The 106,326-nt window shown below is 41.2% G+C and overlaps 3 protein-coding genes across 7 annotated transcripts; 2 read left to right on the top strand and 1 right to left on the bottom strand.

Moving 5' to 3' along the window:
• Positions 1-13,965: 13,965 nt before the first annotated feature.
• ARV1 (ARV1 homolog, fatty acid homeostasis modulator) lies at positions 13,966-29,702 on the bottom strand. The gene is made up of 5 exons (XM_044420810.1): positions 29,512-29,702; positions 21,171-21,290; positions 18,352-18,505; positions 17,007-17,231; positions 13,966-14,981 (listed from the first exon to the last, which is right to left on the bottom strand). The coding sequence occupies exons 1-5, from the start codon at positions 29,608-29,610 to the stop codon at positions 14,875-14,877; spliced, it is 705 nt and encodes a 234-aa protein (XP_044276745.1). The 5' UTR covers positions 29,611-29,702; the 3' UTR covers positions 13,966-14,874.
• A 261-nt stretch (positions 29,703-29,963) lies between these two features.
• Positions 29,964-70,178, top strand: TTC13 (tetratricopeptide repeat domain 13). Of its 5 annotated transcripts, none has more exons than XM_044420798.1 (23): positions 29,964-30,192; positions 35,412-35,506; positions 36,033-36,108; positions 37,853-37,923; positions 40,277-40,342; positions 43,525-43,617; positions 44,913-45,029; positions 46,154-46,264; positions 48,344-48,426; positions 49,090-49,231; positions 49,913-50,087; positions 51,146-51,302; positions 53,700-53,830; positions 54,318-54,450; positions 55,759-55,851; positions 60,735-60,818; positions 61,681-61,765; positions 63,805-63,911; positions 65,354-65,489; positions 66,533-66,612; positions 68,020-68,098; positions 68,550-68,629; positions 70,027-70,178. In XM_044420798.1, exons 2-23 carry the CDS (start codon positions 35,504-35,506, stop codon positions 70,136-70,138), a joined length of 2,214 nt encoding a protein of 737 aa, XP_044276733.1. In that variant the 5' UTR covers positions 29,964-30,192; positions 35,412-35,503; the 3' UTR covers positions 70,139-70,178. The 5 variants fall into 5 exon arrangements, 4 of the variants coding, with proteins under 4 accessions (XP_044276733.1, XP_044276724.1, XP_044276706.1 ...); XM_044420789.1 differs by having other exon boundaries at positions 63,802-63,911; XR_006413796.1 differs by having other exon boundaries at positions 30,175-30,192; positions 63,802-63,911; positions 68,216-68,629; positions 70,027-70,046.
• An 8,075-nt stretch (positions 70,179-78,253) lies between these two features.
• Positions 78,254-105,237, top strand: CUNH1orf198 (chromosome unknown C1orf198 homolog). The gene is made up of 4 exons (XM_044420758.1): positions 78,254-78,685; positions 92,286-92,336; positions 98,140-98,673; positions 100,933-105,237. Exons 1-4 carry the CDS (start codon positions 78,338-78,340, stop codon positions 100,987-100,989), a joined length of 990 nt encoding a protein of 329 aa, XP_044276693.1. The 5' UTR covers positions 78,254-78,337; the 3' UTR covers positions 100,990-105,237.
• The last annotated feature ends 1,089 nt before the right edge of the window (positions 105,238-106,326 follow it).

The following is a 106,326-nucleotide window of genomic DNA, read 5'->3' as shown; positions in this document are numbered from 1 at the left end:
CTCTCTCTCTCTCTCTCTCTCTCTCTCTCTCTCTCTCTCTCTCTCTCGTATATTTTCTCATAGTCACATGGCTATGGTTTACATGATAAAACATCCTATTTAGACAGTTAAAACCAGAATAGCAATAATAAATAACATCATAGGAGGAACACCAAATAGTAGTTTAACAACAGATTGCAACTATTATAAATGCCATAATTAAGCAAATGGAAATTTATATTAAAATATAAAATTAAATTCCAATTAAAATAATCAACAATTAAAATGCTCCTTAAATAAAAATGTGCCAGAATATGTATAAGAATGGTGCTGATGAATTTTCCTGGGAAGTCAATTTCAAAGATGGGATGCCACAACTGAGAAGGCCCTGCCTCAGGTAGCCGTCCTCCTAGCTTCTTTTAGAAATGGCTCCTAGAACAGGACCTCTGATGATGATCTCAGGGTCCAGGTAGGCTTATGTGAATGGAGACACTCTTTCAGATATTCAAAGTCCTAAACCATTTAGGGCTTTATACATCAAAATGAGCACCTTGAAGCAGGCCCAGACTTCAGTGGGCAGCAGTGCAATTTATAGAGGACTGGTGTAATATATTTGGTACTACCAGGCCTGTCAGCAGCCTAGCTGCTCTGTTTTGCACCAACTGTAAATTGTGGACTATTTTCAAGGGCAGCTCAAGCTAGAACACATTACAGTAGTCCAAACAAGAGGTTACCCTTGCATGGGTTCCTGTTGCTAGGTCCTGCCTGTCCAGATATGGTCAAAGTTGATGAATTAATCAGAGCTGATGGAAGGCACTCCTGGCCACTGAGCCAGCCTAGTGCTTCAGGGTCAGCTCAGGGTCCAGAAGCACCCCCAAGCTCCGGACCTGTCCTGCAGAGGGAGTGTAACCCCACTCAAGACAGGGCAGATATCCTCCATCTGGACATGGGAGCCGAGCCACCGATCAACAACATCTCTGCCTTGTCTGGATTAGGTTTCAATTTGTTGGTCCTCATCCCGTTCATCACCCCAGCCAGGCACTGGTTTAGGACCATCACCTCACCTGGGTTTGATGAAAATGAGAGGTAAAGCTGAGTGTCATCACTTGTACTGATGGCACTTCAGCCCAAACCCCCGACGACCTCTCCCAGTGGCTTCATGTAAATGTTGAAAAGCTTGGGGGATAGAATGGAGCCCTACAGTACTCCATGACATCCTTGGCATGGTGCAGAGCTACATTCCTCCAGCAACACCATTGGGAATCGGTCAGCCAGGTAAGAGCAGAACCATTGCAGAGCAGTGCCCCCAACTCCCAACCCAGCCAGCCTACCCAGAGGGATACCGTGGCAGATGGTATCAAATGCTGCTGAAGGGTCCAGGAGAACCATCAGGGACACACTCCCCCTGTCTGTCTAAGAACACTTGCTTTGGAATCTAGAGGCAAGTTTGGTGTTTGCGAAACCTGGACAGTTTTGAGACACAAGGCTGCTTTCTAGCCAAGAGAGGCAGTCCAAATAAGATTTAACACAGTGATCCACAGTAATCCAACCTTACTTATGCTGGAACAGATAATGCCAGCAGAATGGCCACCATATCCTGTATGTGTTTGGACAAGAAGAAAGAGAAACACTGTAGAACAGGGATCCTCAAACTGTTTCACCAGGGCGCCAGTTGAAAGGTGCCAGTGCGGGGTGCAGGCCGGAAAGGTGGGGCTGGAGGTGTGCGAGCCAGCGGGGTGGCGGGCACGCACCATGAGGCGAGTGCACGAGGCAGCAGCTTGCTCGCTTGGAGATTGTTTTCTCCAAGTGAGCAAGCCGCTGCCTCCCCATGCGCGGGGCAAGGTGGGTGGTGGTGGGCACACGCGTGGGTGCAGGCGCGTGCACAGCAGGTCCAAATGGGCATGGTGGGCCGGATAAATGGGCATGACGGGCCGGATCCGGCCCCCGGGCTGTAGTTTGAGGACCCATGCTATAGAAGATTTTCCTGTATACAGATGTATTTATTATTTTATTTATTTATTTAGAGGTTTTGTATGCCGTCCCCTTGCTTAACGCCTCGGGACGGCTTACATAAATAAACATAATACAAAAAATACACATTATACAAATTAAAAACCCGATTCATTCTGGCTGCAAATTAAAACTTATAGATAATATTAAACGATGTTAAAATATTGTTTGAATAAAAAGGTCTTTGCCTGGCGCTGAAAAGCAAATAACGATGGTGCCAGGCGGACCTCTCTGGGGAGCACATTCTATAGATGGGGCGCCTCCGCAGAGAAAGCCCTTCTCCGGGTATTCTGCCTCCTGATGTCTTTCACGGAGGGCTCCCGGATGAGGGCCTCTGCTGCTGATCTCAAGGGGCGGGAGGGCAAATATGGAAGCAGGCGTTCCTTCAAGTATCCAGGTCCCAAGCTGTTGAGGGCTTTGTAGGTGATGACCAGCACCTTGAATTGAGCCCAGACTTTGATAGGTAGCCAGTGAAGCTGGTAGAGGACTGGGGTTATGTGAGAATAACACCCAGCCCCGTCAGCAACCTGGCTGCTCTATTTTGCACCATCTGAAGTATCCATCTGAAGGGCAACCCCACGTAAAGCAAGTTACAGAAATCCAACCAGGAAGTAACCAATGCATGCGTCACTGTCGCTAGGCCATCGTCCTCCAGGTAGGGACGCAGCTGATGGATTAGCTGAAGCTGAAGGAAAGTGCTCCTCACCACCGCAGTCACTTGAGTTTCCAAGGACAGCTCTGAATCGAGGAGCACTCCCAAGCTGCAGACCCTGTCCTTCAGAGGGAGTGCAACTCCATTCAGGACAAGGTCCAAGTCACCCACCCAGGAGCTCGAACCACCCACCAACAGGACCTCCGTCTTGTCTGGATGGAGCTTCAGTTTATTGGCCCTCATCCAGCCCATTACCTCGGCCAGGCACCAGTTCAGTACAGCCACTGCCTCACCTGGATTGGTTGAAAACGAGAGGTAGAGCTGGGTATCATCAGCGTACTGATGATTCCGCAGCCCACACCTCCTAATGACCTCTCCCAGCGGTTTCATGTAGATGTTAAACAGCAAGGGGGACAAAATGGACCCCTACGGAACTCCATGGCATAGCTGCCATGGCACACAACCAACGTCCCCCAGCACCACCTTCTGGAGTTGGCCATCAAGGTAGGAGCGGAACCACTGCAAAGCAGGGCCTATCCAGAAGGATACCATGGTCGATGGTATCGAAAGCCGCTGAAAGGTCCAGGAGGACCAACAGGGACACACTCCCCCCGTCTCTCTCCCTGCACAGGTCATCATACAGAGCGACCAAGGCAGATTCAGTACCATACCCGGGTCTGAAGCTGGACTGAAATGGGTCCAGATAATCAGTCTCATCCAAGAGAGCTTGGAGTTGTCTCACCACCACCCGTTCCAACACCTTGCCCAAAAATGGGATGTTGGCCACTGGTCTATAATTGGTGGCCATCTCTGGATCCAGGGATGCCTTCTTTAGGACCAGCCTGACCACTGCCTCCTTTAGAGGGGCAGGCACCCGGCTGTCCCTTAGAGAGGCGTTGAAGACCTCCAGGATCCAGGCACCAATCCCGTGTTTGGCTTTGGTCAGTAGCCAAGACAGGCAAGGGTCAAGTAAACAGGTGGTAGGATGTACTTGTCCAAGCACCTTGTCCACATCATCAGGCCGCAACAACTGAAACTCATCCAACAATATGTGACCAGACGGCGACATCAGCACCTCCCCTTGAGAATCTGAATCACTAGTAGAGTCCAGCTTGTGACGAATCGGAGCGATTTTCTCCTTAAAGTTCTGGGCAAAGTCGTCACAGCAGGCCACCGAGGGTATTCTACCGAGGGTATTCCTGGAAACACCACCAAAGTCCACTGGACAGAGGCTATGCTAGCAGTGACACCCACATGCTGAAGCAGCCGTAGACTCAAGATACAGACAGCCCTTTCCATCAGTAAGCATATAGCGACACCACAGTACCCTGTCAGCCCCAGTAACTCAGGCAGCAACACTCCCATGACTGAGTCAGTCTACATCTTCTAATGCAGGGGTCTCAAACTCAACGTACCTGGGGGCCGATGGAAGTAGAGTCTGGGTGAGGCTGGGCCGCATCAAGTATTCCACCACCGCGGCGGTGGTGGGCCGTTCATCCCAGGGCCAGCCCAGGCTCCGCCGGCGCTTTGAAGGCCGCAGGGCCCCTCGCCCGTGCCCCGCCCCTCCCGGCAATTGGCCCGTGGGCTGCGAGTTTGAGACCCCTGTTCTAATGCCTCCCACAAGCACTATTTTGGGAATGCTTTTTGGCCTACAGCAGCCTTTCCCAACCTGTTATCCTTCAGTTTTTGCGGGGACATCAACTCCCAACAGCTCCAGCCAGCATGGCCAATGGTAGGAAATCCTGGGAGCCCAGCAACATCTGGAGGGCACTGGAAGATTGGAGTATGTGCTGTAAGGATGGACTTGATTTATGAAGCCGTTTACAAGCAACATACTGGGCTAGATATACGCATCTTTTTCACATGACACAATATCCCACAAGGTTAATTTACCTGCAGGGGCTGTCACTTTATCCTGGGTGCCCATGAGCACCATATTTACATGATACCCCGATGAAAGGTTTGTTTGAGGGACAGACAACCCAGGAATAACCCATGGCTTGTTTTATTTGAGGGTTGCCTGGGTTCACATGGACAGCATGTCAGGTGTACAGCACAATGTGAAAACCCTGCATGTTAATTAATCCTTTGTGGGTGGTTGTACATGAAAACAGGTCATTGATTTGGGTGAGCATAATGCTGGGGATAATTTCATCTGTTAATATAACACAGAAATTGCTACATGCTTTGAGAGTTACTCAGCCAGCTCCTTAAGTGCAACTGAAACTGTATTTGATACTGTGCAGTTTAGAACTGGCAGCGTGATATTCTGTAGTAACTGCTTGCTCTGTCATGACTAAGCTCAAACCCATAATTACACCAAGCTGCAACTGTTCCAAAGGGTGGGGGAAGATCATACAAATCAGCTTAAAAGTTCTTCATGCATGCCCATAATACAGTCATATTAGTCGACCTTGTTCCACAGCTAAGCAGAAGTAGCTGAACTCTAAGTACACCATGGAGTGTGTATCTAATATGCTTACTAGACCAACCAAACATAATATAGTTAAAATCCTCTGGACTCATACCAGCCTGAAATTTTATTCTAATAAATGAAGACAGCAAGAGCATCAGGGAAAGGTTTAAGGTTATTGTAACTTAAGGCCTTTTAGACAAACAAGATCATTCCCGAACTCCTTTTATCTGCCATTAGCATGATTTTCTTAAAATATTGATGTAGGAAGCTGCCATAGCAAAGTTAAATCCAGACCTCATTCTCTGAACTTGTGGAAAGTTCATTGTACATGAAATGCAAATCTTCACAGCAGCCCATTTGCAGCCCATTCTACAAATGTGTCCATTTCTCTCACATAAAGGCAGCTGCTGCTTTTTTGAACATACATCAGCTGCAAAACACAAGTATCCTGCAGCTCAGAGGATTCGATGGAAGATACTAGGAATTACAGTCCAACACATCTGAAGGGCACCAGTGCAGATTATTTCGCACTTTTACATTGCCAGCTAAATCTTTAAAACTGATCCTCACATCTGTTTTTATTCAATTTTATTTCTTTTAGATTATTTTAAAGCTGCCTTTAAAGATGGAATGTTCCCAGAATGATGGGCATGATAAAAGAAAAGAATACAACAAAAACAATAAAGAGAAACAATAAATCCCAACAAAAAAGCAAATACAGTCCTGATATAAAAATGGATAACTAAATCTAGCAAACCAAAAATCCAATTCAAGGAAAACTTGTGAAAACATGGATTTGGGGAGTTTTTCTGTAGATCTGACAAGATGTCTGGAGACAAACCCCAATGCAAGCCCTTCAAGCAGTTGGTTGCTGGTTGGGTTTAATGGATCTTGGGAAAATACATTTAGACCTCTATGGGGAAGGATGCTTGAGCTCAACTGCTCCTGTGAAGCAGCATCTTGAAGGAATATAACCTCTCAGGTGATCTAATAGAGTTCCAAACTAAACATTTTATACCAGATCTTACGGGATCTGCAACCAATCCTTGACAGTGATGTTGCTCTATGGCAGGGAAGGGCAAACTCTAGTGCTCCTGATCCCACCAGCAGAGTGTTGAGCAACCTCCATGGATCCTGCCCCCTACCCTCCCCAGACCCCACCACCTGGCCAAGGTGAACTCCCATGCTATCCCAGATCAGAGGTGCAAGACCAGCTGTGGATTGCCGTGCACCACACAGCCATGGCCTACAGGCACCAGTTTCTGCTTTCTGTGCTGAGATGCAGGGAGCAACATGCCTCTCCACATGGGGGGGGGGGACACCAGTGGGTGATGTGGTGCTGACCATGTAATTGGAGAAGTGGGATTTTGGGAACATGGTGCCTCCATGGACATCATTCAGTCCACCAGGCTTGATCCAGGAGGTGGTCCATCCCCCAGCCCCCAGCCCAATCCTAGGGAATCCTAGGAAATCTGTGCTTGCATATAGACAAACCTGTAGCTGCAACAATTTCTCCTGAGGAGCAAGACTGTCACTTGATAAATAGCTAGAATCCACAGACTTCGTAGCAGACTTAAATGCAAACAGTGCCCCTTAATCAACAACAACAATGTAAATCAGAAAATGGCCAAAAACATCTCAGAGAGAATTGGTGAACATTTTAAGCTCCCCGAGTACAAAATGACAAACCTAAAGGTAAGAATCCTAAGGAAAATGCAGGGGGTGGGGAGAATGCAACTCCTACTAAAAACTGATTATTTTAATTTCATTTTGAACAGAGATTATAGGTTTTATACTTGCTATAACTACAGTTTGTAGATATCCTCCATTTTTGCCAGATGTGCTTAACACTATCCATATTTTATAGATATTTAAATTTTTAAAACTGGTAGCTTGGAAAATTTGTTTACTGTTTTGGGATTTTATGCTGCATTATGTTTTAATGTTTTACAGCAAGGGGGTAGTCTATCTTATATTTTAGAATGCAATTCCTATCATCCTGCACAACTGATTATGCTGGCTAAGACTGATGGGAGCTATAGGTCAAAACATCTGGAGTACAAATTGCTTACCCATAACCATAACGCTGCTTGTTGTGTTTTTGCCTCATTATGTTTTAAGTCATCTAGATAACTTTTATTAATGGGGCAGTGTCAATAAGTAGTATTGACAGAGCTTGGACCCAATCCAGCAAAGCTTTGTTTATTTCCAAAGGACACTTGGGAGATATTTTATTTTTACAGGAATGTATAACCCAGTCTTCAACTCTAAACTGTTTTGCACAACAGAAAGCATTCCATTCTTTCCAGAACTGATAGCAAAGGAAAGCTGGGAGTTTGCCCTGCTTTAGATGTGTGGATTCAGCAAATCTACAGGGAGACGTAGGCTGGAGAAGGCTGGCAGTTGCAGGACATTCTTAGGTCTAAACATGTGCAGGATCATGTTTTAGGACTAAGTTACACTTTACTTGTTTACTTAGTAAATCCCTAAATTACCCAGTAGCTTCCACATTGCCACAGAAAGCAGAGAATGATTCTCCTTTATGACATACCAACTTATCTGTAAAATGTAAATTGTGCTGTTGAGACACATTCCTATGAAACTACACAAAGTTCAGATTGCTTAACTTGTTTTGGGTCATTTCCACAATCGTCTGACATTCTTTGGAGATTCACCAGGATGGCAAGATTTCAGGATAGCAAAGGAAATGACTTCCTGCTGTGGATTTCCCTCTGTTGTTCAAAAATGTCAATATCTCTTATGTCAATATTTAAAGAGACAGTCTATATTTCTTTTGGGGAAGCTACAAAAAAGTTACTGGGGCAGACTACATTTTATTGTGTTTTGCAGCAAATGTAAACAGTCTGAAGAATTAAGAAGACCTTTCAGTTTAAAAATAAGGAAATAGAATGTTCAGTTTCTTTTATGAAAGCCAAAAATATTGCAGGGGAACATTCACACCAGTTATTTTCCAGTTAGGCGTTTGCCCCTCCCACCCAAAAAATGCTTTAGATCAGGATCCTGTGCCAGAGCCCTGTGTGCAACACACAGAGTCTACAAAGAAACTCATCTTCTCTGATACACTTATGAAAACTTCACAAGCAGAAACTACGTGCTAAGCAGAAACTATGAGCTACCTAAATGTTTCTGAACGTTCTGTTTACCACACTTATATCCCATATGGTGACTATTTCAAATCCTCCCAGGGCAGTAGTTACAATGTATTACAAACCATAATAACAGCTATCTTCATAGGCACCCTACATAAAAGGTACAATAATTGGGTAACAGTGCACAAGTAACTGAAGCTAGGACCAACTGCTGCTGAATCAGTCCAAGCTGCCAAAATGGTATTCCATCCTTGCTCACCACTGGCTATGCCAGGGTTGATAGGCCTAGACATTTGGAAGGCCACAGGTTGCCCAGCCCTGGAACAGATTTTAATAGGACTAGGGACAAGGTGAGCCTGTGGCATCCCACAAGGCAAAGGCCACAGGAAGGAACAGAACTCTTGCCACCTTCTGGGATGAGCCCTCTAGTAAGGAGTGGAACCACCAAGCCAAGCAGTCAGTCTAGAAGAAAACCACTGAGAAATCCAGGAGAATTAATAAGGTTGCTTTGCCCTCATCTATTCTCCAGTGTCATGCGTGTGGACTCAGAAGAGTCCTTGGTGCATGCACAAGAGGAGAAAACTTCCCATGAGAACCAGAGGGTTGATGAAGATGTATTTCTGGTGCCAGCAGAACAAACTTTATTCCCCAGCTGCCCAGACAATGGGAATGAAAGTACAAGAGATAAGGAAATTCAGGGAGATGCCAAAACAGAAGAGCATACAGAGACTGATTTGGTGGTTGCTGAGGAAACAATTGCACCCCGTGGTGATATGGAGGATGGGAATTTAGGAGATAACGTAGATGAAACAGTTGAGGATGCTCATTCCCGCACAGGCAGATTGGGACAATTAGAATTGAGATTGATCCAACGATGCAGGAAGAGGGGTCATAGTGCCCTGCCTCCAGATGGATGACCCAGAATTCAAAAGCACCATGTAAGTCAAACTTAATTAGAATGAGAGGACAACTTCCTATCTTATGTGACTGTGATTGTAATACTGTGTAGAATAAAGACTTCTGTAGCATCAACTGGAGTGATTGCTTTTGTTGGGAAGGAAGTCAGCCGCACGACATCCAGCATAAGTCACTCAGCAAGGTGGTCAAGTCTGTTTCCATGCCAAACCAAGCCAAAATCTAGATTGGAATGGATCCAAACAGTTTCCTGCAAAATCACCTAGAGCTGAGATGTCACTGTCTTCTCCAGAGCTTTGGTCCAAGGGTGGTTACAGACTATATGGAAGTTGCTCCAGATGATCAGGTCTAGGCTTGGCTTCTCTGGCTTCTTCCCTCCCTCAAGAAAGCATTCACTACCATAGAGGTCCAAGTCCTGAAACCCACTCTGGCAGCTTTGATATCCATGATTTGAGTGCCCAAAGATCAAGTGGTTGGCATCCAACCTCCAAGCAGTCCATTAAGGTTGATAAGCAGTAAGATATCCATTAAAACATGGTTGGACAGGCTTCTTACTACGTCAGCTGTTACTTGTTTGGCAAAACAAGCCAACCCCTCCCCCACTCCCAGCAATTTGATTTTCATTGTGCTATGCACATTGCCAATTAGTGACAGTGCACTTTTGAGAGCTCTATTATCTGCACTCTGGGCCCCTAAGACACCTTTCACCAGCAAAAACTTCTGCTGGACAACATTTAATAGTGCATGAGTGCAAGTACTGGATATTTTTTTAGCTGTCATCTCTGCACCAAAGTACTGTGCTTGGTTGTGCTCACAGCAAGCTTTCCATCATCTGCATTTTTGTCAGTCCAATCATTCCATCGCCCTCAGTTACTCAGAGTACTAAACAGCCAATACAGCCCTGAAATCTGGACAATATTTGGAAGTGTTTGTGTTGTTGACTTGAGTCATCACTCCACACCAGGACCTTAACAGGATCATTAAGATTTTTTTTAATGCTCCCTCAAAGACTTTATTAAACCCTATTGATTTATTAGCTTCTGGGCACAGACCATTCAAGTTGGCCTTTAACCCCCTATGGAGGCTACAGGTAACCAGAAGGTCCAGCTTGACTGGACCCCATTTCTGATTCTCCCATCCATAAATCATCCTTTCCTAGTCCTGCACATAACACTAATCTCCTGTGTGTAGTGCGTGACCTGGCACATATGTTGGATCTGGTACGATCAGAGAGAAGCTCATGCAGTAATGGTCAGCTATAAAATCTTGAGCTGCTACAGACAAGGCAACCCTGGCACAGATATTGACATCCCCAAGAATATCAGCTTCTGGTTTCTCAATGCTCTCTTTTCAAACACCTCCATCAACCAGGGCAGGGGGACTGTTGAGTAGTAGGGAGAATGGGCAGCAGCAGAATCCCAAAATGTCTTTGGTTCCCAATATCAGGCTCAGACAATCAAAACTGGCAGACTGTGGAACAGGGTACCTGCCCAAGGAGGTTAAATTGTTATAATACAAGCCTCAAGCTGTAATTGATGGTGTACTGATAAACAGGTAGGCACATGTGGGAGAGATTAACACCCTTGTTCAACCAGGTTTCAGTCACACAAGTCATTTTCTTGGATGAGGCAGTTGATGGCAAAAGCTCTTCCCATGAAGTGGCATTTATTAACAGTACCTGCAGACTTGGGATTGCAGCCAAGTCACTAGCATTATCAAAGTTGAAAGGCAGGCTAGAAGAGAGAACACATAGATATCTAACTTGATTTCTCCTACCGTGTTACCTCAGCCTTTCTGTCCTATGCTCTATCGCTCTTATGACTATCTCACCACTCTCCTGGGCTTCTTATTTTTCCCTTCCAAGTACATACCAGTCTCTTCAGGCTTTCTAAGGCCTAAAGTAATGTTGACTTTTAACAGACAGGCAACACAGCTTTTAAAATAGTTTAGCTCACACGGACTAACATCAGCTCTAATCTTTCATGTTCCAGATGAAGGCAAAAAAGGGAACAAATTCTATTCTTCAACCCCACCCAACCTGACTAACACAACTCACACCTGAACCTCACAAGAGGAATCCTCTTCACAATAACTAAGCCCTTGGCCTTTGACACCCCCACCCCCACCCCCACCCCCACCCCCACACACACACCCAGCAACATTCCAAAGGGACAATTCTCTTCATGCAACTGATACAAGTCACTGAAAATGGCAAAGTGCATGAAAAATGTTTGTATTTGTTTGAGATATTATTTAGTTTAAGAATTCATTTCCCCCTCCCAATAATGCCTATTTTATCCCATCAGCCCAATGTCTAAGCACATCAAAGACACCATTTAGTGAAACTGGGATGGCTGTCCGATGTCTGATATTCCACAATTTCACTTTAGACTTTCAAAGCCAGGCTCTGTCACAAACAATAATTATGCATGTCTGAATGGAGTCAGTTATTGCTTACACTCTTTCAACCGATTAAACAGAAGCACCTTTTGAATCATTTAGAACTAGGCAAAACCAGAGTAGCGGTACACAGCACTACAAGATGATCCCAAGAGTGGCAAAAAATAGGGAACATCACCCCCACCCCTTTTTGTGCAGATTCCTTCTAGCTTGACAGACTTTTGATTTAGGAATTATTTAATGGATATCCAGTTGAAGAGTTAAAAGCATCCTTCACATTTTATTAAGACTGCTAACTAGAGTTAGCACATTTAAGGAACATTTGAGATTCTAAAATGGTACTGAAATTCAACAGCAAATGGCTGCTTTTCTGCATTGCCTTAGCAAAGCTTTTTACACTGAGTCTGGATTTTCATTACGACTATGTCATTAGTGGTAGCTCTGGGGAGTAGTTGGTTCCATGTGTGCTTTTATGTAGCTTATTGCTTTATTTATGTGTTCAATTTATATCCCACCTATTTCTTTTTTAAAGCACTCAAACCAGCTTACATCATCTTTCTTCTCCATCACTCAATTTTATCCCCACCACAACTCTGTGAGGTAGGTTGAGCTGAGAGTCCATGACTGGCCCAAAGTCATCCAGTTGGCTCCAGGGCTGAGCAAGAACCCAGATCACTGGCACCCCAGACACAATCTCTTAACCACCACACTACACTGACCCTCTAATTTTAATTTTTGCAGTTAATTCTTTTTAGTTCTGTGCATCCTGTTATGTATTTTTATCTGATAGTAATGTTTGAAATAAGTATCAGTAAGCAAGGATAAATACTAGCCATCAACAAATATGATAATTGGAACCCAATTAATTATTCAGCTATCAGGTGCAAAGAAAGATAGATTTAAGATGAGAGGGGCTTTGACTGATTGACTAGTTATTAAGTAGTTCCTATATAATCTCTGATGAAACTATGCAAAACCAAACTTACTTTTGTCTATGCATTAACAGAAGGCCCTTTGACTTAACTGTTTCTACCACTATAATTAAGTATAAACAAAATCAAAATGCTTTAATGTCTATGGACACTTTTTCTGGAACAGAGCTGCAAACCCTAAAGTGCTTTTTATTCAGGACTCCAAGTCATATCCTTTTGAGTGGAAATGGTGAAGTGGCACCTAAGTTCCAGCTACTCTGTATTCGTGTTGCCCTAATGAGTATGGTATTGGCCAAAAAGAAAGGAAGAAAGAATCTGGCAGTGCTCTTACATATCAAACATACTTAACTTTAATTGCCATTATGAATCAGAATATAGCCCTGATTCTCCCAATTGGGCTAATCTGATCCCTGTTTTGAGACAGAGGAAAGCATCTACAGCTCAGATTTCTGCAGCCACTTAGCTAGTTTTCTGAAATTTTAGGTTCAACAGCAGCATAAGAATGAAAATAATAGTCAAGCTGACCAGATGATTATGATGTCTCTCACTTTGGCCTCGAAGAGCATGTTTCAATCACCAAGTAACTTTCAATCATTCTGGAGTGCAAGAAATTGTGAGAAAACCTCCTGAGGTGCCAAAGGCAGTCAAAGAACTGAGGGAAATGGTGAGAGCCCGACCCTTTTAAAATAATACTGGGGTGAGACAGGGGTTCCCACCAAAATGCTCTTAGCTATTGGATATTCCTAACAGCCTCCACACAGGCAGAGAGCCCATGTGTGTGATGTGCAGAAACCATGAAGCAAAGTGTTTCACACACTGGCTACCTCTCAATCATTTTGCAATGCAATATCTGATGTGACACAGGACACATACTTTGTACCTGAGCTAATCATAACTTTTACAAACTGAAAAGAATGAAAGAGTTCATCCTAGGTGATTGTTTAAATAATGCTTCTGTGATCTTGACCTTAGGAAGGTAACATAGAAATAAACACAGAAGCAGAAATTAAAGAAAGCAGATGGTTCTGGACTATGCTATGTCCAGTATTTGAATCTCTGTACAGAATCTTTGTTGAACACATTTCTCTAATTTAAAACTGATCTTCAAATAGTTTTAATTCATACCTGAGTTGAACATCAGATGGCTTGTGAAGAGGTTAATTACCTAAGTAAAGCTCTGAATGAAGTTCTACTTGGGTCACAAACCTACTTAGCTGGGACTAAGCCAAACAGACTGCAACTTATTTCTGAGTAAGTATGCATAGAATTCTACTGTCAATCTCACTTTCAATGAAATGGTTGCAGCCATAACAGTGTAATCCCCTACATGTCTATTCAAAAGTAAATTCCATTTACTGCAATGGGATTTCCTCAGGATTGGATCAACCTCATACAATTCAATGAAATGTATGAAACTTCAGTTAGTCATGATCCTCTTTAACTACAGTGAGTCTAATCCTACTTATGTCCAAGTTTGGATCATAAAACAGAACATTAAAATGGACTTTTACATCAAGAACATGTTTTAAACACGGCAAAGGTAGACTTACAACAAGCCTTCAAAGCATCTTTATTATTTGAAGGATCTATAAACAACAAATTAGAAATTATTATTTGAAGGATCTATAAACAACAAATTAGAAATTATTATTTGAAGGATCTATAAACAACAAATTAGAATGTGATTACTGCTCAACTAAAAAAATAAAATCTAGTGGTATACTTCCCAGCAAAATCAAACTGATGGCCCTACAAAGAAAGTTCACCTGTGAACCTGGTGAGGTAGTTGGGTGGGGTGGTTAACAAGCTTCCCAGTGACCCAAGAAAAGACCATGGGATCTGAGTGGTTTGCTATCCACCCCAGCAAATGAGGCAGAATGCACAGGAGTGCTTAACAGGCAACTGTACTTTATTAATCCCCTGTGCTCATGCATTTTCTGATTCGTCATTGTGCCATTGCAGTCTTTATGCCCCGTCTGAAGTATTGGTTTGTTGCCAGAAAAAGTCTTAGAATTAGTTTGCTGTTCTTTGTGCTGCTTTGTTTTAGCTTGAAAAATAGCCAAATTGGCCTTTCTTCATAGGAGTACTATTTTGTCTCCTTTTTGCAACCCCCTTTTTTCACAATGAAACAAATTATACTTGTTTTCTTTTAAAATGCAAAATACAAAATGATGCAGTTAGAAAACAGACAACTTGATCCTTTTTCACAAACCGAAAGTATTCAAGAATTTTATAAAAATTAAGTATCAGTGCATAAACCTAAATTTGCTGGTTTGATTTCAGATACTGTTCCCAGCACTGTCTTCTGTTCAGTACACAAAAAGTTTCATTTATATTCAGCATTTCATTACCACTGTATTTACAATGAACAAATAGTAAATTGTGGCAAAGTGAATGACTCCAAAGACAGTCTTTTCATCTTCAAATATTTCCACAGTTAACATAATGAAACAAATTGTTTCAAATATTCCATCCTATCCTCTGGAACAAATAGATGATTCCATTTTCCAAAATTAATCCATTCAAAATGGCCACCAGACAAAGTTTTCGACATAGGTTCAAAGTAACTGCAAAAGAAAGGAAACATGGGATGGACTGCATTCTAGCAGGAGTCCTACAATGACTATATTTTGATAAATACATGATGTCTGTAAATAAAATCTTTAGGAACATAGTTAGGAACAATATGTAATTCTAACCACATTTGCAACTGAAAACATTATATTAATCAATTAAAGCTTTGTTTAATTAGTGTGGATGTAATCCTAATCAGGCAAAGCATTGTGGAAAGCATGTTTCTTTTTCAAAGCTATTTGCTTCTGGTACATTCCTACGAAGGAACATAAAATGCTCCATATGATCTTTCTTTCCAACCATAAAGAGGGGTATTTGTTTATTAAAGTAACTGACAGAGCAATGCTATATTCCCTGGGAGGGTGACTGAAGAGGCCCTGGAAGGATGCTGCACTAGTAGAGGCGAGTCCCACCAGCTGAACTACATATCCATCAACAGAGGTTTCTCCTGCTTGGCAATGGAAAGTTCTGCTGATGGGTAAAACGCAGACTTCTGGGGGAGGCTGCGGATCTGAAGGCTCCAAAGCCTGTTATACAGTCTCCAAAACTACTGTGAGGTAGGAAGATGCGGAACTGTAGGGGAAAAATGGAGAAAGATGCTGCTTCCCAGCTGCCACTATATCTGTGCAAAGCTTCAGATGTGTCAGTAGCTCAGCTCCAGAATTTCTTATCACCTCCACAGGATTAGTTGTTAAACTTTTTTGTTTATCCAAAAGTGTACCTCTTTTAAATTTGGGGTTTATACAAACTTACATTTAATCAATTCATCTATGAAATAACAGATAAGAACAGCTCCAAATTCTTTAACTGGCTGACAGCCCTAATTATAAAATCTTAAGAATGCTATGTAATAAGCCTTTTATTATTTTCCACAATATTAGTATTCCTATTTATATAGTTTGAGGTGGCTATTTGTCATTCCTTTTTAAGACAATGCTTTAAGAACAGTAGTGATTCACTTGTATTTAAATACGTATTAACTTGGGACAGATGCAAAAATATTTACAATATCTTATTAGAAAGAGAGAAAGATAAGAAAACTTGAAACTGGGAAAAGAAACTGGATTTAATAAATTCTAGTAATGAAGAACATTCAGTTGCAGGACATAGTATAAGTCTGACTATTGAATGTAAATAACTTCTTTCAAAAAATGATCAGTTGTGCAGTACCTTCCCTCTATGGTTGACAGAGTCAGCCTACATAAAAATAATTATTTTCTGAATGTATGTTAGTTATGCAATGCAAACTTCACAAACAAATGAAAAAGTATTAGGAGAAAATAATTGAAAATAAATAGCAAAAAACTGGATACAGAATCCCTCCTGAACCAGAAGTGATTTTGCTTGAGCTTCTTAAAGACTCAGTTAACAGAGAGCATCAAGAACAAATCTGGAATATATTAACATTCCTCTGGCAAAGAACTGGAAAAATGGATAAATTCCAGGGCAAGCAGAGTGGTTCATGTATGTATGGAACACCATATATATGAATAAACTGTCCTATTAATTTTGCCTTGGAGTGTCAACAAATTCTAAAAAGAAAAAAATAATATTCCTTTGGAGCAATGTGCGACAGTTGTTATAGTATTTGCTCTGTTAGAATCGAAGATTAAGTTTCCAGGCTTTGCTATCTTACACATACTGTACACAGTTCAAGTTTTTTTCAGGTCTGCTGTTAGGTACTCCAATCTTTCTCCAGCCCAGTTTCCACTCTCTGAATAAAGTTTCCTTTTCTGATCTTTTACACTTTAATGCTGGATTTCTGTCTCAGTTTCACACAGCTGAAACTCTGAAACTTGAGTTGACAGTTATATGCATGAACTGAACAGAGGTGCCGAATCCTGACCTACTATATTTCTTTCTCTCTTTCTTTAGTTATTTCTATACTGCCCAAAAGTCAAAGCTCTCAGTGTGATTCACAACAATTAATAAATTACAAAAGATAGCACAAGAGGATAGAGTAAGTTATACTTGGGACTTAATTATACTGGGAGAGTAAAATATAGAACAAAAAATACCTCTAATTGCTTGGAAATTTGATGTCAAGACAAAAACTTTAATGAGCTTGAGGCACAAATGAGTATAGTCATGTTCCCAAATAACAGCTGGAATCAGCAGAAGTTTTCCATAGCTGGATAGTACCAACGCTTTCAGAAGAAAGGTGAAATCTCCTTTGGTTTTCAGAACTACAGGTTTTGCTAACCACAGAGCAGAGAAGATGCCAATTAAGAAAGCAGTTTGTTCTGAATGAAAGATAGGAACAGGCAAAAATAAGTCATTTTGAGAAATGGTTGAGAACATAGAATGTTCCTTATACAATCGAACATAGAAAGAGGCCCATGCAACATTTTGCTACACATACTAACAAGATGACCTTAAACAAGTATAGCCTGTATTGGATTGAATGTGGAAATTGGTGTTTCTTACCTCAGACAGTGAACAGGTTCATAGAATGGGAGGCGTTTAGAGATCATGGTTTCGAGCCAAGTAAGCATTTAAAAGGCAATCACCAGCACCTTGAACTGTGCCTGAAAATGACTATGGTGAGGTCTGGAGCACTCCTGGAGCAAAGCTAGGCTCAGGAGCACTACCAAACTACCAACCTGACTTTTCAAAGGACACACACTCCATCCAGAACTGGCTGACTTTTAGGTTAGCTATCTGACAGCAGCATCTCTGTTTTGTCTGGATGTTAAATCTCCCTTAGATCAGCCAATTAGTACAGCAAGAGTTGGACTCTTGAGCTAGCTGCTTATTACTCAGTATCCCATTCCTCTAAAATATCACTATCCATTGGTTAACTGTGAAGCTTTGCTGGACACTTAGAATGTTTTGTGTTAATTTAGACTAATTTAGAGAACTTTTATGTGTATGTACTTTTATGTGTAGTTCATTCTCCTTTATTGGCAAAATGGTGAGCCATGATTTTGCATCTGGCTCTGGTTAGTGGAGTTTAAGATTAAAAGTAAAGTAACACCTACACATTTGAGGTCACTATTGTTCCAAATTAAGGGCACAATCCTATACATGTCTAGACAGGAAAAAAGAAGGGATTGGGATTCAGATCTCTCAGGGTCAAGTTCAACATTCTCTGTTGAGAAAGATTTGTTACCACATATGTTCTGCAATACTATTTTTATACATGACTGTTCATGAAAACTGATGGAATGCTGTGATCTTTTGATTGTTGGGCATTCTCCAAGGAAGTTCATTGAAGTCAAGAGAGAAATAATGAATTAAAGCAACACATCTATTCTGCACTATTAATTATAATGCATTCAAACAAGTTTAAAATGTTTAACTAATTATTTTTAAAAAAACTAAAAAGAGTATTTGGCAGCAAGAAATTCTATTTGCTCTTACCCAGAGATGCTATTCCAAACATTTTATAAAAATCCCATTCTTTGGCATATCTAATGAAATCATCAGGATCAGGACTTTGGTTTGAATCCTGTAGCTGTAACCACCTGAGATAAGCTTCACAAAGCAAACAGAATATGCAGAGCTTCCCATGAATCTAAAATATAAAAGAACTTTAGCATCAGAAGCAGGCATAATTCAGAAACTTTTTCCAGCAACAGGCCTATGTGCATCATGTATGGAAACCCGAAGAGGGTAAGGGGTGGTATATATGTTTTTAAAACAAACAAACAAGCAAGCATTTTTCATCAAATTATACAGATGCACAACTCATCAGCTCTCACATGCTAGCAGACACAAAAGGCCAGAAGATGAGACCAGAAAGGCAAAGCATGACTCTGTGTACACGGAGCTACCTATCCCCCTTTCTCCAACTTCAGACTGGCCTTGATGCACTCCAACTTGGAACTAACAGGGCAGATAATACAATCCTCTGCAGCTTATCCGCCCTCCCACCACTGCTCCCTCCTTCTCATCTGTCCCAGACTCCAGGCATAAGGAATGTGGATTAAGGGAGACAGGAACACTTCCTCTGTGCATTGGACTGTCTGGTTTACCCCAGTGACTGCCTTCCTGATTGAGTATAGAGTCTCAACTGGGAGATGAGAAAGGCTGAAGCAAAGAGGAAGGCACGGTCCTCTTCCCCCAATCACACTGACTCCACCTGTCCAACTTTACCCTTTTTTAAAGCAAGCAGCTACCGTAAAACTGGGCCCATATTCATCTTCGGCACACAGCAAGGCTGGGCAAATGCTAGGTGGGGATGCATATTCTGGAAGAGCGCACCAGGCTGAGGCCATGCCTGCTAGAACCCTGATACCACTCGCCAGGTCTGGCACCAGTCTTGGGTGGACCTTCAGCATACTGATGCTGATGTTCCCCCAACTTACACCAATTGGCCCCAGTATTCTCTGCTCGCCTGTCCCACTCCTCTGGCAGGCTGGCTGTTTACCTGGTTTTGGCAAAAGTGGCTGCAGTTGTTTGTACTTAGCCAGAGGGGAGTAAGTGGGTGCTCAGGAGCACGAACAGCTTGGGAGACATTTTTATATCCTACAATGCACTGCATTTTGACACTGATGGCAGTAGCACTGGGCAAACTAGCCAGCCAGTCCGCCCACCCACAGAAAGCAGGCCTAAGTGTGAATGCAGGACTACCAGTGGGGGAATGGCAAGTGGCAGTGGCCAGACACTGCGGGGTGGACAGCTGTATGCCAAGGACTGATCAAAGCCTGGTGCCATTCTTGCTTTAAAATAAAATGGAGGGGATTTCCAATCCCTGACCAGCAGCACGAGGCCACAGTGTTCACACGCACATGCGCAGAACATCTTTGTGTCTATAATCCAGTGACAGAGGCCATGTTACTGTGGTTACTTTTTGTCACTATACCTTCAATCTTTTTCTTAGAAGAGCACCAAAATTAACCTTTTCAGAAGGGAAACATTAAAGCATGACTATAATAGATCCTACCAGGATTACAACAGTTTAACACCATTCATAATGCAGCATGTTAATCAGTCTTCCACTCCCAAGAAGGATTTAGATAAATATCAACAATGAAAGGAAAAAAACATCTAGGCACCAAAAATGCCTACTTCTAATTGAATTAGAAGTAAGTCTGCTTGATCCTGGCTGTTGAATTATGTTTCCAACTCTTTTGGAAAGTATTCAGCTGCGGCCCTAGGGCTAGTCCTTTAGAGAAAAGTTCTAAAAATTGCAAGGCAACCACAGAGACTGACTTCTGTATGCTCTCTTTGTGGCTCGAAATTGTCTACACAACAGGACAGTGTAACTAAAACTAAATAGATTTACTTGCTCTGTTTTCAACAGTAGAAAGATTTATCAGCCTACAAAAGGTAAGTATTTAGATACTGTAAGAGGTAAAAGGCTTTCCTCCTCTGCAACTGGAACAGAGTTGTTCTAATAAGCAATTGTGCTTTGGTCCCAGTACATTACAGAAATGCAACAGAAGGAATAGTTAGTTATTTGAAGCATGAGTTTTAGATGTGCACATTTCCCTTCTGCTTTCTCCTCTTTCATTCCTGTGAAGAAGCAACAGTTTTTGTAAAAATTTAATATCCTTATATCCACCATTCCTTCAGAGAACTCAAAATGATGAACAAGCAAGATAAAAGACACAGTTAAAATGCCTCTTTCAATTTAACACTAGAACACTGAAACAAGAACAAGGAATAAATAACTGGAAGCTTCCCCTTGAGAATAAACTGGTTTCCCTTTACATTCAACCTCAGGTTGACCGCGGTTAACAAATCAGGATGGTAAACTGTGGTTTTCTGTTTCAGGGTCAGAACCATGCCTGAGTGAGGGCTGTTCCATTGCTACCTTTTTCAGAGATGATAGTTGCTTGCCTCTCCTTGCCATCAGTGTACACGCCACTTATACACAGAAATGCTCTGTTTACAATAACAGTCAATGTTACTAACTTGTCAGATTTTTAAATTACCAAACTATTTCCATAGCCTAGTGGTTGGTTGTGCTGTCCAAGTGCCAGGTTAATTATGATTTGTTCAGTTATATGTGTTTTATGAGTAGCAGACTGACTTTCAAGTCTTGCTATTTTTTGAAATCATAAAACAGGCCACAACTTTAAAAGCAGAAAGCCAACCAAAGTTAAAATTGTTAGTACATGGAAAGAAAAAAGTAAAATCCTTTCCAGACAAATTATATTCATCATGTTTTTTAGCACCCTGTGGCAAGATCTGCATGCCTTACAGTAAATTAAGAAAAATCTCAGGGAACTTACATTTATCTTTGTGTTGAACAAAATATGTCTGTAAGCCTGTGTTTTGCATAAGATAGCATTAATTAAGATGATAACAGGATCATATTCTATATATTTGTCTACTGGCTTCTGGCAGGATTTCTGAAAGTAAAAGAACAAATGCATATTAAAGAAATTCACACTGATATTAGAATAAAAAATGCTTCCTTTTTTCTTAAGAATTCTATAAAGCTCCTATTTTGAACAGAAGATGTCTTAAACTGTTCTGATCTTTACATTATTTTCATCTGCAATTTTTGTCACAATAGCAAAAAATTAATGATCGTTTAATGTCCATTCAACATTAAAATGTAGCCATGGTGAAAGGTTAAACTGACTACATACAATGCATACAGAGTTATGGAATGAATTGGCAGACTAGACACTCATAAAAACGTGTAACTATTTTTTAAACCACATGAAGAACTTGAATTTAAGTTTCAATATTTTATTATACACTATCCAGAGGTAGTTATTTTAAGAGTAACTCTATACAAATTGTAAACTACATGGCTCTGTTTTTATTTAAAAGAGGATCTGTAAGGGCCATAAAACTATGTGTTGTACCAAGTTATTTCTCTGGCTTGTTCGGCAGGAGAGACAAGCCAGAGAGCCCAGTTCAGAGACACTACAGGAGAACCAAGCCATAAAGAATCTCTTGATTGTTTAGCTGGTCCTGCCTGGAGTAAGAGCAACTGGACAGCATGCACCATCATGCTGCCTTATTCAGGACTCACGGGTTTTAAAAGTGTTCCATTAGACTCTCTGCACAGTAAAATGGATAGGGTTAGTTATGGCTGTTAGCAGTGTGTGGCATGGAATGCCACATCAATTACATTTTGATCCATTTTCTCAAGCTGAACTGATTTTAGGAGGAAATTCAGATTTAAAAATTGGTAAGAAAGTGTTTTCATGGCACACTTGTGTGGGGAAGCTGGTTTTTACCTTGGATTAATTAGGGGATGCTGTTGACTTTTTTGTGTGTGTTTTGTTGTGTTATTCTCAGCTTTGCCTGTTAGTGTTGAATGGCACTTACATCTATAACTCTTGTTAGAATTTAGGTTTGGCCCTTCCATTTTTGCAGCTTCAGCCTCTCCTTCCTCATTAGAAACATTTATCAGTGATACCAGCTCATGACCCATTTTTATAAATACTTATTATCAGTTAATAAATATGATACATGGGGTCTTACACAGGAGTAGACTGTCCCATTTTGCCTAATCAATGGATTGCCACTTAAGCATCTGTATCTGAAGGAGCTCAGGTTACCTCTTATTCAGCAAAGATTCTTGTTCTACATACCACCACATCTCCTCAATAAAGGTTTGCCAGCTAATTGCTGGAGCTGTAACATCGTTATTGTGTCTTTTAATCATAAGTTTCAGCAATGCCAATAGTTGCTGGTTTTGGGAGTTATTATATGTATAAACTCTGAACCATCTTGAAATTTCTGATGTTCATCTTCTCTTAAATTATCTACCTGGTTCCTGGAAGTTAATGCTCAGGCAATGTAAATGGATTTTTCACACCCTTTTGACAGCTAAAAGGCTGATATTACAACACTGGAAAGATAAATTCTATAGATTGTAACAGTGCAGCAAACTGAGGACCTAATGACACTTGCATTATCTGGATACATACATGTATACAGGGTTGGTCAAAAGCAAGCATACAGCACTAGTCATCTTTAGTGCCTAAGGTGCTCAAAACGTCCTCCATTAACATTGCAACATTCTTGGAACTTGTCCCCAACACTGTGACACAAATCCAGTTAGTACCAAAGTCGATAAATGCTTGCAAGATGAGCTCTTTCAATCTGTCCACTATGTGAGGTCCTCCATGACCCAATTAGCACTGTATACTTAATTTGGGCCCACCTTGTATTTGGTCAGTCTTTGTCAATTTTTTTTAGAATTTTAGAAGGCTGTATTTTCATATATGCACACACACAGAAGCTAAAATTGACATATTCAAATCTTAGTAGTTACATTTTTCTTTTATTCTTATGGTTTGGCTATATTGCTATTTTGGAAAAGTAAATAATTTTTTAAATGTGCTGCCATGTAGTGCCAACCAAACCACTATCGTAATCTTCAGCTGAAATCTTACTTTTCATTCAGCAATCTCTAAAATAGACAGGCTTGGCCACTTCCCACCTGACAATGAAAACAGTATGAACGACCAGTCATATCCTGGCATTCATGTTAGGTAACATATATTTAAACTGACAACTAGGTTTGATGTACTAAATATTAACTGTAGTCTTTGACTATATTCTTTTTGAAGAAATTACTTTTGTCTGAATGACAAATAACATATAGTGAAGACTCTAAAAGATTGCCTCATGTTAGTTTTTATACTAACAAAAGAAACTTTAGATGCTAGAGAATAATAAACTGAAGGACAATTTGACATTGAAGAGATATGATGGTAGTTAAAACTTTTATTCTCTCTTCTCACTGCAGCTCCTGTCTGGCTGTCTCATCAACTACCAGATGTTTATCACTCATAAAAAAGAACTGTTCATTTTAAGAGAGCAATCCTATGGCCCCTAGGCAGTGTCTGGAGTGCCACAGGATGTTGCAGATCTTCTCCTCTGCACCCATAGACAAAGCTATGAACCTGGAGGAGATTAGCTTGCTCTCTAGTTTTGACCTTGTAATAATAGTTGGAAAGGAAGAAAAGGGGGCATGTGGGTGGGCACAGAGGGGAGAAAAGAAGCCAGGATAAACAGTATGGCTTATGGCCTCTCCAGTTCCCTACTCTCCCTCTCACTGAAAGGTTGGTCACCTAGATATGCTCAGAGGCCGATCTGTCCTCCTCTTACCCAGCCTGTATCCTGCTGGGTAAGGTGGAGAGCACAGGAAAGGTAAAGGGCTCCAAACTCAGAACACTCTGTCAGAAGGGCAACTCGCTTGACTGCATGCTAAGGGTATCAAAAAATTGCACAAGCAGGAAGCAGCTCATGCAACTGTCTCCTCCTCCACCTTCCTCCTGTATCTCCCATTCCCAAAATGCACAGAGGGTTAGAAGGCCTCCTGAATAGAGTGGGCTGAGTATCACATGGAACTATAGTACAACAGAGAAGCATCTGAAACTTGGCAATAGGATTTTGTGCTTTGAGGAGCTCTGCAAGCATAAGATGCATCTGACTGATTTTAGGCATTTCCTGTCCTTGAACTGCCACGTGAGTTTGAGAAGACTTTCTGGAGAAAAAAATTTTGTGGGTTAGTGGGGAGGTTTACAGGGAGCTACAATGTGAAAGAAAGAGAAAGTCCACTTGCACAAGCTGCTTTCTGCTTGTACAAGCACTGAACATAACCATAACAATTCTATTCTGTTACGTACTGGGCAGCAAAAATAGCCAAACAGACCACATGCTAGCTTCTATCTCCTTCTCATCACAGAGTCTTGTGGCATCTCAAAGACTAACACATTTATTATGGACTCCGCTTCAGGAAATCTTATGCCATAAAAACATGTTAGTCTTTAAGGTGCTACAATGTGTGTTGAATATCGAAAGTGCTAAAGAACAAAGTAACTGAAGCGTATATGGTCAGAGAATACTGTGCAGCAGGACCATTTATCAGAGCATCTGATCCCATGGGAAGTATGGGAACGTTAGTGGATCGAAGCTGCATAGCATTGGGGCTGGGGCAACTGGAACATAAACAGATCCTGTACTTGGGTAGACAAAAAGAACTGGAGGATGAGAGATGGAAAATCTAAGTGTATAATGAAATTTATATCCAACAATGCTTGTATCATGACACTTTTGGCAGTTGAACTATGAAAGAGGTAAAAAACAAATTTAAAAAGTTACATAGCTAACAGTCTGATGAGCATGAAACTAGAATCCAAGAGCTGAATCCAAAATGGTATGTTTAAATGCAGTGTGAAATCTATTACGGAACATACTATTATTACTACAATTAGATAGTGTCATGCTGACTTTTCAAAAACAAGGAACACAGAAGACATGTTCTGAAAGCAATAGATTAAATACAGGTGTAAGAGGAGAGACTGAAGGAAGCCTCCACCCCTACTCAGCTTCATTGGGCATTGTGCAGACACAAGATATAGAACAGTAAATTGCATATATAAAATATAAACACAGCACATTAAACCCTGGATTTCAGAATACTTAAGTTTAGATAATGTTTAGCTATCAAAATTAATGATTGCTCGCTTGCTTTCCGCTCATATATGTCTGGTTAATCCTATGCAAACAGAACTCCCATTGCCCAACTATTTTAGGAATATACAGGCTGTTTGTATAAATGCTTATATTCTGTGAAGGTTTAATAAACTGAAGCAATTCCCTTCCCCTTAAACACACAATGGAGTGATTAGGTTATTCCTCTGAATGAGAAAAGCATGACAACTGAGCATTTAGAAAGCACTGTTCTCAAATAATTGTCCAGATATGTCAAGAGTAACTATTGTTCATTACAGCTGCAGTGGTGTAGATTAAGCACAGCTTAAATATTGATTTATATCAGTAAGGGATTTCCTAGAAGATACAAACGAAAAAAAAAAAAAACCCTTGGTAAAACAGCATGAGCTGATCCAATGCCAGTGGATCCAATCCAGCCATGACCTCAGCATGAGACAAGGTCAGAGTTAGGAGGATTACTGTTTATTATTTCTAGAATGCTTAATGTATACTAAGTACTTTATATGCAAATCCAAAACAGTCCCTGCTTACAGTTTTACAATTTCGTAAGATAAAGAAGGATACAGTGCAAGAGAGAAATGGGTAGTAGTATCCAGTGGCTTTCTGTGTATTGCAGGAAAGAGGTCATGTGCTCAAAATCTGTTTTCCAGTTTATCAAGTGACTACCCTGGTTCAATGGGAAGCAGGACTTCCAGATATTTACAAGATCTTTTCTCTGAAGCTCTGACTGGTGCTGCAAAGAAACAGTCTCTTTGTATTTGTAGCCCAGGACAAATGAGAGAAGATCCCAGAGGTCCAAGGACAAGAGAGGTTGGCGGAAACCACAAGGTATGGCTAGTAAGAGGCATCTTTTACACAATGTTCAGGTCACTCAATTCCCACCTCACTGATTTGCTGCAAATGTGAAGGATTGTAGTCAAAAACAAAAAGACTAACCGGGATGCAAAAATCACTGAGGAAAATTCGACATACCTGGAACATTGATATATGAAAGGCAATAGGAAACCTTGACGAACCAGAGAGAGGGTAGGAGGAAATTGGCTAGTGTGATGTAGTAGTTAAGAATGCAGGATTTGGGGGCAGGCAACATGGGTACTAGTCCCCATTCAGCCCTATGGCCAACTAGGTGATCTTGGGCCAATCACAGACTCTCAGCCCAACCTACCTCACAGGGTTGTTGTTCTAGGGATAAGACTGAGAGCAGCAGCAGAATGATGCATTCATAAGAAAAAAAGCAGGATATAAATCTAATAAACAAATGAATAAGTGTGCAGTTGTGCACAGACTTCTAATTCCCTGGAACAACCTGATGTACTGACTGAATATATGTCAGAGTAAGGGGCAAAAATGGGACTATGTTGTACCTTCTGAGGATGGTGTTCTTAAAAACATAAGGATCACATCCAACATACAAAAACCTGGCAGTAATAATTAGAATGAACATTAAATAAAATACTGAGCAAACCCCCAGAATTTTGTAGAGAACTGTCATTGCCCACATTGTTTAATATATGTAGAGAGGATGCAGTTGAATTGGTCATTAAATAGACAGAAAATAAATATATGTTATGCTTTATGATTTTACTGTAATTGCTTACATAGAAGAAAAGCTATAGATCATAGTAAATAAAATAAATTCAGCTTCATATGAAAAGAAATTCAGATGGAGCTGTTAGCGTCAACCATGACCACTTTACCCCCATACAAATCCTGGAAATAAGAAAGAAAAAAAATCTGTTTTAAGGTTATGCAAGGGTTGTTGGACTCTTCCACCTTACCCTCCAACACACCCTTTCACCTTATGTTCACCCTATAGAACAAGCCACAAGAACTCCCATCCCAATCCTGCATATTCGTAATGGCAGATACCATGTGCTACATCTCCTTCCAGATAAATTAATTCACAATGGGCTGTTGTTTCACACAAACTGTCCAAATCACCTATTAGTCTGAGATGTATTTATTTACTTAATTTCTGCACTGCTCAATAACCAATAAGGCTCTTTGGGTGGTTTACAAATATCAACATATACAATAAAACAGTGATATTAAATATACATATGTACTAAACAATAAAATAACACACAATAAAAACCACCACAGCTGCCACAATTCTGATTAATCCAAAGGTACAGTAGCACTAAAGCATAACAAATGTCCTATAAAAAGTTTCTTAAAATTATTTAACTGTTAAAATATTGGGCAAATAAAAAGGTTTTGCCTGGAGCCAAAAGGAGTACAGATAGGGTGCCAGATGAACTTCTTTGGGGAGCTGAATCCAAAGTTGGGATGCCACCACCAATAAAGCCCTTCTCCTCATTGCCACCCTCTTTGTTTCCTTCAGAGGAAGTTCTCTGAGAAGGGCCTCAGATGACAAATTTAGGGTCTAGGCAGACACATATGGGAAGGAGGGGGGTCCTTTAGATAACCTGGCCCAAGTCATTTAGAACCTTAATTATGAATGTTAGCACTTTGAATTGAGCCCAGACTTCAATTGGTAACCAGTGAAGTTGGGAAAGGACTGGCGTTATATGTTGATATCTGCTTCTTATCAGCTACCAGTCCTCATCAGCAGCCTTACTGCCCTATTCTGGACCAACTGGAGTGTCTGGTCCATCTTCAAAGGCAGCCCCATGTGGAGTGCATTACAATAAACCAACCCGGGAACTTTCCAGAGCATGGATTACTGTTGCTAAGTTCCATCTGTCCAGACAGGGTTGTAGTTGGTGAATCAGCTTAAGCTGATAGATGGTGATCTGGGCCACTGAATCCACCTGAAATTCTAGTGAGAATTCAGCATCCAGGGGCACCCCCAAACTACAAACCTTGTCCTTTAGGAGAAGTGCAGCACCATCCAGGACAAGGGAAATATCACCCATCCAGACTGAAGATCCTCCCACCAACATCCCCTCCATCTTATCTGGCTTAAGTTTTAGTTTACTGGCCCTCATCTGACCCATTATCAAGCCCAAGCAGATTCAAAACTACACTGTCTAGGTTAAATAAAAAGGGGGAAAGAGCTGAGTGTCATCAGCATACTGATGGCACTTCAGCCCACAACTCCAGATGTTGTACTCCATAGCACAACTGCCATGACACAGGGCAATAAACTGCAGCACCACGTTCTGGAATTGGATGATCAAGTAGGAGCAGAACCACTCCAGAACCAAAGCAGTGCCTCTAACTCCCAACCCAGCCAGCCTATCCAGAAGGATACCATGATCGATAGGGTTGAAAGTGGCTGATAGGTCCAAGATAACCAACAGGGTTGCACTCCCCAGCAAAGGTCATCCCACAGAGAGACGAAGGTAGTCTCTGTTCCAAAATGAGACCTGGACTGAAATGGATCAAGATGGAGATAACTATCATTCCAGATTTTTTAAAATATTTCAGGATTAGTTTAAACAGCAAACTGTGAAGAAAACTATGGAAAAGCACAAGCTGTATATGTTGAAATCTCACAAAAATTACTTTAATGCTACTTCACCTATCTTATACTAAAATATGGATTGAATGGATCCATACAGAAACTGTGGTTAGAAATCACCCACCCCTTCTCAAGTTACTTCTGAATGAGGAAGACATGATTTGGTACGAACTTGCAAGGAGTCATGAAGACATACTACAGAGGCCTCCAAGTCATCATGAAATGTCTTCACAAAATTTGATCCTGTGTGTGGCAAAATTAAAACACGCATTCCTCACAAATGTCTGCAGCCTAGGGCTTGCCCTATGCTCTTCCAAATTTAAGTGAACACTGTGTTTATAGCAAGAAGCAGTTTGCCACAACCCATATTGCTTTTATTTCTCCATCTAGGTTTTATTGTAGCATAAAAATGGGTAGGATTGAATAGAGGGGAGGAGGTGATGTACTCTCATGTTCTTATTCTCATTTACTCTAGATTTTTGGATAAAACTACTTTCCTCATTACACCCAACAGAGCTGATAGAAATGGCAAGCCAAAACCGTTGCGGGAAGAGGCAACAAGTTCCACACCCCTGGCGAACGCTCCCGGACAATTCTCCCGCTCCCCCATTTTTCCCTTTGGTGGTTCCACCTATTCCCTAGATCCATTTCCTTCGGCCCTGTGAATTCATGCCTGCTTTTCCCTGCCCAAAATTCATTTTCCTCCTCACACAACTCACGCAGATGGAAATGCGCAACACGCCACGCTGGTAGTCCTTGTACAACTCTGTCGCTTTCCGATTGCACTCGATACACCTATAGACACCAGACTCTTCCATCTTTCGCACTCAAAATGACCCGACTCAATCCGTTACCACAGAAACAGCCGTCTCTTCCTTTGAGAAACTTTTTCTTCTTTTTTTTTTTTGCCTCGCTCGCTTCCGGCTTCCGTTCGTAAAACGGAGAATGGCAGGCGGAGCAACCGCAAAGCATCTTGGGGCTCGTAGTTTTATGCTCTGTCAATTGTTCGGCAAAGGCCCTGGGCTAGGAACTACCATTCCCAGCAAAGAAACCCGCCCATCTATTCCCCGCCGAGGCCCAGGGAGGGAAAAGACCAAGGGAGGAGGGGGGGGGAATTATTCTGCGCAGGCGCGCTATGAAGATGGCAGCTGCCGCGGGCTCTTGGTGCGGTTGGCCAAGAATTGCTGCGCCGCCGCCGGGGCCGCGTTGGACGCTGCTGTTGTGGTTGCTGGTTGCAGCAAGGCCGCCGCCAGGGCACGCCCTGACTGAGCAGTACCCACCGTTTTCCCTGCTCAGGCAGGAGCTGCACCGTCAGTCTCAGGGCCAGGGGAGCAGAGGCTGCCCGGAGCTCCTGGCGGCTGACTGGGGCGGGGAACAATATGCGGCCGCTGGCGACTGTGGTGAGTGATGGGCGGAAGGAAAGAGCCCGGCTCATGATTCTCTGGCGGGAAAAACTGCGCCGCTCCTTCACGCCCTGCCTGAGGAAGAAACGCGGCTGAGGTGTGGCGATGGTGCATAGGGCTGGGCTGCTTAAGGCTGCAGGTGTCGCAGCCGTACTCCTGAATATGCTTTCTCGACGTAAGCAGCCGCTTGCGAGTTAAGCGAACCTAGCACAACTGATAGAGAGGTGGGCTCGCTCAGCATTCCCCAGTTTGGTAGCTCTCTGGGGGTGTGGGGCTGCAGCTCCCATCTTTCCCGTGCAGTATGCACCTCTTAAGTTAAACCTGGAGTAGCAAATAGAGGGATGCATTAGCCTAGACTTCCACAAGCTAGCATCTTGCACATGGATTGGATGCTCCAGGTGTGATGGACCTTCTAAATATGTTGGGAGTAGCAGGCCAACTCATCTGGAGGGCATCAGTTTGGGGAAGGCTGGACTAATCACTTCTTTCATCCGTTGTGCTATTTTTTTCCTTGAGTGTGGAACTTTCAGTGCAGCAGTGATTTTTCTTACTTCACTACAGTCAGTGTTATAGTGGAAGTGGACTTGCAGAATGAAAGCACTGGGACTTTTTGATTAGCGTGTATGACAAGGTCACCTGCCACCCACCTCAAGTTTCTTGCTCCCTGTAAACTTAGCTTCAAGCCTCAAAGCAGCTGGGAAGAAATCAGTGTTCCCAAAAACAATAGATTGTCCCCTCTTGTAATACAAAGGATTTTGGGTAGCTTAGACTTGAATGAGGAATAAAAACTCCTTAGGTTTACAAATGATCAGGTCCTGGTAGAGATGAAAAGTGGTTTCTTTACTTAGGTTAGGGATAAAATAGGGATAGGTTAGGGACACTTAGGGATAAAAAGTGTATAAAAGGGGAGTAAAAAATGTTTCTTCACTTCAGGATTAAAAAAAAAGTGTCTCCATGCTGCTGGGAAAATAAACTCTTGGAAGATCTTGACCTTTCAGTGTTGCGCTACTTCTTGTTATTTGCTGCCAAGTTGCCTCTGACTTAGGGTGACCCTTATGAATGAATGCCCTCCAAAATAACAAGTCCTTGACAGCCCTGCTGAAGCTGATTAAGGGATATGCTTCATCTTTTTGTTCCCCTCTCTCCTGCATTTTCAGGTCTCTTCAGCCCAAGTCTAATAAATGAGCCACTGCACTGCCTTTGCTACCTCACTTTTCTGTGACTGCCACCTGATCCTAATAAATTAGTGTATGCACTTGTACATAATGCCCCCAAGTACATATAGACATGAATCAAAACCATTATCTGCTTGTTTGAATCTCTTTAGGGCACAATTATGAGAACTGTTGTGATACATGCCAGAACTTCAAAATTTCTTGTTTTGTTATTGAATACCATTCAGAACTTAACTCTTGACAGCACTGCACAGGAAAACCAGAACTGAAGGGACGGGCAACATGGTGGTCAGCTAGAAAAGGCTGTTACCCTTCAGCCTCTCCCAAAAGGACAAGACAGTTTATATGCTTTGAAGAATCTATTGGTCAGAACCATCAATATACAGAGTGCTTTATGCAGTAGCATAAAAAGAGGGAAAGTCTTTGCCCCGAGGAACTTGAAATCTAAATGTGGCTCAGAGGTAGAAAGTGATGCAGTGGAGGAAGGAAAAGATGAAGAGCAAATTAAATGCCCATACTTCCAGTTCCAGATATATACTAATGGCTTCTTCACACATTGCATTTTTAGGTGTATGCCTAATGTGAAGAGTGAATGCAGCAAATTTATGTTTAAACGTATGAATATCATACAGGTACATTAATAAAAGAGCTAGGATTGGTCACTGGCCTCTATCAGGTGTATTCTTGGTGACAAACCCAGGCTTGCTGTGATATAATGTATGACGTGACTGCCAGGGCAATCTTCTATAACCTGGCATTGAACCACAACTCCCTGTATGCTTGGCAAAGTTATTTATTTGTAGTATTCTTGCCCTACTCTTAAGATGGAAAGGCTCCCAGATCAGTATGACCAGTAAGAGAAGAACAAGCCTACAGGCTTACAATCTGATAGACAAGTCACAGAAGGAAATGTGGAGGATGAGAGAAGAAGAAGAAAAGCAAATTTAAGTACCAAGTTTTAAAGTTAAATAGTGATTCCTGTAATGACCAGCTGGAAGGGAGAGTTGAAGTACAATGTAACTAGTGTCCTAGCAGAATCAGTGATTCTGCTTCTGACCTATCTGGCTGCTACAGCCTGATAGAATATGGTTTGTTTGTTTATTTATTAAAAGCTTTTGTATACCGCCCTATTATACAAGATCTCCGGACGGCTTACAGTATTTATATGGTTAACATATGTGGCTGACTTAAAAAATACAACCTGGCTGTTTTCATTGCATACCACAAGGAACACATTTTGGCAGAGTGTGGCTTTGCAGCCCATCCTAAGTTAAGATGGAGTGACAGTGTTTGCACAAGGATTGTGGCTTATCTATGCTATCATGGGTTGCAATATTTGCTGGTGATCATTTTGAATGTTTAAGCTATGATAGCAGCAGCTTGTGCCATCTGAATACAGCAGCGTGGGTTGTTTGATGGATAAATATTCTAAAACCCATGTCCTGTTTCCAAGTTATGTGAAGGTTGTCAAGTTCAGAGGCAACTTGAATTTTTAAGGTGGTATGTATGGATGCTGTAGATCATCATGGCACTCAGAAAATCCTGCATTTTTCAAAAGTTTACAAGAGTTTGCAGTATTATCATCTTTTAGATTTTGATTAGTCACATCACTTGCACATATGCACTCTAATAATTTGTATTTGCTAGTCACAAATGGAATATTAGCCAAATTTGGAACAAGAATGTAAATGATACATACAGTTTAATATGCAGCATATTTTAGGTATGCAGAATGTTTCACATATGTTCTTGAACATTATACTCAAAACCTTTTTACTGTGGGAAAGTGCAATTGGAGGACTTGATAGTGTTCCCTAAAGAGTGGGTGAGAGCATTTGATTCCTTGTCATCATGATGTCTGCTCATTATCATCCAGTAGAGTTTGTTTCAGTAGTTAAACACTTTCTTGCTTTATGCTTTGGGGTAGAGCATCTTAAACCCTTAAAGACATGCTATCCAACTTGTGGGATATTTTGCAGATAGGGCACTTGTGTCTGTGCTGATGGTGTTACTGTTCATGGATAGGACTTGTGTACCATCTAATCACTTTATTTCAGAGTAACTTGGAGAACCTATGGATAATTTTTTAAAGGACTGAGGCCTTTCATTTGTCTTGAGATCCTTTGTCCATCCTGGCTACAGAAACTGGTTAAAGCTAGGCCAAGTGTTTAGATCCTAAAAATGGTTAATCCTTCCTTGAGAGATGGTGTCCACACCGGTGCTCTAATGGAAGCAGTGGCAAGGATCTTGGTGATCATGAAGAGATAACTCTTATAATTTGGGTTAACAAAAGCCAGTTGTCTTAATTTGCCATTCTTGGGCAAGCTGTTGGAGAAAGTGGTGGCTTTTCCGCTTCCAGCAGTGGTGATAACTGATGAGTATGAAGCCTTTCAGTATGGTTTCAGATCTGGTTATAAGGTAGAAACAGCCTTGGTCATTCCAGTGGTGACTTTGGGGAATACCTTGTGTGAACTTGTGGGGAGTACAAATCTCTTAGTTCCTCTGGACCCATTTCAATACCAGTAACTGTGATATCCTTCTGAGCCATCAGCCTGCATTGGGTTTAAGATGCATGGTGTTATGGTGGTTCTGCCTTCCTTGAAGACTGATCTCAGAAGGAAGTTTTAGGGGATTTTTGTTCTGTTCCAATCTATTGCAATTGGCCTGTGATGTACCACAAACTTCTTTCTTGTCTCTCATGCTTTTTAATATCTATGAAAATAAGGGGAAATCACACAGAGGTTTGGGCTGAAGGATTGTCAATATGTGAATGATACTCTGCTCCACCTTTTGTTTCCACCTTTCCCTCCCAGGAAGGCTGTGGAACTAATGAATAAATGCCGCAAGGTGGTCTTGGGACAAATAAGAGCCAACAAGCTGAAACAGTCTAGGCATGATAGAGAAGCTGTACATAAGGAAACATGTGGATAGAGGTTTATAGCTAGTCTTGGTTTCCCTCAAAGATCAATACTCATTTTATGAGTTCTGGACTCTGTCCCGCAGATCCTTTTTTTTTTTTTTTTGTTCACATTTTAAACTTTGCAGAGTTCAAAACCTGTAGCCTGGATACAAAAGCTACCCAGATATTGATTGATTGATTGCATTTATATACCACCCCAATCGTCCAGAGGGTTCTCTGGGTGGTTTACTAACATTAAAACCGCACCAATCCTAAAATAAATAAAGTAGCTACAAGAAAGATACAATGCATCCCTTTCTACTTCCCCACTTACTTAAAAGTAAAACATTGATGTGGTTCAAATCTTTTCTAGTTCAGAGATTATTGTTAAGCTCTCACAAATATTAATCCCTATATATTATACTTTTTCAGTATACGAACTTTCAGACTACTTCTACCAGAGATACTTACCTGGTAGCTAATTTAATGTCTTGTCAGTGCCAAAATAAGACCTTTTTAAACAGCTCACAGGCTTTTAAAAATTATAAATATTATTGTGATGCTGTGTCTTATTTATGTTATTGTTGCTCTGAAACATTGTGAAGGGTGGGATACAAACATTTTAAATAATAAGAATTCATTATTTTTATTAATTATTATTTCATCTGACTATTTTACACTATGGTATTATGCAAACCATTATCTTCTATGGTTTCCTGTTCTAGCTTTGTTCTATAATAATTACATTAGCTCTGCCTTGTGGTATTGTATTCTTGTTGATTTTTATCATTTTATATTATTTTTATATTTTGGAAGAATTCCCAGACATCAATAATTTTTGGGCAGTTGACAGAACAAACAAATGTTGATGTATCAGCCATAGGCTAGCCTCTATATGGAATACAAATATATGCTGTCCATTTACGGTATATGCATGACTTTCAAAACCAGAACATTGTTGGTATTCGTTTCCAATGAGAATCAACTGACTCTTGCAATTTTTTAAGGAGCTGATCAGTGTTTGAACAACTCCCATGTAATTTGTTATATAATTGGCACTATTTTCTTCTGTATTTACATTCCTAAGTGTAGCTATTTTAAGATGAGAATGTCCATTAACAATGGAAATCCTTCTATTTCAGACTCTTCTTTTTTGCACTTTCATGAGTCAGACTGGGATCTGCGAGGGTCTCCATCTTGCGAATCCTTGCTTTCTCTCAATACAGAAAAACTTATGGTATTTTTAACTATATATTGACGGATCTTGCTAAAATGTTATTTTACTTAGTATATATGTTTTATTGATGAAGTCCTATTGCACTGTTTATGCCTAAAACTTGATTCCTGAGAAACATATTAACAATACAGAAAGAAAATCCAAATTAATTGATCATTTGCATTAGCTGAAAATATATACACTGAGAAATTAGAAAAAAAATAGTTCTATGAATGTTGTGGAATCTATACACGGTTTTAACTGATTTTCTAAAAGGTTAATTTACACTTATCCACATATTCTGTGAATTCAGGCTTTAAATTCTTGGTGCAAAATGTTGATAGGATAAAAATTTTGGACACAATCCAGCATGTACACAATTCAGCATAGTTAACCTTTAACTCACACTGATTTCTGTGGTAAAGTCAAGCCCATTCCTAACTTGCTTGTGTTTATATCAGCAATTTAGTGTGCAATCTTTCCCTTAATTTTTATTTTTGTGTATAATTTTTTTGGAGTATATTGAATGTATTCAATTTTTTTGCAGAGCCAAGCAAAATCACTTGCAGAACAAAAAAGGTTTCCATTTGCCACGGACGATGACAATACAAATGAAGAATTGGGTAAGATGTGCTATGCATGAACACATTTGCAGTTTTGCATGTGTTAGCCAAAAATATACATTTACCCATTTGCACATAGTGCTGAAGGGAACCACACAGATGCAAAATAAATGCAGACTTGCACTTGTGAATCCATTTTCACTTCTGCCCACTCACCTTTCCTACCCCTGATATTGCTTGTTGTGCATTGCTGCTTCTTGTAACAGCATTCCCTTGCCTCCCCATACCTAGAACAGCTTTCTTTCCACTTTCTCTAGATATCTTTGCTTTCAGTGGTTCTTTTGCAGTCCAGTCCTAAGTATATCTGCATACAACTGATTCTAATGAATCTTACTCACTGATAAGTCGTGATAGGGTTGCAGTCTTTAAAAAACTGTTCTTTGAAATGTTTAAAATTTCTGGGTAAATTTATCTGCTTTGACATTAGATCAGTGTGTGTGTGTTTCCCCTATGTTACACTGCTCACATACCCCTTAAAGTAGGAGTTTGGAGCTGTTTTCTGCCTGAGGACCATGTTCTTTCAGGGATAATCTTCCAGGAGCTGCACACCAGCATTGTATTAAAATTAAGCCAAGAATGGGCAGGCCAAAGCCAGAAATATCCCATGCGCAGAAACCATTCTCATTTTGCTATCTATGCATTCCTCTCACTTCATACAAGTCCACACATTCACACACTATAATTTTCCCTATAGTTTCCAGTAGGTGATGGTTATTGCAACTGCTTGTATGGTGTGCAGAATTGATGAGAAGTACTGAAACTTCTTAGATCCCAGCAAAGGCGAGATAAAAAGTTGATGTTATGACTTAATCAGGGGTTCAGGTTAAAAGAATGAACCATCTATGCTTCTTAGAAGTTCTTACAGAGGGCTTTTTACGCATTTCCTGTTCAGTTTTATATCAGACCCTCCATGTACCTCTCTTGTTTAAAATTCTTTTTGTTTCTGTTTGGGCTGACTTTTCTACTGTGAGCTCCATTCCAGAGACAGCTGTCTTCAGAGCATGGAGAAATGGAGGGAGAAATGAAAACACAAGGAAGGCAGGAAGGCAGGCAGGGAAGAAAACCTGCACTCACTGAGAAGGGACCTTTCTTATTAGCTTACAAAAAGAAGATAAAATAGCTGTGTGTGTATGCTTGAGAAAGAGAAGAGTTCCAGTGAGTGTTGGAAAACTTGGGGCCAAACTACATGCTACATTGGGTGATTGTAATTTTAAATGTACTTTTATGCAAGTGTGCAGGGCACTAATCTGGATCAAGATCACTGTGTGTAGATGGGGAAAGCTAAACCTTCCCACCCAGCTACTTTTTTCCCTTAAACTTGCCCTTCTGAGGGCTTAAGAAGAACAGCAACACTCAATGGATGGTTTCTCAATGGATAGATGAGAATGGAATTGCAGTATAAGCGTTGTATCTGGTAGTGCCCTTCCGTGAACAGAATGGCTTTAGATCCTGAAGAGGCTTTTGCTTATGGAAGGGGACAAGAGGTCATTGAGTGCATGCTCAAATTTAACTGCACAGTGATGTCTTGAACTTCTGTTTGCAGCAGTGCCCATTAAATTTGGAGAGTAAATGTTAAACTATATGTTGATAATAGCATTTAGGGAGTTAGGTTTTTCAAAAACTTGGTTTTCAAGATTCACACTCCCCTGTTCAACTTTTTTGGGTTTCCAACAATTCTTAAATGTATGGCAAACATGGAATTTAGGGAAGATTGATAAAATAAACCATAACAATATTTTGGCAGCCATCGCTTATATATTGATTGGAAGTGGCCTTTATGATGAAGCTATACGACATTTCTCCACAATGCTCCAGGTAACAATTCTCTCATTTAAGTAATGCTATACTTTTGTATTGGAGTTTCCTAAAGCAAGATACTTGCCTTCCTAGGCAAGGACTGAAGAAAGGAAAAACTGGTTAGAATAGAAAAAATGCCTGCCTGCATTGCTTAAAACATAGTTGAAAGTGTATGGATGGAATACTAACATATAAACAGGAAGTGGGAGATTGAAGTAAAACTCTTTGAAGATAATGGTGGTATATTCTCTTCCTTGAGCATAGAAGGTCCTGTGATAGAAAGGCATGTAGCCAGAGCAAAACTAGTCCTAACAAGATTGAGAAAAGTAATTCCATATACAGGTAACTGCAAGAAATTGCTTTTAACTTGTGCTAAATAGTAACACTTTTTCTTAAACCAGCCTAGAGTGCCTATATCCCAGGGTGTGCGAGATGCCATTTCAGGGGGTGTGACAAAGAGGAAGGCCGCATTGCGATTTACCAAAATTGGTGAATAGCTACATTTTTGCCAACAATTATCCAAATAATAAATTTACTGTTAGTTTGCATTTGGATTCAGTTCTCTTTTGTCAATCAAGACAAAATCTAGGAATTTCCTGAATTCAGGAAGGCACACTTGTGGATCACAATCAGCAAGAAACTTACATGTTTTGACCAAATCATGAATAAAAAGCAGGAACAAAGAAGTCATTAAATTTTATGTTAACTGTTGAGACTGATTTTACTGTTTGCAATTTTTTTCCAATTGTTCAATTCATATTTGAATTCTATGCACTGAGTTCAATTTTTTCACCTACAGTAGTGTATGAGGTGCAAAAATTAGAAATTATGACTTCATCTTCAAATGTGATATTACTTTTGTACGGGGTGCAAACATAAACATTTTCTGGGGGTGTGGGCCATAAAGTTTGGGAACCACGGTCTTAAATAAAATAGTATCTTATGTTATTTCTAAGCAATTGGTCTTATCTATATGGTTGTTTTAGTTGAAGTGTTTGTTTAGGTCAGCCTGCTAAGAGTTCTGTCTTGGGCAGTGAAGAGTTTATAACATTGGAAAGTTTGTCATTTTCTTTCAAGCTTGTTGATGTGCCACATAATAATTAATTCAGGCATGTATGAACTGGTATCCTAGTATAAACTTGTGTGGACTGGAGACTTGTGGATTTATGGGTAAAGCTGGGTTTACTAGTGAAACAGAATTCAAGTATTTATTCATTATTAAAGCAGCACCAAACTGAAACATATTAAGAGATAATTAGTTCAGGCTATCTACAGCTTTTCTACTGAACATACTACTATATTATTAAATATAGACTTGACAAATAACTGATTTACTAATAAACTGTTGGTCTTTTCTGTTGTTAAATCACTACTTAAATAAGAGAGTTCAACAGTTTAAAAACAAGAAAAATTATTCATTGAAGTGAAGGTGACTAGAGATGTTGTTGAAAGTTTATGATTATGAGCTTTCAGAATGTAACATGCAGATTCTTGGAGAAGCTGTTGACTGAAAAACTTCAGAAAATATATTTTTCTTCTCTGAAGACTAGAGTAGAAATCTCTGAATTACAGGCCAAAATAAAACACTTGTAGAGGCTGTGGAAAGTTTTGGTTAGGTTGAAATTCCTTGCTCCGAAACCCATTGTAACGCCCATACAAAGCAGGGCATCTAAAGCAGCACCCACGTAATCCTGCTGATGGAAATGCTTTCATGGTAGAACTTGGAAAGCTGCAAATTGGAGCTAAGGAATAGCTTGCTTGGACTGTCTTTTCTGCACAAAATTGTCCAGTTGTTTTTCTCTTTGCTGCAGAAAATATATGGGTACTTGTGTTTCTTCCCATGCTGAGAGAAAAGCATTTATGCATGATTTGGAGGCTAGGCTGTGCTGTGCTGTGCTGGGGAAACGGCCTGAGGAGAGTTAACCAGTTCTGCCGTTTTTCTACATGGACACCTAACCTCCTGAAAGTGCTTTTGGTTTGTGTGCACTGGAAGTGCAGAAAAGAATGTCAGAAAGATGCATGCACTTGCTTCCCATACGTAGTTTGTACCTGAAGGGCCTGTAATTATCTGAGCTGTGTTGTCCTTGCAGCTGAACACTGGCTATTTTTCCTACTACTTGATGGGAATTCTGTGGAATTGTGACCTAAGCAATAATTATTTGCATATATTGGAATGTATTTCAAATACATGAAATGCACTTTAAATACATGAGGTGAGATTTGCAACTGAAGCATAGCAAAGAAGTCATTGGTCTGAAATGAGCAATGACCTTCATGGTGAAAAATATGCTGGGGCTAATGAGCAGTTGGAAGATAGAGTAAGACTGTGCACGGGAATCTTCCAAAGATAATTCTATTTTGCTCTGAATAGGAACAACCGGAGCTTATTAGTGCAATTTATGGGCGAGGGATAGCCTATGGAAAGAAAGGGCTGCATGTGAGTATCTAACATTTTGAAACTGCACATATTAATAGCCGCATGTTATATGCACTAGCAATTTCTTGATGAGTTCAGATTAACTGGAATATTTTGCTGCCTAGCTGTGTTTTCCTTGTGTTGTGTGTACATGGCTGAAGCTAGTACCTGCATTACAGATACACCATGGTCTTTGATGTTGCACTATTTCAAGTTGAAGGAAGTGATATTTTCCACTTGATATTCAGCTAATTAATATACAAACTTGCCGTAGGATGAATTAATAAGAGGAAAGGAGACTAGATATCCAGCAATATTTGCATAGTTGGTCTGATTAGAACTCCAAAGGGAAATTTAAAATGCTATCAGCATACCTTTATGTGAAAAGCGTATTCTATTCCCTTGATGCAAATTTGTATTCCTGCATTGTCTTGTTTCTGGTTGTATGGTGTGATCTCATTTGGACTACTGTAGTCTGCATTTTTGTTCCCCGTACCTAAAAAAGGATATTGTAGAGCTGGGCAAAGGGCAGGAAAAGGCAACCAAGGGACTGAAGCAAACTTCCAGTGAGGGAAGGTTTCAGTACTGGGGGTTTTTCTGTTTTGGAAAAGAGATGAGCTTGGAGAAATACGATAGGGGTGTATAAAATTATGCATAGTGTGAGGAAAGTGGATAGTGACATTTTTCTTACTCATAGTACTAGCAAAGGGTCATCCAGTGAAGGTAAATGGTGGAACGTTGAGGAGAGAGAAAAGGAAGTAAACCCTGGAATTCCCTGCCACCATGGCCACCAAAACAGCATTTAAAAGGTCTTAAACAAATCCTTGTAGGCTATCAATGCCTTCTATACTACCACCAAGAGCAGAGGCATCATTCGTCTGAATACCAGTTGCTGATGAAGATGAACAGGAGGGTGAAATGCATTCCTATCCTGTTAATGCATTCCTCCTCCTATCCTGCATTCCTATCCTCTGAAGGACAGGGTCCGCAGCTTAGGAGTGCTCCTCGACCCAGAGCTGTCCCTGGAAGCCCAGGTGATGGCGGTGGCGAGGAGCGCTTTCCTTCAGCTCTGGCTGATCCATCAGCTGCTTCCTTACCTGGAGGAGAGCTGCCTAGCAACAATGACACATGCACTGGTTATTTCCTGCTTGGATTACTGTAATGCGCTCTACGTGGGTCATCCAGTGAAGTATCCAGTCTGGATACTTCAGATGGTGCAAAATAGAGCTGCCAGGATGCTGTCAGGGACTGGTTGTTATTCCCACATAACTCCAGTCCTCTATCAGCTCCATTGGCTTCCCATCGAAGTCCAGGCTCAATTCAAGGTGCTGGTTATTACCTATAAAGCCCTAAACGGCTTGGGACCAGGATACGTAAAGAAATGCCTTTTTCCCTATATGCCCGCCTGCCCCCTAAGATCGGCAGCAGAGACCCTCCTCCGGGAACCCTCTTTGAAAGAGGTCAGGAGACAGAGTACTCGGAGGAGAGCTTTCCCTGCGGTGGCGTCCCAACTATGGAATGCACTCCCTAGAGAGGTCCACCTGGCGCTGTCATTATATGCTTTTTGGAGCCAGGTTAAGACCTTTTTATTTGACCAATATTTTAACATATAGTAATTTTAATTGTGTTAGATTTATTTAACATATTTTAAATAAATTAGTTTTATGCTCAGTATGGAACAGTTAACTTACTTTATTGAGGATTGAAATAACGTTGTAAGCTGTCCAGAGACGACAGTGATTTTATTTTTTTATTTTTTTATTAAAACATTTTTATGCCGCCCCATTCGCCGAAGCCTCGGGGCGGCTTACAACAATAAGTTAAATAATTAAAATCATAGATTAAAAATATAAACATTAGAATAAAATACAAACATACAGTCTAAAATAAGCTGCCCTGGCCAGGACGGCCTACAAATTTTCTAAATAAATAAATAATGGGCTGTCCTTTGAACATCTGGCTAGCCACTGTGCACAAAATGCTAGAGCAGATGGGCTTTGGGTTTGATGCTGCAGGTCTTTTCTTTTTCCTGCTGCAAACATACATGTCTCCCTTTCAGTTAGAACAAAGCTTCAGTTCAATTTAGTTTTCAAACTGCTCACTGGAATTCAGCCAGAAACTGCATAATGAGACTGGAAGCACTTGGTCAGCTATGTCCCTGGAACAAAGTTTATCTTTCTCCAGCTCTAACTAAAGACTTAAGGGCATGATCCTAGGCATATTTCTACACATGCAGTGGTCTCTTGGCTCACGAATGCCTCAGTTCACGACCAAATCAGGTCGCAAACAAAAATTTAAGAAAAATTTTTACTCAGGTCACGAACTCTGCATCGGGTGACGATCGCGATCACGCCCGACTCCCCCCCCCCCCCCCCCCGAGCGTGCCCGTCTATGGCCTGATCGTGGTCGTGCTCATGCAGGGAACACAGGCGTGATCGCAGTCGTATGGGGGGGGTGGGGGGAGAGAGATGGCCACGCTTGTACTGGGAGGGAGATGGCCGTGATCTTTGTTGTTCTTTGTCACTTTGCTTCAAATTTTTTTGATAAAAAAATAGTTGCAGAACAGATTAACCTTATTTACATTGAACCTTATGGGGAAATTTGACTTGGCTCATGACCAATTTGGGTCACGACCAGAGTCCTGGAATGGATTAAGTTCATGAGCTAAGGTACCACTGTATTTAGAAATAAAATACCTACAATTCCCAGCATGCCCCAGGTGGCCATTAGGTTCTAAATTAACAAAGAGGCATCTCCGTGTCTCTTTGCTCTACCCTTCTTGTGATATCAAGGCAAATAAAACATACAGTACCTAATGGCTAATGGGATGGGCTAAAAATCTAATAAATAGCACAATGCATTGCTACACCTTCATAAACAACAACCAATAAAAACTAAAGCAAACCTCATCTGATGGGAACATGTTGATGAGCACTGCAAAAAGAGATGTTTCAATTTCAGCATTATTAAGAAAACAAGTTGTTTGTATTTCAAGAACTTGTTTAACTATTACACACCATCCAGACCCCTTAGCTATAGGGTAGTATAGGAGTAAAATTAAAAATACATACATTTCTCTTCGTGCAAGGCACAGTATTCCATGATGAAAGCAAGTGGTTAGCATTGTATCTTCTAAACACTGTCAACCTAACTTTATTTTAAACATGTTCTGCTGCTTATGTGTACTATTTTCCATTTTTAAGGATTTAAAAAATGCAGAGCTTGCTTTGTTTGAGCTAAGCAGAGTAATTAGCCTAGCACCGGATCACCCTGAAGTGTTTGAACAGCGAGCAGAGGTAATTCTTTTCTCTTTTAAACTTGACTTTTGATGTTTATAAATTTTCTCTTCTGAAATTTCTGTGTGCATTCTTATGTGATAGAAGGGAAGATATAATTGCAAATGGGCATACAGATGTGACCCTATGAGGGTACCTGCCTCTTTCCAGCCCCTGCTGCCCCTTCACAGGTGGACCTACTGCAATGACAGCGACCTGCCCCTCCTGCAGTTTTGTTTTACAGTGGGGAGTATGAACCTTGTTTGGGAGGATACTCACACAGAAGCCTCCCAGTAGGAAATTCAGAAGTGCAGCTGGAGAGAAACCCATGTGTGTCCCCCTCCCCGCCTTCCCTGGAAGTCGCCTGTTCTTGTTGTAAATATTTGATTTGAATTAAGCTTCAAGGTACTGATACTGGTGTACATTAAGGAAGAACATTTGTATTGGTGGCTCTGGTTAAGATAAAATGACTAATTATAGGTTAAACAAACCACAGTTATGGGTTAAACCACTGTATTCATCATAATGCATAAACCAGAAACGGTGGACTGCTGAGGGAGAAATGAACTAGAATTTTAACTCTGCAACAAAATATTGTTTAAATGTTTGGATTATTTCTCCCCCAACAACCCAGAGTGCCAGGTTTGCATGTCATGGTGAGCAGCCAAGGAACAGGGTCTTCCTGGCTTGTTTATGAAAGCATATACAAAGAGTTAGTTCCAAACACATGGAAAGCAGTGTGCTTGCTCACTTGGGCATAACATTAATTCAGTTGTTACATGTGAAGCAGGTCATAGAATGCTTTGATAATTTTTTATTAGTAAAACCAGTTGAGGGATACTTCATAAGCAAATCAAATAGAAAAATTAGCTTTGTGGTTGTAGCAACAGGCCTTCAAGGGCTGTGTGAATGTTTTTATGTACCTATTGATATAGAAAAATGCTGACAATTATAGGCACAGCAAGCATTTCTATAAATTCTTCTGATAGGTTTGGAATAATTTGAGCACAAAAATATAGAACTTCAAGGAGCCTCCAGTGTATCTATCTACATTAGTCCTATACTCCCTGGCGGAATCAATAGGCCTTAGTCTCTTTTTGAAGGGTTAAATAAATTCACTTAACATGTACAATTTTTTCTGTATGCATTAATGCATTTAGTTAATTAAGTACTCAATACAGTGCTACATTGATTTCATAAGCAAAGTGTGAGCATTGGATATTGCCCTATGTCAAATGAAAAGCTAATGCTATTTTGAAACATGAAGTATTACTTGTATGTTGTTGCTAATCTAAAGTATTCTATTGGATTTATAGATATTGTCACCTCTGGGTCGGGTTAGTGAAGCACTGGCTGACCTAACTAAAGCTATTCAGCTTAAACCCTCAGCACGACTCTACCGGCACAGAGGTACCTTGTACTTCATATCTGAGGTTAGTTTTTACTTGGACATTTCTAGTGAAAGAGTTAGGACAGATTTTCAACCTCAAGGAAAATGCTGGCTTGAGCCCAACAAGTTTCCAAATAAATCCTCCTTCAGGATTTGAAGTCCAGCTCTCAACTGTTGCAACTTCAATCTAGATACAAAATGTTTTCCTGTGTGCCTGGTGGTTTCCTCCCTGCTTTCCTATTTTGCCCCCGTCTCTGGGGCCATATTTGAAACCCATCATAACCTGCAAGGAAATGCCTGTATCCTTCTAGGTTAACACAGTTGGGAAATTAGGACAGATTTTCCACTTCTTCCCCCTCTTCCACATGTTTCATGTCCTGCAAGGAGGGTGGCTCACAGGAGGTACAGAAGAGGCTGCATGAAAGAGGTTCAGGTATTTTAGGCTAGAACGGTAATGTCTCCTCAATACTTATGCTTGCAAGAAGGGTGTACAAAATAATTTATACTGTTTCAATTGTGTTAATTCAAACCATATTGGTTCTCTATTTAGTTTCTATAGCTTGCCTCTCTATTCAAATGTGCAGAGCAGTCTACAAAACTTGTGGTTTCATAAATAAAAGACATACATTTAGCATTCTCCTTGGACTTGTAAGCCATTGGCTTAGTTCTAAATATTACTTTATATATAAAAGACATAGTTGGTGTTTTAGAGATGGTGGCAACAGCTTATTTAAAGAAATTTTTGTTCACCCGTTATCAACTCAGTTTCTTTAGTTTTTGTAACTGAAGACCACTATACATGTGTTTTTTTTTCTGATACTACTAATGAGAGTTATTAGAACATTTTTCCCTTGTGATTCAGTTCTATGAAGTAAGTACTATTGAATGTAAAGAAACTCTCAAGTAATTATGTCTAGGATTGCACCATAATGGTATGGTGTAAGTCAACCTTGTTGAGTACAATGAAATTACTCTCTGATAAATGTATATAGGATCCCAGCCTAGGAATGTCACATCAGTGTGCAATTAACTATTCCTTTTTTGTTTTAAGAATTGCTATTTTTATGGAAGGCATAGTGCTTGGTAACTGCAACATGATTTGTGTTGCCATTATTAACTAGATCTAGTAGTTTTCTCTGCCTGATATAAGTTGTTCTTGTGCGACAGGATTATGCGACAGCCCATGAAGACTTTCAGAACTCTCTTGAACTAAACAGAAACCAGCCTATAGCTATGCTTTACAAAGGTTTGACATTTTTTCACAGAGGGCTTCTACAGGTAATTATTCTGAATGTGTTATTTTCACCATATGTGTTTTCCTAAACGCGTTCTGTGAAGTGAACTGAGTGAACTGAGTCTGCTTCATGAATCTCCCTTACACTGTCAAACCAGTGGCCCATTTAGCTCAGTGCGGTCTACCATGACGGTTGATGTCTTTCCAAGTGTTGTTCATGTGCTCTCTGGTGAGATTCCCTGTTGCACACAAGCAGCAGCCTGTTTTGGTGGGACTGATAGCTCAGACTTAGAGGATGATGTAGAGTTGGCTGAACCAGATGAGGCTCAGAGCTCAAACTCTGATAACAGAACTGTTGTAACAGATAGGCCTGTACCTGCAGACTCAGTCTCTCTGTACCAGTCCGAGCCTGCTCTGGATGGAAGCAGCTCAAGGACACCCACGGGGCCCAGTCTCCCTGCCTGTGGGAATGAAGCAGAAGGAGGACGGGAGGGAGAAGATTTGGAAATGGGTAATCTCTCAGATGGAGAATGCCAGCCTTCTGAAGACATGGATTTGAGGGCCCATCGTCACAGCCAGGGACTGGCCCAATAAAGGGCTCAGAGCAGAGAACGCAGGCATGCCCAGTTCCACAGCACCCCTCCTTCCAGAGGCAGGCCCTGAAGGGTTCATAAGCAAAGCTTATGGGTAAAGGGGGGGAGAGGGGGTTCGACATCTCTTTGTGTATGCTCAGAGGCTTGTGAATGTTTGGCATCTTCTATGTAGAATAAAGACTTACAAGAAGTGCTGGGGAGTCTGTCTTGCTTGGGAGGGAAAGCCTAGCTCACCACACCAAGGGTCTAGACAAGTGTCTTTTTCCAGCTATACTACCTAAGTTTATTTTAACTAAAGAAACCATGGATTGACCCAGCAACCTTCTGCATGCAAAGCACATGCTCTGTCCTTAAACGAAGCCTGTTCCTTAACACCAGTGCACTATCTATGCTGCTTATCTGCATGAGCTGCCTGGCAGAGGCTGAATATATATGGCCACTTTTAAGACGTTCTGAGAAAGGGTGCATTTATTTATTGGTTTGGTTATTATGTTTCTGTCATGCCTCTTCTTCCAAAAAGCCCAAGGTGGGGTACGTGATTCTCTTCATCTCCGTTTTATCCTTACATCAAAAACCCTCTGAGGTAGGTTAGGCTGAGAGCTAGTGACTAGCCCCCGTTCACCCAGTGGACTTAATGGCTGAGTGGGGGCTAGAATGACGTTGCCACTGTGGCTCAGCTGGTGCCAAAGCTGTCACCCTTTCAGTGCCAAGTTATGACAGCCTTCTTTTCTGAGGCAATTAAGGACCTACTGAGCCACTCGGGGGCTTGAAAGGGATTACCAGGTGTTTCCCAGAGGCACTCTTATTTGTATTGTTTGTTTTTATCATCTGTTATCAACTTTTTAATAGTTCTTCCTGATTTTTATGATATTTTATTGTATTTTTATCATTTGTTTTTACGGATTGTGTAAACTGCCCAGAGAGCTTCAGCTGTGAGGTGGTATAGAAATAAAATAAATATATAATAATATGAATAACCACCTCCCAGGCTCCATCCCAACACTCTGGCCACTTCACCACACCAGCTTCCTATTGTATGGGGTACTCGCTGTTTTTCATTTATGACTTTCCTGACCAAAGCTTCCTGTTTCAGTTTTCATCCCACTGATGCCATAATACTTGTTCAGATGTTAAGTCTTTGGCTGGTTTGCTCATCAACATTCCTTACAAATCACTGCAGTCTCATTGATTTCAGCAGGAAATGTTTAAAGAATGTGGTTAATTCTCTCCCATACATTTTAATGAGACTACAGAGTGCTTCAATTGCCTGGATTGTGCAGCTTGTTACAACTAGCAGAATTAAATACATAGTTGTGGAATGAGGATTAAAAACGCCTGACATTTCAGTAATTCAGTTTCTAAGGTAATCTTCTTTGCAGATGTTGTTCTAAATCATTTCCCCATGTGCTGCCTTGTAGCCATTGTTCAGATCTTCCATTAAGAATTTGTATGAACACTGTACAATATCTGTAAGCGTAATTAATCTCAGTAGAAATAATGAACAAGAGTTTACTGTTGTACTTCACACAGGAAGCTATTGAATCTTTCAAAGAAGCCCTAAAACAGAAAGCAGACTTCATAGATGCATATAAAAGTCTGGGGCAGGCCTATCGGTAAGCAACTTCAGATCCTTTAAAAAATTTCACTGTTTGGCTCTCACATGTGAATTCTGCAAAGAACGTGTTCTAAAGCATTCACAAGCTAGACTGCAGCATACTGGCCTGAATCTAGCATGTCACAGCAGCCTTTTCATCAAAACTTAATTACAACTTTCAATAATTTAATGAGGTGGGCAGTTATTTTAAGATGATTATGCAGTAAAACAATCTTGTTTCATGTATTCATGTGAAATTGATTGGCAGTACATTCCCTTACAGTCTACTTAGAAGTAAGTCTCATTGCCCTGGTTCACACAGTACAGCCAGCATGTAGGTTATTTAACTCATGGTGTGCTACGGTGTGTGCTATGTGCAGGCTATGGCCATTTTGATTGTGCAACCTCCAATGGTGCATTCTGCCATGTCATCCAAATCCGGTCATCATGGGATATTCAAAGCTTAAACAACTCTTGCTTAACCCACAATTAGTAGCTAGTGGAATCACGGTGTTAAGGGGGTTTACTTCCAGGTAAGAGTGTATAGGATTTTAGCCTGAATGAATGACAGGTTGTTGAACTTAACTCTGATTTGATACTGATGTTTAGAGCCTAATTTGATTAATTTATAGTTCACTTGTTGTCTTTTGTGTCTCATTTTTTACTTTATGGAATCTATTAGAGAACTTGGTAACTTCGAAGCTGCTACTGAAAACTTTCAGAAGGCATTGATGCTAAATCAGAATCATGTTCAGACTATTCAGCTTGGAGGAATGATGCTTTATCATCATGGAAACTTGGATGAAGCTCTGAAGAACTTTAAGGTAAGTGCTGGTGCAGTTGCAATACCTTAAACCATTCTGCCATATATAGTAATAATATAGTCTGTGTATAGTTACTGTAAAAACAGTGACATGCTCAAAATTATTTTAAAAGGAAACTAGCTAATTCATAGTGGGATAGGATTATCAATGGCTATACACCCTCCAGATGTGTTGGACTGCAACACCCAGAATTCCCAGCCAGCATGAGCATTGCATTCCAACACATCTGCGCAGCAGGCTGGAAAAAGTTACTTTTAAGCTGTGAGTACTAATGGAATGTCTGTATTCAGAAGCAGTATGCCTAGGGATAAACAACAGAGCTGAGTCATTGCTTTCATGTCCTGTTTGTGGCCCTCCAACAGGCTTTTGTCTGTTTACTACTTGAAACACGATGGAACTTTGATCTACTCCATCAGGCCTGCTCTATGCTATTGGAAGGAAAACTACCTGTAAACACATCTTTGGTTTACAGAAACAATCATAGACTGTTTAGTGAAGATTAAATTCCATTTATTAAATGAAAAAAGGAGTTGTTTGAAATAGCTCGCAGGGGGAAATAGCTTTGGTCTTTTTACGTGAAAATTTGCATCTGAATAAAAAATAAATAAATGTCTATCTGTGTTTATTTATCTGAAACCTCATTCATGTCTTGGATTTATTTGTCCCTTTTCAATTTGCCAGAGGTGTTTGCAACTGGAGCCATACAATGAGGTGTGTCAGTATATGAAAGGTCTCAGTCATGTTGCCACGGGCCAATTTTATGAAGGAATCAAAGCTCAGACAAAAGCTATGCTAAATGACCCTTTGCCTGGTCAGAAAGCTAGTACAGAATATCTAAAAGTGAAATACCTTCGAGGTATGTTGGAACTAATGAAATATTCATTGTTTTATGCATAAGCATTTTATCTGTGGACATTATTGAAAAAATACATTTTCTCTATGATATGTATGGAAACATCTAACAGTGTTAGTTCTACTGACACTAGCGTAAAGCAACGTTAACATAATGTCAGTAGCACTTGTTAATGCACTGATGTTGATTTTTGCTAGTGTAACACATGCTAACATCCTGACACTGTTGGGATTTTCCCATAGTTAATTTGGCCCTTACCCAAAGAAATGCAAACAAAGATAACTTGAAATTTCCATATGATTATTCACAAAAACATATATGTGATTATGAAGACTTTCATATAAGTCCTAGTTATGGGTGGAATTACTAAAGGCTGAATTTGTGTAGTTCTTCATACATGACAAAATCTGCCAAAGCCTATCAAGGGGTAAAGCATGTAAGATGCTCTTGTGAAATAGCAAAAATATAATGGCTGCATTGGTTCAAATTTGTTACTAAAATTATTCTAAAAATGGTTGAAATATTGAGAAAGTGATCAGGAAGAAGGATATTTTGAGTCTTTTGTTTTGACTGCTGCGACTTTAAGGAAGTACAGCCCTTTTGCTTACAAGGGGTAGGATAATGCTGGCTAATATCTAGAAAGACGCAACAGTGACAGGATATAGTGTGGATCATACTCATGTGACTTTTTGTAGCACATCACATGGGAAAACTTGGACCTGGAGGTCCTTTAAGATGACTGAGCGCATAGTCCTATTGAAATGACCTGAACTCGGAGACTTAGAGTCATCCATTGCAAAGCAGGAAAAGCAATGGGGACTTTCTCTGTCTCCCTGTTCCATTGCCCTTTATTGTCTCTAGAAGTGCTTGTCCTGACCTCAGAGGGAAAGGTGCTAGTGCTCTTCCCAAGCTGGCGGGGGCAGTGGGGACAGAGTTCCAGTTCTCAGCAACAGAGTCAGACCCCAGTCTCAGATCACACAGCTGGGAGTCAAAATGGGCTGTGGTCCCGCAGAGGTCTCCTCCAAGAAAAAAAGGCTTAAATATCTTGTTTTTCTTTCCAGAATATTCTCGCTATCTCCACGCACATCTTGATACACCACTTACAGAATACAATATAGATATGGATCTTCCTGGAAAATTTAAAGATCACTGGGCCAAAAATCTTCCTTTTCTCATAGAAGACTATGAGGAACAGCCAGGACTACAACCACATATAAAGTGAGTACCAGGAAAAATGTCTTTAGCATGCCATAATGGAAATGTTTAAAAGTTTGAGTAAAGTATATGAAACCTCAGACAAAATGTGGAGGAAGCTTGCCATTCCTTCTGTTTTTTCTAAGCATGGTTTTTTTCTGAAAAATCAAATATGTTATGAAATATTTTCAATTCAGATAATGATTAAAATATGTAAGGCAATGTCAAATATTTCTGCCCAGCCTTTACTACCTCCAAATGATTTCTAAAAATTATGTAACAGCATTTTCTATAAAGGTTAGAGATGTAAAGTTACTGGAAATAACAAAGCTATGGGGAGGGGTGTTTTTGATCTTTAAAGCATATGACAATAGAACGAATGAACAAGGACAGTTGTGGACTCTCACAGTAGAAGCATTCAAGATGCAACTAGACAGCCATCTGAGAGAGAGTTTCACTGGGAATACTGAACTGAGCAGAGAGTTGAACCCGACAGCCCTCTGGCCCCTTCCAACTCTACTATTCTGTGATTCTATGCAGCCCAGCATTGTTATTTCTTCCATTCCTTATTAAAATTATTGATCTAAAGTACCATTGACTAATAGACTTTTAGGGATGTTCCAAGTCATGCTCCGTTTCCCAACATGTGAGTAGAGTCACCATTTCATAATATGGAATAAAATGTACTTTTTTGACAGTTTGAGCTTTGTTCTGTGGAGTTCTGTGTTTCTGGACTTGTTCTGTGTAGATGCTGTAGTAGGCAATTGATGTAGGTCTAGTATAAAGTGTACATGTGGAAAAAAGCACTGTATGTTATCTCACCACTGACACTGGATGTAACAGGAGAGAATGTGAGTTATCTTACATGATTTTGAAAAATTAACTATGAGGTGTAGATCTATGGCTCTCACAACAAGTTTTTGAATAAAATTCCCAGTTAGACATCACCACAGGGAATGCTGCCTCAACTATAGAACCTTTTAATTGCTACCACCCAAACAAACCCTGTTTAAAAGAAACTCGCTAGTCTGATTCGTATGGTGTAGGCATGGGTTTGGTAACACCCTAGAGAAACTAATCAAAATTAACAAAAATAAGCAGTGTATTAGCAAAAAAAATACAAACAAGAGTAAAAATTACTCTTCAAATAATAGGTAGGATTACTTAATGGTTCTCCAATTAAGTATGAGTGATGATCATTCTTAGTTGGTGAGAGAGTATTTCTCAACTAAATAAAGTCTCGATAACTTTTTCTTCAGATTTCCACACCTTCCTATTGGTATAGGAATTTCCCTAAACTTCTTTCTAAACAGGAAAAGATTCTGTCTACTAAGCTTCCTCTGACTCCAGTTCTTTCTGCTTCTTCTGGCTTCTTTCTGTGATACTGATTGGGTTCTCACAACACACACAATACAGAGTGGCTTAAGCCACCTTAACAACCCATGGCTTGTTTGACTCCTGGTGGGGTGTCAAGTTTTCTGAATTTTGCAAAGCGATTTTCTCCTGGATCACAGGGATGGTCTAACGACCCATATGGCAAGACCAACAAAACACCCTGCTGCTATTCCAGATCTCACAGATATAAGTGACAGCCCCTCCCCCAGTTCCCATGTGTCACTTCACAGCAACTTTCACTGGTCGGCCACCTTCCCATTCTTTTTTTGGCCTCAGAAAATTATGCAGTGCACACACGTGGCTGTCCGAAATGTGTAGTCTTTTCTGTTCCGTTTCCTTGTATGTTTCAGCTATCAAACGGAATGACAAAGTAGAGTATGTAACACACATGGAAATTGACATGGTGAAACTGCAAACAACCCACACTGCATAGCTTAGCCATGCAAATATGACAATTATTGTCTGATTGGTCATTTTCCTAAAGATAACAATCCAGATTATCTTGTCATGTTTTCTTCCACTGAGAATTCTGTTTTATGTAAGCAAAACCAGCTCTGGAGACTGTGCAGCTCAGGGCACTTCTGCTAATGAACATATTTTGGCCAGCAAGCTGAAACAGAATTTGTTAGATTCCATAGCTTTTTATCATTTGTCCCATAAGCACGTGGAAGATGTGATCTTGGCATCCTTGCTGGAAGAAGCTTGGGCCATTGTTAAACCACCTTGAGATGGGTTGGAAGAGTCACTTCTTCCACTGTAATGGGCAGACCCCATCTGTAAAAAGACAGATACCGTAGTAGGTTGGCCAAATCAGGTTACTGAATGCATTGAAGAAGTCTGAATGCTGCGGTTTCATTCAGCATTGGACTGCACTTGGTTCTCACACTGCATTTCTAGTGTGTCTCTGCCTTGCTGACTGTTGCCTCTAATTCTCAACAGATTCTAAATGTATACTGTATTCTCTGTTTAAAATTTCATAGGAATCATTTTGATGTTTCCTATTAAATGTTTCTTCTTTATTTTAAGGGATGTATTGTTTCAGACATTTGAAAAGTATAAGCCTGACATCCAAGAAATAATATGCATAGCTGATCATTTGGGTTCCCTAATGCAGTATGAGACACCTGGATTTCTTCCAAACAAGAGAATACATAGAGGTATGTTGGGAAAATATGATCTGATTTTGGAAATAAAAATGTGGGGTCGCTTGCTGTGGTAACACTTGGATAATTCAAGTACAGCTGTGAAACGTGCTTTCTTCTGGTTAGTTCAGCTCATTCATGCATTAAACAAAAACATGAACTTTTTTTGAACTGCCATTTTGCATAATCTTACTGAGACAGCAACCTCACATGATTGAAAACGTCCTGAGACTTCTGTGACGGGATGGTATAGAAAAGTTTTAAATACATAAATATTAAATACTAGTCCCTGTGCTGTCATCCCCTCCATTGCTTCTCTTAGTCTGGAATCCTGTATTTGCTTACCTGGGAGAAAGCTTCACTTGAGCATAATGCACTTTGAGTAAACACAATTAGGATTTCATTGATAGTTTAGATACCCCACTTTCCCCCAAGATTGATATATAGACATGGTTATATAGACATGGTTCAGCTCAACTGATAATCTGTTTTCTTTGTTCAGCAATGGGACTGGCTGTATTAGAAGTAATGCAAGCTGTTCAGAGAACATGGGTGAACTCAAAAGTGCGTATGAATGGGAAAACCAGGCTGATGCAGTGGAGAGATATGTTTGACATTGCAGTGAAATGGCGAAGGTAATAAAGAAGGAATTCTGTCAAACTCTTCCTTTGTGAATTATCACTATTCAAAGTGCTGAGCAATTATAGGCTTCGTAAAAACAGAGGCAAGGCAGACTGGATAATTTAAGTTTATAGCTATCTAGGGTTCCTATAGTACAGTTTCTGTGTACTTCAACTCAAAAAGCATACCGTAGAGCATGAAAAAATGCAGAAAAGAGTAACCAAAATTATCAGGAGGCAGGAGCAGATTCCCTACATGAAAGGTTGCGGCATTTTTTAGTTAGAGCAAAGGCAACCTGCAGATACAGCTATGCATGGTTTGAAATGTGGATGATTTTCTCAATCTTGCATATACTAGATTCTTGAGTCAGTCAGAGAAGCTGAACGGTGAGAGATTTAGGACAAACTTATTTCTTCATAGAATTTGCTACCAGAAGATAGAAGTTGATGGCCCCCAACTTAGATGGCTTTCAAAAGGGGTTATATAACTTAATGGAGGATAATAAGGCTATTCATGCCCCTAGCCATAATGGCATTCCAGGATCAAAGGCAGCATATCTCTGAATACGGTTCTCTTCCCATGTGGGCTTCCTGTAAGAATCTATTCAGTAGGGTATGGGATTTTGGAGTTGATGGGCCTTTTGCTTGGTCTAGCAGTATGGTTATAATGCTGTTGGTTACAACTTTTATGGCCTAATCCATAGTCGTTTGTCCAGAACAGCAACAAGACTTCAGTTAATTAACCTGCAGTGTGGCTGACTTCCTGCTAAGCAGAGCCACCAACACTTTGTTTAATTATCCTCTGATTGGCTGGATAGGTTGCCATGTGACATATGAGCCTAGGCACTGGGTTGATTTAACAACCCAAAGTTGATTTAAGATCCACCTGAAGGTACGAATTACTCATCGCATCTGGATTTTCACCTTATGCAGCAACTTCTGATCAAGTAGATCAGAATTGGATGATGCAAAGTGGCATGGCATGCAACTCAGCACAGTTGCTGCTGTTACATGCAAACCAGGCTTGTGTGGGCTCTTTACTCTAAGTATCACAATACTTCTAATTGCCAGTTTAACCTCACCCAGATATTCCTAGAAGTTAGCACAATATTATGGTTCAAAACAATAAAAAAGGAAAAAAAGAAAAATCATTAAGGATATCGAGGTTTGTAAAAAGTCGTACGCTGCTAACTGGAGAACACTGGGAGTTGTTGGACTTTTTCACAATTAAAACCTGTTTACACATGCATTGGATTGCATCCTAAATCTGAATCTGTGCAACCAGTGGGATTGCAATGGTGTTGATGTAGTGTCTTTTTACAGGATAGCTGACCCAGACCAGCCAGTACTATGGTTAGACCAAATGCCAGCTCGAAGTCTTAGCAGAGGCTTTAATAATCACATTAATCTAATCAGGTATGATACTTCTGTGAAATCATGTTTGTATCAGAAGTTGTGCTACATAATTCTTCCTGCTTTACAAAGTTCAAGTCATAATGTGCATTTATTTATGTTGGGAATTTTGGCCTTGCCTTACTATGCTTTTTTTCTTGCAATGAAACTTAATGTGGTGTATATTTTTCTATTCTATGAGCAAAGTATACTCCCTCTCAAGATATTGCTGTTCCTCCCTGGCTGAACAGTCCACTCTGGGAGTTTGAATTTCATGTCTATGTTACTTTGGGTCACACAAGTCACCAAATATTTTAATATTAGTTTCTGTGCAGCAGTTAAAAATATTTCAGTGCTTTTCCTATGCAGAAACATGTACTGGCGCCTTAAATGCTAGCAAGTGTGTCTGCTAGCTAGATAGCACGTGCAACACTGATAATCCGGTATTCTTGCATGCATCACCCCAAGAAGACTCACCTTTTTGCAAAGAGTAGTGTAACCATTGTTGTATGTCCCTCTTCTCCTATACTACAAAACAGGATTCCATGCATCTCAGCATTCAAGAAGGAGTGAAGGCAGAGAACATAGCAAAAATATTGTCAATCACAGGGGTTTGGGCTTGTGGGGATGTATGTGTAAGCTGGCAAATGTTTTGTTTTTCCTAGTAAATACTGCTACATTCTTTTTGAGGCCTATTTCTGAATTTTATTTAAGGGTAAGAAGGGGTATTGCATAATCTTTAAAAGTGTGGTCTATCAAATACAAAACCTGTGAGATATCTCAATGGCTTCAGCAAACCTCTGTGAAACTATTGTCCATCTTGACTGTACCTCTTGATAACCTACTGCACTTTTGCAACACTTCTAAAAGCTATCTAAGCTGCTGCCTATACTGATATAAAAGTACTTTTGAAGGTGGTTCTTCATCACCCAACCTTGCATCAACATTTCAAACTACAAAATTGTATTTGCTCATATTTCTGTTCAGTTTAGGTCCTTTGGGCTATTAATCCCTAGAACCATACACAATCTCTCTAAAAATCTAAATTCACGATCATAAAATCTGCTGGGTATAAATGGATATAGGCTGTCAGTATCTCTTCAACACATGGGCAGTGTAGCAAAGACTTTCCCTTTCCAAAATCTCGTTTCCGCTAGATCTGTATCAAACCAATGGGTGAAATTCAGTTAGAGCCCTTTGCAACAGGACAGATCTGCTATCTGTCAGTAGATCAGCTTGAATGCATGGTTGTTTGTAGTTGAGCTGCCAAGTCCTACTTCTGCTTAGTTATATGTATCATGCCAAATACAAACATTCAAGAATTGCTGCAGGCCATAGACAATATCCTCATACTGCCAGAGGAGACAAGCGCTCCAGGTAGATTTTGCATAGCACAATACCTTGCAGTTTCTGTTATTTCCATGGGTTAGAGCACTATGAAAGGTAGCAATGAAACTAACATCAAGCAGGTTCACGGGTAATGACAACCCATCATGGCAATTTGCCACAGTGTGTGTGGGGTGGGGGGCAGGGGGGTTTCAGTGATCTGTCCATGGTGAGTCCAGTCCATCATGAGTAAATTGCTCCATTCTTGTCCACTGTGATGCTGAGCTGTTTTTAGCTCTTCACAGCTTTTTTGTCACTTTAAAATATCTACATATATCTTGGGATATTGTGAAAGCCAACTTGACAGCTGCCTTTTCTAATTGCCATTTGGTAGCCACAAGCTGTGCTTCAAAGCGTCCCAGCAGCACCTTGGAAGAGCCGCTGAGGATTTTTTTTTGGGGGGGGGGTTGCAAACACAAAGGTGCACAATTATTTTTAATTATTCTACTTACAGAAATGCACTTATTTGCAGAAGAGCAAATAGATGATTTGAAACCTTAGCGGCAGTGACTGGTTTGGACATTGCAAAGCAGAGCCCTGAAAACCATTTTCCCCAAAAGCATTGTGCTGTGAGCAGAGCACTCAGATTATTGTCCAAGGGCAAATCCATCCAGTTCCTGCTCAGAGTAGCCTTCCTAGATGTCTCTCGACTTTTGACAGGTAACCGGTGAACTTAGATTCCCTAAAAAAAAAAAAAAAAACAAGGAATGTGGGGAGAATGCACTTTTAGCCTTTCCTCAGCTCATAGAAGGCCAGGGAAAAGTACAAAATTTTCTTCCTGGTTGGGGAGGGGAATAGAAAAGATGAGAATTTTGACATGGGCTGTGAATCTCCCCAAACACCTTTTTTTCGCATAAAGACTAAGCAAGTCATTGTCAGGATCTTTACCCATGGAAAAATTGGTCATCCAGGTTTGGACAATACAACAACCCCCTGTGGTTAAAACAAAAACTCTAGAAGGGCCTATGGTTTCTCAGGGTGGCTTGTTTAAAAGATACAACCCATCATGGGTAACCTAGGCTGGGCTTGTATGACTTGGCAGCCATTCAATGATAGTTGCCCACAGCTGGTTGTTGTGTTGTGTGAACCACATCACTAGGGCCTGTCCATCTCAAGCTGAGTGGGCTATCAAGTCCCTTCTTTAATGTAGGTCTTTCCATCTCCCTGGCTGCAAGTTCCTGTGAGCATGCCTAACCCCGCATCACCCTTCCCTTTTCATCCGATACCTAACTCTTCGGTCTCATATTCCCACATTCTTCTTTAGGAGCCTATCTTCACCCAGCTTGGCTGTCCTCTGAAAGAGTCTTTGACAGCCAGGTTTCTTCCACCAGTCCTTACTGGTCTCCTGCTCCCACACTTGGAAGCTCAACAGCACCTTCCCCTTCACTTCTCAGTCTGATTCAAAATCAGTTCTTAAATCATCTTAGGTCAGTGGAATGGGGAAGGGTGCTTCCACCTGCAGACCCTTGTTCCCTGCACCATGGACCAGATTTGCAGGGACTACAGAGCGAGGCAAAGAAGTCAGTTAACACAATGTTAGATTTCTCCCATTATTAACCCCTGTGATTGACAAAGTAGATTTATCACCTGGTATTTGCAACTAAATAGTTTGCTCTATAAAATCTTGTTTTGTAGACTGGGAAACGAGAAAGGACTTCAGCAAATGCAATAATGGTATGTAGTTTTCCCTTTGAGTACATGTCTATACAGCAACAATCTAGCTTTTTGCAGGGAAGGATGTTCATTTATTTTTGAATTTTGCAAACACATAACATTCTAGAAGTTAAAAAAAAAGATTCCTGACATTTGTTTGCAAGTGTAGCCTAAAAAAGATACCACCCTGAAGCTGAAGAGTGGGCTTTAAATGAACAGGAACAAATATAAGTCCACTGCCTGTACCTCTTGAAAATAATACATTGTGATGAGCTTTCATTCTTTTCACTGGAGCTTGTTTCAGGGGAAAGTCTTGATGGATTATGGCCAGGTCATGTAACCACAAGGCTCCAGATAGTAAGAGTTCATATTTTCCTACCTAAATGTTGCCTCTCTGCCAGGCATGCATAGTGTTGAGTAGCTTAATGTGTTCACATGGCTTAAAATCAAGAATTGTATCAGTGGAGAATTTAAGAACTATTATCACAGCTTTTCTTAGAAGATACAAGTATAGTTTAATAGAATCATAGAATAGTAGAGTTGGAAGGGGCCATCAGGTCCAACCCCCTGCTCTAGCAGGACACCAAGTTATACCATCCCACTCAAATACCTGTTCAGTTTCTTTTTTAATGTCTCTAATGTGGGAGAGCTCACCACTTCTCTAGGCAGCCAATTCCACTGTCGTATTGTCTCAGTATTGAACTAAATTCCTCAATTTATTTCCTTTCATTTAATTAATTACTTATTACAGATCCTTCCCTTTTGTCCTACAGGGAACCCAAGACAGGTTATATAACCCTCTCCGTTTTATTATCACAACAGCCCTGTGAGGTAAATTAGTTTGAGAGTCAGCAACTGGCCCAAAATCAGTCAGTGAACTTCATGGCAAAGTGAGAACTAGAAGGTTAGATTTCCAGAGTCCCAGTCTAATACTCTGATTGCTGTACTACAGTAGTTCTAAATTAGAGTTGATTTTCACATTTTCTTTCAAACAGGAGCAGTAAATCTGCACAAATTATTAAAGATAAAGTGACTGTGTAGTACAATATGTTAGTTGTAAGAATCCTGCTGTTACCATGTTAATATAAGTTAGAAAGGGTTAGCAATGCTCTGCATACTCAGAAGTATGCTCAGTTGTTCCTGACATGACTTACTGCATTTAATATTACATTTGTACAAAACAAAAATCCTAGAGCAGGCAGAGGTGTTAGAGAGAGAGGTATGGGAGAGCTGCCACTTCCAGACCCATGCCAGTTTATTGCAGTCAGGTTGAGATGTGTGGTGTCTCCTTGCAGGTTTCATCTGTTTCATTTTTATCTTTTTAAACACGACAAAACCAGTTCCTATTAAAGCCAACTGTGTCAGTGTCAGAGCAGCATAATTAAGGGGTCCAGTTCAGGGATGGTGACAGTCAGGGTAGCAAGAGAGCTTCAGATTGAACAATTGCACAGATTGAACAAGACGCCCCAGACTGGCCCCTCCCACAGGCTAGGCTGCAGGTTTAGGATTGCTTTGTCAGGTGTGATGCTTTCTTCAGACTGTGGAAATGTTTCACAAATGTTACACATTGATCAGAAACAGTGAACAAGTTTAACCAAAGGCAGTTAGACTGTCGTTTTCAGTTCTCCCACAATGCTCAATAACACATGAGGATGTACAATAGTTCCTGATTCTTGCACATTGTTAGGTACAGGCTAAAAGTGTGTGCTATAACATGTCCAGAGAATTCTGCAATGTACAGGAAATCTGAAGCGGGTAGTTTCTTGAGCAGGATTTGTACTCTAGTATGTCACAGCATTAAAAACTGTATGCATATTTTGTTAACAGTGTGTAAATGCTAGCTAACTTTTCAATGTTTGTATATTCAGGGGACAGGTTATTAACATGAGATACCTTGAATATTTTGAAAAGATTCTTCACTTTATCAAAGACAGGATCCTTGTTTATCATAGGTAAACACATTCTTCTTTATTAATAATGAGTATTTTTACATTTACAAAGCAATTCAGTCACTAGATGGGGTACCATAGTTTTTAAAAAATCATACCTGCATGCTTACAATCTAAGGAAGATGAGACTTCTGTGACAAAAAGGAGGAGGAAAAGTAAGAAAGGTGAAAGAATCAGACATATTTTCAAACACTGAAGGACAGAGATGCAGATATCTGAAGTCAGTAAGTTTGGGAGAGAAGGGACAGAAAAAGAAAAAGGACAGAGGCATGAAACAGAAGTAGTAATCAGATGTTTAGGCAATACAAAAGTACTAGCTAAGCAAAGACTACAAGTAGAGGAGAGAAAGAAAATAGGAGATGAGTGAGGATTTAAAGTAAAACTAGTAACAAACTGCCTCTAATAAGGGAAATATGTAACACAGAAGAAATATGGGGGAAATAACATTGGGGATGGGAGAGGTGTTAGCAGAAATACTGAACCTGAGAAAGAGGCAAGGAAAGGAAAGAATTATGACAGAGCATATGCTGTTTCCCAGAGCTGCAGCACACCACTCTGTAACTGGTTGTCCCAGATTAGGCATGACACAACAAGCTGTGGTTAGGGGAAAACAGAAACAAATGCTCCTGTCTCCTCACAGCTGCGCCACAAGGAGAAGGGACAGTGCCCGAACCCAACTTGTACACAGGCCTGTTCCTTAAGTGTAGTTCCACTTTGATTTGAATGTAACCATCTCAGTAATAATCTTAACTAATAGGTTAAAGCATGTATGTTATGAGTTACCATGGTGTCCTACTTGCACATTCATATAAAAGCTAAAGTCAAGTTATGGAATAATGAATTAAAACTGTTGTTTAATTTTCAGTGCTAATAACCATAAAGAACTGTTAGAAGTTCGAAAAGCTCTGGAACAGGTGCATAAGGTAGAAGACCTTCTCCCAATAATGAAGGTAATTTCTTTCCCTTCCTGCTGGCCAACTTAGAGGTATTATGCAAGCACAATAGTTAGGAAAGAACTGAAAAGTTGTCTATTTTAATAGGCTAATTATTTAATTGCCTTAGTATAGATTTTCATGAAATAAAATACCCAGCTGTCCCTTTCCAGTAATGCAATATAGAGGCCTATTTTGGCTTGTGTTTTGACATTAAGGGAGCAATGTGTTTTTAGATAGAAAGTCCTACAGTTCCCCACATTTGCCAGCCGGCCATGCATTGTTTTTCTATTTGAACACACACAATTTGTTTTGCAATAGTAAAAGGAGACTGTAAATGGCACAGCTATATTCCTATCTGGACTAGGATAACCTGGCTTCAGCTTTCTATGCTCTTGAATCTCCAAGTTAGATTAGTGCAATGCATTCTGCATGGTGTTGCCTTTGAAGACAGTTTGGATTATACAGCTTGCACAAATACACAGTGACCGAATTCATAACAGGGACCAGAAGGCCTGAACACAGAACACTAATCTGGCCTTTCCAAACTGGATTCAGGGTGTTGGCTTTGACTGATACAGTTTTACCCAGCTGGGGATCATAATATCTGACTGAGTGCCTCTGTCAGCATTAACCTACCCATGTGCCACACTCATCATCTTAAGGTCCTCCCCCCAAGGGAAGCTTGCAAAATAACAATAAGGGACAAGGACTTTTCAGAGTTGCCCCCCTGATTGTGCAGTGATCTCCTCAGTGATGTCTGCCTGGCATCAACATGCTATCTTTTTGGCACCAGGTTAAAAGCTTCCTCTGTTCTTAGGCATATGGCAGCATATAATAACATTTTTATTTGGGTCTCAAGATTTCTTATTGTTGACTTTTGAAATTGTGTGTGTATCAGCATGTGTGTCAATAGTTTTATGTTATACACAATATTGTATTTTTACAATATCTTTTTGTATCTTTGCGTTAACCAGAGAACCTTCGGTCCTAAAAATGTAATAAATTATATAAATTCAAAGTGCTACTACTTGTATTGGGTAGATAAATTACCCTTAACAAATAATAAATTATTAGATACAGTTTACTTGGAATAAGAGATGAATAATTTTTTATGCAGAAGCCTGGTGTGGCATTTTGTTAGAATGGCTCACATGTGTCTTATTCATAGGGCTGAGTTGTGACAACTTTCAAAATGTATAAATAATTTTGTCTGGAAAATAATCCCCTCTCTGAGAGGCTGATGATGTAGCACTTACAGGGTGATGTTTTTGTTACTGAAGACAGCTGAAGAACTTAGTCATTTCTAATAGCTGTCAACACGATTATTTTCCTGTGCAAGTATTGACTTCCATGTAAGAAGAAGGATATCAATACACAACTGATATTTGAGTAGGACAATATGAGGCAGTCCAAGTGAAACACCATGGGGAAACTATTAACTCTTCTGTGATCTTGGCATCTTTTTGTAGTGTGATATATCTAAAAATAATTTTGTTGAACTGCAATCAAGCAAATGAACCATGACTTTTGCACATTAGTGTATTTCCATGGGGGTGGGGCTTGGCGTATAGTTCTGTTGAAACTATATTCCCTTAAGAGTAATTGTTGGGGACTGTGTACTAATGGTGGACAGAGTAAAAATAAGGGGACAGAGTCAAAAGTGGGAAGGACCCTCCTTTAATTTCTCTCTCTTCCTCTCTCATTCCTCCCCCTCCCTCTCTGCTCAGTGGATTTCCAGTGAAGGGACAGGTCACTTCTGACACAGGTTGCTTTTGGGGAGCTTTTGGAATTAATCTAAGGGCCTTCAGTTGCTCACTACTTTATATTGCCTACAGTTCAGTAATGGCAAACTTCCTGTCATTTTAAGAGCCCAAGAGTAAGAAATGAAATTATCCAATAGAAGAGGAAAAACACTTCTGTTGGATTGTTACCCTTATCCAGAAGCCTTGCCTTTTCAGGAGTATTGCTGTCCTCATTGCGTGGTATAGTGAATCTGAAACTGTCTTAATGTGTTTAACACTGTTTTTCATTTCTCGGCCTCTGTCTGAAAGCAGCTTAACAGTAAAACACGAGATGGATTCACTGTCAACACCAAAGTCCCAAGCCTCAAAGATCCTGGAAAAGAATATGATGGGTTTACTATTACCATTACAGGCGATAAGTATGTTAAGTGTTTAGTTTGCCATGTAACTTTATACAAAAAAGCTTACCATGCTTTGCTTTAATCAGTGCTATTGCAGCCACTGGCTAAGAATGTCACAGAGACTTGACTTCTGCCCCAACCATCTCTAGTGAAGATGTATTTTCTCTGCTTTAATTGAATATCTCATTGATTGCTTTCTAGCTGTGCAACCTACAAGATGGTTAAGCAATTAATGAGGTAATATGTGGCCCATTGACATACGTGGAGGGCATTGCATGATTCAGATTCCCAGCTCCAATTCCTCTCCCCCACCTTTTTGCCACCAGTGTTCAGCAACTGCTCCCTGGGGTAACCCTAGAGAGGGTCTAAAGGGGGAAATTCAGGAGGCGATAAAGGGAGAAGACTGGAGTGGTGTTCTAAAGCCGCTTCAATCCCTTCCCTGCCCTTTTGAAACACTGTTGCTATACAGGAAAAAAATTCATCTAGTGGTAATGCAGAATGGGAGGTTCAGGTAGGTGAAGACTGTATCTGCATCCACTGCTGTTCCTGCTCTGTGCTGGATGAGCATGAACCTCCAAGTTCAGCCTCCAAGTTCAACTGGGTTGCACCCTGATAGGATTCACCACTATAGATTTATCCACGTAGAAAGTGTCTCATCTGTGCACACAATTTGCATGGCACTTTTGCCTTCCATTCTTCATAATTTTCCTGCTCACCAAGAATATACTAGTATAACTTTCCCATATTCTAGTCTACATTCCAGTTCTGTAGGGGAAACCTCAAAGTGCCAGGTACTAACAAGCAAATTTAGTGCTACTACATTCATGAGCAGAAAGGACACACTTTCCCTTCCAAAGCAGCAGAAGAGGAATAAGCCAGATTTCAGTTTCACTTAAGCTAATCTTTGGCTGGGTCACTATGTGAGACTCAGGAATTGTGGTTTAAAATAAATTCTAGTTTGTTAAATAGACCAATAGAATAACACAAGGTTTTGTTACTGGTTTGTTTAGCAATTGACAAGAGTTTCCACAATTCCTAGTTTGCATATAATGGCAAGCCAGGAGTTTGCTAAAGTGAAACTGAACTTGGGTTTATTTACGCTCTTGGCCAGGTGAGAGAAGGAAAGGAAGGCACATAACATATGAACACTTAATAAAGCACACTGTGTTTCATGTGGATACTGAGTACCATCTAGTCATGCTTTTTTCCATTCCTTAGGGTTCATATATCAGTGTAGGTGATTTTGGTAATACTTGTTTAAAAATATTTTGCTACAATAAAAAGAGGGGGAGGATTTTTATTTGATGTAGCTTTTTTAATGTTGGTGTTTGAAGTCTGAAAGAAAAGAGAGTTGGTTACTTTGTGTTAATCTTATATTCAACCGGCAATTGCTGAAATGATTTGTTGAGGGGCTAATTACCTTCTATACTTATATATGCACTGTTGCACATACTTTTCAGGATTGGGAACATACTATTTTCAGTTGAAACCCAGACAACAGAAGAAAGAACACAACTGTATCATGCAGAAATAGATGCTCTCTATAAAGACTTAACTACCAAAGGAAAGATACTTGTTTTATCTGCAGAACCTGGGGTAATGCCCTTCATTGTTTTAAATACCAAATAAAAGGATGTAGAATTCATTCAATGAACTCAAGCAAATTTTAGACTTGGAGAAAAATATGAACAACTTCCTATTCTGCATGGCAAGCCATGCTCAAAGTGGGAATTTCAGAAGTACTTTGTGAATAGGTGTCAGTTGATAAAAAAAAAGGAGGGGGACTGGACTGGCACAAGCCCTCTGCATGAATCTAAACACCTTTGTGGCATTCTGGCCATAATCTGCCAATCCATTAAATACATTCATTATGAGTAAAGCACATTCCATGCCTGTAATAATATTTACAAGCTTATTCATTCAGCACAATTCCTTTTATTTTTATTGGGTTGTATTCAGAATATCCCTTCTGTGAATGAAAGGGCCTCTTTCATTCTCAGAAAGGATTAAGATCCAGTGAAGGGTCCTGCTGGAGGAAAGGGAGGTTATTTTTGCCAATTTGCTTCTATGCCTCGTTCCCACTTTCCACACTGCACTGAAGGATTCCCCCATCCTCCAGCTTAGCTCTTTGGCAGGGAGGAGAAATTGACTAAATTTGCATCCCCATCACTTCTTCCAACAGGAACATCTCATAAGCAGAGTTATCTCCACAGTAATTCTGGATGCAACCTATTAAAAGCATTTCTGTTCTGTCTTTCTGTGAATGTTCAGGGTGGCTTACAATCCAACAAAACAAAAAAGCGGATGAGTTCCTGATTTTTTTTAAATCACAGCTTGACGAACAGCAGCATCGGATGCAAAACTAAAAGGACTGAACAAATGAAGATGTCTTTTCCTGATTTATAGTTGGCCATGAACCATGATGCTTTTTCTACCATTAGGGTCAGGGTTTCCATGTTTCTTTCTATGATGCAACTACATGCTTTTTATGAAGGATGATGAAGGAAGGAATATAACCCATGTTATATATTGCAATATTTCCATCATTTCTATCAAGCAAAACTCAGTAAACTGCTTCATACATTTCTGTCTGAATATCTCAATTTTTGACTTTACATATATGATTTTATTTTATTTAGGAGTCAGATGCTGTAAGCAATCTAATCCTATCTCTTGTATACTACTTCTATAACTTAATGCCTCTATCCAGAGGTTCAAGGTTAGTATTTTTCTTCATATGCAATATAACTAAATACATGGCTGCTCACATTTTGCTCATGGAGTGATATAAGATACTACCTTATCAGTAACATGAGACACTTTGCGTATTTTCTCCCTACCCCCGATTTCTTAACATTTTTGCATTGATGCAGGCAGTGTTATTCTTTCATAGGAGCACAATTCATGAAAATACAATTACCCTATTTTTTGTAATACATAGGCAAGAATAAATTTTTCATTTTCTTTTCCATATGCTAAAATGTGACTCACAGGGCAATCTTATTCATTGGGATGGTGAACGTTTTCCCTCCTCCTCCCGCCCATGCAGGAACCTCTGGGGGCTGCGTGCCAGTAGTGGGCATTGCCAAAGGCAAAAGTCAGCAAGGAATAATTAGAATAATTAGTGACTTACAGGAAAAAGCAAGAAAGCCCTGAATAGTGCATAGTGATGACAATTCTGCCAAACCACCACTTACTCTTACAAGTAGAGCTTATTAGTGTCAAATTGTTCTGATAGGACGCAGCTTTTACTAGAAAAAGAACGACTGTTTCTCCTTTTATTCCACCTCCTTGTAACTCCTTAGGAGTAGAAGGCAGCTTGCCACTCTTTTTTTCCCCTTCACCCAGCTTCTTCCTCTGTCCCTCCCTTTCTTGCTCGCTCACTCTCTCCTTTCCACTACACTTCCTTGAGCTGCAAAAGTAGTAGATTCAGCTGCTGATGCCAGAAAATATTATTCATTTCCTGCCTTAGCACTGCAAAAGGGGGTTCCTGGTCCCAGTATTCAGCCTGGAAATGAATAGAGGAAAAATGCATAAAGGCCCATAAAGGGAAAATGGAGTCTGTTCTTCCATGGACAGGTCTCTTGGCTTCTGGACTAAGTACTAAGGAATGGACTTCCCTTTCTCAGCTATTGGCATTGGAAGCCAAGTGACATGTCCACAGAAGAGAGATGTTCACGAAGGAAGGAAGAGATCCCTCTACTGACATCTGCACTCCATCTTCTCTCCTTTTCCTGTTCATCAGCTCAGTGAAAGGTGGGGCAAGGGGAGAGCTGTGGTGCTGGAAGTCAGGACTTGGGGTGAGAAACTAGGGCCTGGCTGGGGAGGCCCAACAGGCTGCATCCAGTCAGCTCATCACTCCTGCTGAACACACTTGAAAACAAGTCATACTGAACACAGCCAAGGCTTGCTTCTGAGTAGACAGAAAGAGGATTGCACTGTTGAATGTTACATGAGTTTGCAATGTTTGAAATAGGTGCAGGAGGATCACAACAGTAACATTGTACTGATGTAAAAGATTTATGTAAGTGTAGGCTCTCTTAAAGGGTTTCTGTTAACCTTTGAACCTGCAAAGCATGTTCTGATGTTTCAAAAGTGCTTTTTGTACACTTCTTTCTTGTTATAGTATAGTAGCTTATTCTATTGTCATGGGAGCACTGATGGCAAGTGGAAAAGAAGTATCAGGAAAGATTCCTAGAGGAAAGGTATGTTCTGTACAAAATACATTGAAATTGAGATAAAAGCTGCTTCTGACATTATGTTTGTGACATCAGGTCTGACAAACATCATGTTAAAAATGCATTTTACTTCCATATTTAAAGCTGCTGAAAACGTGGTGTGGGACTACTTATGAAGCAGGTAAACTAAATATCCTTGAAACTACCTTGAAATACCCATTACATCTCAAGGACAGGCACAATTTTCTGATATAGAAGTGAGTTCAAACCAGGTTTGAACTTTTCACTTGGCATGGAAACTGCCGCCCATGGCATCTTATGCAAGGCAAACAAAAGTGTACAATGCAGCCAATTCATTATTACAGATTTTTTAAAAACTAGTGCTCAATGTGTAGGTATGTTCTGGCTGCCCTGGGAGTTCTTTTTTACAACCAATAGTTATTTTTACCATTTTTACATTTGGTTGTTTGTGTTCTAGTTAGTTGACTTTGAAGCCATGACGGCAGCTGATTCAGAGACTTTCAGTAAAACAGCAAAAGAGTGGCTGCATCTGAAAAGGTAAAAATTACTGTTGACATTTATTAAGCATAAGCTGTCGTATGTCCTAGAAAAGTTCTTTTATCTTCCATTTGATAAGTAGTCTATTACTCTGATAATTTATAGTTCATACAACTGTGTGTATGGAGATAATGATTGCAGTTATCAGCTAGGATAGCTTGTGTACTTAATAATTCCGACACATAGCAGCTATCCCTGTTTCATTCTCTGCATATATTCATTCTGTGTCTATATTCTCTGCATTTTTTTCTTCCAGTTTTTTGTATATTTAAAACTGTTTAATATGTGGTTTAAATTTTTGTATTGTAAAAGTTTAATGATGTTTTAATATGTTTTTATACACAGTATCTTTTATTGCTACCCAGAAAACTTCAGCTGTTGGGCAGTATAGAATAATAATAATGATAATAATCCTGTGTCTGATTATTGCAAGACCATTCAGATACCGTGTCTTCTTACAAAGTAGTTCTTTTTAGACTAAAATCACCACATAGACAAGTTTTTATTTTGATTAACATAATTCACTGCAGAGGTTAAATAGTGCTATGCTTTGCAGACTGATGCTTATCTCCATAGGATTGTATCATACTCTGGGTTAGAACTATTTATCAGCTTTCTTGATTGATGTTCATGATAGCGTCACTATACATTAAAGAAACATTAAGCTTGAAAGTCAGAAATAATAACTAATTTGTTTTGTGAGTTTTAATGAATTTAGGATGGATATCTTTATCTTATTCTGAAGGCAAATTTCATCTGTGGCCAGCTGACCAAAGGCTTAGGTTGTGAAGTTTCTGGTGAAAACTAGTGTATCAAAAGTGTTTTGGAGTGTTTAATCCAAAATGCACAATACTGGGTGTATTTCAAACAAATCTATGTACAATGTAGGACTGCAGGTGGTGCAGTGGTTTAAACCACTGTGCTGCTGGGCTGGTTGATTGAAAGGTCGCGGGTTCGAATTTGCACATCGGGGTGAGTTCCCGTTGCTCCGTCCCAGCTCCTGCCAACGGCAAGGGGCGGCATAGAAATGTTTTAATAAATAAATAAATAAATAAATAAATAAATAAATAAATAAATAAATAAATAAAAACCTTGCAGTTCGAAAGCATACAAATGCAAGTAGATAAAAAGGTACCACTTCGGTGGGCAGGTAACAGCGTTCCGTGCACTTCAGGGTTTAGTCATGCCGGCCACATGACCTCGGAGACTGTCTGTGGACAAACGCTGGCTCTCTCGGCTAGGAAACGGAGATGAGCACCGCCCCCTAGAGTCAGGCATGACTGGACATAACGTCAAGGGGAAACCTTTACCTTTATAATGTCAAGGGAAAACCTTTACCTTTATGTACAATGTACATCTGTGCACAGTGTATTTATCTGTGCGTTTTCTTTTTTCAGCATTTCACCATCTTACAAGAGTCTTCCACTGATATCAGAATCCTTCCCAACATTACGAACCATGATTGAAGTATTAAGTACAGATTCATCTAAATGCCTTAAAAGGCTTTAGTTACTCTGTAATGTATCTCAATAAAAAGACATGAACTCTTTCTTTGCATACTGTTGTTTTTCAGACATTGTAATGAAGCAGTATGGGGGTGGGGCGTTTTCCGGTTGTTTGCTGAAAACCAAATATGTGAATTCCTTTTACAAACTCAGTGGAATATAGAAACTTTTTTGATCATTAAGTATTATTGGAAGATAATGACCTGATCTTTTCTCTGCATAATTCACTGCCACTACTTCCTAATAATTGATGTACTTAAAATAATAACAACCTGATCCTGTTGGGATGTTTTTAAGACCATTAAATTCAAAATGCACGTAACTGTGTAAGAAGAGTCTTAGAGGCTGCAGACCTATGCAAATGTTTTTGAGTCCCACAGGAAAGTCTGAATAAAGATCAAAAGGGTAGGGAACAAATCCAAGAGCATCGTTAAAACAGGAACTGCTATGAAATAGCCACAGATACTTGCTTTCAACAGTACATTCCTCTGAATATATGCACCCTTCATCAGGATCTTAAAAGCTAGCTATGAGTATATTGTGGATGATACATATTAATTAAATGCACAAATGTTCAGAGGATATTGTTCTCCAAAAGAAAAAAATAACATGACTGTTACATTGCTTACCTTGAGTATGGAGATACTTAAACATCGAACATAATTATTTGGAGATATTTAAGCATTTTGAATATGCATTATGGCATTTAAAAGAATTCTGATTGAAATGGAGCCAGTGGGGATGCCTTCCTTCCTTCTCTTAATCTTCACACCATTTGTACTTCATTTGCCTGTAATAACACCAAAAAGCCAAAACTGCCATTAATGGTGCTGTGAAATCATGTACACTGCATGATCCCTGATGGGATGAGATCACACAGAGCACAAGTCCTTTCAAGTAAAAGGATAATTGGTGATGAAGCAGCAGCAGAATGGGGGTGGAGGGGGAAATGGCTGCAAAGAGGCATGGAAAAATACAGAACTGACTGGAAGGTACGGATGGTTTTGCTAAGTTTTTGTAAGGGTTTCTTTAGAAATAGAAACTTGCTTTGAAAAATGAAAAATTGGCAACATGTTATCTTAAGTTCAGTAATTTTGGGTTCACTGCATAGAAGCATCTCCACTAGCTTTTTTTAAAGCTTATATATTATCTCTTGTTTTAATATGGCAATAGATCATTTTTTCAGATAGAATGCTACTGGGTCCCTTTGCATGCTTGTGGTGGTGCCGGGGGGGGGGGGGGGGGTGCTGCATTTTTGTAGTTGTGGGATTTTTTGTTTTGATTTTGCTTTTTTTCTGTTTGTTTTCTTAGAGTTGCCTTTAAGTATTGACTTCCCAATAATTCAATGAGCTTTTGGTGTGAGTTTTGGTTGGCCTAGTAAAACTGGTGTTCTTACTTAGACATCATTCATTCATTCATTCATTCATTCATTCATTTAAACATTTTTATGCCGCCCCATTCGCCGAAGCCTTGGGGCGGCTTACAACAATATAGACCAGCTAACCTGAAATTAGTATCATGAGTAATTCTAACTGAAAAATGTTTGTGCTGCATGTATACCAGCATGCTATTATCTCTTCATTTGATCTGTTTTCAGTGATAACTAGAGTTTTGCCTAAAGATGATAATTTTTATTTACATTGTTTTTTGCCATCCTGTTGTGGTCGCTGTTAACCTTTTTCCTCCACAGAAGTCAAGCATGGGTTCATAGATTGCCTATTTTTATTCTCACAGCAACCTTTTGAAGTGGGTGAGGCTAAGAAATAGGGACTTGCCAGCACCGTAACACAAGAAGCATGGACCAAGATCTCAACAAGATCTTCACCTTTTCTTCATGAATTGATTCCATATACAAACCTGTTTGTGGTACTGCTTGGTTGTTTTGTTCATTTGTGTTATTCATCTAAAATAAGCACATAAAGTAATTAGACCTTGTCCCAGTGAATATGTGCTACATGTGAAGAACAGCATACTAAAAGTTCTATGACTAATGGGCAGAGAACACCAAACAAACTGGTCTGACAAACTAAACAGGATTTAATGACTGGGATAGTGACTAGGAGATCCCTAATTACCTGGTGGAAGAACATTCTGCTGCCTAGCCTTGAAACTGAGGATTTACATCTATAACATTCATGTTTCAGATTTGGTTTTGGGAATGGCCTTTGCTGAAAGATGAGGGTGACCTTTGATTCTCTTGAGCTGGCTTTCAGCAGTATCAGCCATGGTTTTCTTCTCTTACTGTTCAAGTTGGGTGTCAGAGGTAATGTTTTCCAGTAATTCCTCGAGTACTTTGATGACCTTTTTAAAGAGGTAGTACTGGGGACTTACTGTTTGACACTTCATCTCACTTCCAAAGGATTCAAAATGCAGACCTTGTACCATGGAAGAACTGGCTTTTCTTGCATATGTTGCAGCCTTTGCCATGTCAGTGTGGAATGTAGTTGTGTGTCTTGAACACTTGTTGGAACTGACAAAAGGGAATGACTTTGTTTTATAACAACTGACTTTAGAAATGCCAAGTTTTAAATGAATTAATAGTAGCACAAACAGTTCTGTCCAGCATGGGAATGTATATTTAACCATTTTAAAGGGACCGTCACTGGGCTACCTCCCCCAGTGCATTACTAATGGACAAAATATGTTCTGCTCTGCTTTGGCTGACACTTGACTATCCATTACACAAAAGACACTCAATGAGGGTAAACTTTCGCTCACTGTTTTGGAAATCAGTTTGCAAGCTATATCTCTCATCTATGGATATTTGATCTATAGATCTGGGTAACAAAATGGTCTTTTATGCTGATCTCTGCTCTTATGTAATTCTCTTTATGAAATGTAAACCAGTGCATGGGGCAGAAGGTAAAATTGTGCTTCAGCACATACAATCTGTGGCAGAAGTGTGCATTGCCAGTTTCACCTTCTGGCAATCACGTCCTTTCTGAAATGAGCTGTATTTCATCCTGATGAGCTGCATTAATACAGATGGTTAGTGCAGTACTTCCCAGCTATGGAATAACTTCTTGAACAGTTCTAGCAACCATGCGTGCCTTAAACCTAGTGTTGTGAACCAGTTAAAGACTGACCTGATAGAAATTTTAAATGATGGCTTAAATCATTGATTAGCAGTGATCATTGATTCAGTTTATTGACTGAATGCAATGTGGCTACTTGCAACTCGCCAAACTTAGAGGATTATGGGTATTCTATGGAGTATGGAAGGAGCAAAGGTTGCCCCTGCACTTCTGCCCTGACAAAGACTTAGGCGGCTGACTTTGGCCATCTACATCTTTTGCCCTGGAGCACAGGGCAGGGAAACTGAGGTGGTGCTTCCAGGATACTTCATACCCTGAAGATCTGCAGAACACTGGCCCTGAGGTTGGCCCTCCAGTTTGGAGCCACAGGCAACGCAAAAGGAACTGTCTTGCCTACAAAGCCAGACACGGTACTCCAAAGTTGGAGTCCCAGCTCTGACTTCTGAGTGTGTTTCTGAAGGAGGGACTCCGACTTCTATGAATATTTACATGCCATAGGATAGTGTCCTAAATCTACAATAATTTCAAAGGTAACGTCTAGGAGATGAGTGGTTCTCTGAAAAGCTCAGTGGTTAGCTATGTACTAGGCTTGGTTACAGACCAACATAAAAACTATCTGGAAGTTTTTGAATGTAGGTTGATTTGTTTAAACCAGATGTGGGATTCCTCTTTCTGGCCAAGGGCAGAGTTCATTTTCAGAAAAGCACAGTGGAACCACATTTCAGTGGTGGAGGAGATGAAAGGAGGAAGGGCCAACGACCAAAAAAAGCCCTAACTGCCAATAAATAAGTCTTTGCAGAGACATTTCAAATTTTTAGAATGGGTGGGAAAATTGCACAAAAGCCAGGAAAGGACTTCTGACACTCCCTACCCTTGGGGGAAAAGGGATGAGGCAATCTGGGGAACCCGGAGAATTGAATTTTCCCCACCCCTTGTTTAGGGCATGAGTTATCACAGAACAGGTTCTGCCAAGGTAGCAGAAACTAGGTACATTCAACTGTCCATCAACCAGTCTGTGACTTGTGTTAAATAAGCCAAACATGTTTTTATCTTCAGAGGCAATAAAACTAGGTTTCTGAAATGTTTTGTGTGTATCAGACAAGTATACAACTTCTTGTTCATATTTAGTATAAGGTGCAAAGGGTATTAAAGCAACCTTTCCTGTAGAAGGGGAATTTCCCTACTACATTCTCACCACAGATAAGTGGAAATTTATTTAATATATTCCAGAAAATCACTGTCCAACACTCAGCAATATCTGATTTCAACTTTAAAGTGTTCATACTTTTCCATGAGAGAATCTCCTGTTTTACACCATTATTAGCCAGGTATCAAGGATTTGCAAAGGGCTTTATATACAGTACCTGGCAGCTTATTGTGGTATTTTGACTTGCCAAGTATTATACCGCATTTATTTTAAACAAGAGAAAGGCTTTTGGAGACCAGCAAACCTTTTTTTTAACCTGGAAGGAGAAGGGGAAGTCCAGAAGAATAATAGAAACAGCAGTGACCAAATGCAATTATTGGTTTTAGACTTTTGTTCTTAATTACTAGATTTGCTGGATTAGAGTTCTCCCCCATCCCCACCCCACCCCACCCCACCCACAGGCACTTCTGTAATTGTTTTAAGCAGTTAGGTGTCCTGTTATGTATGTAGATTTTTTTCCATTGTTTTCCTTTGTATTTTAAGTTTTTCATCTTTTGTAAGCAAACCAAAGAACTCTGGCTATTAAATGGAATAGAAATGTATTTTCTTTTTTATAACTAGACCAAGAATAGACCAATAATGATTACAGAAGCAACACAGATGCATGATAAGGATCAGGTATTCCCACAAGCCCCCCCCCCCCGGGTGTCATCATGCAACTGCCTTCTCTCTTTTTCAAACTCCCCTGCAATCTTCCTGTCTCTTGCACTTGTACACACATTTGGAAGCAAAAGTAGTGATCCAAAAAAAAAAAAAAAACAGTTACATACTTTTGGGTCTTCCTAGATATGTAGAATTGTATCTGCCTACAAATAAAAGGAATATGCATTTTTAAAGGCTCCCTCCAAGTGGCCCTGTGTGCTTTGTAGACACATAGGATGTTGTATTTTATTTATTGATTTATTTTTAAATTTATATGCCACCCACTAATCCTAGAGAAATCTAGGATTAATGGACGGCATACAATGTTTATGACAAAGATAAGAACAGCTTAACTGGAGAAAGAACTTCTGGCTTCACATTGAACATCGAAGAAAGGAATGCTGTGTTTGCTGCTTGCATGTGGTGGTGAACTTTCACTAAGTTTTGCAGAACTTCTGTCTGGGTAATCATCAGTCATGCTACATGATCATTAAATGAGGAAAAGACAATGCAGTATTAAACTGGCAGCATGCCCCAAAACATATTCCTCTTCTGTTTTGTCAAAGCTTGATAAAATTATAGGGTATTGCATCCAATGTCACTCTTAGGCCCAAGTCGTTTCAGTGGATTTAAGTAGAATTAACTTTGGAAGCAATCTAAGCAATCCATTTACCCTACCAATCTTTTCTGGGCATGCAAATCTTTCTCTTATCTCTGATTTCTAGAAATGGTTTAAAGTGTGAGTGGGAAATTTATAGGCCAAAACATCTGCAGGAACAAAACTCCCATCAGCTCTAGCCAGCAAACAATCAGTGAGGGTAACTGGAGATGCAGTCCAAAACATCTGGAGGGACACCAGTTGCCCACCCTGGCCTAAAGCATTTTCTTGATTCCAAGCAATAGGTTCACCTGTGCAGGTGAATGCTGGGAAGCAATCTCTGTATTTTTGCCACTGCTGCTGTTGCATCCCTACCCTGAATTAAGCTCTTTCACTATGTTATTCCAATGGGTGCTGCTGCCACACTAAATGAGACAATCATTTTGGGATGTGGGTAGGAAGGAATGATACAGGACAATATGGATAAAAGAGGGGCTTGAAACAAACTGGTGTACTATGGGTTGCCACAGAAGTTCTTAACAAAAAGGCTTATTGGCTCATGCCTGAATTCAATTGGTTCGATTCTGCCTATATATGGTGGTCTCTCCCTGCCTTTCCTTGTGTGGGCTTACAGCCTGGGTGAAACCCACACCTGGGAATTCAGTGGGACTTATTCTCAGTTGGTAAAGAAAAGCGTAAGATGATGCCTGGTGGATCAGACTGCAGGCCTGGGTAGTCCAGTCTTCTTTTCCGCAATGCTAACCAGATGCCTTGGCAACAGCATCCCACTCCTGCTTGCATTCCTCAGCAGCTGGTGCTCAGAGGCATATTTCCTCCAGCCATCATACCTGTTAGCAATGTGAGTTTCAAGACTTTGGCTGATTCTTGCTCAAAGCCATCTTGCAGAGGCAAATCCCATATGTGTGAAGTACTTTCCTCTTGAATCTCCTATTTCTCAACTTCATGAGATGACAGATTTTATATGACAACAAAGATGATTGGGGAAAGTCTTATGAAGAAAGATGGAAGGCCCTGAGTCTGATCAGCCTTGAGAAGGTGGCTGGAGTACACAGAGTTGTCATACAGAAGAGGAACACAACTGTGCTTTGTTATCCAAGACACCAGGACAAGCACCCACAGAGAGACTTGCATTTCAGGAAAGCAGATTTCAGCTGAACTTGGGGAAAATTTCCTGTGGGCCAGAGCAACCAGACTACAAAGGTGGAGGGCTCTCCTTCACTGGAAGTGCTCAAGCAGACTCTGGGCAGCCGTCAGTGTGGGTGTTTTGAATTGGATTCCTTCACTGACAGAGGTTTGGGTTTGACAGCCTAAAGCAGTGGTTTTCAACCACCAGTCTGCAGCCCAGCGCCAGTCCATGGGAGATTTTCTGCCAGTCCATGGGGGGCTGCATTCTGCTCACTATGGACTGGCATGGGGGCTGGCTGTTCTCCACCATCTCTTCCTCAGTTGGCATCGTGTTTGTTGGGGGTGGGGAGAGACGGCTTGGTGGGAGCTGGCTTAGAACCACGCTGTGCCAATGTCGGTATGTTGTTCTTTTGTTGGTATTTTTTGTTGCTCAGTTTCTGGTTGTTTTAAAGGCCTTCCTTCCTTCCTTCCTTCCTTCCTTCCTTCCTTCCTTCCTTCCTTTCGGCATTGTGTTTGGAAACTAATACACATAATACATTATGTGTAAGGTGCTTTTCATTTCTGGCTCTGTAGTCCTGGAGATGGTTTTCCTGTTTCCTGTTTTTGCTGATCCCCAGCTGTGGGAGGTTGAAAACTACTGGTCTAACGGGCTCCTTCCCACTCTTGGATTCTAATAGAGAAACTTACTATTCTGCATTTTCTCCACATGCATAATTTCAGACACCTCTATCACGTCCTTCACGTACTTGCTTTCTTTCTAAACTAGAAAGCCTGAAACCTTGTACTCTTTCTCTACGTGGAAATTTCTGCAGCCTGTCAATCTTTTAGGTTGCTCTTTTTAAAATCTTTCCCAGCTCTGCTTTTAGTGGAGCAGGATCCAGTTCAAAGGGAGTAATAAAAAAATAATGTGCTATTGTCACTATTATTTGGCTATCTGCAGAAGAATATGTTCTCCTTGGCATGGCCAGTCCCATTACATCATCAACATAGATCCGCTAAAGACTTGCAAAAATACATAATTACACACATTAAGCTTTGAAATCTCTTTCTGAATTGTCAGAGCTACAAGATATTGACTGTAGTAGCAGTGAGAATAGTTATTGGACAGCTTTCTCAGACTCCAGGCGGCTCAGAACAAAATTAATACTGTAAACCGTCCTAAGACTAAATAGGAACGGTAAATAAAAATGTTTTAAATAAATAAACAAAATGTGCAATTTAAAACAACGAAAAGCAATTATCTGCTGCACTACTATCACCCCACAAATTAAGGGAAACGACAGCGACGGCCGGAAACCTTTCAAGAGACGGCAGCGCCGTTCACCCCCATATGCATAAAAGCAGCATTAATACGGTACGCCCGGCTCGATTCTTTTAAGGGGCGGAGGAAAAGCCGGGAGAAAGAAAGGGAGGCGGGTCTCGGGCCGGGCGAGGAGCGGGCGGAGCGAAAGCAAAAGGCTCCGGGGAGGCGGGCTGCTGGAAGAAGAGCCCGGAGGGCGCGGCAGTGGCGGCGTCCCTTCGCGCCCCCCTCTCCTCCGCGCCCGCACCGAGTCCCCGAGCGGCGGCCGGGCGACGATGGCTTCCATGGCGGCGGCGATCGCGGCGTCCCGCACGGCCGTCATGAACAGTAACCGGCCGCTGGACGAGCGGGAGCGTAAGCGCTTCAGCTACTTCTCGTCCCTGAGTCCCATGGCTCGCAAGATCATGGCGGAGAAGGAGCGCATCCGCGAGCGCTACGGGCCCGACTGGGAGCGGCTGCCGCCCCGCCAGCAGGACGAGATCATCGACAAGAGCCTGGTGGAGCCCCACGTCCAGGCCCGGTACGCGGCGCATCGCGGGGCCGCCCGAGGCCCCCCGCCCCCGGTCTGCTACCCCAACCTGCGCCTCAACACGGGCCAGAAGGTGGTGCACTTCGGGGACGAGGTAAACATTCCTTTCGTGGGCTTCCCGTCGGGACAAAATAAATTTCTGTACATGCTCAGGGGCGCTTTCAGCTCTGCCGCGCCTGAGCGTTAAGGTTCTGTTCGGGACGAAGTTGAGGGAGGATGGCGTGGAGGGAAATTAGATCTGCAGGGGTAAGAAAATAAGTTTGCACGGGGTGAGGGTTTTTGTATACTAAAAGACAGTGTTTTAAAATGCTTCTCCCTAGAAATGGCATTCAGTGTTAAAGCTTAGCCCTGGAATCGTGGAGAGAGATCGAAGTGCTCTTTCGGCTAGTCATTAAAAATGATGCTACCTGATACTTAAGTGTATGTGGAATAATGGAAGACTTTCTGTGTAGAGGGCATGGTTTACCCACTGTCTAATCCCTAATAACCTTACATTTACCTTCTGAACTCAGTAGGAATTACTTTCAACTAGAGGTTCATTAAACTGGCTGGCTTCTCCTTAGGATGCTATCCAGCACGTATTTACTCAGAAGCAAGTCCCACTGTATTTAATGGGATTTACCCCGTGGAAAGTGTGCATGTAGGACTTCTGTCTTAGCTGCTGCACTATTGGTTATGATTTCTCATTTGAGCATCTATGGTAGTTCTACTTCCTGCTGCTACAGGTGCTAAAATTATCTTGTGTTTTTCATAATTAAGAAGTGTCCGAACTGTGTTGGTGGCTTTAACTCCTGACCACTGACAGTATTCCTCCAAATTGGGAAAATCTGTTTGTTTTTTGGCACAGTCTCTCTTTTCTTGTGCATCACAGCTATAGCTGTTGCTGTAAATAAGAGCTTGTGAAGGATGATGTTGCTCAACTGTTATAAGGCTCTATGTGAGGTTATAACAGGATTCTGGGTGACATCTGTGCTTCAGGGGTGCATGCACTAAATATGCCTTTAAGGCTGTGCCTTAGCCAGGAGAGAATAGGTCAGTTTGCATGTGCTAAATTTCCCAAAGGGAGCAATTGTAAGCCATAGTGGGCTAAACCATAACTTTTTAATAAGGAGGATGCCATTTAAGGCATAATCCTCCCATGTTTAAGACAAAAATAAGGCCTAAAACTCCCAGCATTTCCTAGCCACGAGCTATATGATGTCTGAACATGCACAGGATTACACTTTTAGGTTGGCTACTGGTTCACTATGCCATAAGTTTTCTTAAGCATTTGCCCCTACATTGGAGACATGATGCATATGATGGAGGTGGTAGGTGTATTTATACCACATTTACAATATGCCCATTGCCTAAAGCAAGGATGCACCACTCCAGGGGCTGCATTTGACCACCAAGAAGTGAGGGTGCCTTGATCCTGCCACCACCCAATTTCTCCACCAGCCATCAATTGTACTAGGGTAGTTGTGGCTGCTACTACCACTTCTGCTGTCACCAGTGGCTAGCCTTCTCTCGGCCTCTTCCCCATGCAGTCCAGATGGCTTTTTCTAGCTGGTAGCAGTAATGAAGAAAGAGCTCTCTGTCTCTGGATTCCTGGGGTGACAGAAGGGCTCTCCACTCCTCAGTAGTCCTCATACAGACATCTCTTTCCTGGCTGCTGCTAGCGGTAAAGAAAGAGCCATCTGTACATCACTGAGATACATGTATGCTGATGCCTGTTTATGGGTCTGTGTCTGGGCATTGAACCCTGAGCCAGCATGGGCCAGAAAGGTTGAGCACCCCTTTGCCAAAGGAAAAATGGTGAAGTACATACACACAGAGAGCAACTAAGTTGTTTCAGGACAGTCCAAGGTGGCTTAGTCAAAGTTACAAAACCGAAATGTAGGACTGCATGAGCCCAATTCAAGCTGACGGAAGTCTGGTTCACATAGCTGGGAAATCTTCCCTGTGTGTCCCCAGGGTTGCAGAGTCTCTTCAGCAGGAGCCAGCCGTGTGCAGGCACGCCAGACTGCATCAGTTGTCAAGATTTGTGGGAGCATGGTCCCCCCCCCAAGCACAGTAATGTACATTCACAATGCACACCATTTATGCCCAACAGTCCTGTGTGTTTGACAAGTCTGTGGGTGCAAGGGCAAATGGGTGCAAGCATAAAGGGGTTGTATGGTGATCCTGAAAGATACTGAGCTGTTTTAGATAATATAGTAAGTCACACAAGAGGGTAGGGGGCAGAATATTGTTGAACTTTGTTGTTTGAACCAAACCAGGATAACGAACAGCCAGGATAACAGTGGGTGAAGCACCCACTGCAGACCAGTTCTCTTCATGGCTTATTCATGGTTAAAAAGACATGTCTTGCTATTTTAGCTGAATTGACACAAAAAGATAGCCCAAGTTTCAACAAACCCCTCAGTTCAACAACATATACTCAACTCTTGAGTGTGGGTTGTCAGGTTGTTTGAGCTTAGGCTGTACAAATGGGTTGTAAACACACTCCCCATTGCATTATTTTTACTAACAGGTTGAATGTCTCAATATCCCATTTTGTTAAATCACGTTTCTTTCCCCTCCACTCTATTTCCATTCATGTGCCTCAACAACCTTCAGCCTTTGTTTAACGTATCGCACAGGCTGTACTTCAATAAACCTGTTTAGATTTCAGGCTGGAACAGGTGATCCTGGTTGTCTGGAGTAAATATATTCTGAGGGTTAGATTACCTCCCTCAAGTTTAAACTCAGGATAACTTTATATTCCATTTTAATTAAAATTAATATTTAGCCATTTTTCATTTCTGTGGAACTCCTGGAGTTTGCTGTCTGGTAGCCAAGAGAGTGACCCTGCTGTGTGTAGCCATAACAGTCCTGTGCATGTTCAGTCAGAAAAAGAGTCCTACAACTCCCAGCATTCCCCAGCCATGCTGACTAGAGCATGGTGGGAGTTGCAGGACGTCTTTCTGCCAAAACATGCATAGGATTGAACCCTTGATGACATAAAACAGTAGTGCATTCTTATATAATCAAAGACTGGCTAAAATACTACAAAAACAGGATGGGATAAAATAAGATAAAAGTGTTCTACTGTGGCATGCATCTGTTCCAAATTCCAGTTCAATTCCTTCTTCCTTCTCTCCAGTTTTCCAGTTTTATTTCCCTCAGTTGTCAGTATTTGATGCCCTTTGAACATGCTCAGGTCTCATTGGGCTGTCCTTGGGGCTTCTCCCTTCTCCAAGGATTTTTGCCTTAAAGATTGTTTGTGGTTCTTCAGACCATGTAATTCCCCCAAGCCTGTGCTTTTCTCCCCCACCTTACCCTGGCCTGGTACAATAGATGGAGCCATTTTGAGAATGGTTTTATGTCCATGCCTGTTGTCCCCAACTTGGCACCCTCTGGGTATGCTAGATAACAATTCCAATCACGTTGTGGGTGATGGACATCATAGTCTTGCACAGGTTGAGGAAGGTTGATGTATGATATTCAAGTCAAGTGATGTTTTTCCTTTTGATTATAAAGGTATTTTTCCATTCTTCCCTCCTCCTTCTCCTCTTCCTTTTTTGTACCAAATTGCTGCAGAAAAAGACATGTTAAAACAGGACTTCAAGGATAGCCAAATCCATCCTTTGACTTGCTAGTCTGTTAAAATACATTCCTAAAAGTCCACTTTAATGCAGTGGCCTCCTAGTCACATCTTTTCCATATTAATTTCAGCAGAGGGAAACTGACCATCTGTCAGGGAATCTCGAGTTGTACTGGACTCTGGGTTATGTTCTCTGGCACACTCAGTCCATGTGGGCTATAGGTCAGCCTAGGTTTCATGTGTTTCCAAGTGTGACCTAGAAACAGTACAGTAATATTCTCCTGTAGCAGGATGTTGCAAGGGAAAATTGCATTATCCACCCTTGCAGATCTTACAGTTGAAGGGATTCAAGATTTCCTGTATTGCTGTTCTGAAAACAACTGCCCTGATAGGGTGTTCCACCAACCTGTAAAAGTAACCTGGTGAAGAAGAGCTCTGCTTTAATGGTCCATTAGAATAGCGACATGGTTAGCTGTTACAGACCTGGAGAACCAGAATTGTCGATCTGCCAGCTGCTGCAAGTAAGGTGGAAAATAGAAGAAAATTTGAGAACTCTGATTAGACAGCAATGGGGAAGAATGCTAAAAAATGCAAGGAAATACCTCAGTTCACCTAAAGCAGCTTTCCCCAACCGAGTGGTCTTCAGATGTGTTGGACCACAATTCTTATCATTCCTAGATGTCATTGGCCAGGATGGGAGCTGGTATGGGAGCGTTAGTATGCAAAAGGTTTGCTGACAGTTAACATGCTTAGCAACAAGCAGTAGGAAGTTACTCCTAAAATTAGAACTGAGGAAGTGTTTACATTTGGCTCGAGGAATTTGGCAGTCCATTATTCAGGAAGAATAAGTAGAAGAATAATTTCTGAATATTCAAAGTTCTGAAGTTTTTAAGGCACCCTTTAAAAATTAAGTCAAGTTTTCCAGTGCTACTGCTGAGCCAGGAAAAACAAGGGTGTGGAAAATAAAATGTAGTAGCTCGAAACATAAGTATTTTTAGGTTTTGCTATTCTCAACTCTTGGTGCTTATACTTGTGGCAAAGCCATTGGAAAATGGAGCAGATACCACTTAATAAAACCTAATAATAATGATAATGATAATGATAATCTGGATATACATACCTGCTGAAATCGCACCTTAATTGCCTGTGTGTAATAGTTCTGTTAGTTTCCCCAAATCTTTTTCTGAACTGGTGTTGTTGCAGGATTCATGGTTGGTTTGCTTTCCATTAAAACCACGAAGTTGAAGAGGGGTTTATTGGCCATCTTGTCTAGCCTTTCCCAGCACTTCTGTTCTAGCCGTCAACTCCCATTGGCATGGCCAATGGTCAGAAATCCTGGAAGCTGTAGTCCAAAACATAAGGATATGTACATCCTGTCCTCCTCTGCATTACGGCAATTTGATTTATGTCTGCTTTGGATGCCCTTCCACCAAGCTGAGGCAAACTGAGGGGTAGATTTGCTGTTACGTGCATCAAAGTCATCTTGTCATATACCATTAATTATTAGCGCACTGAAAGTCTCCATAGATGCAGTTTCACTATAAACCTGAATATGATGTTGGATTAAGAATTTTGTGAAAGTTTATTATACAGATTATATAGCAATCAAGCCTTTGCTGCTTTTTATGCATATTATTATTATTTTCCCAAGTTAAACAAAACCAAAATGCATCAGATTCACATCTAGTTTGTGAGAGAGGATAGTACATTTAACATCCCCTTACTTTCCAGACATAAGTATAAATCCATTCAGAATATGAACTTGAATATGTTCCTAGCACATTTTTGCTCTCACATGCACAGTAACACAAGCAGTGCTTCTCCAAAGACAAAGATGAGTGTATTTCTTAAGTAAATTGGTTGCTTCATAGGAGCATGTGTTACCCTTCATATGTCTTATAAGACGTATGTTCCAGTGACACATACTGCTCCTTGTTAACCCCTTACTCTCTGAACTGAACTAAAAGTGCCAAAACTGATCAGAGCTGTATGAAATTGGCATATACATTGCCAAATGATCCAGTGCCATGTGACTTACAGTGTAGTCCTATGGCTGCTAGACTGACATTTATGCAGCTGTAAGATTTTTTTTTCAGTTCCTAGCTAAAAGGTCAGAAAATCACTTAATCCTTTCTATATCCCATCCACCCTGTGTGGATCTGATGCTGGCTGCTTCTCAGAGGACTCTTGGGAGCATTACAGGAGGAGATAATAGAAGGTATCTTGGCAACTGCCGGCTTTGGGACATAGGCAGCAGGTGTCCTTGACTGCAAGACCAGCCCCAGGGGTGACAGAGGTGGAAGAAAAACCAAGGCTTATTCAGGCAAGGGATGGACACTTGCCAAGGCATAGTAGGGTCAGAAGCAAAAGCAGAGTAAGGAGCAGGCATGGGTCAAGAAACAAGTGAAGATGTTGAAGGACTGGAGGCAGAAGCCAAGCAGGGAACACAAGGCAGCCACCACAAAGACTGAGCAGGACTGGGAAGCCTTTCTTAAAGCTGCCTGTGGTTCCCAGCTAGCCCTGATTCTGCAAGCACCTACAGGCCCACTGCTAATCCTGCAAGTAATTGCAAGGTGAGCCAGGCTGCCTTGTCTATCCTGACGGTGGCACTCCAGCATCCTCCTCCTCTGCTCTGAAGCACCCTACTTGTGCAAGTCCCAAAAATAAATTAAAAAATATGGAAAGAATTATAAACATTTGGGGTGTAAAAAGTGGGGGGGGGGGAGCAGTGGCAGTTCCTCCAATGTGGTGCTTTGACACTTTGAGCTCTCACTTGCTGTCAAATCAGAGATCGCATTTCATCATCTCTGCAAAAAGAGAAATGATTGGTAAAAGGAGCATAACGGGGTGAGTGCCCAAGAACTTTCAGCTGCATTACAGGGGCGTGGAACCATTGCTGCTCATTCTGAAGTGCCCTTTGGGCACATTTGGGGCAGCTGTCACTGGCAATAGCCTGGGCAAGCTTGGCAGGGCAGTGTGAGGTTTTTGCTGCTTTCCCCAAAAATCTCACTTGCCATTTGCCAGTAGGTGTCAGTTACCCAGATATAGATGTCATTACAACTCATTGTGGGTACAACAACCCCTAAAACAAGCCATAGGTTGTCAGGGTAGCTCTTTGTCCTCAAACAGACCACCCTATGGGAACAGTGGACTGTCATGTTGTGTGAATGCCATCAGTGTGAACTGAAGATTAAAACATAACCTTCTCTTCACTTACCCTGCTGTAGTTTCAAGGCCATATGTGAGATCTGTTTGCCTAAGAGTGTTGGTGGCTTTATGCCAGATGCCAAAAGCCTTCCCTGTCACAGTTGAAACTCCATCGGCTGTGTGTGGAAGCAGGCATAATTAAGCTTGTCGGTTCCATGCTAAGACTCAGCACTAGAGCAATTGGGCATGCGGATCCTAAACCATATGGTAAGCACGCAGTGGAAAACACAGTGGCTTTATATATGTATAAAATATATTACAAAACAGAAAAGCATAGCAATCAAAACGTGTGCGTTCGGGTTACACTATAGGACTTCAGTTAAGTTCTTCACTGAGGCCTATGGAAGCCCGTGTTTGCAAAGGGTGGTTTGAACTTTTCTTTTTCCTGTTTAATTTGGGCTCTTCTTATATGTCGGATCTGATGACCTTTTTGAGACCCCAGAAGTTCAAGAGTTCATAAAATGTTTAACCAGTGGCATTTATAGGGTTTTTAAAAATTTCTCATGCAGCTCATCTGCTTTCATATTCTTGTTCGGACCATTCTTGTGGTCATCCCAATGTAAAAGAGATTGTATGGATGTTGCATAAAGATGAACAATTTTCTCAAGAAAATATTTTCTGTTATCTGTGTAAATAAATGATTTATCTTAACACACTGCTGTTGTGAATGAAGCTGTTGTATACATTGTTAAGGACTATCACTGCTTTGTTGTCATCACCTTTATATTACGTTTTATCATGTGTTATAGGGTTTTAATTTTTATGAACAGCTGGAGAGCTTTGGCTGTTGGGCAGGACAGAAATAACATTAAATTAAAATAAAATAATGCTGTCTTTAAAAAAAAAATGGTGACAGCAAACAAAACATAGCCTGGGGTTGGGAAACTTTTGTAAGGCAAACACAAATTTCTCTTGTTCTTGGCTTCACACTACATCTCTGAAGAACAGTCCATAATCCTGGGCAAATGGACGTGGCTTGGCCTTTCCATCCAGCTCAGAGCAGGTGAGGGGCAGTGAGAATGTGCCATTTCTTTTCTGAATTTGTTTCTGCTGGACACCTGAAGCTCCCAGCTACCCGGCAGGCACAGATTCAAGATTCAAGGTAATGTGGTTCTGCTGTCTCCTTGCAGCCCCAGCTTGGTGGGTGCAGGAAGAGGCACAGAGGGTTGCCTTGACCTGGCAGGTTGAGTACCAGCTGCCCAGCAGGTGCAGAGAGGAGAAACCTTGGCTGTTTGTTTTGCCACTGCACTTGAATCCAGCAGAGTGAAAGCGAATGGCAGGCTCTAACAAATGTGCAATTTGCTGCTGGAGAGGGGCACTGATTTTGCATCCCTCTCTTGCATTGGGAGAAAGCCTCGGGCTTTTCTGGCTTGCTGGAGTCCGGCTAACCCCTTGCCCTGGTGAAGAGGGCAAGCAAGATGGCCAAACCTGGATTAAAGTTTATTTTTAAAGCTTGAGAGTTGTGTGGGTGGAACTGCATGATTATCTGCATGTTGCGTTGCATCGTTATGATTATTTTGAACCATTCTAATGCTGTGCGGCAACTCCTGTCAACACAGTTTCTGATTCCCCAGACACATGGCAAACTAATCTCCATCTGTTTGTAAGCACATGCAACTCAAAGCGAGGGGAGCCTGGAGGAACATCAAGCTGACCACAGTTCATGGGAGGGTTGAAGCAGGGAGATCCCAGCTAAGGTTTTGTATTCCCTCTGCCCCGGTCCGCAGCTTAGGAGTACTCCTCGACCCGGAGCTTTCTTTGGAAGCTCAGGTGACAGCGGTGGCGAGGAGCGCCTTCCTTCAGCTTCGGCTGATTAATCAGCTGCGCCCCTACCTGGAGTACGACTGCCTGGCGACGGTGACACACGCGCTGGTGACTTCCCGCTTAGACTTCTGTAACGCACTTTACGTGGGGCTTCCCCTGAAGACAGTCCGAACACTTCAATTGGTGCAAAATAGAGCTGCCAGGCTGCTGACGGGGACGGGGCGTTATGCTCACATGACTCCAGTCCTCCGTCAGCTTCACTGGCTTCCCATTGAAGTCCGGGCCCAATTCAAGGTGTTGAATATGACCTATAAAGCCCTAAACGGCTTGGGTCCTGGCTACCTGAACGAGCGCTTACGTCCGTATATGCCCGACCGCCCTTTGAGATCTGCGGGAGAGTCCCTTCTCCGGGAACCCTCCATGAAAGAAATTAGGAGAGTAAGTACCCGGAGGAGGGCTTTCTCTGTGGTGGCGCCCAACCTATGGAATTCACTCCCCAAAGAGGTCCGCCTGGCTCCGTCGTTACTGGTTTTTCGGCGCCAGGTAAAGACCTTTTTATTTAAACATCATTTCAATTGTTAAAACATATGATCTGGCCAGGGCAACTTCTTCTTCCTTCTCTTTCTCCTCCTATATTTTTATTTTATACTGATAATTCTAATTTTATATTTGTAAATCAATGTATTTTTTGTATTTTTGTATTTAATGGTAATTTATTATGTACTATTGTATTTCAATGTATTTTATCATGTTGTAAGCTGCCCCGAGGTTTCGGCAAGGGGCGGCATAGAAATGTAATAATAATAATAATAATAATAATAATAATAATAATAATAATAATGATAATAATAATAATAATATGACAAGCCTCATTTCATGGTCCAGCAACATACTGTGGGTTCTCTTTGTAGGTTGTTTGCAGTTAACAAATCATGATGGGTTAGTGTGGCTGGGATCACACAATTTGTCAATCCACATTCAACCCATAGTATGGCTTATGTTCTGTGAGCCCAACATCTTTGTAAAGCGCAAAGCTAGAAACTCAAGACATGTATATCATACCTGAGTTTCTAATTCTTTATGTGAATTTTTTAAAAGGAAGGTGAATTGAGGTAGGTGCACAAGTGCCAGCAAATTTATGTGGGATTTAAATGCTTGGCAACATCCATGGTGCTCTTAAAAGTACATTTAAAAATTCTATAACCTCTTTGTGTTACTCAGTTGGAAAGCTCTGTAAACAAAACATATATTCTATTAGGGAACTACATGAAAGCAGAAAGTTGATTTTTCTTGTACTTCCATTTCTACAATGTTTACCTTGGTCAGTTAAACATATTGTTCCTTAGCACTTTTCTGTTTGCATTCTCAGTAAGTTGAATTAAATAAGATAAAGTAGGTTCTAAGCAGGGCAAAACTGGATTGAAATCAGATGGCTTTGGGAGTCATCCTTTGAAGAAATAGGGGATGAGTAATAAGTCATGGACCAGCCTTAGTCCATGGAGTAAGTTCTAATGCAGCCACAGGTGGGACATTCCCCCTGGGGAACATGTAGGTGTCCACCAGCTTTAAGACTATTTGCGTAAGTCAGTGTGGTATTTGATCCCATACTGCCAGCACAGCTGGTCATATAGAGTTCTAAACCTATAACAGTGAGTTTACATAAAGTGTGTGTGAGAGAGAGCGAGAGAAAGAGCCCTTGCAGGTTTCTAGGTGACGGCATCAAATGAATAGCAAGCGCAGTCTAGAGCTGAAGGGAGGCATGGTCTTCTGAAGTTTTGTCCTCCAGGTTACCTACCCTTAGAATAGAGAACAGCGCTTGGCTCTTGAGTAGTCAAAACTGGGTACAGGAATTGTGATTCCAACTTTAACACGTGCTTGCAAGTAGGGTGCTGCATTGTGTCTACACCTTCTTCCTTAAGAAAGGCATTCCAGTATTTCTCAAGGAGAAGTTATTGATAGAGTCCTACCACATTCCTGAATATCTGTATGCCAGATTTTCCTTTCTCTTTCTCCTTGGTCCTCCCATCTCCCACCTACCAGGTTTCCCCCCAGGACAAGCTTCTCAAAACTCAATGCTGTTGGTTAAGGAGTGTGATGCCCTGTTATTTCTGAAGACCCTATGCATTGCAAAACATGCGTACTCATGGGGGGGTTACAAACAGCACTCTTGACAAGTTCCTGCTAGCCTGTACAGGCTTCTACTCCTTCACATGAGTAAATGTTGCATGTGCATTCCCCTGATGTCCAGAATCAGGGTTCCAAATTGTGTAGGGACATGATGTGTATACAAGTTTTCTACTGCAAACATTTGGGAAACAGTTCCCTCTCCCTGCATGTGAGTAGTGAAGCCCCTGTGCTTCATGGGAGCTCCCGGTGGCAAGAGAACGTGCTTTGCAGCAGTGTTTAGAAGCACCCCTCCTCTTTCCCCATATTCTTTCTTCCTCTTTTTTCTTTGTGTTTTCCCAATATTATCCAAAAATGTGTCTTACGTAATAGAGCTGCTACTGTAGTGCTTTCTTAGTGGCCAACAGAGAAATCTCTTGTGTTATTTTGGAAAACAGAGCAGTTATTTGGCTCTTCAGGAGCTATGATCTGATCTTGGCTTATGTCATCTCCATCAGAAAAGAAAGATACCAGTGTCTCCCCCATCTTAAAATTCCAGTACTTTTCCCCCCTAACAAGCTGCCTGGATGTTGCTGTTAGAGGCATACTTTCTCGTATCTGATCCATTCCAGCTGGCTCCTGAGCTTAGGACTATGACCAAATATTTGTTTGCAGATGGCATTGTTGTCATCAGTTCAAATGTGCAGAAGCCAGCAGTGCAGCTCCAGCTCCTTGAATGTGCTGCCGGGTGAGCAAAAGCTTAATTCCTTGGCATCTGTTTAGGGGAAGCGTGCTATTTCTTGCACATTGACGATGTGGGTGGGAAATCCATTTTGATGATTTAAATACCCCGGCGGATTCATTCTAAGCTGGTTTTGAACATTAATCAAAACATTTCATTATTTATCTTCCCCTTACTCTGGTGATCATCTGTGTGCCTTGTTAAATCATTGCATATTTCCCATAGCAAATTGCATTAGCTGAGCATACCCAAGAGATCACTTTTGTATTCCAGCATAGTGACACCTAACATAACCAGGAACCCCATATTAGGAAGATTGCAGATGTGCCAACACAGGACTCCAAAGACACATAGAGGTGCTCCCAGTAGCTGCCTCTAATGTTGACATTCCCTTCCACTGGAGACTTGCCAAAGGCTGAGTCAGAATATGTCCTGGAACTGGAAGAAATCATCTGTATACCTTTTAGCGGTTGGTTACAGGAACAGGATAAATGAAGATTTGATAACTGGGACTTTATTATTAATGTGCCTGAGCCCTTAGAAAGGAACATGCATATGGAATGGGCCGTATACAAAATACCTAAATCAAATCAGATCACTTCTGAAGCTGTTTCGGAACTCTTGTGCTGCATTTTCAAGTTTTAGGCATAATTTATGGGTAGCTTTTATGGAATCGTATTTAAAATCAATGCCCATATTCATACACAGCGATTGGTATTGTCAATCCACTGAAGTCATATACTGCCTTTTAAATTTTTGAAAGCTTAGTTCAGGAAATGACGTCCCCCATCCTGGAACTCTGATACGTTGGACTACAATTCTTAGTACCTATCCGGTCCACCAGCTATGCAGTGGGGTTGATGGGAATTGTAGTCTAATACATTTGGAGGACTCTGGGTTAGGGAGGGCTGCTGTGGAACTTTCTGAAACAGTTGGATGGAAGCTTTGTCTGTTGCCCTCATTCACCTTATGAAGTTATGAAGTTCACCATAAGTGTTGAGCTCCACCTTGTGTGCCTGTCTCCATGGACTTCCTGGTTCACATATTTCACAAAGTGGAAGCAGGCATTTTGAAACAGACATGGGGAATCTCTGACCTATAGGCCAATGATGGGTCCTCTGGGGGTTCTCCATCTCACCTACTAGTTTGTTCCCTACACCTTGCACCCCCTCATAATACGGAAAACCTGCAGAGGATTTTGGTTGCTATTTGAAAGTTCTGCTGAGAGATTCAGTTCTGCTTACTTCTGAGTAGACCTACCAAGGCTTGTCTTGAATGTTTTGGGGTAGGCTTAAAATGGGTAAGAATAGAACTTGGGTCCAGCTCACACTGACTGCTTTTGGCCTCAGATGGAATTTACCTCCCCTCTCACCCCATCAGACCTTTGCTAAATTGGAATTTGGCTGTTGGACTGGAAAAAGGTTCCTCACCCCTGTTTTAAAGTATCTTCTATACAAGCAGCTGGCTGTGTATAGCACCCTATAAAAGAATTCTACACAGTTCTTCATATGCTGTGATGACAACTAGAAGACTTTAACTCCCTAAAGAGTATGTATGCTGTATGTCCCTAAAGAGTATGTATGCTGTATGCAGAGCATGTTTGCATTTCCAAGACTCAGATTCTATATGGGAAAGGGCCTTACTCCTGTAAGTGCAGAACAGCTGGAGGAGTGGCAGGCTCTGTCCTGGTCTGTGTTTTGCTAGCCAAAGTTCTGACTAGCTTTTTATTTGGAACTCACATGGCTGGTGACATGTGAGCTAGAAATAATCCAGACGGACTTTGCATAAAGAGGCTACAAACAAGGGGAAGACTCTTATTTATTAAATGAGCAGATTTTGAAGAGAGCATGTGAAGCAATAAATGTGGAGTGATGAGTATTCTAATTTCCTTGTGTCATAAATAAATCCCACAGTCCTTGAGTGTGTGCAGTTTTTTTTAATATATATATATATATATATATATATATATATATATATATGAAATAGGAAATGTCTGTTTAGAGATCAGCTTAGGACCCGAGTAAATATACTGTCATAAAGCTACTTGCCATAATTCGGGTAATTCAGTTACCTCAGATTTTAGATTTATTCCACAGGGCAGCGTACACTGTGAACCCACACATATAACAACTTAAGAATGCCTCCTGCTGTGACTCTTGCCATTCTCCATCACTTTACAGATTAAAATAGACATTTGTACAATCCTTCGGTTGTTCATTTTATGTTTTAGAACCATAGAGTTCCATCTCTTTCGCCTTTTAGAAGTGTGCACTCTTATTTGTGTGCTATCATTCTCTAATTTTATTTCAGGATATCACCTGGCAAGATGAACACTCTGCTCCTTTCTCCTGGGAAACCAAGGTAATTTTGCCAAGTTGTTCTACTCCTCTTTAATGTTTTCTTCTTCTTTGGCTGCTTACCAAATTAACACCAGTGCACAACAATTGCAATTTTGGTTGATCAGAAGAGCTCCAAGAAAGGTACGAATTGTAAAAAGTCCTATGCTACTTTTCTGAGCAATGTTTCTGTTCATATGCTGAGAGATCCCTGTCTTTTCAACTCTTCTATGGTGTGCATTGTGCCTCACTGCGTCCCTTTTGCTGTATACTTTGTTTTCCATAAGGAGTGATAACTGTGTGTAGTTCTGAGGCTAGAGCTGGGTGCATTTCTTCTGCTTGACCTGAATGAATTTGGCTCCAAGAGGAGAACAGCTCATCGCATCTCTAAGGTCTAAGCCAAAGCGCAAGTGCAGACAGTTGCAGATTTCTTCCTCCAGTGATTTACTGTTGTAATTTTCTGAGAAACAGCTGTGGGGGCAGTGATCAAGAAGACAAAGGCAGTAATTTGCGGGGGGGGGGGGTCCTTTACCCTTTCTCCTTCATGTCGTTAGTCAGTTTTACCCTTTTCTGACAACTTGAGAACTGGTGCCTTTGAGATACTTTGGATTAGAACTTCCATTGCCCCAAGCCAGCAATTACCATGGGTCATGATGGGAGTCTTAGTGGAAAGCCACCAGGTTGGAGAAGGTTGTTGCAGAGCATGCTGGAGCCTCAGGCTTATTATTATTATTATTATTATTATTATTATTATTATTATTATTATTATTGTTACATTTTTATACTGCCCATAGCCAAAGCTCTCTAGGCAGTTGACAGCAATAATCACAGAATCATACACTCAAGTCACCCATCCCATTTCTGCCCAGGCCTGACCCTGCTTAGCTTCCAAGATTAGGCAGGATCAGGCACTTCAAGCTTAGGGTCGGGAGGCAACAAACTATGGTCTTAAAGCCATAATTACTTCTAGCTTTCCATATTTTGGGAGCTTGGCCATTAGTTCCGTGCTGCAAAACTCACATTTTTCAAAATAGTGCTGGCCAAAGATATTTTTATTTCCAAGAAAACTTGCAATCAGGTCTTTCTTTCTTGGCAGGATCTTTTTTTGTTCCCACGGTTCTTAAAAGGCAACAGTAGGCCCAAGTGGTTGTTAGGTGTGGTTGTGGCTATATGCATCACAGGCTAAAAACAGTGGCTTTCAACAGGTTGGGAGGACTGTGGTATAGACTGATTTAGCTGGACTAGATGGACCAGTGCTCTGAGTTGATGGAAGGCAGATGGTAATACATGGGGAGGGGGATCTGCTTGTGTTTAGCCAGATGTTTCGCCTCCCATCATCTCTAGGCAACACGAGCAGCGATAAGGACCCATGGGAGTTTTAGGCTATGAAATGGGTGCCTCTCCTGGTACATATCAAGCTGCTCTCTCTCCCAAGGTTTATATTTCTGAATTTCAATTAGTTTTTTCCCATTCTTGGAATTGTTTTGTGCAAAGTTACTCTGCTTATGTGAGAAATTAAATGAAAATGAGGCCCACAGCAGTTCAAGTGAGTTTTGTTGTTGTTACCACATGTATTTATAGCCTGCTTTTTCTGCTTGTGAGGAATCCAAGGCAGCTTCTTACATAGCTCCATTTTATCCATTTACATTCTATGCAGTCTTGGAGTCTTCAGGTTTCAGAACTTGCTAGGGGCTGGAGTCCCCACCAGGTGAACTAGCCGCCCCCTGGCGCTTGTCCCTACGCTGATCATGCTGACTGGTGGCTTGCAGCAGTACACGCACCATGCCATCCTGGCTGTACTGGGAACTGGAGCATGAGACCAGCTCACAGTCACAGTGTGTGAAGACAGCTTGACATGGTGGCAGCTTGACAACTCTGCCAGTGGGAGCATATTCCGTTCCCTCCTCTTATCCTTACGTCCCCAGAGTGGGTTGGGCTATAACTCCCAGCTTCCCTACCTATGGCTGTGCTGCTGGAGGCCAATGGAAAATGGAGTCTAAAAGATCTGGGGGGCACCGGTTTGGCAAAAGATGGCTTATCCTTTGAGCTTGCATGGGCACAGCATAACAGAGTGCAGCTTGGGGTAGTGGAGAGACTCCCCAAACGCAGTTCAGTTACTGGATCTGAATGCAAACCACATCAGGACCTCCCCTATCACTAAGATTATCCTCTGAGTCTGGGAATCCAGCAGCAAGTTAGCTGGGGTTCCCCGAGGGGCTTGAACCTACCTGCCCTCCTGAGGTTTTTGGTTAATATGTGCTAAATTAATTTAGATCTGATGCCTTCCCAGATTCATTAATTGGGTCAGGGAAGGCCAAGTGGGGGTGGGGGGTTCTTCACTGCTGCAGCAGGTAGAACTTGGGTCACTATTGCACTAATGGTAGGGCGGAAGCAATTTTGTGCACCATTTCTGTGATGCTTTGTGATCTTGTTTCTGCAGTGGCCCCTTCAGATGTATTTTGCAAAGGGGATTATTCTACGAAAGAATTCTTCCTTTCATAGTATTTTCTCTACCCTGTTCATCACTCCATGGGTGACTCATAGACAGGGGCATAATATACTCTGTCAAGATGGCCAGCTGTAGGTTCTGTCTCTGGAATGGGCTGGATTCTTTCTTCTTGGTTTTGCTCATAGCTTCGGGTTTGGGAGGTTTTGCTTTGTTTTGGTAAACTCTTGTCTTGCAGGATTTGTTTCAACATGGGTTGTCCTCCCTCCCCTTCTTCTTTTTCTATTTTGAGGTTACCAAGCTAAACGGCTGGTTTTGGCTGCGGATGCCGCATGCCTAACAAAATACTCTACATTCCCAGCAAGTGAATAAGATACAAAAATAACTCCCTGGATTCTTGTGGTCTTCTCTGTTTTTAGTCCAGAGGGAAATGTTTCTCTGTTCAGATCCAGTTTGATGCAGTGAGTCCAGGTCAGCTTTGCAGTTTAATACTTGCCTGGTTGCCTTTGGCCTTTGCCACCTCTTGGTACTGGTATAGAGACTGGCAGCAGTAACAAAAGAGCTTTAAGGTATAATATGCTATTATTTTGGCCCCGCCCCCTTTTCCTTCGTCCCCTCCACCACTGGAATATGCCTCTCAATCTTCTTCAGAATGAAATTTGGTCCTTTGGCCAGAAGGGCTTCTGTACCACAGAGGCCAAGGATTGCCTCTTGTCTCAACAGTATAGATGGAGCCCAGTGAACAGAATATTGAATGGAGCAATGAAGGCAAGAGCAGGACTTTAGCTGTTGTTGTTGTTGTTGTTGTTATTATTATTATTAGAACATTTCTATGCTGCCCCTTGCCAAAGCCTCGGGGCGGCTTACAACACTATAAAATACAATACAATACAAAAATAACAATATAAAATTAAAATTAATAATATAAAATAAAAAAATATAAATGATATAAAAGGAGTTAGAAAAGTTATAAAAGAAAAGAAAAGAAAAAAGAAAAGAAGTCACCCTGGCCAGATAAATAAGTAAATATTGTTATTCAAAGGAGAAGTCATGAAAGCTGGTATGGAAGGTCAGAAGGAATAGAAGTGGGTGTCAGAAGGATTTTGAGGGCACCTTGCTCCAACTCTCTGGACACCCTTGCCTACTAGCTTCTGAAAAACATAGGAAGAGAGAGGAACCATTTAAGAAAGTATTCACTGACCAAAACTGTGGTTCCCAGAACCCCCTTTTGGGAACCTATTTTTCAGATAGAAGTAGAAATATAGTAAGATGCATTTGGTACAGGCAGAACCAAAATCTATTGTGGTTGGTGATATTCAAAATTCTAGGAGAGTCATCCTGATGTCACTTTCCCAGTGAAGGCCGTCTGCTAGGGCGGCCAAGATAGCCTTTATCCAACTGAGGACGATCTGACCCCAGCTGAAGACAATCTGATCCTGAAGTTCTGGAAACTCTGGAAGCTTATAAGCTGCTGTCTGTGCAGGTGCTTTAGCTGAACGAGGCAGGTTGAAAGGTGGTTGCTGGACCTCACACAGCTGTTACAGCTGCACCACAATCCCATGTGTGGATATTTGCTAAAGCATTGGTTCTTCAGCTGGTCATTTCCCAAAATTGCCTAAAAGTTTGTTGTTGCAAGCAAAACAACAACAACAGCTGATCTGTACACAATTAAATAGGCCACTGAAGATGCCTCATCCTGTGTGACCAGGCTGGGGTTATTTTTAGTGAGGTCGAGGCTTGTGAGGAAAGAACTGGGTGTGGCTCCAAGATCTCAGGAAAAATAAATCATCCCCCAAAGTGTATTGTTTCCAAAATTCCTAGAAGAAAAGCAAAGGGGAAATTGTTTTCCACTTTCACTAATTTCCCCTGCCCTTCATTCTTGAGGCTTTCCTCCTTCAGCTCTTCACATCTTTAGTTGTTACAGTTATATGGATTCAAATCCTAATGTGGATTTTGAAAAAATATATTTCTGTTTCTGTGCAATGGGAAAGAACAGCCAGTTGCAAAAAAGAAGGCCATGTATCCTCAAGAAAGTGGTTTTTGAAAAGTCTCTTGGACCTAGATGTTCATGTTTTGTGCACCTTTGTTGCGAACTCGGGACCCAAGCAGATACTGTGTGGGTGACGGTGTGTCTTTTCCTTTGTGGTGCCATCATTGGGCTTTGGGAAGGGGAGAATTTTTAGGGTAGAATGATCAGGTGGAGGGGAGGGCTACACCCTTTATGCTGACCAGTATTATTTTTTGCAAAAGTTTTTGTCCCCCTACAACACGCTGAATATTTTTAAACCTTCTGCTGGACTTCAAGATCACAACTGAGCTTGGTTCAAGAGCTACAGAAAGTGCCCTTGAAGTGAAAGCGACTTTGAAGGAGAGAGTTTGCAGGTGTGGGGTAACTTAAGCACTCTGAAGTCTAAATTAAATTAGCGCTGCACGCTAACCCCAGAGCTGTTGTCTTTTAAAAAGCTGAGATCAGCTGCACACTATGCATTTAACACAGCGTGCATTTTAGGCACGTTTTCCCATGAAAATATCCCATCTTCACTTCCTCTTCTCCACCTTTGGAAAACAAAGAAATCCACAGTAATATTGGCTTTTACTACCACAACTCCATTATGCCTGACAATTAGCCATGCTGACTGGGATTATGCGCACCCAGCTACGTAGCTGGGGTGACAGAAGCTGAAATCTAAACCAGCTGAAAGACACTTGTTTGAGGAAGTCTCCCTTACCTGATGCCCTCTCTTTCTTTTGTATATGCCCAGTGTGGTGATGCAGAGTGGTGGTGATGCTCTCCAGACAATGTGCTTACTTCAAGCATGTTACAGCATGTCTGAATGTTCAGAGTAATCTGAAGCCAGGATTGCTCGGCAGACCTGCACCATCCAGCCGTGCAGCAGAGAGATGTTATCACAGCATCTAAAACATGTTCCATGTTTTTGCATGATGTGTGCTTTTTCACGTTGCTTTATAACTGCTTCTAGTGAATGTATGTTCTGTGTTGTATCTTATTTTTAATAATTGGGGTCATTCTCCAAAGCTGTCGGATTTGGTACCCCCACTTGAACAGTGCTTTGCCTGTTCCCCCCATGAAACTCGGTGTAGTGAATTTGCTGGATCTGTAAGCAAGTATATTGCCCACCTTTTCTAGGCACAAAATGCAGGTGATACTTGTGTAGGCAGTATCAGTTTTGTGGTCCAAGTGCCAACTGTACCTGGAGCTGATCTGAACACCAGACAGTCCTGGCCCAGTGTGCCAAATGCACCCGCATTGGTGGTAACCCTGAAAAGGTACACAGAAGCCCCTCTGATCTTATTCTCTAATACTTTTTGTCCATAGAAAGAGGTTTGAATACTTTGTTGGCTTCCTTTTAATCCCCCACAGAGTCAGATGGAATTCAGCATTTCTTCGTTGTCCATGCAAGAACCGGGTGGGGTGGCATCACAGAATGAACAGAAGCAAGCCATCAAAACTGCTCCAGCCCCACCAGCCCCCAAACCCTCACAGGCTGGGAAAGCACCAAGTTCAGAAGGGCTTTTCCCCGCCAGGAAAGAGGAGGAGTCTTCATTCTGGAAGATCAGTGCTGAGCGCTCCAAGTGCGAAGGCGAGCAGTCTCAGTTCCATTCCCTAACCCCGAGCCAGATCAAATCTATGGAGAAAGGGGAGAAGACCCTGCAGTCTTACTGCAGGCAAGAATCTGGCCCAAAGGAGGCGGTGAAAGCAGAGAAGCCTACTATTTCCAAACCCGAAAAGATGGTCACCCCAGTCCTTGCCGTGTCATCAACAGAATGGGAAAAACCTCAGGTTGTTCAGCCTTCAGCTCTCAGCCTTGATGCTCACCCTGAACCAGTGGAAAAACCATCTTCCCTTGGGGCCAGAAATGAAGAAGTCAGTGATGACCTGAAGATATTTGGCCAGGTAATATTGAACTCCTTGCTTTATCTTTTAGAGAGCTTTACAAATAAAGGAAAGAATGAACAGCCTCCATTCCTCCAGATGCTTGAAAAGATTGTGTTCTGAAGAAAGCTAAACCTTAGTGAATCTTGTTTCTGCTTCTCTCCTCCTCCATGGATCAGAGCAATAAGTCTCAGTCTAGCAGTAACATTAATGTGCTACCAGTACCCATAAGATATGTAGCATTTGCTGCTAATGCAGTTTCCTGAAATCCTCCCGTATGTTTTATAATCATCATCTCAGCCCATTTCCTTGGGAGCAGCCCATATTGTGCAGGATTGAAGCAAAGGTAGCACTTCTTCCCACAGCATGCAGTTAAAACTATGGAATTCACTTCCAGGACTGTAGTGTTGCCCTTTAGTTTGGATGACTTTAAAAGGGGACTGAATACATTCAGGGAGGAGAAGGCTGTCCTTGGCTGCTAGTCTTGATGGCTGTATGGTGCCTCCAATAACAGGGGTAGTTGCTATGTAAACCAGGAACATGGGCAGGACGGTGCTGTTAATTAGATCAGGCTATTTGCTGGGTTGCTCTGGGATAAAAAAAAAGAGAATTTCTTGTAGGAGATCAGACAGAAGAAGCTTTTGTATATTGGAAAGGGATATGTTGCATTTCTGGCTATGAGTGTGGGACCATCCAGACAAACCCCTCCTCATGCTACCTATCAAAAGGCATTTTACAGCTGTTCCAAATTGTCTTCTTTCACATGGTATTAAAAATAGAATAAGTGATGGGAAAACATGGAAGGGGTTATGAATGGAAGATTACAGCTTCTGGATTCCCCCCTTCCCCTGCTCCCCAGTAAAGTTGTGTTTGAACCAGGGTGAATGCGTATGAAACCCCTCATTTTTAAGCACCCTCTGTGCCGATTTGGAAAACGCTATATCCATGCTGGGCTTAAAGTTGCTGGGGCCCCCAGTATACTTAGCTAACGATCAGGCACAGTGGGGGTCCCTGCACAGCGCCTCCTCCCCTTCTTCAGTCTTCCAGCCTGTATCCCAGGGGGAAGCAGGATGGCCGCTGCAGAAGGTGGGCACTTGCAGCAGCTGCTGTCCGCTTCCCAGCTCCGCAGATGCACTGGCAGAGTGGATTGTTTGTGTGTGATCCCACTTTCCTGACATCTGTCGGAGCACCGGTGTCGGGGGGACAGGCCCAGAGCAAGGGGCAAGGAGCTGATTAGCACGCCCCCTTTACTGTCTTCCATATGACTGAACCACTGCCATTTGTGTGTGTGAATGTGATATACTTGTGGGCATAGTTTCTGTTTTTATCTATCTATAGCTGCATTTACAACCCACCCTTTTTTCCACTCACAACAAGCCCCAGGCAGCGGAAATGGTTCTCCCGTTCTCCCTTGTATCCTCACAACAACCCTGTTGAGTGAAAGCACCTGGCCCAAATTCAGCTTCATGGCCATGCGGGGACTAGAACGCAGAACTTCTGTGTGCCAGGCCGACACTCTAACCACTACGCCATGGAGGCCAGACTTGTTCCCAGCTCTTGACTCTGGGTGTCTTTCCCTCCATTTCCATGGATCCTCCTGTGCATTACTGAGGAATTTTAGTGGAGCTTGTGCAGGAGATGCTTCTGAGCCCTCTGAGAGTCACTCGGTACAAAACTGATCAGGATCAGTGTAACTGCACAGCCACAGAAGTTGAGAAAGGATTCCATATGTTGTGACATAGCTGCTGTGTGACCTTTGATGTGAATTCGGAATTCCATAGCTCTGGGATGGAAGAGGAATCTCACAGCAGCAGTGTGTCCTTCTGTTGGGTGGGATCTAGGTTGGCCTCCATTAGCAGAAGCCCTCCCTCTGCTTAGAATGTTCTGCTGATGGAAAGGGGGAGGGAGACAATTTCTACTGATTCTTCCCAATCTCTGGAGCAGATTTTGGGGGCTGAAGGGCAGGAATGGGCAAAAGATAGATGTTTTGTACATCAAATCTAGAAGCTCCTGCTTCTAGAGGAGCTCACGAATGACTCACGAATGCTCGAAACTGAAGTCCACCCTACTTTCTGTAGACCCCTGGTGTACGGTGAGGATGGAAATTGCCACCTTTTCCAATGATAGAATTTTTTTGCTGGATGAAAAGGCTTGTCTGGATGGAAGGAGCCTTTCTGATTTGGATCCAAGCCATTGTATTGATTTGTGGCTCACTTAGAATTAATTTTAGTCCTTTGTCTATTTGAGTATTCACCTTGTATAAATTTTCTTTCTTTGCAGAGCAATACAAGTAATGTTATTTTGAAGACGGGATTTGATTTTCTAGACAACTGGTAAAGGCAAACAAAAATAACTTCAGCTCAGTTTTGGAGAAAGAAAAGGAACATCTCTCTCCCTCTCTCCTTGTATGTGCACATATTGTTTTGTTATGGGCTTCTATGTGTTCTTTAAAAATATATTTTTCCAACTCTTTGTAAATGTTGCCTTTGTACTAACACTTTTTGTAAAACCAGATGGGTATTTGTATTTTGGAACAGTCCCGTGTTAGACGCTTGTGTGTTTTTTTTAATTCTACAGGATGAATTTGTTGGGGACGTGCAGAATAAATTTCCTAATAATTCTGTGTATGCTAAGGACAAGGTAAATGATCTAACTAGAGAGAGAAATTGAAGCTACATAAGAGAGACATCCATGTTAATTTGTTCATGAAGGAAAACAGCTAATGGACTGCCAGATGAATTAGTACAAAGAAGAGAACCATTTATATAGAGAAAAGCTCAACCTAGAATCTCTGGAAGCACAAAGCTCAAATACCAAAATTCATCATGTCTCTTTCAAAGAAGTTTTGCAAACAGTAAAGCTATACATATTTTCAGTTTTTATTATTGTGAAGGTATGTTTAGTTTTGACCCAGTTTGTTTTTGGTTGCAGTTCATAGACATTTAACAGCATCATCATGGTGTGAGATGTTTTGAAGTGGACCGGCTTTGCCATAGCGGGATGCCAGGAGCGGCTGTAGAGTTCCATGGCATGCTTTGTGCTGAAGGTCCCCAGTGCAAATCCTCGGTGTCTCCAGGTGGGGCTGGAAAAACCCCCGCCTGAAACCCCAAGAGCCAGTCAGTGTCAGCGGTTCGGAAATAGATGGTCTGGTCCTAAAGGCATGGCTGTGCTTGAGATAATAGTGCTGTAGAAGTAGCATAAATGGAGGATAGAGGCATGGAGGAAAGACAGACATGGGACAAAGCTGCACCTTTATTTTTATAGATTAAAATGCTTAGTGACAAGACCTTTGGTGAAATAAAACCTGGAAAGGTAATTGATTCTCTTGATACCACTTGGCAATCCTTGTAACAGTGACACTGGAGCAATCCACTTACAATCTCTGGGAGCAACAAGCCTCTCTCACTACCCCAGGAATCTTACAATAATCCACTGTGTTTCCTGCAAAACATTGTGAGGGGCTCCCGCCTCCCCAGTTGTAATTAGATTGCATCTCTTGAAGGCATGACTTAACTTCTGGTGCTACTTCCCTTAGTGGAACTAGAACTTTTAACTTGTCACATTCTCCCTGAAGAGCTCAATTTTTGTAGTTCTTTTGGATTTTATTACAATGAGTTCTTTACATGGGGGAAATTTTTAAAAATGGCATCCCCCCACTCATAACTTGAAATTATATAGTCCAGTCTACCACTTCAGGATTCTACCACCTCTCTCTGTGTGTGCAAGTGTGTGAACATATGTGTGTGTGTGTATGAAGACCAGGCCTCATTCTTGTCTGATGTTTAAAACAGACATGAATTGGCAAGCCCTGCCCGTTGAGTTGCCATCTTGAAAGAACTTTGTGGTTTTCTAGCCTACAGCAACTCTTTCCCCATCACCTTCAAGCCTTAATTTCTCCTTTACGCACAAAATGGTGGTCCATCCAATCCAATACCAAAGGTGATTAACCTTTAAACCTTGAGAACTGGATTTCCAGAACATTAACCCATTACAGTGGCTCATTATACTCAATGACATTTAGTGCTGTGCTGAGGCTCCCACACAGTTTGCATTGGGTCAAATATCTGGAGGACAAAAAGCAGAACACACATACCTTCTTTCTCAGCTGGTTTGCAGATCACTGTAACCCACCCTGGCTTGTCTAAGCAGGCCATTTTGACTATTCAAACCTGTTTGGGGTTGCTGTGGTTTGCCATGTTGTGTGAATCCAGGCAGCATGGCTTGCTGGAGAGGGAAACAACCTTCCAGTAACAACACAAAAGCCCATTTAATACTATGTGAAAGGTAAGCTACTAGCACCCTCCATAGAAACCATAGAATTAGGCATAGCAACCTGTATTGTCCAGACATGTGACAAGTTTGAACAAAACCCCACAAAGTTCAGGTTACATCTATAATAGACTTTGTCTCCCTCTGATCGTCCATTTCCTGTTTATCCAACCTGCTGTTCTCTTAAACATATTCTGCAGGCAGACAATGTATCTGACAAGTGAAGGTTGACCAGTAGGAAATAACTCCAAATGTGTATCACTGTTATAGGCCAGCATAAAAGTCAAAGAATACTGTGCAAGCTTTGGAGTCTTTAGAACACTTCCTCAGGGGGAAAAGTAAACAAAACCAAAGGTACTGAAAATCTGTTTTTCAGATCGGCAACATTTTAGATTTGTGGGGACCATTCATTGTTCTTCTCAGCAATGCCTGTGGGGTCTTAGGTGCAACCCAAAACATTCTCAGTACCTGTTAGAGCTAACTGGAATGTCTGCAACTTCTTCCCACTTTCCATCTTAAGGCTGTAACTAAATGCAGACCTCCATGGCTTGCGCGTCAAACTTTATTTTTCCTTTTTCCTGCACTGCCTCTTCGGATTTGTGTACCATCTTGCTGGATGAAGGGATCTGGAGAACTTGAACTCTTCCACAGTATTTTCTGCCCTTTCAGTAGACCTATATTTCCTTTTGGGAAATATATCTAAGTTACCTAATCAAATCAAGAGTCTATTTCCAAGTCCTTGTCCCAAAGATGTCCATCTGTTGTTAAAATGAACTCGAGAGAAAACGCTGCTTTTGAGGGCTGTTTCACCATCACCTTTTATGCACCTTCTTGTACACATGCGTGTTTGATAGTGGAGAGTGAAGTGGGAAAGAGAGGTGTGTGTCTCCAAACATTCAGGTTTGTGGTGGACACTTGCTGAAGAAGTCTAGTTTCATTTATTGTTCTTTTTGTATATTTGGAGATGCCTCTCCTGTCACTGGCTGTGTTCACAGTGTAACATTCAGCCATGGTTTATGTTAAGCATGGTTTGTAGCTTTAGCCATGTAGTATCTTGCAAATGAGCTATGGATTGTTTTCCCTCTTTCTGATCTATCTGTCCATCCCGTTTCGACAGCCTTCAGAACAGTTTCTTTTCCAGCTCTTGTTAAGCACTGCCTCTTTTTCAGGGTAGGCAGCTGTGCAAACAAGTTAAGGATAAGCTACTGTCCTAGGTTCAGACATCACAACAAGCCAAGATTTAAACAAGGTTTAAATTTGGCAAGCTAGCAACAAACCATGGCTTTTGCATGTTGCTCATAGCAAGTAGACAAAACATGGTTTATTTGTGGGCTAGATAACAACAAGCAAGGTTTCAGCAAACCACATCATGGCATAGCATTATGTGCGAACCACACCCTTGTATTTACCATAGTAACACTTGCACTGTTCCCCAAGTGTGATGCTATGTAAGTATGAATTGACACTTGGATAACAGACACCAATGACACTTCTGGAGTCATTTGTCTTGCTGTTGTAACCAGTAGAAATTCCAGTAATGGAAGAGAATTTTAAACACAAAAAAGCTCCCGATGTGGTAGCTGTTGGCAAGTATCTTGTTTTGTTTTTGCTACATTTACATTGTTTCCCCAAGACACTTTAATATTTGCAAAAGATATTTGAAAAGGTTTTCTTTTTAAACTATTTGGTATATAAAAGCAACAAATATTTTAAAAAGAGCTAAAGTTGAGCACAAATTCACCATGAGGCATTTCTAATCTGCACTTTTGAACTTCAAAAGGGAAACTTTTTGTACAATCTTACTGAAGCTGAACAATGTAAAGCGTGAATTTTTCAGCTCAGGTCCTTTTCTCTATGTTGGGAAATTCATCAAGTTTTTTTCTGTTTAATGCATAAATGTGGTAACTTCCATCTTTGTTGTCTCATTGGAGAGAATATCCTAAGGCCAGGAGGAGCATCATTGTAAAGATACTTGTGTTACACATAAAAAACTGTTAGGAACCGAGTTCTGTCTCTGTGTTTCACCTTATGAGCTAAAGGTATCAACCAGTTGCTAATGTGTTTGTGTGCATCTCCTGTTCATTACAAGGAGGGGAGTACAGAAGAATGTGCTGAATTGTACCCACTGGAATGAACCAGCAATATATGCTGCAAAACCTGTACTCACCCTTTCACTTACTGTTCCTTGATGGCTAAAATCTGATGCTTTCTCCCTTTCTTAGACATGTTTTTAATGACGTTCTTATTCATAATTGTTCTTGGTCACATTTTATATACAAATTCTTCTTAAATAAAGGCACCTGATGTAGACCAGTTTCACTGCCTGTCTTGCTTCAGTGTCTTTGCCTTCTGTTAGAGATTGGGGAAAGGAATAACTTCCTTCCAGTGGTCATCTTCTTTACACAGAGTCCCTGGGGTGGGGAGATGCTGATAGCTTGCCTCCACCAGGATGCAAATCCAGATATATCCAGGTCCGTCCAGCTGCTTGGTGACTATCTGAACCCTGTTGCCCAGGGCTCCTGCCTTCAGCCCAGACATAGGGGAAAACAAAAAGAAAGATGGCCTTAAAGTTGGGGAGGGAGCATACAAGAAGAGGCCATCTCTGCTGAGTCTGAGGATGAAGCCATGTAGCGCACTGCAAGTGAAAAAAATAGTTTCCATAGACTTGAACTGTGCCCAGAAGGCAATGGGTTGCCAACACAGATGCCAAAGCAAACCATCCTAGGTGATGTGATTCAGCTGAAGACGCTATTAAATTCAAGGAAAGGGATGTGCTGTCCTGAGCAGAGGAGGCCATGCCTTGAATTGATGTCCTTGCCTTGTCTTTCTTTTTAGGAAAGAGAGGCCTGGGTCAGGCGTGCAGTTGGCAAAGCTACCTTAAAAGTCAGCAGGCTCCCCTTCTACTATGTATAAATAGAATTGGCCAACTCTGCTCTTAGATTGTTGAACAAACACCAATCCATTAATCCATGCCTTTGTGATCCAATGAAAATAACTTGCCCAGGAAAAATTTTCAAATCACTCTATAAATTTCAAGGAAGAAATCCCAGAGAGTGCTCTGCTTACATTAGGAGGAGACTGAAATTGAGTTGTCAAATTAAATTGGTTGCTACACTATCCTACAGTGCAGCAGCTGTAAGGCTGGACTTCCCAAACCCCTTGGATTTGAGCCTTCGCTGGCTGGGGAATGCTGGGGGTTGTGAGGCTGTTTCTCTCCATGGCCTTGCTGGTTTTCTCTCTCTACCCCTTTGCTTTGGTGTTTCTGCCTCCAACCCAGCCTGTAGCCTCCCTCCTTCTCTGTCCCATACATACATATATACATACCTCTTTCACTCCCATTTGACTAGCCAAGCTCCTGCAGTAACTATTAGGAAAATAGCCATGTCCTCTATGCCTGCCATTTTG

Source organism: Varanus komodoensis, unplaced genomic scaffold (assembly GCF_004798865.1).
Source record: "Varanus komodoensis strain SLA01 unplaced genomic scaffold, ASM479886v1 scaffold1, whole genome shotgun sequence".
Taxonomy (NCBI): domain Eukaryota; kingdom Metazoa; phylum Chordata; class Lepidosauria; order Squamata; family Varanidae; genus Varanus; species Varanus komodoensis.
This window is presented reverse-complemented; position numbering and strand designations above follow the sequence as displayed.

Excerpts from the sequence above, each read along its gene's own strand:
- ARV1 (XM_044420810.1), bottom strand. The coding sequence starts at position 29,610 with ATGGAAGAGTCTGGTGTCTATAGGTGTATCGAGTGCAATCGGAAAGCG. Across the intron at positions 21,291-29,511 it reads TGTTGCGCATTTCCATCTGC|AAATCCTGCCAGAAGCCAGT; the intron begins GTGAGTTGTGTG and ends TTTTACTTTCAG. Across the intron at positions 17,232-18,351 it reads GTTTGGAATAGCATCTCTGG|AACAAACTGCTTTCTTAATT; the intron begins GTAAGAGCAAAT and ends TCTTTCATTCAG.
- TTC13 (XM_044420789.1), top strand. Across the intron at positions 45,030-46,153 it reads CCTTGTACTTCATATCTGAG|GATTATGCGACAGCCCATGA; the intron begins GTTAGTTTTTAC and ends CTTGTGCGACAG. Across the intron at positions 54,451-55,758 it reads ATTGCAGTGAAATGGCGAAG|GATAGCTGACCCAGACCAGC; the intron begins GTAATAAAGAAG and ends GTCTTTTTACAG.
- CUNH1orf198 (XM_044420758.1), top strand. The coding sequence starts at position 78,338 with ATGGCTTCCATGGCGGCGGCGATCGCGGCGTCCCGCACGGCCGTCATG. Across the intron at positions 78,686-92,285 it reads TGGTGCACTTCGGGGACGAG|GATATCACCTGGCAAGATGA; the intron begins GTAAACATTCCT and ends ATTTTATTTCAG. Across the intron at positions 98,674-100,932 it reads ACCTGAAGATATTTGGCCAG|AGCAATACAAGTAATGTTAT; the intron begins GTAATATTGAAC and ends CTTTCTTTGCAG.